At 43.0% G+C, this 144,179-nt stretch overlaps 4 protein-coding genes across 8 annotated transcripts in view; 1 reads left to right on the forward strand and 3 right to left on the reverse strand.

The window, feature by feature from the left end:
• Positions 1–5,289: 5,289 nt before the first annotated feature.
• LOC138971066 (kinesin-like protein KIF21A) lies at positions 5,290–98,191 on the forward strand. 4 transcript variants are annotated; one of them, XM_070343669.1, is made up of 40 exons: positions 5,290–5,606; positions 10,326–10,505; positions 13,208–13,250; positions 13,662–13,844; positions 21,749–21,805; positions 23,715–23,807; positions 28,162–28,290; positions 29,645–29,818; positions 30,233–30,348; positions 30,893–31,088; positions 31,419–31,611; positions 33,657–33,723; positions 34,409–34,663; positions 35,669–35,792; positions 37,367–37,439; positions 39,681–39,734; positions 41,618–41,812; positions 42,225–42,424; positions 42,908–43,084; positions 44,422–44,475; positions 45,329–45,508; positions 46,222–46,290; positions 46,552–46,623; positions 47,809–47,925; positions 48,728–48,829; positions 49,558–49,720; positions 50,864–50,909; positions 52,799–52,828; positions 55,650–55,755; positions 56,567–56,593; positions 61,417–61,670; positions 62,203–62,340; positions 75,214–75,342; positions 80,614–80,756; positions 81,831–82,014; positions 83,490–83,651; positions 85,112–85,235; positions 86,646–86,816; positions 87,725–87,924; positions 91,159–98,191. In XM_070343669.1, the coding sequence occupies exons 1-40, from the start codon at positions 5,551–5,553 to the stop codon at positions 91,232–91,234; spliced, it is 5,112 nt and encodes a 1,703-aa protein (XP_070199770.1). In that variant the 5' UTR covers positions 5,290–5,550; the 3' UTR covers positions 91,235–98,191. The 4 variants fall into 4 exon arrangements, with proteins under 4 accessions (XP_070199770.1, XP_070199771.1, XP_070199772.1 ...); XM_070343670.1 differs by lacking the exon at positions 52,799–52,828 and having other exon boundaries at positions 93,397–98,191; XM_070343671.1 differs by lacking the exon at positions 44,422–44,475 and having other exon boundaries at positions 93,397–98,191.
• On the reverse strand, positions 64,738–71,241 carry LOC138971067 (uncharacterized). Of its 2 annotated transcripts, none has more exons than XM_070343674.1 (4): positions 70,972–71,241; positions 66,850–68,130; positions 66,132–66,406; positions 64,738–65,887 (listed from the first exon to the last, which is right to left on the reverse strand). In XM_070343674.1, the coding sequence occupies exons 2-4, from the start codon at positions 68,021–68,023 to the stop codon at positions 65,645–65,647; spliced, it is 1,692 nt and encodes a 563-aa protein (XP_070199775.1). In that variant the 5' UTR covers positions 68,024–68,130; positions 70,972–71,241; the 3' UTR covers positions 64,738–65,644. The 2 variants fall into 2 exon arrangements, with proteins under 2 accessions (XP_070199775.1, XP_070199774.1); XM_070343673.1 differs by lacking the exon at positions 70,972–71,241 and adding an exon at positions 70,084–70,431.
• Positions 98,192–102,744: 4,553 nt separating the features above from the next.
• Positions 102,745–113,044, reverse strand: LOC138971069 (N-acetylglucosamine-6-sulfatase-like). The gene is made up of 12 exons (XM_070343675.1): positions 112,658–113,044; positions 112,069–112,128; positions 110,649–110,852; positions 109,821–109,886; positions 108,721–108,819; positions 108,259–108,429; positions 107,578–107,660; positions 107,184–107,302; positions 106,551–106,654; positions 106,002–106,214; positions 105,041–105,151; positions 102,745–104,628 (listed from the first exon to the last, which is right to left on the reverse strand). The coding sequence occupies exons 1-12, from the start codon at positions 112,766–112,768 to the stop codon at positions 104,446–104,448; spliced, it is 1,524 nt and encodes a 507-aa protein (XP_070199776.1). The 5' UTR covers positions 112,769–113,044; the 3' UTR covers positions 102,745–104,445.
• Positions 113,045–144,116: 31,072 nt separating this feature from the next.
• Positions 144,117–144,179, reverse strand: part of LOC138970168 (forkhead box protein A4-B-like) — a 3,644-nt gene continuing 3,581 nt past the window's right edge. Inside the window, exon 3 of the mRNA XM_070342659.1 lies at positions 144,117–144,131. Coding sequence (XP_070198760.1) covers positions 144,117–144,131 — 15 coding nt within the window. The remainder of the gene's footprint in view (positions 144,132–144,179) is intronic.

Raw genomic sequence — 144,179 nt, forward strand, 5'->3', positions numbered from 1 at the left:
TGATTTGAAAGCCAAGAAGACGTCTACCTTCATCCCCACCCCCACATCAGCAAACAAACAAACAAACAAACAAACCGCAAACAAATACTGCACGAAAAAGGTTGTTTTTCATTGTGTTTCCCTCACGTAAGTAAATCTGTGCAAAGATCGATGCGGTTCGTGACCCTAAAGAAGTGTACCTGCGTGACCCCACCACGGGTCAAGCGGCAAGCCGGCCCCGGGTCAAGCGTAAAGCCAACCAAGCCTCCATTATGTCAGACCGATCAAGCAGGCGAAAGATGGCCAGTCTGACTGACTGACTTGACCAACCGGTCGCATCACCGGAGGGGAAGGGACTTTTCATCCGTCAGATCGTGACCCGTCAGAGCGGGTCACTCCTATGACCCCAGCAGCTGTGCAGGAGCTGCAACTCGGAAAGTAACTAGTATTGAGTTTGGAGGAATCGATAAGCTGTTTGAACGGTATCACAGATTTTTTTTAATTTTTTAATTTTTTAACAAATTTTGTATTGTGTCAGTGTGTGTGCCGGTGTGTGTCTGTGTGTGCGTGCGTGTGCGTGCCGCATGTAGGCCTACGTGCGTGTCAGTGTGTGTTTGTGTGTGTGTCATTGTGTGTGTGTGCGTGTGTGTGTGTGTGTGTGTGTGTCAGTGTGTCAGTGTGTGTGTGTGTGTGTGTGCGTGTCAGTGTGTGTATGTGTGTGTGTGTGTGTCAGTGAGTGTGTGTGCGTGTGTGACAGTGTGGCATTTTTGTTGTGATGTTTAATATTGGGGGTGGGGGTGGATTGGGGGAGGGGGATACGTACGTAGTCAGCGGTTTTCGAGTCAGCCTTTTGGAGGCCGGGGCAGGGGTCATGTGCAGCGGTACGATTTTATGTTACCATAGAGTCAGTCAATAACACTGAGCGGCCATTTAAATTAAAAGAAAAGAACAAAGGGATACGATCTTTGATAACTAATAGGAAGAAACTTACAAGTAAAACAAAGAACAAGTCGCGTAAGGCGAAAATACAACATTTAGTCAAGTAGCTGTCGAACTCACAGAATGAAACTGAACACAACGCAACGCAGCAAGACCGTATACTCGTAGCATCGTCACTCCACCGCCCGTGGCAAAGGCAGTGCCAGTGAAATTGACAAGAAGAGCGGGGTATTCGTTGCGCTGAGAAGGAAAGCACGCTTTTCTGTACCTCTCTTTAACTTTAACAAGGAATAAGATGAAAGTGTTTTTAAATTGATTTCGAAAAAAAATTTGATAATAATTTTTATATATTTAATTTTCAGAGCTTGTTGTTAATCCAAATATAACATATTTATATGTTTTTGGAATCAGAACATGATGGAGAATAAGATGAACGTAAATTTGAATCGTTTTATAAAAAAAAATATTTTTTTACAATTTTCAGATTTTTAATGACCAAAGTCATTAATTAATTTTTAAGCCACCACGCTGAAATGCAATACCGAAGTCCGGGCTTCGTCGAAAATTACTTGACCAAAATTTCAACCAATTTGGTTGAAAAATGAGGGCGTGACAGTTCCGCCTAACTCTACACACACACACACACACACACACACACACATACACCACGGCCCTCCTCTCGATTCCCCCCTCTACGTTAAAACATTTAGTCAAAACTTGACTAAATGTAAACAAGTCGCGTAAGGCGAAAATACAACATTTAGTCAAGTAGCTGTCGAACTCACAGAATGAAACGGAACGCAATGCAATTTTTCAGCAAGACCGTATACTCGTAGCATCGTCAGTCCACCGCTCATGGCAAAGGCAGTGAAATTGACAAGAAGAGCGGGGTAGTACTTGCGCTGAGAAGGATAGCACGCTTTTCTGTACCTCTCTTCGTTTTAACTTTCTGAGCGTGTTTTTAATCCAAACATATCATATCTATATGTTTTTGGAATCAGGAACCGACAAGGAATAAGATGAAAGTGTTTTTAAATTGATTTCGACAATTTAATTTTGATCATAATTTTTATATTTTTAATTTTCAGAGCTTGTTTTTAATCCAAATATAACATATTTATATGTTTTTGGAATCAGAAAATGATGGAGAATACGATGAACGTAAATTTGAATCGTTTTATGAAAAAAAATGTTTTTTTTACAATTTTCAGATTTTTAATGGCCAAAGTCATAAATTAATTTTTAAGCCACCAAGCTGAAATGCAATACCGAAGTCCGGGCTTCGTCGAAGATTACTTGACCAAAATTTCAACCAATTTGGTTGAAAAATGAGAGCGTGACAGTGCCGCCTCAACTTTCACGAAAAGCCGGATATGACGTCATCAAAGACATTTATCAAAAAAAAGAAAAAAACATTCGGGGATATCAATCCCAGGAACTCTCATGGAAAATTTCATAAAGATCGGTCCAGTAGTTTGGTCTGAATCGCTCTACACACACGCACGCACGCACACACACACACACACACACACACACACACACACACACACACACACACACACACACACACACATACACCACGACCCTCGTTTCGATTCCCCCTCTATGTTAAAACATTTAGTCAAAACTTGACTAAATGTAAAAACAAGAAACACTAGAAACAAGCGAAAACACCGACACAAATTGAAAAACTTTCCAAAGGCACGTGATTTACTTTGACACTGACACTAACAGAACAGCAACAAAACAAAATAAAACACATCATTTCATCAGTTTTGGCAGTAATGTGAGCTGTAATTAGAAAATCTGGCAAGTCTTTCTAACTTCAGTTGAAACAAAAATTCTGCCATATTTCCTGAATTTCTAAATGTCCACAAAAGAAATTCAAAATGTAAGAGAAAGCAAGGCGAAAATACAACATTTAGTCAAGTTGTCGAACTCACAGAAACTGAACACACTGCATTTTTTTTCACCAAGACCGCATACTCATAGCATCGTCAGTCCACCGCGCCGCGTGAAAAAGGCAGTGAAATTGACAAGCTAGAATAGCGCCGTAGTGGTTGCGCCGCTGAGCAGGATAGCGGCACGCTTTTCTGTATCTCTATTCTTTTTAACTTTCTGAGCTTTTTTGTAATCCAAACATATCATATCTATATGTTTTGGGAATCAGGAACCTATGGACAAGGAATAAGATGAAATTGTTTTTAAATCAATTTCGGAAATTTAGTTTTAATCATAATTTCATATTTTTAATTTTCAGAGCTTGTTTTTAATCGGAATATAACATATCTATATGTTTTTGGAATCATAAAATGATGAAGAATAAGATGAAATTGTTTTTGGATCTTTTTATAAACTGTTTGGACTGGGTGGCCGAGTGGTAACGCACTTGCGCTCGCCGAAGCGAGAGGTTGCGAGTTCGACCCTGGGTCAGGGCGTTAGCAATTTTCTCCCCCCTTTCCTAACCTTGGTGGTGGGTAGTGCTAGTCTTTCGGATGAGACGAAACATCGAGGTCCCTTCGTGTACACTACATTGGGGTGTGCACGTTAAAGATCCCACGATTGACAAAAGGATATTTCCTGGCAAAATTGTATAGGCATAGATAAAAAATGTCCACCAAAATACCCGTGTGACTTGGAATAATAGGCCGTGAAAAGTAGGATATGCGCCGAAGTGGCTGCGATCTGCTGGCCGATGTGAATGCGTGATGTTTTGTGTAAAAAAATTCCATCTCACACGGCATAAATAAATATAAATTGCATAAAATAAAAAAATTAAATAAATCCCTGCGCTTAGAACTGTACCCACGGAATACGCGCGATATAAGCCTCATATTGATTGATATTGATTGATTGAAATAATGTTAATTACCGTGAATTTTTTAGATATTTAATGACCAAACTCATTATTTGATTTTTAAGCCTCCAAGCTGAAATGCAATACCGACGTACCAAAGTCCGGCTTTTGTCGAACTTGACATTGCTTGGCCAAAATTTCAATCAATTTTATTGAAAAATGAGGGTCGGTGTGACCATAGATATCCACATCTATGGTGTGACAGTGCCGCCTCAACTTGTACAAAACGGATATGACGTCATCAAAGACATCTCTGGAAAAAATGATAAAAGGATATCATTCCCATGAACTCTCATGTAAAGTTTCATGAAGATCGGTCCAGTAGTTTTCAGTCAGTCTCTGAATCGCTCTACGCACACAGACACACAGACACACAGACACAGACACAGACACACACAAACACACAATCAATCAATCAATGAGTCTTATATCGCGCATATTCCGTGGGTACAGTTCTAGGCGCTCTGCAGTGATGCCGTGTGAGATGAAATTTTATACGGCCAGTAGATTGCAGCCATTTCGGCGCATATTTACCTTTCACGGCCTATTATTCCAAGTCACACGGGTATAGGTAGACAATTATTAACTGTGCCTAAGCAATTTTGCCAGGAAAGACCCTTTTGTCAATCGTGGGATCTTTAACGTGCACACCCAATGTAGTGTACACGGGGGGAGGTTCGGACACCGAAGAGAGTCTGCACACAAAGTTGACTCTGTGAAATAAATTTCCGCCGAACCTGGGATCGAACTCACACACACACACACACCGGTGGGCCGGATCGGGAGGGGGGGGGGGTTCTGGGGTTCGCGGACCCCCCCCCCCCCCCCCTGGCCATCCAATGTACCCAATGTACCTCTCAGAGAAAAAAAAATGTGGACTTTGGACCCCTGCCTTCAGTTGGAACCCCCCCCCCCCCCCTCAAACGAACTTGGTCCGGCCCTGCACACACACACACACACACACGTACACACACACACACACACACAGGCACCACGACCCTCGTCTCGATTCCCCCTCTATGTGAAAACATTTAGTCAAAACTTGACTAAATGTAATCTTTGCCGGAACACACACACCCTGAATTATTTGGATAGTGAACATTTATATAGCGTATTCCTCATTTTGAAAATCAATTATTTGCTTTCATAATTTCGTGTTCTTGTTTTTCCTGATGAAGCTTCCATAAGCGAAAATTCGTACCGTCTTGTCTCGTTCTTGTATTGGTGAGTACAGTATTCCTTTGTTTTTTAACTTCATAATTTCTGTTTTGGCAAATTATTAAAATTGAAAGTAATCTAATAATTTGATAGCTGTTCAAGTATGACACTTGAATTCCGATTGGAAACTAGGAACACGAAAAATACTGGGAAAAAAAGTTGGCAACAGCTGGCTGCGCAGAAACGAACGGAGGTGTGAACGACGGTCCATGTGACGGGATTATCGTCCCTTCATTGGTGACAGATGGCACTGCCTGGACTTCGTGTGTTTCCGTCAGGTTCCGAGTGATTGGGTGAACACAGAATTAACATTCGGAGCGCAGCTCAAAACACTCGGATGCATGGACCAACGTTTTATTGATCAAAGGATAAGGAACAACAATAGCAGACATGTGAAGACTTTGCAGGGCACAATTTCCATTCAGGAGCTGTGATGGAGACGCTACAAATTCAGACTGAACACCGTGGCTCAGTGGATTATTTATGCCGACAAACACGAAGGTTGACGCAGTAAGCTTGGTGGCACTGACCAAAACGAATGTTCGTCTGCAGACAACATGACAGAGAACGCCGAAAAGAAAGAAGATGACAGCAGCGTTCGAGTGGCGCTCAGGTAATTCTGTGTTTTTAAACCCTCATCTCTTGTCTGATGCTCTGTTCAGACGCCAATGTGGTGTCCTGAATTTGGAAGCGGGCCCGAAATGTTCAGATGTGCAGACAGCTCTTCTGATGGCTAGTGCTGTAGCCTGTCCTCCATGTGCGGTGGTGGGGTGTTTGTTTATGGGACAGAAGAGGCTTTTACACATGAATGAGACAGAGGGCACACGCACAACGGCCTGCTAACACTTGTAGCCCCCACATCAGCTGTCCAGATTTCCAGCTTGCCGTTTTACGCTTGTGAAGTTGTCTTTTTTGGTTATTATTATATGCACTGACATCAGCCTCATTACTACTACTAGGGCCACAGGCAGTAGCTGATGACCTGAATGATATAAACTTAGTGCGTGTGGCTGCACTTACAGGCATTTTACTGTAGAAAGCATCCTGTGTAATTTCAATTACATTCATTGTGTTGATCAGTTCAGAGTTTCATTTGGACTTAAGCAAGTTAAGGTATTTTGTCAAAGTGTATAGCTTCTAAGTTGTTAGCTCTTAAATATGGTTGCACATATACAGCTTAGTTTTAAGCAATATAATATGTATATATGTGTCATATATTATATATGTATATGTATTCAGTTTCTGCAAGTGAATGTTGGGATTTTTAATGGCTGCGGAAGAGTTTTGCTTCTGGAAACAGTGAGTAAAATATCTGTTGCCCTAATCAGTAGTGGCGACAGTGACTCGAGTGAGCCAAACACGTGTGGCGATTATCAGTAGTGGTGACTGTGACTTGAATGAGCCAAACTTGTGTGCTGCCATGATCAGTAGTGGCGACAACAGTGAGCCAAACACATGTTGCCATGATCAGTAGTGGCCACAGTGACTTGAATGACCCAACAGATGTTGCCATGATCAGTAGTGGTGACAGTGACTTAAATTAGCCCAACACATGTTGTCATGATAAGTAGTGGTGACAGTGAGTGACTCAAGTGAGCCAAACGCATAATATGACCATGATCAGTAATGGCGACAGTGACTCAAGTGAGCCAAACGCGTGTGACCATGATCAGTATTGAGCCAAACATGTTGCCATGATCAGTATTGGCAACGACAGTGAGCCAAAGACGTGTTGCCATGATCAGTAGTGGCAACAGTGACTTAAGTGAGCCAAACACGTGTAGCCATGATCAGTAGTGGGGATGACAGTGAGCCAAACATGTGTGGCGATGACAATGAGGCAAACACGTGTGGCCATGCTAGGTGGTGGCGACAGTGACTCGAATGAGCCAAACATGTTTATTGTTATGCCATGATCAGTATCTGCGACGACGGTGAACCAAACACATGTTGCCATGATCAGTAGTAACGAAAGTGACTCGAGGGAGACAAGCACATGTATGTTGCCATGATCACTTGTGGCAACAACAATCACATGTTGCCATGATCAGAAAAGGTGACAGTGACTTGAGTGAGCCAAATGCGTATGGCCATGATCAGTATCAGCGACGACAGTGAGCTAAACACAATTGTTGCCTTGATCAGTAGTAACGACAGTAATTCGAGTGAGACAAGCACATGTTGCCATGCATGATCAGTAGTAACGACTGTAATTCAAGTGAGACAAGCACATGTTGCCATGCATGATCAGTAGTGGCGATACAGTGAGTCAGTCACATGTTGCTTTGATCAGAAAAGGTGAAAGTGACTTTCAAGAGTGAGCCAAACATGTGTGGCGATGATCAGTAGTGGCAATGACAGTCAGGCAGACATGTGTGGCGATGATCAGTAACATGGCGAAGCTAATCAGGCAAACACATGTGGTGAACATCAGTAGTGGCGAAGACAGTCAGGCAAACATGTGTGGCAATGATCAGTAGTGGCAATGATCAGTAGTGGCGATGACAGTCAGGCAAACACATGTGGCGATGACAGTCAGGCAAACACATGTGGCGATGACAGTCAGGCAAACACATGTGGCGAAGACAGTGAGGCAAATATGTGTGGCGATGATCAGTACTACACAAGTGGCAATGACAGTCAGGCAAACATGTGTAGCCATGGTCAGTAGTGACAAAGACAGTCAGGCAAACATGTGTAGCCATGGTCAGTAGTGACAAAGACAGGGAGACAAACATGTGTAGCCATGGTCAGTAGTGACAAAGACAGGGAGACAAACATGTGTGGCCATGGTCAGTAGTGACAAAGACAGGGAGACAAACATGTGTGGCCATGGTCAGTAGTGACAAAGACAGGGAGACAAACATGTGTAGCCATGGTCAGTAGTGACAAAGACAGTGAGACAAACATGTGTGGCCATGGTCAGTAGTGACAAAGACAGGGAGACAAACATGTGTGGCCATGGTCAGTAGTGACGAAGACAGGGAGACAAACATGTGTGGCCATGGTCAGTAGTGACAAAGACAGTGAGACAAACATGTGTAGCCATGGTCAGTAGTGACGAAGACAGGGAGACAAACATGTGTGGCCATGGTCAGTAGTGACAAAGACAGGGAGACAAACATGTGTGGCCATGGTCAGTAGTGACAAAGACAGGGAGTCAAACATGTGTGGCCATGGTCAGTAGTGACGAAGACAGGGAGACAAACATGTGTGGCCATGGTCAGTAGTGACAAAGACAGGGAGACAAACATGTGTGGCCATGGTCAGTAGTGACGAAGACAGGGAGACAAACATGTGTGGCCATGGTCAGTAGTGACAAAGACAGGGAGACAAACATGTGTGGCCATGGTCAGTAGTGGCGAAGACACTCGGGCAAACATGTGTAGCCATGGTCAGTAATGACAAAGACAGGGAGACAAACATGTGTGGCCATGGTCAGTAGTGACAAAGACAGGGGGACAAACATGTGTGGCCATGGTCAGTAGTGACAAAGATAGGGAGACAAACATGTGTGGCCATGGTCAGTTGTGACAAAGACAGGGAGACAAACATGTGTGGCCATGGTCAGTAGTGACAAAGACAGGGAGACAAACATGTGTGGCCATGGTCAGTAGTGACAAAGACAGGGAGACAAACATGTGTGGCCATGGTCAGTAGTGACAAAGGCAGGGAGACAAACATGTGTGGCCATGGTCAGTAGTGACAAAGACAGGGAGACAAACATGTGTGGCCATGGTCAGTAGTGACAAAGACAGGGAGACAAACATGTGTGGCCATGGTCAGTAGTGACAAAGACAGGGAGACAAACATGTGTGGCCATGGTCAGTAGTGACGAAGACAGGGAGACAAACATGTGTGGCCATGGTCAGTAGTGACGAAGACAGGGAGACAAACATGTGTGGCCATGATCAGTAGTGACAAAGACAGGGAGACAAACATGTGTGGCCATGATCAGTAGTGACAAAGACAGGGAGACAAACATGTGTGGCCATGATCAGTAGTGACAAAGACACGGAGACAAACATGTGTGGCCATGGTCAGTAGTGACAAAGACAGGGAGACAAACATGTGTGGCCATGGTCAGTAGTGACAAAGACAGGGAGACAAACATGTGTGGCCATGGTCAGTAGTGACAAAGACAGGGAGACAAACATGTGTGGCCATGATCAGTAGTGACAAAGGCAGGGAGACAAACATGTGTGGCCATGGTCAGTAGTGATGAAGACAGGGAGACAAACATGTGTGGCCATGGTCAGTAATGACGAAGACAGGGAGACAAACATGTGTGGCCATGGTCAGTAGTGGCAAAGACAGGGAGACAAACACGTGTGGTGATGATCAGTAGTAGCGACTACAGACAAACACGTGAGGCCATGATCAGTAGTGGCGATGACAGTCAGACAAACACATGTTGTGGTGTTCAGTAGTGTCAAAGACAATGAGGCAAACATGTGTTGCCATGATCAGTGGTGACAGCGATAAGTGACCTTATTTTCGAAAGAAAAGGGCATCATATTTAGCAGATCTATAAGTGCTGCATAACCATAACCAGCACATGTATGCACTAACCAGGGGTGTGTGTTTACTACACTGTTTTGAAGAGGCGCAAATCCTGGGACTGGGTGGCCGAGTGGTAACGCACTTGCGCTCGGAAGCGAGAGGTTGCAAGTTCGACCCTGGGTCAGGGCGTTAGCAATTTTCTCCCCCCTTTCCTAACCTAGGTGGTGGGTTCAAGTGCTAGTCTTTCGGATGAGACGAAAAACCGAGGTCCCTTCGTGTACACTACATTGGGGTGTGCACGTTAAAGATCCCACGATTGACAAAAGGGTCTTTCCTGGCAAAATTGTATCTATAGGCATAGATAAAAATGTCCACCAAAATACCCGTGAAAAGTAGGATATGCGCCGAAATGGCTGCGATCTGCTGGCCGATGTGAATGCGTGTTGTATAGTGTAAAAAAATTCCATCTCACACGGCATAAATAAATCCCTGCGCCTTAAAATTAAATATGTGCGCGATATAAATTGCATAAAATTTTTTTTTTTTAAACTAAAAAAAAATAAATCCTTGCAATTAGAACTGTACCCACGGAATACGCGCGATGTAAGCCTCATATTGATTGATTGATTGAAATCCTCCACAGTCAATAATGACCCCAACAGTTACTTCCAGAATCTGTGTACTGCTATTCATTAAGCTGTGTGTGTTGAGTGATTTTTCCATTTGGGAAGGCAGAATAAACACTTCCCTTGCGATTTGTTGTATTACTATTAGAGGCTGTGAGGAATAATGATGTATGCTGTATTTAAAAGTGATCCAAATTTTGCAGGGTTCGTCCACAAAATGGCCGAGAGAAAGTGGACATGTGTCAAGTGTGCACATCGGTTATACCAAACTCACCGCAGGTGATTCTGGGAAAAGACAAGTCCTTCACCTTCGATTATGTGTATGATGTGCCCACAGTTCAGGATGCCATTTACAATAGCTGCGTCAGAGAGCTCATTGATGGGTAAGTTGGTGTTAGTTTTTTCTGTTACGATATATTATATTTCTGACAGACTCCCAAAATAGCCCCGTGTAACTGTAAGTAACGTCACATTCTAAAAGTAGAGTAAGTATTTTTAGATTCGTTCAGAGTGACGGTGAACCTCACACATACTGACATAGCTATTACTGTTACGTTACCCCTGTTAATTGTTTCAGATTGATTCTCTCTCTGTGAGTCTGTCTGTCTGTCTATCTCTGTCTCTCTCTCTCTCTTTCTCTCTCTCTCTCTCTCTCTTTCTCTGCCTCTGCCTCATCTGTAGATCACAGCATCAGTGCAAGTGGTAGTGATCCTTGTTACACTCACACTCACAGTGTGTCCTGGTTTCTGCAGATAGGTCTAGACCCCTGTGATCTGACATTTCCCACCTGTTCCTAGGTTATGTGCCCTGTTATTAGCGTTGGTCTTGGTTGAATCTGTTCTTTATTCCTCTGCAGCTTTGTGAAATGTCAAAGAGAGGAAACTGGTACGTGTGTCATCTTGATAATGTATGTGCGCGACTGTCAGTGTCACTGTCAGCACTTAGACTCAAGTGACAGTAATTGTGAGTGAGAAGCCTAGAGGGTCCAGGAGAAAACCCCTTTCTGTCTTTCTTATTAATATATGAACATGTACACGTATGTATTTTAACACATCTGCACTACATCTTTTCATTTGGATTTGGGATGAAACAAAAGTAGCTAGGTGTCCAAAGTGTGATCTGCTGTTTTATACTGTACATGTTTACAATTACATGTCTTTGTGCGAGCAAACTGTCCTAACAAAAAAGCGTTTGTGTTTCAATATGAACTTATTAACACTGACCGAGGTATCAATGTTATTCACGACAGTGTGAACAGCTCTCAGCAATTAGCAGGGACATGGCATGTAAGGTTTCCCACAGCCCCAGAAGAGTGTATTCATTAATGCAAACCGTGCAGTCTCCCCCATTGTCTATAACTATTAGGCACCACCCCACACAGCCACAAAGCGTAGCATCTGAGGGATATGGTGTTATGTGCCACCCTCCAGGGAATCTGCAGCCGCTATAACTGTATTAGTGCAAAAATCAATCAAAGAATATTTATTTCTGCCTGGACAGAAGCCTGCTTGGCAGAAAGACTCGAAGAGGCTTTGATGAATTGATCGATCTGTGTAAAAAAAAAAACTCACAAAAGACTGTGTTTACTTTGAATGGTACTTATAACATTAACAATGATAACATATTTACTATTTGTAGTGTCCTTTTTCAAAATGACCCTCACATAAACAGAATTTAAGCAACCAATTAAACAGAACAACAGATGGACTGCTGTCATCATCAATGCCACACGTTTCAGTGCTTCAGAAAGTATGCTATGTATTTGGCGTTTAGAATTAGAATGTCAGACCATTTCTTAGAATTGTTTTGGACCTTGCAGTCATATCTTCACAAAAAGTGTTTTATTATTTTAATTCTGGTTGAAAGGAAAACTGTAGCCGAAGACATCATGAATGAATTTGACTGACAGCGTCAGTCATGGTTATTTTCCGCAAGACTGCATGCATGCTAAAGAGTCCTAGTGAAGCATAGAGCGGGGAAGAGTTTGACTGATGTTTTCTTTCAAACAGTGAATTACAGAAATTATAAGTTTGGTTGGAGTTTTGTAAAGCCTGCTAGACATTGATTGTGGCTTTGGGAGTGTTGGGTGCGGGAAAACTGGGACAGCTTTTATGTTCGAGGGGTTGGCGACCTGCAAAGAATTTCAAAGACGTGGTGTTGAGATCGGTTATTGTTACCAGCACGCTTGTGCAGGGATTAAGATCTCCAATGATCTTTTGATAGATTGAGGAAGGTAAGACCGATTCCTGCAGTTGTGAGTTAACTGCGCTTTCATAGATTCTCCTATGGGCTGGTCCCTCCAGTGGAATTTCCCCTTGCATGGAAATATTGATTTGCATAAATTCATTTTGGCAAAAACGACCTTAAGCTGTTTTCACTCTTTTCTCATTGTCTATTTTAGTCTTTGTGAAAAATGTTGCTGATCAATGTGTGTGTTATGTCATTTCTTTCTCTATTTAAAAAAAGAGGATATAAATTATGATGGACAAAATTAAACCCTGTCTCAAATCACATCAAGAGCTATTACACTGACACTTCAGGTTGGGGGTCGTAATTATGTCACCACACACCAGGAATACCTTAAAATAAGAGTTTCAGCGCTCTGTTATTCAAATTTAAAAGGGCTGTGTTAGGGTGGTGTTTTGGGATTGTGATTTTTCCACTTCTCCCACCTCTGTCTCTGCTTTGATTTAAACTATTGGTTGTACAACTTGTAGTCACCTGTGCCCATGGAAGAACATCTATCTATGTCTTTTGTCTCCTGGAACATTCATTTTGTCTTTCCTTAAACATCTAACTTTATTGTCAATCCTAGAGTAGAACATTAGTTCTATTTTTCATCCTATAACACCTGACTATTGTTTGTCCCAGAACATCTCATGGTATAACTTGTGTATGTCCACATGTATCTGATGTCCAGTGAGTCCTAGAAACACATCATTGAAATTATTAATAATCAAACCTGCTTACAAACATACATGTACTGTATTTCACAAGTAGTTTTGCCACTATGACTTTTTTCACCACATGGCTGGATCTGATTGGTCATATGAATGGGAAATTAAAATGATTATTGTTGTTTCAGGTGTTTCGAGGGCTACAATGCTACAGTCTTTGCATATGGACAGGTATGAGACATTATCTTTGTTCGTTAAAAGAATTTGTGTTACTTGCAGGACAAATTCTTACTGTTTGATTTGCAAATATCAATATTATATTATTACTGTAGTTAACAACACTCATAATATCACAACTGTTTGTCCAGTAGCTGATTTTGAATGGTTGAGGAAGATCAAAGAACCTGGTTTACTTTCAGTTCTCAGTTACATGTAGCATCATTTCGTGGCTTATTTTTGGGAGGGGCTTGGGAAAGTGGAGCAAGACGAGTTGGTCAGCTAGGAACTCCATTCCAGTTTAAACACATTGCAATGTAACAGCTTGTATTTCTGTCTGAATTTGCCCCATCAGCGATTGTCATTAAAAAAGAAGTCGAATCTTGGTTTTACTTAACAACATGGAGATTTGTTTTTGCTTTGCAGACGGGGTCGGGCAAGACCTATACGATGGGCACAGGGTTTGACGTCAACATACAGCCGGAGGAGGTGGGCATCATCCCTCGTGCCGTGGAGCATCTCTTCATGGGCATTGAGGATCGGCGACGTCAGGCCTTTGAGAATGGCCTGCCACCTCCAGACTTCAAGGTCAACGCCCAGTTTATGGAGGTGAGGCTGCTAGTTTTAAGTTTGTGTCTTTTTTGAATAAACAGTGGAACCCCCCTTTTAAGACCGCCTAATTTAAGACTCCCTCCCTTTTAACTTAAGACCTTGTTTTCTCAGATTCTCTGTTCAGAACCTCTGTGGATTTACCCCCATTTTATGACCCCCTTCTTTTAAAGATCTGATTTTCTTAGGGGAGGACTTACAAGGGGTTCCACTGCACCAGAAAGTGCAGGGGAACCCTCCTCTTAAGACAGTCCCTTTTCAGACCCTGTTATTTCAGATTTTCTGTTCATAACCTCTAAAGTTACCCCCATTTTAAGATTTTTCTCTTTTTAAGACCTGATTTTCTCAGATTTTTGAAGGTCTTAAAAGGTGGGTTCCACTGTATAACTTAAACTATATAAGGTTAGAAGTGAAACATATAAGGCCAGGGAGATTGATCAATGCATGTGTTTGGGGTTTAGGATTATTATTATATACACAACAGAGAGCAGATCACCTTGGAAAAACATTGTGATCTGAATGGGATTTATGTTCTTTACTGAATTATTGTTCTTTTTGAGGATCAACTGAATTATAACTTTATAAGGTCTCGCCATTTGTTTTGTGTGGAGGTTGTTTCATGTGTTCTTGTTGTGCGTGTTACACAAGATTTATTCCGTCCTGCTTGGTTTCATATGACTGTGAGTTCACATGTGGGTCAGACGGTGTAGCAACATGTTCAGATCAGTAGTTTACAGTCCTTTCTCCCTGTATGCAGTTGTGAGTGTATGGCAATTAATATTGTAATATCCTATTTCGTGCATTACAGAGTGTAGTTTCTCTTTGCTGTAAATTATTAAAAAATAAGTAAATCTATCACATCAACATGAAATACTAGGGAACAGCTGTGTTATAATCATCTCATTGTGAAGAGCTTTTGTTCAGTTGAATAGGTTCATTTTTCCTGCCGCTTGCTTTGTTTTCATTCTGACGGGGCGTAAGAAAAAGCTGCTGTGTATGCATTGTATGGCAAATCACAGTACAAGTGAGTTGACTTCATCATGTAACAGTAACCAGCATGCAATGACTAAAGGCAGCATTTTGTTAGCCTGGGGGGGGCCAGTCAGAAACAACATCTGGCTTATTATGGCAAAGACTGTTGTCCTTTACATGTGAAAACACAGGTACAAAGTAACAGCAGCAGTTATGTCCACACGGCACTGATTGTTATTGGTGTGTTAGTGTGTTGACTGAAGGGATATTGCTGAGTAACTTCTGTCAGCGTCTGTTTGATGTGTGCATTTGTCCCTGATCCTTTGGAGTGCTGAGTAGGGCACTAATGTTAGATTGCTTTCCATTTGCGGGGTTGGGGAGGGGGGTAGGGTGGTGGTGAAAAGAAGCTGTTTGACTCTAAATAGGTCACCTGTAAGTGTTATCAATTTCTTCTTTTTGAGAAGGCGGTGTATTTTTTAACATCGCAAGCAATTTTCAGCATGTGTGTGTGTAATTAGTTTATACCGTTTACCTCTGCATAGTTTAAGTGTCCTCTTTTTGCTGAGGGTTCAGTGTTATTTGCAAATAAAACTGGGCAGGGTTTTTGTCACTGTCATTATCTTTAATCCTGATTTGTGCTACAACTAAGTTACATAAACAGTATTAATTGATATGAATGTAATGAGCAGCTGTGAGAGTGAAAATGAGAACATCCGTGAATGAGATCTTGTACTTTTGTTATCTCGCTGACTTGAGTTATTGGTACAGCTGTATGCGATGAATAATGCATGTCTGTAGGACGCCCAGCGTTGAAGAAAATGACAACCCTTGCCCCTTGAGCTCTGAGAATGAACTGTTCACGTAAATCAGTGTCACCTGAAATTTGAAAATTGTGCAGACAGACTTTGCTGATTGTGATTCCAAGCAGGTTTTCTAGGCTGTTCTAAACCAAGAAAGGCATTATGCATGCATGCATTTTCCCTTTTGTCGAGACATGTACAAGTGAGACAAACAATGGGTGACATATAAGTTGGTACAATGCGACACTCAAGGAAATAGGCAAAAGAGAAATGCAACACGCCACTTGTGAAGAGATTGTTGTTGTTGTTGGTCTGTGAGTGTATGTGTATACATGTGCTTGTGTGTGTGTTAGTGTTAATTTGGGGTTGGGGGGAAGGGGTAGGGGGTCTTATTGGGGAGATTGCACTGTAATGATAGGTGACAACTCGTCAGATGAATTTAATTAAGTATAAATCTCTCCCACTGTGCACCATACAAATGTAAATCAAGGAAGCATGGTAGATACACAGACACGGAGACAGCTGGAGAGAACATTACTTCAGAGTAGAGTACCAGCAATCTCTTCCTCAACAGATGTTGCGTTTACCTGTCAAATATTGAACCACAGTGCTGGGGGTGAAATTCCACTTGGGATTACAAACTTAAAGCCCGAATAAACAGTGCATAGAAAATTGTGTGGGTCAAAGGTTAACGCAAGGCAGGGGCTTATGGGGCTTTAGAAATTTCACACCGGAATAGGTCATGACTAATTGTATGCCGCCATGGTTTTAATTCAGCAGACTAATGACTTTGGCTGGTTGTAATTAGTTCTAGTTAACTGGATGGCTTTTCCATGTTTGTTTGTTAGCTCTTTTCTTTTTTATGGTCAGACCCCTTTTTCATAACTCCTCCCTGACCCCAATGAACCAACGGAAAAAAACATTAATCAAACATAAATTAAAATTTTGTGAGCATGGGAAAATACGTAGAAATTTAAAAATTTTTCTCCCAGAAGCAATTCTCTTGTTTTGATGTCTCGGTATGACTCAAATTCAAAGGTATGTGTTTTTGTGTGTGTAAATAATCCTGTTACTGAACATTTTCTTTAGCTTTGAAAGTACATGTATTTGCTTTTGAGATGGGTGGAATTCTTTTTTGGTTTGTTTGAAGGGAAGCTAAATGTTAGCATGGATGATCTTTCAAAACTGACCATTCTATCAAGGCTAACATGCTAATTCCACTGAGGGTAGATTGTTTTTCAGATCAACATGAGCAGTTTAAACTGGAGTATCTTTTTTGTTGACCATAGCCAAACACAGTGGCTTGTAAAGGATGCCTATATTTGTGTCCCTAAATTCATTTCCTATTCAGCGGGAAACTTGTGTTTACCCAGTTGCACGCGTCTGTGTTTGGTTTTCACAGGAGAGCAATATTTGCAGAATAAACTTGGAAAGCCTTTTATGTTGATGTGTGGATCCAGGGTCATTTTTTTGGGGGGACTGTAGTCTGACTATAAAAAAGCTGTATGATGATTACATTTTTTTAATTAATTTGTTTTTTATTGTCTTGACTGTGAGTGTTTGATTGTTATGTTGTGTTCGAGCAGTTGATGGTTGTGTTCATTTCTGTTGTCGCTAAATGTGACTGACTGTTCATGTGGATGACTCGGTTGTCCAAAGTCATGCTCAGTGGTTTTGTTGTTAAGTGATTAGGTGCCTCAGCGCACATCAAAAGGACACTGGATAGTGCTGATGTAAAGTAATAGTCCATGTAAGATCAGTCTGTTCACCCTGTTGGCTTTTGTCAAGCCACCCACCTCGAATACATGAATGTCTTGTGACACACCTGTTTTATAGTACTGTGTTCCTTTTTAGTAGACTTATTTGTCAAAATTGATCCCGTGCTTGTTTATCATCAGAAGTCTCCATCTTTTAACAAGTTACTACTCTTGCTGCCCGTCTTACAATGCAGCACTGTATTTTGTGTAAGGCAAATGACAGGTTTGCTAGATGAGAGAGAGAGAGAGAGGGGGAGAGAGAGAGAGACTTGGACAGACAAATGTAAGGAGGGAGGGAGAGCGAGGGATGAAGGCAAGGAGGGAGGGACAGACAGAAAAACAGACAAAATTAATTGTTTTGTGAGGGTAATATAGAATATTATATAGAGTGGCTTGCCTTTTGACAAACTTGAGTCTCCACCCCGCCGTCCTTAGAGGGAAAATATCAAATTGCATTTTTCAGTCGCTGGGTGGGGTGGGGTTTACAGGCATTTTCCTCAAAAACTAAAACACTCCACAGCAAGGTCTTATACATGTATGTACACATTTCCTCATAAAATGTTAAGTTTGAGTTACAAGTTAGCGTGTGTGTACATCACAGTTTGCGTGTCAGTGTCCCTTTATTTGCTGGTGTCTCTCTTACTGGAGCTCAAGGTGTGGAATGCACAGTGTCAACACGAACTTGCTATTTTTGTTACATTGGTAGAGGAGTTGGGGTGAGATAGGGAGGGGAATTTTTATTTAAAAATTTTTTTTTAGGCTGTAGTTAGAAATGGATCAGCTGGAAGTTTGAAACCAATATTTACTTTGGCAAATTGAAAATTATTAACAAACTTAAAAGATAATAGAAGGAAGCAGGAAAAATAAAATAGAGAAGGGTAAAAGAGAACAAAAGTAGAGATTTATGTATATTTATATATATTTTTTTTAAAGTTTTGTAACAGTCTGCGTCAAATTTAGTTAAGATTAGGATTGACAGAAACAAAAACTTGATGGGGGAGGGACATTTTCTCATGAGAAAGGGGAATAAAGAAATTCATAGCAATTTCTCTGAAGTGTTTAGGCAAGGAGTGCAAAGCTGTTTCAGACAGGTTGGTGGCATTTATATGTGGATGTCTGCATATTTGCCTTTTGATAACAATAGAACAGACAGCATTGAGGGACAGACTTCTAGCAGAAAATACACCATAATTCTCAGGTGTGTTTGGAGAGGATGCAGAAAATAGGTGTGCTTAGGGTTCATGGGATATGTCTGCAGAGCTGCTTCAGCGCTGAATTTGCCTGACAGTTGTTTCTATTGATTGCAATTCTGACTTAGCTAACTTCCATTGTGACTACTGTGTTTAGCATGCAATGACATTGGATTGGTTTATCCCCAAAGGTCCAAAGAGCCCAGGTCTTCCGGTGTTTTCTATGTTTTGTTTTTTTTAGTGACAAATTATTCCACAGACCAAAAGAAATTGCATTTGAAATTTGCTGTATCATGAACTTAGTCCTAGCTTTTCAAGGTCAGGTTTTTTTTCACACAATGAGGATTTAATTCCACCAGTCTCAGGATTGAGAATACATACATTAACAGAACAAGTCAAGGATAAGGATAAGCTTTCATTGTAAAGCTTTCAGTTCTGACATTAACTAGTATATGTACAGGGAAATATCAGCATGAGATTTAACCGTAATGTTACTTGGACCAAAGGAAAGTTAGCTGCATCTTGACAAACAAGTCAGTAGCATTCCTGAAGTTGAATCATTGCAGCCACAAGAAACAATAGTTCATGTACCTGACTACAAAATACTAGTCTTTCAGTTTTAACAAATCCCACTCTCCATGATAATTAAGGTGCTTAAAAATAAGATTGTCAGTGGTGATAAGTGCTGAGAGAAGAGTGCCTATAACAAAAAAGCCTGGATGGAGTTGCCACAGTTTAGGTAGAAGGACTATTTGTAAAAGGGCAGAGGGAAAGAGGTCAGAGAATTGTGGTACAGTGGAACCCCCCTTTTAAAACCTCCAAAGGGCGGGGATGTAGCTCAGTCGGTAGCGCGCTGGATTTGTATCCAGTTGGCCGCTGTCAGCGTGAGTTCGTCCCCACGTTCGGCGAGAGATTTATTTCTCAGAGTCAACTTTGTGTGCAGACTCTCCTCGATGTCCGAACACCCCCGTGTGTACACGCAAGCACAAGACCAAGTGCGCACGAAAAAATCCTGTAATCCATGTCAGAGTTCGGTGGGTTATAGAAACACGAAAATACCCAGCATGCTTCCTCCGAAAGCGGCGTATGGCTGCCTAAATGGCGGGGTAAAAACGGTCATACACGTAAAAGCCGTGGGAGTTTCAGCCCATGAACGAACAAACAAAAGACCTCCAAAAATCGGCAAAAATCAGGTGTTAGAAAGGAGGGAGTCTTAAAATGGAGATACATTTACAGATCAGTTTATGAACAGAAAATCAGAAAAATCAAGGTCTTAAAAAGGAGGAAGTCTTACATCGGGGGTCTTAAATTGGGGGTTCCACTGTAGTTGGGGAGGGAGAGGAGATGCTAATCCAGCTCATTAGTCAGTATTGACTAAACTTGGAGCACAGGCAGAAGTGGGGCAACATTCTCTCATGTCCATGGCCTCCCTCTCTCCTTTCTTCTTCCCTTTTCAAACCTACCTGTACTTCCCACCTGTGCCACTGGTGCGTTAATGATTTTGGACGCAACACCGTCACATCAGTGCAGGTGTGGACAATTATAAGTGTTAAAAAGATGTGTATTTTCACAATAGCACTAGTCAACAAAATGGAATAGAAACAAAACCTTTGGTGGAGAAAAGGGGACTACAGGGTAATACTTGTAGGAATGAAAATAGAGGCAAGAATTGAATGGCTGGAATGATGATTGTTATTTTTTGCAAGGAAAATACTCTTGAGTATTAAGCCAGATTAACAAGAATTTGCTGACATCTTCGAAGTATGTGAAAGTAACTATCCAATACATCCCTAAAACCCATAATGGGTCTGTATGTAAGTGGCTTTTATCTTTTATGTGAAAGAAATAATTCTTTTCAGGTCGGAATGTCATGGATCAATATTAAATGTCATCAATGATCAAAGGCTGTCTGGTACTTTTCGTTACATTCATTCATTTTTCTAGTCTTGAGAGAGAGGGACAGGCAGGCAGACAGACACATTACATGCTCGTGATGTTATTAAATAGAGCTCAGGGTCTCCCCTTCTTTCTGCCTGTCATCGGTCTGCAAGTAGTCATTTTAATATCCAGGCAGGTTTTGTTCTGTCTTTTTCTTTCATACTTTGTTTTCTCTGTCCTTGCTTCCCTTCTTCTGCTGCGTCAACATTTTCTCAACGTTAATGATAAAACACTGTCTGGCCTAAACTCTGTCATTAGTTACACAGCTTTGCAAGCAGGCAGATGGCATTAATGATGAGGAGAGTGGTAGTGCGCGTCACTCACCTGTTGTGCACAGGTGTGCCAAATTGACCATGCAGACAGGTGTGGGGGACTGATCTCTTCCCTCATTAAACACCTCCTGCCTCTCCACAGATGGCCTAGTGCTTTGTTATCTGTGGGAGGCAACTTGGATTGGATCTGAATGTTATAATACACGAATAACAGGCATGAACAAGCACTTTGTGAATGTATGGAAGCACTTGGTTTCGACCTTCGGTTGTGTCTCATAATGGAATATTATTGTAATGGTAGTTTTATTTTGTTTTAAATTTGTGTTAAAAGCACTACATTCAGGCAAATTGTTTTACAGTCAGGCTTCAGGTGTGGTTATAGATGTGTTAGTCATGAACACACATACTGATGAAAAGTAGATTGGATTTTTGAAATATCATTACTATATCCTCCCCCCCCCCCCCCCCCCCCCCCCCCCCTCCCCCCAGCCACAGAGACGCAGTGGTGAATGAAAATAAATGAGAGGGAAAATACGATGGTATAATTTGTATACAACAAAAACAGTATGCTCTTCTGCAGAAAGAGAAAGGACTGATAGTGATACTGTGGTAGATTATTTAGGCATTTGATAGTAAAGAGAGAGAGAGAGAGAGAGAGAGAGAGAGAGAGAGAGAGAGAGAGAGAGAGAGAGAGAGAGAGAGAGAGAGAGAGAGAGAGAGAGAGAGAGAGAGAGAGAGAGAGAGAGAGAGAGAGAGAGACAGAGAGAGAGGGAGAGATAGTGGGAGAGAAAGACAGAGAGAGAGAGAGAGTACATGTGTGTGAAGTCATGGTGTCACATCTGATAAAGAAAAATGTGACACCTGCACACAGATTGTTATCAGCACGACTGATCAATGAAAACAAGATACAGTTACTTCATGCATTACAGTTGTTGACGGAATATGTTATGCATGTTTTTGTGTTGATTGTTGCAGCTGTACAACGAGGAAATCATAGATCTGCTCGACACAACACGGGACCCAGATGTCAGGGTAAGTAAGGCTAGGTGATAAACTTTTGGAGATACAATGTACAGGCAGCTTTATTATTTTGATTGAGAGATAAGCCATGTTCGTGTTTGATGTACAATGCTCTTGGTGCATAATTTTGTTGCAAAAATTCATGCATGTGGATTGCACATTTTAGTAAATACTGTAATGTAATATTGAGTGCAGAACAGAAGTCAAGATTAATGTCATTAGTCAGTTTGATGAATTAAACTTCTGCCTCAGGGGGACTGCAGATTTGTAACAACCTGGGGCACATGCACAGCTCTGCATAGCATAGATGCACACTACTAAAATGTTGCAAGGAAATAAACTACTCTTGTGTATCTAATGAGAGCGAAGATAATTCACATTGAACAATTTAGAATACAAAAACAATCATGGTTGAAGCATGATATTTTATTTGGCCATGGCTATATAGAGCTTAAACAATGACCACGAGTTGATTACTGGAAAATAAACCACGAGTGGGTATTTGCAGCCGCTTGGTAATTCACGAGTGTGCGGAGCACACGAGTGAATTACCAAGCGGCTGCAAATACCCACGAGTGGTTTATTTTCCAGTAATCAACGAGTTGTCATTGTTTAAGCTATTTATACAACGAACAACACGGGTCGAACATGCAGTCATGCAGACGACATTTTGTAGGCAATTTCATTTCAGCCTAATCACTCAGAGTGTCAAATGCGCGTCATTCAAATAGTCCTATAATTCTTTTACTTTATTCTTAGTCTCCGACTCGTCGGCATTATACTTGTCTCGTCTAAATATCGGACCCCATTGCTACGATTAAAACACAATAGCGTTTATATAGCTATTCTGACATTACATTCTGTGTTAAAATCATGTTTTTGTCAGCAGCAAGGACCAGAATGGTCCATGTCGTTGATTGCAGACGACGGTTCCCTTTCCGCATGAAGCCACGGAAATAACCGAACATTGAAAAAACCCACGGACATGTATTACGGAGAAAACTCGGGATAACCGGATGTTTAGCATTACGTCAATATGCTAGGAATCATATGACGTCATGACGTATCGTGCTTGCCTACGTAGTATATTGTATGTTCGAAAGTCTGACTTCTGTTGTGAATTCGCGTGGTGAAGACTGCGGTAAATCTGTAGATGATAAGAGAACAAGGATTGTCTCAGAAGAAACGACTAAATGTTTCAGACCGGTAACTTCATTTCAACATTGCACTATATAATGGACGTTCTATGTGACAGGAGAGTTTGCTGATTTTGTGTTAAACATTGGAGAGATCGTCTGCTAGAATCAGAGATAGGTCGCTTCAGATTGCAGCTTCTGGAAATTTGCAAGGTTTGTTGCCTGTTAAAGAACTGGATTTTACACATAATGTATGTCATGTACAGTAAGCAACAACAAAAACACACACAAAGCAAATGGCATCGTCTGTCGACTAGTCATACACGTCAGCCATTGTTGTTACAGTTTTGAGTCAACATTGTACGTATTCTTCCGCAACAGGGTCCAATCGTCTGGGTTTGAAATGTTCTAAAAATAAATTCTAGTGTTGATTATTTTTTAGCCCTCTTTATTCTTACTTCGAATAATCCACGTGTGATTTTTGGGTTTAATCAAAGTAGTTCGTTCTAATTTCTCACTTGTCTAAAAAATAATCAACTAGATTTAATCCACCCCTCGGTTGCATTGCAGGAGTTGTATAAATATATTTATCCCCCCTCCTAAAAAAAAAAATCAACAACACAAGTACATTTTTAGTGTGATTAATTTTTGCAATAGTTTGCCTAGTATTTGCAAAGCAAGATTTTGATCCAAATGTGCATTGCACAATATTTCACTCAATTATGTCTTCTGTTCCAAGCATGTGGATTTATTATCAGGTGCATTACTTTGTTCATGTGTTTCAGAGTCGAAAGTCTTGCATCAGGATCCATGAAGATGCCTCGGGGGGGATTTACTGTGTGGGGGTCACGGCACGACCAGTACAGTCTCTGGAGGATGTACGTGCAGCACTTTTGACATCCCTTTTTTTTTGCCTTTTGATTGACAGTGTAGAATCAACAGGGGTAGTAACAAAAGTGGTAGTAACAAAACGACAAATTCCGGAAATAACTGTCCGGTTTTTATTGGATGTGGAAGAGTTGCTTTTCCTTGGAAACACTGGGGCAAGCTACATGACATTTAAAGCCAATCACTAATGAGCGGCGTGTCTCCACACATGATCGGTGATCTGTGCATTTGAGGGATGGGATCACATCGGCAATGCTGATAGCCAGTACTTTCGAACGAAAAGAGCGTTATAATGAGCGGATAGTGCAGAAAGCACAGATCAGAGCTAACCCTCACTGTCAGTCATTTGCACGATTTCACTGGCACAGATCGGCGACCACATGTGGAGACACGCCACTCGCTAGTGAGGCCTTCAATGTCACGAGTAGCTAATGCATCAATGTTTCGAAGGATAGGCAAAGAAAGGACACTTTTCTTGGTTTAAATAAAACTTTATTCAATTTATATCATGACAAAAAACAATGCATGGATTTTACGATTACTAACTCAAGCATATAATGCTTATTTTAAGCAATCATAGTAAGTACAAAACAAAGGTTAACATGATGGCGGGCTAAATACATTAACTCCTTTCAGGAAACGATAAAGACAGAAAAACCTGGTACACAAACCAACAGAAACGGGGAGGGGTTGGTAATAATAATAATAACAAGAAATTCCTTCGAGGTAGGAAAAACACCCCCGTTGGTCAAAGGGAAATAACCATTCTCACTGCACCCATTCTCACTGCCACCAACTGAGAAGGTTATTTCCCTTTGACCAGTAATATGTTTCTCTATAAGTCCTTGTAGAATCTTAATCCACCAATAACTCCCTAACCGTGTGTTTGACTGGTCCCAATTTTTGTAAGGACCGTCTCAGGAATGTATAGAACCTGTTCACCAAGTTTGGTGACGATCGGTCCGTTCATTCTTGAGATCTATATGCGAACACAAACACACAAACACATCGACCGAAACCTATACACACCCCTATACCGGGGGTGTAATAATAATTGTCAGTAAGTACTGGTGTCACATGACTGATGTGAACCAGTTGATTGGCTAATGGCGATGCGCTAAAACTGTTAGCGCACTCTTGGAGTGCGCTAACTTTTCCACAGAGCGTATTCTTCCGCCCTTTGCCAAAGCGAAACTGTGCTCTCATCCTCAGAATTAATTAATGACATGTAGCTTATATTCTCCACAATACCAAATGACCATAAATTCCCTGCTTCTCAATTAAAGCAGAAGTGGGTTTTTTTCTGACAGATTGCATGTGCCTGTGTCAGTGCCAGTGATCTAAAAATAGAAGCCGCTGTGTTTCATCTAATTTTCGCCGACTTGCATAGATTCTTCTCATATGCCGTGTTAGTGGCATGTAGCTTATCATCCACATTACCAAATGATGAGTTAGTATACAATTCCCAGCGGCTAACAGAAAACACAAGTGTTATTCCGATAACGTACCAGCTAGACCAGTTTGGAAGACTGACTCGATCGACTCTGTAACAGACTACACAGAAATACGACTACATCAGTTCAGTAAATGAATGGTTTTCGAATTATTATTTCAAGGCAAGAACAATCGTAATCGAAAACGTGTAAGGTTCAGAACGTTCTTACCATATATAAGACTTATTACCAGCCTGCGTCATGCGTGCAGACTCAGTGCAGACTGCAGTGGTTCGATTGCCCAGGTAGCCGACGACATTAACCCCGCTCAGCAAATTAACTTGTTGGGCAAATGTGAACGAAAAAACGATGGGGATATAATACGCAGACCTGGGAACCCATACGATTTCGCCGTATTTTGTACGCATGATTGTCGAGAATACGCTCAGTACGGTCAGTGGGAAAAAAATACGACGAGAAAAATTCCTAGACTACTTTTCTTCACAAGCCCATCCTGAAGCCGATCCAGTATTTTGGCACATGATTACGTCACTATATTAGCCGCCGTCGAAAAAAATATAATCGGATCGTGTCAATCAATCAAAACAACCAGGCAAACGAAAGTACGGTATTTGGCGAAATCGGCTCCGAGAATAAACAAGTGAAACAAAGGAGAAAAGTGAAAAAGTTTGAAGAAAAATATCACACACACACACACACAATTTGTAACCAACACACACATGTAGTCCCGCCCGGAATAAACTTTTTTGGGATGATTTACGACTTTTTCGCACATTTCGAGCAAACGAAAACACAACATGGCGGCTCTCGCTCCTCCAACTATCGCAAGACACAAAAAAACGAAATCTCGCGCGCGCGAGATCCTGATACATCCGGTGTTTCTCTGTACGCTTGTCACGACGACTTGTTGACAAACAAAGATTCGCGAAAGAAAGAGAAAAGTGCTGAGTCTTGAGTAGAGAGCTAATAAAGTACCGGTAATCGCTAATCGAGCGAAATGAAAATCCGCGGCGACTTCCATTAGGTGAATGCTATACAAGTTTAGGTAACGTTTTAGCCGCATCTTTTTATAAGCCGCAATGCGATTTTTTTTCAAAAGTCGCGGCTTGTAGTCCGTCAAATACGGTGCATTTTGTGTCAGTAAAAATTGAAAAAAGCATTTGTTTTAAATGTATAGGTAAACTTAATTAACGGTGTGACGGACGCGCAGGAGGCATGTTTTAATCATGGATGTGCAAACGCTGTGTGGAGTACGCTAATTTTTTTGAAAATACACCAAGTTTGTTTGAGAATACTCAAAGTGCAAAACAGGGGTTCCCAGGTCTGAATACGTGTAGGGTTCAGAGCATTCTTACCGTTCATATTTAGTACCAGACTCCCCGATGAGTGAAGATACCACACGAGAAACATGCCACATTTATTTTGAAAATGTACTTTCCGTCGACCGTGGCAAGTGGCAAAACTCTGCACAGTCAATCTGTCGAAGCTCGATGAAGGCTTCGAATCACAAATAACTATGAGCACAGTCCTTTCTCCGAGTTTAAATGAGGTCTCTATGAAAGATCATCACTTTTTAGCTTAACGCTACACTGGAATTTACCAACAGAACTTAAAACAAGAGTTTGCGTGTGACGAAAGCACGACACACTTGAGACAGCCCACACAAAAGTAGATCCAGTGACACAAACCTGACCACACAGTTACGCCTATCCAAATGCGCGTTGCAAAATGTGCGTTTTGAATCTTCTTTTTTCTCTGGCGGTACTGACAATATCGTTATTGAAACAATCCCAGTGCACTAAGGGATTTATAGAGCAAATCTCGAAAATAATTATTGAACTCAGCGCTATGCGCTTCGTTCAATAATGAATTTTCTCGATTTGCTCTATAAATCCCTTAGTGCACTGGGATGTCTCAATAACTTAAATAATAATAATAATAATAATAATAATAATAATAATAATAATGGACATTTGCTATAGCGCATAATCATATATATGCTCAATGCGCTTTACAATAACTAATGTTACCTATTAATGCCGTGTGAGATGGAATTTTTTACACAATATATCACGCATTCACATCGGCCAGCAAACCTCAAGCCTATTAGGGCGAGCATTCACCTTTCACGGCCTTTATTCCAAGTCACACGGGTATTTGGTGGACATTTTTATCTATGCCTATACAATTTTGCCAGGAAAGACCCTTTTGTCAATCGTGGGATCTTTAACGTGCACACCCCAATGTAGTGTACACGACGGGACCTCGGTTTTTCATCTCATCCGAAAGACTAGCACTTGGTAATACTGAAGGTGTGAAAAGGGCACGAGAGGAAACTTTTCTTCAACCTATGAAAACTTCGGAAGAAGAAATATGTTGTGGAGGAAAACGTGACAGAGCTCTTTCCAAACATTGTCTTCATGTGCTTTTGTTAAAGAAAACAAGAAAGTGATAAAGAACAGCAAGAAAGATGGAAATTGAAGAAAAAGCTTTGGTGACATACAATTCTTTGTACACCTGAATCGGCAGGCCTCAAGGAGGGCTTTGGGGCCCAGTGTCATCTTTTGTTGATGGCTGCAGACTTTGTCGTTCATTTTAGCATGGCATCTGAAACACAAGAGAATCTCTTTCCGTGTGTTTGTGTGCGCATGTGTGCATGTGTGTGTGTGCGAGCGTGCGTGTGTGTGTGTGTGTGACAGAGCTTGCATGCCTGTGTTTGGTTGTATATGTGTATGTCCATCTTTGTGCATGAGTGTATAACTTTCTGATGGAATAGGCACATGGTTCCAAATTGTAGCAGAAGTATTTATCATGTAAGTTGCTGAATGCATAGCGTCAAGTACATGATTGCATGCGGCAGTAATGAGAGTGTTTGTTGGTGTGTCCACAGACGATACATTGTCTCAAGACTGGAGCGTTGTCACGGACTACGGCCAGCACCAACATGAACGTGTCCTCCTCACGGTCACACGCCATCTTCACGCTACACATCAAACAACACAGGGTAGTCAAAGACGAGGTAGGCATCAGTGTGTGCATTTATAGTGTTGTAAAGAGAATTCTTGACAGGGGCGGGAGTGTGAGAAACAGAGGGAGGGCTAAAATGGGTATACTGATATATATTTTTAATTAGCGGTGAAAATGAAAAAGAATGTGTAGATGGCATGGATCAGGGCAGCTTGATAATCATGCGTCGTAAATTGGAGTGGCCGGTGAGCTCTCCTTCGAAATGGGCCTGAAACTTAGTTACAGAGCTCGCCTCCTAGCAAAGGACACCTTCTCTTGTCCATTTCCCTGTCAACCTAACCAACAATTACCTGTCCTTGAAGGACACCAGTCATTGTACAAAGAGAACTTTTCACTGATCCCAGTGATCCTGTCATCTCAAAGGCACAGTCTTTCCCATATAAACATCGCCTCAGATCTGGCCAGACTTGTACACAGGATAAGACCATCCCTTTAATTGAGGTCTAACGAATGACGTCTCACAACGTGCGCGGTCGTCCCTGGCGGTCAAGAAAGCCGCCGCGATCATTGCGCAGACGGACAACACTTCTAGACCGCCAATATTTTTTGTGCGCATCATGTGCTCCACATAAATCGGCCGGAAATGAAGCAATTGGGAAACCTGGATAGGTCACATGCCAAAATTCAACACCCTGATTGCATGTTGTGGCGAGTTGGAGTTTGAATTTTTTTATTAATTAATTTCTTGAAAATGTCACTAGTGGCCTTTCATGAAAAAAATAATTCATAGAAAATTTCCCACTGTGGACAAAGAGCACTCAGGCTGTTCATTTTGGGTATGTGACCAAGTGGAGTGTTGGTCTTTTCCCATGTAAAAGCCACCCCCCGCGGGTTAGGGGGAAGAATTTACCCGATGCTCCCCAGCATGTCGTAAGAGGCGACTAACGGATTCTGTTTCTCCTTTTACCCTTGTTAAGTGTTTCTTGTATAGAATATAGTCAATGTTTGTAAAGATTTTAGTCAAGCAGTATGTAAGAAATGTTAAGTCCTTTGTACTGGAAACGTGCATTCTCCCAGTAAGGTAATATATTGTACTACGTTGCAAGCCCCTGGAGCAAATTTTTGATTAGTGCTTTTGTGAACAAGAAACAATTGACAAGTGGCTCTATCCCATCTCCCCCCTTCCCTCCGTCGCGATATAACCCTTCGTGGTTGAAAACGACGTTAAACACCAAATAAAGAAAGAAAGAAAGAATGTAAAAGCCTGGCCAGATATTAGATGATGAGCTGAACAGTTTACACGGGAAGAAGTGTGCTTTTAAAGTTCAACTGTACTTCTCAAATTAAAGGGTACAATGATAGTTTTGCATCACAATTGAGCATCAGTGTTTGTTGCAATGTTTCAGGGCCTTGCACTGGATGATGGGAAAGACACCGACTCCACACTGTCGGCAGGCACAGAGTTTGAAACGCTGACGGCCAAATTTCACTTTGTTGACTTGGCGGGCTCTGAGCGATTAAAACGTACCGGGGCCACGGGGGACCGGGCCAAAGAAGGCATCTCCATCAACTGTGGATTGGTCAGTTGTGGTTGTCTGTTGCAGATATTTCATTGATTGGTTAATTGGTGTTTGTGCATGTTGGAATGTGTTTGTGGGTTCATTATGACTTTGTAGGTAAATGGAATGTTATATGTTTTCCACATTTGCTGAAAACGTTCTTGAGAGGTTTCCATTCTTGAAGCAGCGTAAGTAGCAATTGGTTGGTTATTATTGTTTATTTTCTCTTCAGCAGTTGCATAAGTAGCGAAACAACAACCAATAAACAAGCACTGCTTCATTGTCTGGATGGATGTTTTTATATACACTTCTCTTTGCATTTTCGATTTTCCGTTTATTCCTTTGTAGCATGAACAGGTTTTAGAGGTGGCACAGTCGTTTTTGCTTTTGATAGTTTAAAATATTTCACTGCAATTTGATTCTCTTTGATTTTAGCTTGCCCTGGGCAATGTGATATCAGCCCTGGGTGACAAACACAAGAAAGGCAGCCATGTTCCCTACAGAGACTCAAAGCTTACCCGTCTTCTACAGGACTCATTAGGTGGAAACAGGTCAGTTTCAGCTATCAATCATATGTACACATGCAATTACAGGTCTTGTCATTGGTCTTTCCAGTCAATTTGTAAGATTCCAAAAGTTGTGTTTGGTTTATTTGAAATATTCATTGTCTGTAAGTTTCAATTATATTGGGAACTATCTACCTACAAAGGTAAAAGTTACACAAAATGTGTTTTCAGTGAATTGAGGGAAGATGAGGCTTATGATGGCAGCAGAAACTCAAGGGAAACATAGAGAAGTAAACTGAATATTTTACTTTGGGTGAAAATGTTAGTGCAGACATAGACATTATTTTGAGGTTTGGATATCAAACTCGTCAGGGCAAGGGCGACAGTTCATTCTTCTAAAGGATCTACTAACTTGTCTCTGTCGTTCACAGTCAGATGATGGAGATGGCTTGTAGGAGATTGGTCAGCCTAGATAAGATAAGATAAGATAAGAATACTTTAATGTCCATTTTCTTTGAGCATAAACATGGACATTTGTCTTTTGGCATTTGTAATTATAGCATTTCTCATTTGTGTCTGTTGCTGACAGTCGGACGCTGATGATCGCATGCATTTCCCCGTCGGACCGCGACTTCATGGAGACGCTGAACACGCTCAAGTACGCCAACAGGGCGCGCAACATCAAGAACAAGGTGACGGCCAACCAGGACAAGGCCAGTCGACAGATCGCCAGTCTCAGGGCGGAGATACAGGCCTTGCAGCAGGACCTGGCAGAGTACAAAACTGTAAGTTGCTCTTATGCACAGTATAATGTGTCAGATGCCCTGTTGAGAGACAAGCCGCTAGAGTACAAAACTGTGAGCTGCACTTATTGACAATGTAACATGTCTTACACAGTGGTATTTGCCATGTTAGGCCCCTCTGTTAGTTGCTGAGTTTAAAAAGAAATATAACGTGTGATACCTTATTGTATTAAGAAAAGCCATCAGATTACAAAACTGCTGTCTGCTGGAAGACAATCTTTTTTTGTCGATCCTTAGGGAGCATGATTATTTAGATAACCTCCATCCCTCCACAGACACCCACAAAAGCCAATAACGGATGGTGTATTTCAGGGTAAGCGGACAGTGGACGCGGACGGCCACGAGAGCATCAACGACTATTACACGGAGAACAGCATGATGCAGATAGAGAACGACAAGCTGCGGCAGAGGATCAAGGCTCTCAGCGAGGCTGTCGAGGCCCTCAAGACAGACAACGCTCAGCTCATGGCCGAGTCAGCCGCTGTCTCCCTCATGGGGCCTAACGGTAGGGGGACGTGTGTTTTCCTTATCTGTGGGCATTTCATGACTCTCTGGATGAAGTGCTATTAACGGTAGGGGCAGGGGTATTTTCATTATTAGTGGGCATTTTTTTAGCTGTTTCTGTGTGGATGAAGTGCTGTTGCCTGTACTGTGCATGTGAACATTTAGCAGTGACAACGAGATTTGCTGGGTTATATTTGTAGCTGTAACTCTGTGGATAAAGTGCTATTGGCTTTTCTGAAGTAATGTGCATGTGCAAATTTAGCAGTGACAATGAGATTTGCTGGGTAATATTTGGTACCTCTGAGTAATAGTGTAAATGTGGTCAGATTTTAGAACATGTGCATCATAAGTTAGTAGCGAAAAATGGTTCACTTGACTGATGCATTATAACATTATTTGGTAATTTTCATGTGAGTGGGTGGGTCTGTATCACTGTTGACTGGCAAGAAAAAGAGAGTCAGTCACCTGGTCAGTTTCCAGGGAGGATGATCAGCATTTCGAATTTTAGAGTGTCAGCGACCAGTGACCATTATGCAGCCTGAACCATTATGTCACACTAGAATTCAATGTTTGAACAAGACAGATGATAACTTCAGCTTGCACATCAGTGATAATAATCCAACACGTTTAAGTGAGTTAAAAAACAAGTAGACTCCTTTTGATAGACTGCTTTCAGTGAGAGTGTTCAGATTCCATTTTTACATTTAGTCAAGTTTTGACTAAATGTTTTAACGTAGAGGGGGGAATCGAGACGAGGGTCGTGGTGTATGTGTGTGTGTGTCTGTCTGTCTGTCTGTCTGTGTGTGTGTGTAGAGCGATTCAGACTAAACTACTGGACCGATCTTTATGAAATTTGACATGAGAGTTCCTGGGTATGATATCCTCAGACATTTTTTTCATTTTTTTGATAAATAATAATAATAATAATAATAAATAACTTTTCTATAGCGCGAGTCCCATCAATTGGCTCCAGGCGCTTTACAAATTCATTATAGAATAAACTAGCACAAATCAACAAGCATACAAAGCATACATTTAACTGAGACATAACACCAAGAACCCAAGCACTAAGCAAAACTTAGCGTACAATGTTAAAAGTACACACACACACACACACACACACACACACACACATGTACACACACATACACGCACACACACACACACGCACGCACGCGCACACACAAAGATACCATTGACAAAGAGACCATAAAGCACATACAGGGTAGAGAGTTCCAAAACAGAATAGGGTTGTGGAGAATGTCTTTGATGACGTCATATCCGGCTTTTCGTGAAAGTTGAGGCGGCACTGTCACGCTCTCATTTTTCAACCAAATTGGTTGAAATTTTGGTCAAGTAATCTCCGACGAAGCCCGGACTTCGGTATTGCATTTCAGCTTGGTGGCTTAAAAATTAATTAATGACTTTGGTCATTAAAAATCTGAAAATTGTAAAAAAATTATTTTTTTTATAAAACGATCCAAATTTACATTCATCTTATTCTCCATCATTTTCTGATTCCAAAAACATATAAATATGTTATATTCGGATTAAAAACAAGCTCTGAAAATTAAAAATATAAAAATTATTATCAAAATTAAATTTTCCAAATCAATTTAAAAACACTTTCATCTTATTCCTTGTCGGTTCCTGATTCCATAAACATATAGATATGATATGTTTGGATTGAAAACACGCTCAGAAAGTTAAAACGAAGAGAGGTACAGAAAAGCGTGCTATCCTTCTCAGCGCAACTACTACCCCGCTCTTCTTGTCAATTTCACTGCCTTTGCCATGAGCGGTGGACTGACGATGCTACGAGTATACGGTCTTGCTGCGTTGCATTGCGTTCAGTTTCATTCTGTGAGTTCGACAGCTACTTGACTAAATGTTGTATTTTCGCCTTACGCGACTTGTTGTTTTTGTTGTTTGCTTGAGACACAAGTTGTGCTGTTGCAGAATTTTTTGTTTTTTTTGTTGTATGTAGAAGTATACATGTGGAAGATGATGAGTTGAGTACTGATCATGAGAGGGCTTGAATTGCAGGTGAGGTGTGCAATGAGGATGTTGTCAACCAGATCAAGAAATACCTCATGGAGATTGAAGACCTCAAGTGAGTCTACCACCCTCATCTTTTGAGTACAGTGGTACCTCTGTGTTAAGACCTTTAAAAATCTTAGAAATGTAGGTCTTGAAAAAGAGGGAGATTTAAAATGGTGGTAATACTGAGAAAAAACCCTGTAGTGTTGTTCCCAGTCACAGAAGATATTAGGTCAGTTGGACCTGGATTCTAAATTTGTATCGGTCAAAATGTCAATAATGGAGGATCTTAAAAGAGAGGTACCACTGTATCAGTCAGGCGTTGAGTTCCTCCCTGACCTTTTTCTTCATGTGTATCTGTCTACTTTTCATTTTCTTTTGGAAATTTTTTTTATTCTGGTGTGAACTGTAGTGCGTTGAATCATTAATGATTAAAAATGTTTTCAATTCATTTGTTCATGACTGTATTTTATATCGTAGTGTAGTTAAACCATTTCTTTCACTTAAATCTAAATTGTTTTGACCTGAAGGCAATTAGCTTCTGGGTAAAATTACACTCTTTTTTACAGAGCACCTCTTTGAAGCCATGGACTTTTGACTAAAAATGTACAAGTTCTACAACACTTAAATTCATGAGAATATTTTCACAAACAATACAATGCAGAGGCATACTTCAGCTTTTACTGTCTACTGACTACACAGTTCAAGAAACAAAATGTTCTATTTTTCTTGTTTACATGGTGTTTTTGTCATTGTAGAGCTAGACTGGCCGAGTCAGAAGCCACAGTGGAGCAGCTACGACGGAACATTGCCCGGTCACCAAGGTCACCTTCACGCGCCATGACGGGCAGCAGTTTCTCCATGATGTCCAGCATGATGTCATCTATGGGCGGCTTTGAGGCGCCAGCCTCGCCCGAAATCCTGGGCTCGGCCCTCTTGGAGGAAGCCAAGCGTGAGCTGAAGAAGATGAAGAAACAGAAGAAGCGCTCACAGTCAAAGACCAGCGCCCATGGGTAAGAGTTTTGGCTTGGGTTCGGATGTTAGAAAATTGTGGGCTTTGGTTGTCACCTCAGATACGGTTTAACTTTGTAAGGTATCAGGAGAAAAGGAGAAACATATGAGAAAAGCTTTGCGTGTTAAACAAACAACAAATGGACAGTTGAGAGGTTAAAAAAAAGAATGGAGAAAATGAGGTTTTGAAAAGGAGGGAGTCTCAAAATGGTGGTCAAGTTACAGAGGTTTTGAAAAGGAGGGAGTCTCAAAATGGTGGTCAAGTTACAGAGGTTTTGAAAAGGAGGGAGTCTCAAAATGGTGGTCAAGTTACAGAGGTTTTGAAAAGGAGGGAGTCTCAAAATGGTGGTCAAGTTACAGAGGTTTTGAAAAGGAGGGAGTCTCAAAATGGTGGTCAAGTTACAGAGGTTTTGAAAAGGAGGGAGTCTCAAAATGGTGGTCAAGTTACACAGGTTATCAACAGAGTTTGACAAAGGTTCTGCAAAAAGGGAGGAGGTCTTAAATTGGGGGTGTGGGGACTTGAAAGGGGGGATCCTCTGTAACTCTTTTGTTTGTTTGTTTGCTTAACGCCCAGCCGACCACGAAGGGCCATATCAGGGCGGTGCTGCTTTGACATTTAACGTGCGCCACACACAAGACAGAAGTCGCAGCACAGGCTTCATGTCTCACCCAGTCACATTATTCTGACACCGGACCAACCAGTCCTAGCACTAACCCCATAATGCCAGACGCCAGGCGGAGCAGCCACTAGATTGCCAATTTTAAAGTCTTAGGTATGACCCGGCCGGGGTTCGAACCCACGACCTCCCGATCACGGGGCGGACGCCTTACCACTAGGCCAACCGTGCCGGTCCTCTGTAACTAAATGGAAACAGTACTCGAGGGACTGAAAAGTACAAAATGTTTAGGACTATGTCATTATGTGTCTTTTTCAACAGCGGTTAAGGAGCCTGCTATTGCCTTGGAATTGACCTGAAGCCACTTGGGTTTTTGTTTTCCATTTTCAGCAGCGACAAGGAGAATGACAGCGGAGGAGAGGGCACCGAGCCCAATGGTGTGGCCAAAATTGGGGACGAAAATGCTGAGCATATTGAGAGCCAGGAGAAATCGGAGGATGAGGATGATGAAACTGTAAGCGTATCTTTACATATTGTTGTTCTTGAAGGCTGAATTGGCCAGTTACATTATGAATATCAGAATAATCGGACCTGCTGTAAACTTGTTTTCTGTTCATCAGTCTGCTTTTGTCTGATAGGAATGATTCACTGAAGAAAACTGCTTTTCAAAATTATGACGTTTGCACATTGTTTATTGTCATTTTTGGTAAGGAGAAGCTTTTTTTCTTGCGTACTTGTGTGAAGGTTTTAATTGACTTTGTGTGTATGGTTATCTTTACAACTTCACTTGACTTTGATCTCATGAAATCTGAATAAGGGATAGCCCCCACAATGGGCGTATGGCTGCCTGGATGGCAGGGTAAAAGCGGTCATACACGTAAAAACCCACTTGTGAGAAAACACGAGGGAGTTTCAGCCCATGAATGAAGAAGAAGAATAAGGGATAGGGGTTGGAGCAAGAGTGTTGTAGGTTTGCTGAGGCCCCCCCCCAAAAATAGTCTGTTTACGGTAACCCGACCGACCCTATTTTTTTCGCGCGACCCTAGACTTTTTTTTTGGCATTTGGAAAAAAAATAAAAATCTTTTGTTTTTTTTGCAAAATAACGTAAAAATATGGTTTTTTGGAAAGAAAAAAAAATCCCGACCTACCGACCCTATTTTTTGGGCCTATGTTACCGTAAACAGACCTTTTTTGACTCACATGCGAAGCAAAAGTGAGTCTATGTACTCACCCGAGTCGTCCGTCCGTCCGTCCGGACGTCCGGACGTCCGGAAAACTTTAACGTTGGATATTTCTTGGACACTATTCAGTCTATCAGTACCAAATTTGGCAAGATGGTGTATGATGACAAGGCCCCAAAAAACATACATAGCATCTTGACCTTGCTTCAAGGTCAAGGTCGCAGGGGCCATAAATGTTGTCTAAAAAACAGCTATTTTTCACATTTTTCACATTTTCTCTGAAGTTTTTGAGATTGAATACCTCACCTACATATGATATATAGGGCAAAGTAAGCCCCATCTTTTGATACCAGTTTGGTTCACCTTGCTTCAAGGTCAAGGTCACAGGAGCTCTTCAAAGTTGGATTGTATACATATTTTGAAGTGACCTTGACCCTGAACTATGGAAGATAACTGTTTCAAACTTAAAAATTATGTGGGGCACATGTTATGCTTTCATCATGAGACACATTTGGTCACATATGATCAAGGTCAAGGTCACTTTGACCCTTATGAAATGTGACCAAAATAAGGTAGTGAACCACTAAAAGTGACCATATCTCATGGTAGAAAGAGCCAATAAGCACCATTGTACTTCCTATGTCTTGAATTAACAGCTTTGTGTTGCATGACCTTGGATGACCTTGACCTTGGGTCAAGGTCACATGTATTTTGGTAGGAAAAATGTGTAAAGCAGTTCTTAGTGTATGATGTCATTGCTAGGTTTAGTTACCCTAAAGGTCGAGGTCAAGCATGTGAGTCGTATGGGCTTTGCCCTTCTTGTTTTTTTTTGGCCTGATGAGAAAAATATGTGAGAGAAAGACATGAGTTGCAGCCAGCCAGTGAAAAAGATGCTGTGTGTTTCAGGCGTTCATGGATGACGAAGACGAAGATGAAGACGAGGACGAGGACACTGACTCGCAGTCAGAGTCAGACAGAGGTAACTACTTCTTGTTCTATAATGTTTACATTTTGCTAGGCACAGGGAAGAGCGAGTGATGAATTACGTGTATCTTATACTACACTGTAGTGCCTTGAGCACTTTAGATGTGGAGTGAAAGGTTTGTGTAGATCCAGCTTGACAGTGGTATTATATACAGTCAAACCTGTCAATAACGACTACCCACGGGACGACCAAAAGTTGTTGTTATGAGCAGGTGATCGCTAGAAATTTGGCTATGGAATGGTGAATTATTTATGGAAAAAAATACCTCGTTGGGGATCCTTTGAGGTAGTTGTGGGCGGGTGGTCGTTATGGAGAGGAGGTAGCTTATGCAGGTTTGACCGCAGATGCTTACATTGCAAATATTTTATCAGACTGTATAACACACATTCAGAATGTAGAACGTGTTTAAATGTCTTAATCTCATTAATTTTTTTGCATTACTTCTAACTTCACAAATATATAGTAGATTCTGCTTCTCTAACGTAAGACATTCCTAGTTGTAATAGTCTAATAGTCCTAGTAGTCTTTCTTGCTTCTAATCTGTCTTGATAGCAGTCAGGTCGTTTGTACTTGATGTTCCATCACCCTGACACTACCCAGTGTTCACTATTGTTCTCTGAATGTCACTGTACAGAATTATTAGTGATCTCTCATTTTGCCTGTACCTCGGTCATACTATTGTACAGTCAACGTTTAATGAAAAAAATCTTACTTGAAAGTGTGTGTATGTGCATTGACAACTGTGGTCTGGGGGAAAGGCGTAGGTGGAAAGGGAAATGGAAATATGGGAGGGGGAGAGATACAGTGGTACCTGCGACGAGTAGGCCTCCCTGATGAGAGGACAAATCCCAACTAAGAACATTATAAGATGTTTGGTGGCTTGTTGACAGACCAGCTTTTTTGTTGGTCCAAGGGGACCATATCGTCTTTTGTTTCATCTTTATCGACCAAGGCCGAAGGCCGCGGTTGATAAATATGAGACAAAAGGCGATATGCTCCCCGAGGACCAACAACAAAATGCTGGTCTGACGACAAGCCACCAAACATCGTTTTTGTCATCATTTTGGCTGTGCAACAAAATGCACAATAACCCACAGGGAGACGAATTTTTAGAATCCAACTCCGGGCCACAAAGCATTGTCACAGTAGCACGAGATAACACGTCAAACTTGTATGTGACGTCAAACGTAGCTTGTTGACGCTTTTCTTCCAGTCTGAAAATGTATAGAGCTGCTATCATACCTGTGAATTCAGTAAGTGTTGAGCATATTTCTTTTCTTTTAAGTGTTTATGACTTTTCGTTGTGGATTTTGCGATTACAGAGATAAGTTGCAAATTGACCATGAGTCGCCGCGGTAATTATCAACATTGATTGGGTCTTTGAGAGTGAATGCTTACAATCGTTGTCCTCGGAAACACAAATCCAAAGCCACGATGGTTCCACACATCAAACAATCAGCCTGATTGGCTTTTACTTTGACAATCCACGTTTCACATGAAAGCTCAAACCCATTCACCACCTCGAGTTATTGCATGGGGAACATGAGATTTATTTACCAGGTGTTTGTGAATGAAAACTCATGAAAATGATGACAAATCCTGTTGTCCCTTTGACCATCGTCTTGACTAAAGTATACCTGTCATGACAGGCCACCTGCAATGTCAGGACACTTTGGGGCTGGTTCTAAGGGTGTACTTTTTTCAAAGGTATCACTTTAGCTTCTGATGGACAGGGCGAGGGGAAGAGATAGGTACACAGATACAAGTTTGTCATTGTTCCTAACCATTGTATCTATATACTCTCGCTGCGCCCATAGTTGAGCTAATTTTGGACTACTGGCTGTCGTGGTCAGGTATTGAATTAATCCATGTCTGCACTTGTGCAGTAGCTTAGCTTCTTTTATTTACTGTGGTTCTAATCATGTATGCTGTTTTTTTGCTATGTTATGTCAGTATTGCAGTATGCATGCAGTTCTTAGTTGAATGATCAATGCAATTTTATTTTTGTACTTCAACATTTGTTGGTCTGATTTTTGTTTGTACATCTTCAAGTGTTATATATACATTCTCAGCATTTCAGTATTGCTGTTTTAATAATAATACACTCAAAGCTTGTTGTGCGTCCACACTTGTGTAAATGTGAAGAAAATGGGTGAATATTTCTTGTTTAAAATTTGGTTGACCCTTTGTGTTACCTGACTGGATGTTGTACAGAAAAGTGACGTGACTTTTCAGATACCTCAGGGGAAGATGATGATTATGATTTGGAACTGGAGAATTGTGACATGTGTAAGCAGTGTGAAGTGGGGTGACATTGACCCTTTGATCTGAACTACCTAACCTCCTTTTCCTCAATTAGTTTGCATTTGCCTACCCCACCCCAAACCCTTCAACGGATTATGCTATAATTTTTACCAGTTTTTAAGCCCTTGTAGACAAGTTTATGTTTGGGAATGTGTTCTTGAGAATAGTTGATCTTTCACAGTTTTGAAATATGACCTCTACCTCGGAGCTTTATGCAAGAGAATCATTTTGCAACAGCTGGTATCTGGGTTTTCACCTTTTGCTTCAAGAACTTAATAACCTGCTGCGCTACTACACCTTTGCTATTGCTTGAACTCATTAAATGGGAGACATATTTTTGATTGAAATGAGTTTTGAATAGCCATGAAAATATATGTTTGGTGATGCAGTTGAATGTTACTTTCAATGAAAAATGATGAAGTATTTATGTGAAGGTTAATTTGCACTCATTAATCTTCACTTGGGATAAGGGGGTCCTCAATTGAGCCGGAAGTCGACTTCCCGAAGACTTTGCAAAGTCTTTTTACCGAACACTCAGTGCTAAAGCTCTGTGAGGCCAACTTAGCAAAGTCTTTTTACCGAACACTCAGTGCTAAAGCTCTGTGAGGCCAACTTAGCAAAGTCTTTTTACCGAACACTCAGTGCTAAAGCTCTGTGAGGCCAACTTTGTGAAGTCTTTTTACCGAACACTCAGTGCTAAAGCTCTGTGAGGCCAACTTCTTGAGTGTCTTTTTACCGAAGACTCAGTGCTAAAGCTCTGAGGCCAACTTCGCAAAGTCTTTTTACCGAACACTCAGTGCTAAAGCTCTGTGAGGCCAACTTCACGAAGTCTTTTTACCGAACACTCAGTGCTAAAGCTCTGTGAGGCCAACTTCGCGAAGCATACTTTTCACAGTCGACTTTGCCCCATTAAGGACAGGCTTAAGATCTGTTAGAAGGGTACCTCACTTGATTGAATGTCTTAGTGTTCCCTCCCATTACTTACTGCCACGTGTAGAACCCTGTGTGGACTTCTCCGCATTGAAAATTACCAAGCTTTACAGGTTTTGTCAGATGTTTTTTCTTGACTGTACTTTTTGGTGAAAGTTTTGTTGCAATATACTTTGATTTTTTCTCCCACCTGGTACATTTCCTGAACTAGTGTGTCTAGACCCCCCCTATCATAAATGTCAAATACAGATGCTGTGTTGATCGCTGTTGTGTTTTGTTCTGGTGTCAGATTTGTTGCACACATCTATTAATACTTCACTGAGTCTATTAGAAAACACTGATGGCACTTTTGGCAGAGAACTTTTAAAACCTGTTTGTTTGAATTATGTTTTTGAAGGAATTTTCTCTGGTTAATTCTGTGTTCTTGAGAGGTTATGAGAATCAGTGGTTGGAATTTAGTGTTGGAATTGTCAATGAAAGATTATGCAGATTATGCAGACAAGCACAATGTTACTCTTTCCAGTGTGGATAAGTGACTTATTTTGTTGCATTTTAAATCTATCAGTGACTTTTCTTGAGAAGTGTGTCATACTGATAACTGCAGCAGTGCTGAGCACATAAGGGTTTTGGATTTGACATTTTCAGAACAATTTGAACACATTATATCCTCAAAACCATCTTGGATTTTGCACAGTTTATACAAAAATTAAAAAATAATATACAAAATGAAATCAAATAAATGAATACAACAATTCCAAGAAATAAAGTAAACATGATACGTAAGTAATACAAGAATTAGAAATAAATAATGCAAAATAAAGTGAGAGAAACATGACATGAAGCAATTAGCAAATCAGAGATAACACTTGGTCACATGAAAGCAACAAAACTAACAGTCAATCAGAGATAGTGTTTAACGGCCGAATACTATGGTGCAGATTCGGACAACATCCACGAGGACCTGGCGGAACTGACGTGCGAGATCTCCATCAAGCAGCGGCTGATCGAGGACCTGGAGCGCACGCAGAAGAACATGGTGTCCATGAAAGGTCACTACGAAGACAAGGTCATGCAGCTCATGACTCGCATCAAGGAGACAGAGATCGAGCGTGACACCGTTCTGGCCAACTTGAGTGAGTGTTGTGTGTGTGTGTGGCAGGTAGATGGGGGGGGGGGGGTGTGTGTTGTGTCCATGAAGGTGCACTACGAAGACAAGGTCATGATGCTCGGCTTTTGTGGCTTTGCAATAAACCATGTTGAAAAAAAACCTCTTGAAGTTTTTATGGTCTGCGAAAAAGTTGCCCCTCATAAAAAAGTAATTCCAAACAATGAGACTGAATATTTAAAGCCACGCGATCTAAGCATCACGGTTGAAATCCAAAAAGAGCTTGGATGTGCATTTTGTGAAGTGTCAGCTCAATATGATGTTGCTTTTCTTTGGAAAATATGCATATTGGAACTCTATTTACGAGCGTCCAAAGCTAGCTCAGAGTTATTTTACCCATAACTGTAGAACACACTATAACCCTATCGTGTGGTGTTCAGACAAGGTGGAAGCTTCGACAAACGAGAAGACGAAGAAGGTGAAGACAGAGTTTGAGAAGAAGCTGAGCACTTTGCAGATCGACCTCAAGAAGATGCAGGCCGCCAAAAGGGAACACGCCAAGATGGTCAAGAACAACTCGCACACCGAGAAACAGCTCAAGACTCTCACGCACGAACTGACAGAGATGAAGAAAACTAAGGTAAGGGGAGATAATAACATGCAAGGAGGGGGGGGGGGTGTGTGGGGGAGGTTGGGAAGAGAGAGTAGGGTATTGGTGAGGTGCAGGTTAGGTTGAGAAGTTAACCTTTTTCCTCCAGAAGGATGTCTCCTGTGTAGTTCCCATAACATGGGAAGTAACTCTGTCAATTTCAACCTGAAAAAAAGTGTTGCAAAACAACCACAGTAGGTTTCCCGGAACTGTAAATGCTGAAACCATGCATGAAGCAGGTAACAACGGAAACAGATATATGACATATTGCATTGTAGGTAATATGAAAGCAAAAGTGAAACAATGTAGCATGGTGTAAGGCGATATTGGGCACTGCGGTAGGCATCAGCTCAAGTGTATTTCTTTGGAGTAGAGCGCTGTTGGATAGTTAGCATCACTACATGAAGACTTACCTGTCAGTTATGTGTGTGTGTGTATGTGTACGTACATGTGTATGTGCGTGTGTGTGTGCAGGTGAAACTGATGAAGCAGGTGAAAGAGGAGGCGGAGCGCGGCAAGCAAACGGAGGCGCGACGCACCAGGGAGGTGGGACAGATGAAGCGAGAACAGCTGAAGAAGGAGACTCTCATCAAGAACCTGGAGAGGGAGAAACACCAGAAGGACATCATCCTCAGGCGCAAACAGGAAGAGGTAAACACGCCATTTGTAGACATGCAAGGCCTTATACCTGATTAATATTGTTAGATTTCATCTTTGCCTTAGCCGATAGGGTTTGTGTAACTTACACCTCTTTGTATCAGTCTGCCTTGAAGGTGAAGACAGATGTCCAGAACAGTCTGGTGCAGTTTCTTTGAATGAGGGTGCACGCGCGATATAAGCCTCATATCGATTGATTGATTGATTGAGTGTTCGGTATAGAACTGAGGCGCGTCAGCTGCGACTGCCTGAGCTAAACATTGACAGGCACTCCTCAAAGCCCTGCACACGGCACTGTAAACATTTCCCCTCCCTTCACCTCTCTCGCCACCATCCACCCTATCCTTGGTCTCATAACTATATAGGAAATTAAATGTACCTTATTTTACCTTTACCTTACCTTATATTTAATAGTCAGATGTTCTGTCTTCAGTGAATATTCATTAGTTAGGTGCAAGCTTTTGCAAAAATCACGGGGACTGTTAAAGGTGAGGCTGTACGGACATTCAAGGAAGTGTCTGTATGTATGGTTAAGTGAATCAGAACAAGAGGCGAAGCCTTCAAGGCTCACGTAAGAAATCAACAAACAGTAACACAAACTCATTCACTCCGTCACACATACACACACACAGTAAGCATAGGTGACACGGTGCAAGAGTGCGAGACACTAGATCCAGATCTGTCTGTCTGTAGCCTACTTACGGGGACACGACTGCCTGAGATGGCCAGATCGACATTGCGCTTTCCACAGCGCTGGAAACACGCTGTGCAGATTTCGACAGCGCTTCCTCGGGCAGACACTGGAAACACGCTGTGCAGATTAACCTGTAGGAAATCTCCTTTGGTATCTTCTTTATCTATTTTTCTGGAGCTACGAAACCGAACAATGTAAAATCGTCTTCTCCGAATCGGCGAACTGCAGCTCGGTGATAACTGTATCTATACCACAATCCTTCACGCGATCTGACCTAACCTTGACCCCTGACCTGGTCTACATACCACACACGACACAAACCAGTCACCTGTTTTTACCCCCCCAAAACCCCCCACCACCCGTTTTCTTTGGATACACACTTTAACTACATACGTGCCGACAAAATGTTGATCATTGCTTAATACTTTGAAGCTGTTGCTTAAATAATAACCAGATAAAATTAGTATTTCGGTGTTCAGTCAAATGTTAAAGTTTCTACCACAGACATACATACATACGCACGCACGCACGCACGCACGCACAGACAGACAAAAGTTAGCATCGCATAGGCTATACTTACGTGAGCCAAAAATGAAATGTTCTCTTAATGAATTGCAATTTTTTCCTTTTTGGACAGACAAGAGCATTTGAGCTAAAATTGTCTATTTTACAACGTAAATATAAGGCAAAGGTTTGTGAATTGTTTGGTGAGTTTGACAACTGCATATCAAAATTTGCATAGCATTACTCTTTTCTCTTTGATTCTTTTATGTTTGGCCAGTATTCTGGAAATGTTGATGAATTTACAGCTGTTGACTTGATGTCACTTTTTCTTGATGTTTGTTTTTGTTTTCTGGTACAAGTTAGCATCTATGTGTTGCGTGAATGGATGGGGTGAGATGTCTGTTAACTTGCTACTTCATTTTATTGAGCTGCAGTTGTGTTTCAGGAATGTTTTATATATGGTTTAACATTTGCACGAAGAATGATTCATGTATTGTGTAGAATGAAAAGTTTGTTGAGAGTAGAGAATGTGACTGAGAAAGGTTGTACATTGGTGAAGATCTGGTACATTATGGAGTCTATGCTTACCTGTGTTGTGTGACTAGGCCGGACTTTCTGAATCCAAATATTGGGTGCTGTTTCAATCCTCTTTTAACTCATTACATTGGTTAACAGAATAGGCTGCCCGTAGGCATTGGGTTAGGCTTTATCTGTAGTCTCTGGTTGCAAATCCAAATCCACCTAATGTGCCTGAACATTTGGTGCAAGAGTAAGTGGATTTCAGGGCAGCATTTTGATGAGCATTTGTGTGGTAGCACCATCATTTTTGTAGCAACATTATTTCAAATATTCCTTTCTGGTAAGAACAATGACCAAGTGTTGAAGTTATAAGACTGGCTGAAAGTATTAGAAAGTGAAACGTCGTTGACATCTTAAGTAAGCAATGCTTCAGGTTGCTAGGAGTTTTTGTTTTACATGTAATGTTCCATGAAGATCTTGTATGTAAATTGTAATTGACCTTCTTCTTCTTCTGCGTCAAGGTGGAGGCCCTCAGGAAGCGCCAGAAGCCGATCTCAACAAAGGCGGCGGGCAGGGTGGGGCGATACGACAAACCCCCGACGCAACCTGTCTCACCGCTCATCTCTCGTCGCCAGCGGACCAGGAGAGTGGAGTTCTCGCCTAAAGCTGCCAAACACAAGTGGGAGCGTCTGGAAAAACATGTGAGAGTTGGGGATAATTTGGGCCTGATAGTAAGAATTGTGGATAGTTTTGACCTGATAGTAAAAATTGTGGATATAAGTTTTTACCTGATACTAAGAATTGTGGATAGTTTTGAACTGATAGTAAGAATTGTGAATAGTTTTGACCTGATAGTAAGAATTGTGGATAGTTTTTGCCGGATATAAAAAAAACAACACTATGGCGTTATTTACACTTCACTGTGACGAAATCGGACCCAAAACACAATTTTGAACGACATAATGGAATTTTGGGGTGGCAAGTCTGGACTTAAGTAGCAAAAATATAATAAAAATAATAATAATAATAATGACAGCTTATATAGTGCGAGCCACAGTAGTCTATGCTCTCCGCGCTTTACATATTAACTATGCATAAGAACATACTATTTAACATAACATCAAATACCTATACATACATTCTAGCAAAATAACGTAACAATAAACTTACAACAACACATTAGCCACTTATGGACAATACCATGAAGATAGATACACAACACAATGAATATATGAATGAAGGTAGTATGGAATGGTTAGAAAGGACTTTGAAACGGGGGTAGTGTTATGTATGTTTGTGAGAGAATGATCATTTGTTTTGTCCAAAGTGTACAGAAATATTAGTTGAAGTTGTAGGCCAAAGGTGATATTGGTTATATGTTGGTGTTTTCATGCCAACGTTGGTGTGTTGTCAGATGAACGCTGTGGTGACCAAGAAGCAGACCATTGCTCTGATGGAATGCGACATGGAAGTCTGGTTAAAGGTAGGACATTTGGATATTTGCTCTTTTGAGTAGTTGGTTATGAACTGCTTGTGCTATGGAATGAAATAAATGTTATTTGATGTCAGGTGTTTGTGTGTGTGTGTGTGTGTGTGTGTGTGTGTGTGTGTGTGCATGCTTTTGTGCATGAGTGCCTGTGTGAGTGTGTGTGTGCATGCATTTCACAGTCTTTAAAATTTGGTTTTGAACGTTGACTCCAGCTTGTGATTAGTTTTGAGTACAATGTCCTTTTTGTGTGTGCAGCAACGGGACAAGACCATCAAGAAACTGGAGCACTACCAGAAGAAGAGAAAAAGGATGTCAGGCCAGGAAGAGGTAAGCAATTGATTTGTGTTCAGCATCACCGTCTTTTGTTGTTGTTGCCATCTTCAAGCGCTGTGTCTCGATATGATTCGTTGCATAGGCAACAGAAAGCTACTTGGCTCAGAAAAAGTGCATTCATTCCTATGCAACTCATGGCTGGTCTTTGCTCATAAGTTCAAGTTGTGTCGGACAGTCACTCCAGGAAATAAATCCCACCTAACCCAGGCATGGAACCCACTGGGATAGACATTAACTGGTTTCTACCCCGGACGAGCTACTGGCAGAGGTGTGTCTCTGTCCCCATACAGTGGAACCCCCATTTAAGACCTCTAACAATCTGAGAAAATCAGGTCTCAGAATGGGGGTACATTTACAGATGTTCTCAACAAAAATCTGAAAAAGCTAGGTCTTAAAAGGGGGAAGTGGCGGGGATGTAGCTCAGTCGGTAGCGCGCTGGATTTGTATCCAGTTGGCTGCTGTCAGCGTGAGTTCGTCCCCACGTTCGGCGAGAGATTTATTTCTCAGAGTCAACTTTGTGTGCAGACTCTCCTCGGTGTCCGAACACCCCCGTGTGAACACGCAAGCACAAGACCAAGTGCGCACAAAAAAGATCCTGTAATCCATGTCAGAGTTCGGACGGGTTATAGAAACACGAAAATACCCAGCATGCTTCCTCCGAAAGCGGCGTATGGCTGCCTAAATGGCGGGGTAAAAACGGTCATACACGTAAAATTCCACTCGTGCAAAAACACGAGTGTACGGGGGAGTTTCAGCCCACGAACGCAGAAGAAGAAGAAGAAGAAGAATGGGGATAAATTTACAGATGTTCTGAAAAAAAAAAGTGAAAAAGCTAGGTCTTAAAAGGGAGAAGTGTTATATTGGGGGTCTGAAAAGGGGTGTTCCACTGTTTCTTGCTGTGTCTGTCATCTGACGGAGGTGGAGAGTAAGGCGTGTTGCTATGAGCTGTGTGCAGACTGTGGCAGTGAGGACATGATAGAGGGCTTACTCAGCAGGTCGCCTGTACACTACTTGTTACTGTGTTTGGTATTGTGAAATGAAGGCTGTGTGCTGTATGTGCAGACGGTGGCGGTGAAGGAGATGGAGGACATCGTCGAGGGCTTACAGCAGCAGGTCGCCTGTACAATACTTGTCGTTGTGTTTGTGTCTTGAAATGAAGGCTGTGTGCTGTATGTGCAGACGGTGCCAGTGAAGCAGATGGAGGACATCATCGGGGGCTTACAGCAGCAGGTGGCCTTCACCCAGGACAACATCAGCGAGTGTCAGATGGGCATCATGCAGATGGAGGAGAACAAGGTGAGTGCTTGCTGGGGTTAGTGCTTGGATTACCTTATTTCATGTGCCTGTGCTAATGACAAAACTGACCATATGATGCACAGAGCTGCCAACTGCTACGCTTTCAGTGTAGTATACTACTTTTTGAGAGCAGTTGCTATGCCAAGCTAAAGATTGCTACGCTTAAACAAATGATCACAAAGCACAAGTTCCCTCTTTTTTGTGAGTCTCGGTACTCATTTTTGCTTCCCACTCCGTGTAGCGGTCACAAAATGGGTCATAAAACATCGTCTACGCTGAAAAGTGGCACTGCAGATACTCTCTAAGACCCCCCGCGGGTTAGGGGGAAGAATTTACCCGATGCTCCCCAGCATGTTGTTAGAGGCGACTAACGGATGCTGTTTCTCCTTTTACCCTTGTTAAGTGTTTCTTGTAGAGAATATAGTCAATTTTTGTAAAGATTTTAGTCAAGCAGTATGTAAGAAATGTTAAGTCCTTTGTACTGGAAACTTGCATTCTCCCAGTAAGGTCATATATTGTACTACGTTGCAAGCCCCTGGAGCAAAATTTTGATTAGCGCTTTTGTGAACAAGAAACAATTGGCAAGTGGCTCTATCCCATCTCCCCCCTTTCCCCGTCGCGATATAACCTTCGTGGTTGAAAACGACGTTAAACACCAAATAAAGAAAGAAAGATACTCTTTAATGGGCATTGGATGTTCCTGCATTCTGATGAAACTTTATTAAAACAGTCTATTCATATGATTGTTATTATGAGTTGTGTGCATGTTGATGAGACTGTGAATGTGTAGAGCGGATTGCAGGACGAAGCAGAGTTACTGGACGCCGGTCAGATGGTCAGTCAGTGCAGTGTGGAGGAGGCATGCTACCTGGTGGAACACTTCCTGCAGCTGTCTATAGACAGGGTCAGTTGCTCTGTGTGTGTGTGTGTGTGTGAGTGTGAGTGTGAGTGTGTGTGTGTTTGTGTGTGTGTGAGTGTGTGTGAGTGTGTGTGTGAGTGTGTGTGTGAGTGTGTGTGTGTGTGTGTGTGTGTGTGTGTGTGAGTGTGTGTGTGTGTGTGTGTGTGTGTGTGAGTGTGAGTGTGAGTGTGTGTGTGAGTGTGTGTGTTTGTGTGTGTGTGTGTGTGTTTGTGTGTGTTTGTGTGTTTGTGTGTGTGTTTGTGTGTGTGTGTGTGTGTGAGTGTGTGTGTGAGTGTGTGTGTGTGTGTGCGTGTGTGCGTGCGTGCGTGCGTGCGTGCGTGTGCGTGTGTGCGTGTGTGCGTGCTCAGTCTGTAGCGGCGATGGCTTCAAAACCAGTTGTCTCTATTGGCGTGGATTTGAACCCCACGTTGGGAGAGGGATTCATTTCCCAGAGTCAACTTTGTGCAGACTCTCCTCGGTGTCCGAACACCCCAGTGTGCACGCATTCACATGATAAAGAACCCAAGTTCACAGCGAAAGTCTCAGGGCTTGGAAACATGAATACATGCATGCAGGTAAAAAAAAGAAAAAAGGGTAGCGCCATATGCTGTATGGCAGCTCGCTTTCCCCAGGGAGAAAGCAGCCCGAATTTCCACGAGGGTTACCTCACAGGACTGTATGAACCTTATCTTTATCCTGATCCTTGTGCTAATTGAAAGAATTTGTCTTTCCAGGGTTTGACGCTAGCGACGAAGGAAGCTGAGTGCCGAGAGCTGCAGGCCAAGCTGCACCAGACGGAGCTGAACAACACGCTACAGCAAGACCTGCTGCGTCACATGATGCAGGACAACGTCCACATTGAGGCCGACGACCTCATGACGCACAGTGACGCTGACGGTGAGTGGCCTGTTGAAGCTGTAGCAGTGACGGGCACAGTGGCCCAGTGGTTAAAACTTCGGCCTCCTAATGAGAAGGTCGTGAGTTCAAATCCCGTTGAAGCTGTAGGGGTTTATATCGTCGCTGTTATTCACAATCTTAGTATCTGAATGTTTTCAGAAAAATGAAAAAAAAAATGTTTTGGAAATTCACCGCATCAAATATAACTTCAATTCAGGGGTTGATATTTTCTTAAAAACAGTGCAATAGCAGTCCAAATGTGTGTTGATGTCAGTTGTTAATGATACTCGATACAACTGAGAAAATATTTTATCCAAAGGAGTCATCCAGAAGTCATCATACAAGTTTTTTTCCCTCATCACCTAGCTCTCTGTGGCCATATTTTATTTTTCTGAGAAAAAAATGTTTGTAAGGTAATAATACAAAGGCAGCAGCCTGGTATCTTCCATGTTGTGACATATTTTCGTCCAAGTGTGGCACAAAAACCTCTTAAGTTTAACTGAAACAGTTTTGTTTTTTTGCGCTCCCTTGACTCAAATAAAGATACAAGTTTTTTTCTCAAAAACTTTTTCTCACTTTAGAAAGCAGTTGGAGATTCAAAGCTTTTCTCATCACATGGGCAAAAAAATAAGGGAGCTAACTACTGTTTTAGTTCCAAAGCCTCAAAATTGAGATACAGGGTTTGTGAATTACAGCAACGATATTCTGTAAGTGGAGATACAAGGGTACTGTTACTGTTACTAGGCTGTTTTCTGAACTCATTTCGTTATATCCTTACTCCAAGAAAAAAAGATGAATTTGTCACTAAGTTAAAGCAAACTGTAGTTACATTAAATCTGTGGAATTGATATTATTTTATCTCTATCCTGGCTCCCAGAGAAAGTCATGTATTTGTCATGGCCAGCAAGCATTTCATGCGTTCATGTGTGTGTGTGTGTGTGTGTGTGTGTGTGTGTGTGTGTTTAAAACATGCCTGTGTGTTTCGTTTCCTTTCATGGGAAGTTGGCCTCATACCTGATAGAGTAATAGGTGACTGCGTCGATCTTACCTTGGGTTTGTTACTTGCATGATTGCTGGTTTATTTTTTAAGTTGATTGATTAGTTATCTTTGTACATTAAAGATTAACCTGTTTACCTCCACAGATATAGACAGTTTGACAAGCTCCTCCTCTTCCTCTCCTGCTGACAGGTAAGACACACATCTGTTTCTTGTCTCTCTCCCCTGTAGCCCAGGTCCTGTCTTTCCCTGTCTGTCACCTTCTGTTTTCACAGCTCTGTAGCTAGCTGGATTCCTGAACTGTTAGATGCCCGTGTCGAGCAAAGAACTGAATGGGGTTTAGGAAAAGGGGTAGGGGTTACAAGGGGATTGATAAAACTAAACAGATTTTTGATCGCCAGATGCTTTTGCGCCTTTGCAGTTTTGCACTATGCATTTTGGGTTGAAAGTGTTTTTAGACTGATTGGACAAGAGAGGTCTTGATAAATGATTCGAGAGAGAATGTTTGAAGTTTTTGCATGAAGTTTTTTTTCATGGAAAAATTTTGTGACAAGTGGGATGTTTTGTGCACTTGGTTTGGTGATAAGAATGTTACTTAAAGACTGGATTGATTTCATCAATCAAACTCTTGCATCATCTTCCCCCACTCTCCCCTTCACTCTCCCCCTCTCCGTTTTTCACGTTTTGTATTAGAGTCAGTGAGATGCAAATCAACAAAAGTCACGTGCCTAATTCTCATGGAATTCTTGACCCCTTCAGCTCAATCCATTGATTTCTTGATTGGTTTGATCATGCTGACTATGTTGCTGGAATTTTTTCTTCTAGGAAAATGGCATGCAAAGGAAAGGAGCAGTTGGTTGATGTTGTGGTTGTAGGTAGGGACGGTTAAAACAAAAATCTTGGGCAGTTGACAGCACACCCATGTGTATTTACTGCTATACCCATTGATGATTAGATTAATTTGTCAGCAGGATTTTGGGAATAACAGTGGTAACTGTAGTCTCGCAGTTTTGCATCCCAGAATATAGAGATAAGGTGATAAGAATAAACACAGAGAAGAGAAGATTATCAGCTGCTGTATGACAAGATTTCAAACACAGATCTTCCTGGGCCGCAAACTTTTTGCGACAAATTTTGTCATCAATAAAGAGAGTTGGCGGGTGGGGAGAGGGGGTCGGTGTCAGTTTTTGCTTGCATTGGATTATGTCAGTGGAGGAGCTAAATGTAACTGATTTGATTTGTGATGATTTGTCTCCCTGCAGTGACATGAAACAGTATGTCAAGCTATTTTCACTAATTCCTGGCTGTGTTTTTGCTCTGTCCTGCTGCCTACCTTTGGGAAAACTTGAAACTCTGGGCCAATTTATTGGGAATTCATTTTCTTTCTGCCTTGTCGTCGTGTCTCTTTTTATGTCTGCATTTGGAACACATAGCATCCATACCACTTCTAGTGACTTTTGTTACTTTGCATTGGCTGTTGTTTTGTGCTTCGTTTCCATGGAACTTTTAGCCGTGTCCAAACAATAGCAGGCTGTGTTTTTTGTCTTTGTGCTCTTTCTTTCACTGCCCGTGTTGCCATTCCCTAAGTGCCTTTTGCTAGTCTCTTCTTGCATTGCCGGTTTTTTTTTTTAGTTTTTTTTTTATCCCGTTGAAGACGGAATTTGTTTGAGCACTTTGGTGTACTAGAGAGACTAATTTTTTTTGTAATCGTGAGTGTTTGTTTTAATCTTCTGCACAAATTTAAGTTTTGTTAATTTATTTGCCATGGTGAAGAGAATCAGAATGTGATGTTCAACCTTTTCTTTGTCGCTTTTGTTTGTTTGTCTGTGTCGCTCTTTCTCTCTTTGTTTTTATCTTTATTCATTGTTTTTTATTCTGAATGGTCAAAACCAAAGAGAGAGTGTAATTACTGAGAGAAAAAACAAAATGGACTGCTTTGATGAACGCTAGTGCCTTGGGTTTTTTTTTTCATTTGATTTATGGAATCGGAGGAAGGAGAACTCAATGCGTTTTGTTATGCACTGACATTTGAGTACATTTTAAGCCCATTTTTCACACACTCTTTATTTTATTCCCAACAGGCAAAAACAGTGCTGTGTTAATATGCATTGGTAGGAACCAGGTGATTTAATGTCACATACTTGTAAATACTGTGTAAATTTTAAAACTTTATTTTTTACTGTGCCATATGTGTATAGGTTTGTAAATACACTGTACTGCAAAACTTTATTCTGTTTGGATTGATTCAATCAAACATGAATGATTTTTACAAGTGTTAAAATCATTCACTTTTTTTAGTCGCGTGATTCTCTTTATGATCTGTGATATTTAAAATCTTGATTGTTGATATGTGAAGCCTAAAATCAAACCGGTTTTCCCCTGTGATTTAGTTGAGTATGTACATAAGAGTTGTTATGAACTGGACACATTCTTTTAAATGGGTTGTTAATCCAAAATTAATTAACCCCCCGTGGGTTAGGGGGAAGAATTTACCCGATGCTCCCCAGCATGTTGTAAGAGGCGACTAACGGATTCTGTTTCTCCTTTTACCCTTGTTAAGTGTTTCTTGTATAGAATATAGTCAATTTTTGTAAAGATTTTAGTAAAGCAGTATGTAAGAAATGTTAAGTCCTTTGTACTGGAAGCTTGCATTCTCCCAGTAAGGTAATATATTGTACTAGTGTACGTTGCAAGCCCCTGGAGCAAATTTTTGATTAGTGCTTTTGTGAACAAGAAACAATTGACAAGTGGCTGTATCCCCTCTCCCCCCTTTCCCTGTCGCGATATAACCTTTGTGGTTGAAAACGACGTTAAACACCAAATAAAGAAAGAAATCCAAAATGATTATTTATTCAAGTCTGTGACATAAGTTCCATTCTTTCTCACTCACACCCCTCCCAATGACCACTCCTCCTCCTCCCCCCCCCCCCCCATCCCCCTTTGTTTTGCATAGTTATGTGATGAATAACAAATTGTATATTCTTCGGCAAACTATGTAGTGGTACACGCTTGGTTTAAGTCCTGCTAAAAGAGACAATGCTCTGGTCTCTGTCTCTGCTTGCTGAATAACAATCTATGCAATGCATCTGCCACTTGCATGTGCTATGTCAGCATTCATAGACTGTCTGCAAAGCAGCTTGATTTCACAGTCTGTCTTCCCTAATCAGTGGATAATCATCCCGTACATGCGTCTACCAAATGTACAGACCCTTTTCACGCCTAGGAGGGTTAAACTCAGGGTTAATGCAATAGATGAGCAGTACGGCATCTGTGAGCGGCTAAATCAGTATTTATAATTCGTCAGTATTTGCACTTTGTTCCAAGATCAAAATCGATTCATGAAGCTGAAAGTCACATATTGCAGTCATTACGGTGTCACTTAAAATATACACCATGTATTTTTATTTTTAAAAGTCACATATTGCAGTCATTACGGTGTCACTTAAAATGTACGCCATGTATTTTTATTTTTAAAAGTCACATATTGCAGTCATTACGGTGTCCCTTAAAATGTACACCATGTATATTTATTTTTAGTTTGAGCGGACTGGTCCGACGAAGTTACTCACAATTTGTTGCTATTGAAAAAGTTGCTTGTCATGATTTGTATCCATGCTCAGTACCATAGTTGTATGGGAAGTTTTATGTAGGTAATAGCAGCAGTTCTCTGTTTTACCTCAGGGTATTTCAAGATCGTCTCTGTACCGGAAGACTCTGTAAATATGTAAATATTATTGTAAATACTTTGTAACTTTCAATTTTATACCCAGTGTAAACTTGTCATGCCATGAGAGTGTATGCAGTGCAGACTAGAAGTTGTTTGAGTGTCCAATATCTGATGCAGATCGCATGCAACTAGCTTCTCTCTCTCTCTTTCTCTCTGTCTGTCTGTCTGTCTGTCTGTCTGTCTGTGTGTCTCTCTCTCTCTCTCTCTCTCTCTCTCTCTCTCTCTTTCTCTCTCTCTCTCGTCTCTCTCTCTCTCTCTCTCTATCGCTATCGTCTCAACTCAACTCAACTCAACTCAACTCAACTCAACTCAAATTTTATTGGCTTCAATTTTCACATAGAAGAATTTGTCTTGCGCTTGGGATTAAGACATAGACAGAAAGTAAGAGTATAACATATAAAAACAGCATTCATATCACATTTCATGTATCACACACAGTAATCACTAGTATAGGCCTAGGCCTACAGATATCACATTGTCCCTGTTCTGTGATTATAATTGCGTGGGCTGCCTTTGGAAGTTTGGGTGCATGAGCTAGTGTAGGTGTGTGAATGGGTTCTCGTGGTGAGCAGTTTAAAGTCTACACCAGCCCATCTCCACACCACACGTACCCCATACTTACTCCCCCCGCCCCCCTCGCCCCTCTTGCTGTTGCCACCACCCCACACTTCTCTCCAACAAACTGCCTAGACACTGTTGACAGTGATCCCCGTGATAGTGCATCCAACATTCAATGCTTTCACAAAATTAATTTCAACTTTGTTGTTGATGTTATTGTTATGCTGGCATTCGTTTCTGTAAGCAAAACATTGGAATGAAGAGCTAGATGCTGTCTGTACACGTTATCGTTTCACTTCCCTTTATGTACTTATTTCTTAGAACAGAAAGTTTTTATTGAATTTGTTTTTGTTGAACCATCACGTCAATATAGCATGCACACTTTTCATTCTTCTCGTTTGTTATGTGTCCCGGTTTTCTTCTTCTGCATTTTTTGTCTTCTCAAAGACTGCATAACCCACTTTTTCTTCAGTCTTTCAAAATTTAGTTTGTATGTGTACCATGAGTGGTTATTTTGCACATGCATTTTGAGTTTCTACGCATGTGTGTGTGTATATATGCACCATCATTAAGTTTGCGTGTTTCTGATTTGCCGTTTGTTTTGCCTGCTTCTCTCTCTGTGGTCTGTCCGCTCCCAACGCTGTCAGCATGTTTGAGTCGACGCAGGCGCCCCCTGTTGTTGTGGGCATCATCCCCACTGCCTCGGACACGTCGTCGAACACTGCCGCCACTGTCTCTGCTAGGAAAGAAAAGGTAAGCAAGGGAACTGCACTGCTGGTTTGCTTTGAAAAGGGTGGTAGGGTTGGTTGATGGAGAGTATTTTTCTGTGTGTGTGTTTGTCACTGTGTGTGTGTTTGAAAAAAGTTTGAGGATTGCGAAAACAATTGGAGCTTAAATTTCTTACAAGCTGAATTGATGAAAAGATTGCCATGGCCAAGGCACCGGACTGAGTCTAGCACTTGGATTGATTTTTTTCTTTTCCATTTTTTCTTTTATTTTATTGAAATTTGTTATTGAATTAAGTGTCCTTGCAGTTCTAATGGATTTATCTGTAAATGTTCCCTATTTTATGTTCTAAATGCAGTCAGTAGTATCCGCTCATTACACTAGACCTGACGAAAACAGTCAGAAAAGTACCACATTTTTTCAAGTAACTTTTTTTTTCTGCCGGATTTCTTCATGGACCGTTTTGTTTATCTGAGTTAATCCGTTTTTGTTATAATCCCTTTTCCCACATGCATAGCTCTTTGTTTTACCAATGTTCATTTTGATTGTGGCCTAAAATGTTCGTTGCGAATAACTGCTAATTTCAATTTCACATTATGGTGGCGTGAATTTTTGGGGTTTTGTTCTGTGTTTTGATTTTGGTTGATTGATTTGATGAGTTTCAACATTCACATTCAGATGTAACTGATGTCTGTTCATGAACACAGTTGTATCACTCGGGAAGAAGAGTTCTTTGGTGTTTTATGAGCCTTCTTTATTTTAAAATAGAGGGTTAAAAAAAAAAAAGAGAATGTAAGCACTTTGGATGTTGTTTGATTGCTTGGGATGGTGTTTTCAGTTGTACCAGAGATTGACGTTAACCCCGGTAGGTCCTCGACGTGTAAGCCAATATTTAGCACCACTGGGTAGATGTGACATACAACAGCTAAACTCTCTACTCTCATACACGTGTATATACCATACCTGACACAAGCTGCATTCATTGCAACATCTTTCCCTGCATATCTACCACTAGGTTATTAAATCATGACGATGACTGTACCTGATCTGATATGTGCATTGACATGGCATTCAATTTGACATGTATTGTAACATTCTTTTCTGTGCTACAGTGACTGGTTATATTTTGACTTGTTCTTATGTCTGAGATTGTGCATTAAATTCTTTCCTTCCACTTTTGTTTTTGCAATTGTGCATATTCAAAAAGCTTGTCTGTTGGTGTCCAAGGAATCTTATGAAACTTTATGATAACTCTTTGACCAATTGTTTCTAGGCCAAAAAAAAAAAGGTCTGTTTACGGTAACATAGGCCAAAAAAATAGGGTCGGTAGGTCGGGATTTTTTATTTTTTTTTATTTCTTTTTTTTTTCTCCAAGAAACCATATTTTTACGTTATTTTGCCAAAAAAACAAGATTTTTTTTTTTTTTTTCCCAAATGCCAAAAAAAAGTCCAGGGTCGCGCGAAAAAACTAGGGTCGGTCGGGTTACCGTAAACAGACCTATTTTTTTTTTTTGCCCTACAATTCTATGTTAATACTACATTCACTTCGATCTTAATAGCCACGAATTAACTGTAGTAGGGCTTGACTATTATCGCCTTCAGGTTTGATTGGTATTATATCTATTGACTTTCTTGGCTCTTCTTTATGTAAATGAAAACAGCATTTTATTTTGGACCAAGTCCTATTTTGTGCAACGTAATTGAAATAAGTTTTAGTGGTTGTTTGAAAGCTTGTAAGAGTAACAGTTTTAACACCACCAGTTTAATGTCGCAATTAATTAGATACCATTCTTCCTGTGTAAATAATGATGTAAACCACCATATATCTGCCCAGGCTTTTACGCGGGATATGAGCTCACACCAAAAAATCATCAGCCTGTGCACAATGGACATTTTTGTTGGATTGATTTTGCAGATTGATATAGCTCAGTTGGTAGAGCACTGGACTTGTGATCCTAGGGTGACAGGTTCGAATCCAGGCCGGGACGGACACAGGTCAACTTTATGTGTAGACTCAGAGACGGTGTCCATGTTCCACCCCCGTGTCACCACTGTGGCATGTAAAAGACCTCGGTCATTCTGCCATAAGTGCAGGTGGCTGATTACACCTAAACACGCATACACCTGGGTAGCGCGACTCTGTTGCTGCTAGCTTTCCACTGGGAGGAAGCGACCCGAATTTCCCAGCGATGGGACAATAAAGTAATGAAAATGAAAAATGAATATCGGCTTAAAAAAAAGTTGCTACAAGTGAGGCCAAAAATTCCCACGGACACTGTGTGCATGCAGAGAGCAGCCTGGCTGTAGACTGTGGAGTGTGCAGGCCTGGGAACCCATACGATTTCACCGTATTTTGTACGCAGGATTGTCTAGAATACGAGAAGTACGGTTAGTGGGAAAAAATACGACGAGAACAATTCCAAGACTACTTTTCTTCACAAGCGCACCCCAAAGCCAATCCAGTATGTTGACACATGATTACAGTTTTTGTCAGTAAACATTGAAAGAAGCATTTGTTTTAAACGTTTTGATAAATGTAATTAACATAGCGACGGACGCGTGTGAAACATGTTTGATTCATGGATGTTCAAACTAGATGAATACCCGCTTTGCCGGGTACGGCTTCGCCGGGAAGAAGTCAAGCCGAATACCCGGCTGCGAGCCGGCACACCGCACCGCACGAAGGAAGGGAGATAAACGCGCAAAACACTGGAGAAGAGTAAAAATAGTATAACGGGAATATGGATTGAGCGTTGTCGACAGTGACCTTCTAAAAATAGAAACGGGAATATGGATTGACGCCACACGAAGGAAGGGAGATAAACGCTGAAAACACTGGAGAAGATAAGGAAGAGTTACTGGGAATGGATCCAGAGAAAAACCAAAATCGGTTCAGCGCTGCGCGCTGAGAGCACGTGTTGAAATATCTCATCGAGCAGGTTGTGTCCGGGGTCTACCTGAATATGCCCACCAAATTTGAAACAGATCCATCGAGAACCTTGGGCGTGCATCGCGGACACACACACACACACACACACACACACACAGACAGACACAAGTCGTATATATATATATAGATGCTGTTTTGAGTACGCTTATTTTTCTGACAATACACCAAGTTTGCTTGAGAATACTCCGAGTGCAAAACAGGGGTTCCCAGGTCTGAGTGTGCCTAAAGTGGAAGGGTGCTCTTATCCCATGTAAAAGGCTGGACGGATCTATGGTGGTTTACATGCTGGTTTTACATTGGAAAGTTTAAGGTATCATAAATCATATTACGTACTGTAACTGTTTAAGTTGTGATGCTAAACCGCACCTTCAAAAGCTTTGCAAGTTGCACAGTACCTGACACACCACACAATTTAACCTTTAACCCGTTTTGCTGCCAAGAAATATTTGTTTACAAAGCATTACCTGTATTGACCTGAATTGTCAACTTGCAGTGTGCCCTTGATGTTTAAATGAATACACAACACACGCACACATTATTTTCTTTTTCTTTTTTTCTTTTCTTTTGTTGTTACTTATTGAACAGTTTGTTGCCTGTTAAAGCAAGTTACCCAGGACGTCAGCTGACGTCCTACAGGTAGTAAAAGGGTTAAAGTAACAAGAACTGTCAAAATAACATGCTTATATTGAACTGGAACGAAGAATAGTATTGAATTCTTAAAAGTGGGACAGAGCAGCTCTTGATCAGTAGCTCTCTTGCAGCATTGTATGTTGCATAATAGTTTGCAATGGAAGCTGAATAGACCAGGTATAGGTACAATCAGCAGTGGTCTGAGCTTCTTAGAAGATTACTCCGTAGGTTTAGATTTCTTAGACGAAATCTGAATCACTTGTACATTTAGTGTAGGCATTCTTTTCTGAGTAACCCCTCGGACTCTGAAGTGTTTCTTTCTCTTTGGGTTGACTGTGCATTAGGTAAATGATATCATACTCTTCGCTTCTGGTCATGGATTAAAGGTTAATTCATAGTATACGTCATTTAATGGGGATGTGTGTATGTGCATGATCACGAATGCTGTTCCAAATGCTCAGGCCAGGATGCATCTTGACATGAGATGAAAATAGCATGACACGTCATGTTGCTGATTGTATGGCATACAGTCTCTGATCATATATATATAGACTGTGTGATGATCATGCATGTGAACACCTAGTAACCGAGGTTACGCTGGACAGCGGATCATGTAAGAGGCTGCTCCAAGACAGGATATTTGCATATAGTTCTTTGGCATGTTTACTTATTAAATGTTAAACAAGTGGATTGGTGTTGTTGGTAAACGTGTGGCATAACATTTACACAAACAAGGACCAGTGAAACATTAATTTGCAGTTTATGATTCATGGATAATCTCTATCCTTACCCCTCAGCCTCTTGTGCAAATGTTTTATTTATTGTGAACCCACACCAAACACACCCGCCCCACTCCCAGCCACATAATTATATTCCCTCCCCAACATTGAATAATTATGATGGAATGTATTCCTTGTTATACAGGTTATGAATGAACACAAACACCTTTTAAAAGACAGGAAAATTACCTTGAAGACTTTTGTGGCTGAATGTATGGGTGCATGGGATATAAATGGTGTTTGTGTCAAGCTGTTAAGACTATGCAAGAAAAGGGTTATTGTTAGAAAGGGAGAAAGTTGGTGGAAAATGCAAGCTAACCCTGCCATAAGAGACTTGTTAATTCTTTTTGACGCTTCTGTAAGAAAGGAAACAAGTTTTTGTTTTTTGCTTTGGGTTTTTGTTTTGTTTTGTTTTTGTTTGAAGAAGAGATTTTATCACACCGCTTCCCTGGTGTGATGGTATTTTATTGAAGCGAACTGGACAAAATGAACTGACATAACCAAACTGAACTTTTTCTGCAACCAGTTACTTATACAAACTTGACAGAATGAACTCAGCTAATCTTAAAGGCTGACATATAGTCCTATTTAATTAGGTTAATTACTTCCAGGTCTTTTCCCTTCGTTGCGGGGATGTATAAATTAAGCTTCCTGCAAAGTTTTAGGTTTGAAGTCCTTACCAATTACGAGAAATAATTAATTCTTTATTGCTATGTTTAACAACAGTTCTCCAGGACTTGGCCTATTTTTAGACCGTCAACACAGACAGTATAGCTTCGTCAATCCCTGCGGAAGGAAATCGCTCACCTTCCACGTGCAAAACGTAGTGATATTGACACGCCAGATTAGCGCAGTAGCGTATTGTGCTAAGCAGGAAAGCACGCTTTTCTGTATTCTTGTTTAAACTTCGCAATTTCCGGAAAACATCCACTTTCACTTTGAGACTGTTCTGTTTACATTCGACACTATCAACACCACTTTGCAATACTGAAATAATTTTTTGTGTGTTCGAAAGCTACAGCCACTCGTTATTATATCCCCTTAGGTACAGTTTTATAACATTATTGGCACATGTAAACAATATGAATTAATTAATGAACGCTACGTTTATGGCAGCCTTTAAAACAACTATTTCATGTTACGGGCCGAACTCTCCCCTCTACTTCATTGAATCTAATCACCTTGAAATCTGCATACGGTTGCCTAAATGGCGGGCTAAAAACCGTCATACACGTAAAAACCCACTCGTGCAAAAAACATGAGTGTATGAGGGAGTTTCAGCCCTTGAACGAAGAAGAAGAATCTAATCTGTAACACTGATCACCTCAGGCTCGCAGGAAAACGGCCACCCCAGAAGACCTGCTGTACGCCGGCGCCTCTGAACCCGCCCCGCTTCTACTGCCCGTGCTGGAGACGCCTGAAGAAGAGAAATCAATCGCCATGGGCAGCGCGGTGGTTGTCAAGGCGATCAAGGAGGACTTCGCCACGGTCAAGGGAGACCAAGGCGACGGGAAGGACGTTACACAGGACAAGCTGTTGATGCCGCCGCCCAAGTCTGGTCTCCCTCGACCCGCCTCTGCCAAGTAGGTTGAGATGGGGTGTGGGGCGTGAGGGGAGGTGGGTGTGGGTGCGTGTGGGTGGATGGTAAGGGTTGTGTGTGTGTGTGGGGGGGGGGGTAAGTGTGTGTGTGTGGGTGGGTGGCCGTGTGTGTGAGTGTGGTGGTGCACATGCACTGATTTAGAAACAGGAAAGGTAAATCTATGGAAGGTTGAATTCGAAACAGGATGAAAAGCATTCAATTCATTGAGTTACTAGTCAGAACTAGAGCAGAAATCAGGCACTGGGTTTCAGTACAAGTCCAGAGATGTTATTTCTCTGTTCAGGATGTTACTACCATGCGAAATGTGAGCTACTAACACAACTTCAATAAAACAGTTTGAAAGGCCTTTTTATCATCTTTCCAGTCATAATGAAGGACTCATAGGCAAAGAAAATTGGTGTGCTACCCCTTTCTTGAGGACAGGTCTTTGGTGTTGTATAGATCTCTGTTGCTGGCTAGCTGTAAAGATGGTGTTGAGACCCGTGTTGCTGACTCAACTACATGTGTTGTTTTAGAGGCTCGGCGCCCCCACTACCCTCCCCCAGCATGCGGCGTCGAGAGCTGGTTCGCATGTCCAGCAGCCCCGAGCCATCACCCATCTTGCGACGCAAGAACCCCAGCGGTGACCGCTATAGCAGTCACTCCAGTTCTATGTGAGTGTGTTCAGTGACGTGTAATGTATAGGGTGACCCCCCAAAAATGCAACCTTCGAAAATGCTAATAACTTCTACATCTGTCAACCGAATCACTATAAATTTGGATGACATAAACTTCAGACTATGCATGACCCTTCCACAAAGTGGTGATTTTGTAATTTAAATGTTCTGACTTTTGTGCAAATCTAAAATAAAGTTGCCAAATTCGGCAATCGACTCAACAGAACGGGATTTAACATTGAGCGGTAGCAATTCTTATCTGATGTAAACCCTCCAGACTTTTACCTTTTAGATTATCTTAATGTCTGAGTATACACAAACACCCCCTTCACCCTCTAGATCATCGGTGACCTGAAGAAAGAAGTTACAGCTAGGTTCAGGGCAATCCCATGACAGGAAAGCTTTCGTGCAAATGACAAGTTCGGAGGTGTAATTTGGAACACATTTTGGAGAAACGGTAAATGTCGGACCATTTAATCTACAGACTCAAAACTTTGTAGAATGGTCGTGGACGAACTGAAGTTCATGCACAACAACTATGAAAATATTTGCTAAACTCAAATGACTGGAAAAATTAACCCCTTTGTTGTAAAGTTACACTTGCGCAATGTCGTGCAAAATTCATCAATGACAAAAACGCATTCATCCAGGGGAAATGCCCTGATCCTGCGATTAATTGCTGTATTCAAGTCACTGATTATCCAATGTTGATTATGGTATACGATGTCATTCAAATTACTCCAAAGGTAACAATCTGGAGAGCTTTAAATTTGGTTAGTTTGGCAACCGCTCAATTTCTAACCTCGTACTGTAGAGTCAATCCCCGAATTTGGCAACCTACTTTGAAATTGTGCAAAAGTCATACCCTTTTAAACTGTCACTTTGTGGAAGGGTCATGCATTGGCTGAAGTTTATGTCCCCAAAATATGATTCTGTTCACCAATGTAGAAGTTATTAGCATGTTTGAGGGTTGCATTTTTTGTGGATCACCCTGTATGTGTTTGTGAGACGTCTTTTGTTTGTGTGCCATCATTTATGTGTGTGTGTGTGTAAGGGATTGTCTACAATTGTGTGCGTGCCAGCATGTGTGTGTGTGTGTTAAGGTTTGTCTTGTGTTTGTGTGTGTGCATGTGTGTGTGCGTTTGTCTTGTGTGTGTGTGTGTGTGTGTGTGTGTGTGTGTGTGTGTGTTATGGTTTGTCTTGTGTTTGTGTGTGTGCATGTGTGTGTGTGCTTGCATGTGTTCATGTGTGTGTGGGTCCTGTGTGTGTGTGTGTGTGTGTGTGTGTGTGTGTGTGTGTGTTAGGGTTTGTCTTGTGTTTGTGTGTGTGCATGTGTGTGTGCGTTTGTCTTGTGCGTGTGTTTGTGTGTGTGTGTGGGTCCTGTGTGTGTGTGTGTTAGGGTTTGTCTTGTGTTTGTGTGTGTGCATGTGTGTGTGCGTTTGTCTTGTGTGTGTGTGTGGGTCCTGTGTGTGTGAGTCCTGTGTGTGTGTGTGGGTCCTGTGTGTGTGAGTCCTGTGTGTGTGTGTGTGGGTCCTGTGTGTGTGTGTGTCCTGTGTGTGTGTGTGTGGGTCCTGTGTGTGTGTGGGTCCTGTGTGTGTGTGTGTGTGGGTCCTGTGTGTGTGGGTCCTGTGTGTGTGGGTCCTGTGTGTGTGTGGGTCCTGTGTGTGTGTGTGTGGGTCCTGTGTGTGTGTGGGTCCTGTGTGTGTGTATGTGGGTCCTGTGTGTGTGTGTGTGGGTCCTGTGTGTGTGTGTGGGGGTCCTGTGTGTGTAGGTCCTGTGTGTGTGTGGGCGGTGTGTGTGTGTGGGTCCTGTGTGTGTGGGGGGTCCTGTGTGTGTGCTTGTGTGGGTCCTGTGTGTGTGTGTGGGTCCTGTGTGTGTGTGGGTCCTGTGTGTGTGGGTCCTTTGTGTGTGTGGGGGTCCTATGTGTGTGTGTGTGGGTCCTGTGTGTGTGTGTGTGGGTCCTGTGTGTGTGTGGGTCCTGTGTGTGTGTGTGGGTCCTGTGTGTGTTTGTGGATCCTGTGTGTGTGTGTGTCCTCTGTGTGTCCTGTGTGTGTGTGTGGGTCCTGTGTGTGTGTGGGTCCTGTGTGTGTGTGTGTGGGTCCTGTGTGTGTGTGTGTGTGTCCTGTGTGTGTGTGGGTCCTGTGTGTCCTGTGTGTGTGGGTCCTGTGTGGGTGGATCCTGTGTGTGTGTGGATCCTGTGTGTGTGTGTGGGTCCTGTGTGTGTGTGTGGGTCCTGTGTGTGTGGGTCCTGTGTGTGTGTGGGTCCTGTGTGTGTGTGGTTCCTGTGTGTGTGTGGGTCCTCTGTGTGTGTGGGTCCTCTGTGTGTGTGGGTCCTCTGTGTGTGTGGGTCCTGTGTGTGTGCCTTTAACAACTTGTAATGCATGAAAACAACTCTTTAGTTCTTTTTTTTTATATACACTTTTATTTCCCAGTATAGAATCTTGTCACTGGTGTACTGGCCAAGAAGGTTTAGTTTTGTTTACAGACACCCAATGTGTATGTTATTTTATATCTGCTGTGGTGAACAGAACACCTCCATGTGTGTTTTGATCAGTGAGTTTATAGATTGTCACATCTTACCTGGCCTTTTGCAGTAGTGTGTCTCCTCTGTGAATAATGCATACCATGGTGTTAGACAGGCGATGTTCACATTGCAAGAGCGCTCATTGTGTTCTCTCCTTTGGAATCTATTGTTGTTAATGTTGTTGAGCTTAACACTCGCACGGCCACTTAGTACAGAAAAGGTGACTTTCATCCAAAGGGAAAGATAACTTGCACGATCCATTTCAGTCAACCACCATATAGGCAGCCGTACTCTGTCATAGCAGGATCTGGAATCAGAACTTTGTATATCCTTGGATTGTGTGTGTGTTGGGCACACAGAGGTCTTGTGTTGAGAATAAGGCCCAGAAAAAAGAATCGGGGGAGAGATATTGACTCAGGTGAAAACACACTGCATCACAGTCACCCTTACACAGCACACCAATGACCCAGCGATACCAACAGCACTCAACACTGGTGCACAGTTCACTTCTAATCACAGCTTGCACATGCAACACTGTAGGCAAGGTAGTCTTCCCACAGGCTTTGTCACTTAGGTTGTGTTGTTGTTGCCTTCAACAACAAAATGCTTCTGTGGGATGGCTTTTATCATCCCCATGTACCCATGAGTCCAGCTTTTATTTGAGCCATGTGGCTTCAAAGTCCGCTCATGCATTGATCCCAAGCTACGCCATGCTAGCACAAACAGCACTTGTGTCCTGTGACCAAGGGACTCCTGAGTCATCTCTCAGATTGTGGATTAGGCCGCCAGGCCGGTGGCCGTTTTCACGTTGCTATGGTGACCCAGGGACTCCTGCGTCATCTCTCGGATGGTGTTGTAGGCCAGCTGGAATCGAACCCGCTCCAGTTGTCGCTGGTCAACCACTTTGCGCCTATGAGAGAGTTTCTGCAGGTAGTTGTGAAGCTTGGGCGCTTGCTTGCGTGAGGCGGTCGCTGCCACCTTCTGCTTGTAGCGCGCTGGGTTCAACAGCTTCTGGTTCAGCTGAAATCAGTGAAACGTTTCATTTAGAGTTAGAGCTGGAATTAGACTAGAGTTTGCGTGTGGCATTGTCCCAGCCTGTTGGATTGTTTGATGGCATCAGAGACGAAGAAGTGTGTGGTACTGGTCAGACATTTCTGTAATTAATATCACACACACACAGACAGCTAGAGAGACATACACAGACATGCATAATGGAGTTTCTGCTGGTAAAAGCTCTGTGATATAAAAATTGGAGTTGCCCTACCGCTCTGGTTGTGGCGGTAGTGGCCCCACTGCTTGGCGTGACTCTGTCGCTGGGCAGGAAGAGGATGTCCGACCCCTCTCTCATACTGGACGTGTCACCGGGTCGCGGGTCATCGCTGGCCATCTTGATGTCCTCCGCGTTGTCACGCATGCGCGCCCGCACAGCGTGGAGAATCTCGGTCAGCATGCGGTTCTTGCGGTCAGGGTTAGCTGACGTCATGTACTGCCCCTTCCACTCCAGCGTCTCTTGCGACATGTAGGTGGCGCCCGTGGCCCCTGGAGAAAGACAAGATGGGATATGGTTTTGCTGCAGTGGACTGTTCAAGCTAGCCGCGAACAGTTGCCTGGGAGAAATGTTTGTGGCTGTGGTTGTGTAATGGTTTGGTTAAGTGTAACAGGTGAGGTAGCAGTGTACTGTTCACAGCCAGAAGTCGCCAGGGGAGCTATTTGTGAGCAAGAATGTGCCTGTGTGATGGTGTAGTGAAGGAAGAGCTGAGATTGCCTTGCCTTGTTTCTCTTGAAGAAGAAAGGCTCAGGTTTTAAGGCCATAATGTCTACTGACAGCAGTCATATCAGTGTAGTTTTCTTAAAGTCAAAGGTGTACCCCTCCCCCTTGGCCTGAAATATTTACATAGTAATAAAATGAGAGATTGAAAAGCAAAGACAGAGATGGACAGAGATGAAGGCTGAAGCAGTGTTTGTGGTGTGTACATACATACCTGAGCGCCCTGTCAAAAGGGACAGCATGCTGGAACTCTTGCTGTTGTCCAGTGCCAGCCGAGGCACCAGGTGCGTGGTGTTCTCAAAGTTGTGTCGCATCATCTTGGACTCGGACAGCCTGACCACAGGCAGAGAGGGCAGGTGGAGCCTGCCGCTGACCTCAAGACCCCCCTCCCCCTCCCCCTCGGAGTCTGTGACGTCACTGAGTGTGTCGTCCAGCTCGGGCAGTCTGCTGCGACCTTGTGGGAAGTGATCCTGCACCCTGGTGTTAGAGGTGCGGGCCTCGAGCGGTGTGCTCTGGGTGTACACCACAGCCACCGGGGCAGGGGTGGCTTTTTGCAGCTGCCGTCCGGTGAACTTGACCTTAGGTAGGGAGACAGGCGGCTTGGCCACGGGGGGCAGTCGGATCTCCATGCGCTTGGGATCGACGATGCTGGGGATGTTGATGGAGCAGTGGCTGAAGTTGCGGCACTCCTCCTCGATGCTGGACTTCTCCAGGGAGATGCTCTTCCCCTTGCGGTGGATGTGGTTGCGACCAGAGTCCCACTGCGTGCGCTTGTCCGGCACAGCATGGATGGTGGGCAGTTTGAGCACGTACTGTGGTCGGTCCTTTAGGGCCGACTTGGTGAGTGTCGCTCCTGCTGTCCTGCCGCCGTTCTTCTTCCCCTTGCCGCCTTTTTTTCGGGGTTGCTGCGACTGTGGCGTCTTCAGTTCCGTGTTTGCCCCGAAGCGCAGGTTCTTCTTTTCTGCCTCCTCAGCACATTTCTCCTCCTCTGTGGCCTGGGTGTGGCTGGAATCTTTGGCTGGGCTGGAATCTTCAGCTTCAGCTTTTGTGTTGTGGTCGCCCTTGGAGGGGAGGGGAGGGAGGAGGGTGTTCCTGGCGTTCAGCTCGCGTTCCTTGGCCTCTAGGGACAGGGTGGTGTTCTCCTGTTCCAGTTTGGCTAGACGCGCTTTGTGGGCGGCCTTGTCCGGCGCAGAGCTGAACCTGCTGCCCGCGTCGCTCCAGTTCTTGATGGAGGGGGTGGGGGAGGGGGGGACGGGGGAGGTGTATAGGTCCTGCTTGTCGAAGCGCAGCTCCGAGAGCTGGGTCTGCAGCGAGAGGCGGTTGTTCTGGTAGTTGTGCATGTTCTCCCTCAGCTCCACCTGCATCTTGTGGCCCATGGAGGGGCGCATCAGGTGGTCGTACACCCCGATCCTCTCTGCTACCCCCGGGGGATGGAGCTGCTGCTGGTGGTGGTGGTGATGGGTCTCTTCAAAGCTGTTGTTGTGGTACAGTGCTTCTATGGAAGAGAACAGAGAAATTGGTGATAAGATAAGACAAGCTGAGTTTTTAAAGGGTGGTGGTGGTGGTGGGGGGGGGGGGGGGGGGGGGGGGTGGGGGTGGGTGGAGGGGGTGGGGAGTGAAGAATTGTACTTAACATTGTGTTCCCTTTACTTGAAGTCAAAGTATTGTGAGACATAGTTTAGACCTGGCAAAAATATTGTAAGGCATAGTTCAGACCTGGGAACCCATATGATATTACCTGCTATTCAGACTTGGTCATGTGACAGACGTTTTCTTCCACACGAGATTACGTTGATTGTCTAAGGAAGCCGTCAGGCTGAGTTAGACATCAGCTAATCGAGTGTGGAAAAAATTCTGTCACACGACCAAGTCGGAATAGCATTTATGTCTCACAGCTTCAACAGAGGAGAGAACAAACACGTTTTGCGTACTCAAGCTTGACAAACCTAAACACAGGAGCAGCCATTCCCGAGAGATCTACTTTTTGACGGAAGTGACCGAACAATTATGAATGACGTCTCGGTATATATGTGAATGACGTCACAGTCATCGTCACAGTCTGTATCTTTTGAAGCATCGCATACTTCATGACGTCTTTCTGTGTCTGCATCCGCGAAATGTTTGTTCTTTCCGGGATCTTTGTCATCTATGTTCAGAACTCTGTCCTTCCAGTTTCAGACCTACAGGCCTCCTGAGCGGGCCACTTTCCAAGGGCAGCTTTCTTTCTTTATTTGGTGTTTAACGTCGTTTTCAACCACGAATAACGTCGTTTTCAACCACGAAGGTTATATCGCGACGGGTCCAAGGGCAGTTAAATTCACGTATGAAAACAGTACTGTCGTCTGGGATGCCGTTTTCAGTATACTCAGCGTTGAAGAATTTGTAAAGAGAAGAAACAACAACAGCAGGAGAAATAAAAGTCGTGTGTGCATTTTGGGGCTTTTGGAGGGACGATTTCGAGTTTGAATCCGTTCTTGCACATGGTCCAAAGCGTGTAACATACAATCTTGCACACGTTTGCTTTAGTAGTGGCAAAGAAGGAAAGCGTGTGACATCAACGTATTTTGTACTCTTGATTGTCTGAAATATGATCAGATTGGTCGTTGAAAAAAAAAAAAAAAAAAAAAATTTACGTCAACAATTCCAAGACTAATGGTCTTCACAGGCGCACCCTAAAGCTGATCCAGTATTCTGTTCTTGAGCACAATTAACTTTCATACACCCACTTTTGAAGATGATTGGGAAAGAGAAAGTGTTTCGAGGTACACATACTCATCTAAAACCTTTTCAAGAACTGTGAAGTTGTGTCAGCCTGCTGATCAGTCATTTCTTCTTCTTTATTTCTGTTTAATTGTTGGGCAAGAACACACTAGCCTGCTCTTTTCTGCACAAGTTTGTGGCATGAATGAATCTGTTCTTCAATGCTAGGTTTACGTTTCAAATAAAATGACTGCCTTTGACCAGACAGGAAAGATGTAAACATCAGGTGAGACAAGACAGCTATAATCAGGTAGCCGTTGCACTGATAAGTGGTGTTCATACTCAGGGTATTGGATGTCCCTCACTGGCACACCTGTCAAATTACCTTTCCTGTATTCAATAACAAAAGACAGTGGCTGATTGTGAAGGCTCTCATGTGTGTTTGCCCTGACATGAAATTGTGTTGTGACACTGATTACAGTGGTACGGGCAAAGGTCAACACAAGGAGACATTACAATAGGAGCAACTGGGTTTAACAAAATATCTATGTGTTTACAGAACCAGAAATATGTAGAGGAGGGTTACAATGTGAATATACAGACACAAATATACTTTTCTTCTTAGAATCAAGATACATAAGGTAGTACATGTACTTTAATAAATCAAAAATCATATTAATACAATACAACTGAACTACAGTGTACCATGCAGATAGGTAAATGAAATTTCTGTGATTGATCAACTTACCTTCATTCTTGTAAAACTTGGAATACATTTTGGGAATGGAAAAATAGCACACACAAAAAAAGCGGTTTAAAATTAAATAAATATCAAAACTGAAATTTGTTCTGGAAACCAGCAGTTTAAAAGTCCTCTTCAAAGATAAGCTTTCTTGGTGAAATGAAAAAAATAAGAAAGCCCTGTTCTGAGGAGAGGATCCAGTAATGCTACCTCTATCTCCTCTTCTGTACGTGCTGTGAATGAATTGTCCTAGTCGGTAAAAATTAATCTCTTGTTGCGGTACACTTGAACACACCCCTTTCTTTGTCCGATTGATTTTCTATGCTCTGGTTTCTGTTGACACAAACACACCTATCCCCCCCCCCCCCCCCCCTCCAAGTCATTCGCTGAGTTCCGTTATCTGTGTGGTGTAGTTGCTCAGCCTTGCAGCACAGAATGTAATACCTTTTGTCAACACAGGGGTCCTGTTTTGGTGACGCAGCCACCATTCATAGATGCATACAAGACAAAAGCCAAATAAAGACTGGTATCAGTGGAGTGTGTCCTGATACGATATCTCCAGTAAGCCGTGATAATGTGCTTGAGTTAGTTCCTGTCAAACCTTTCAGCTGGGACCTCTTCATGGCCTATGGAGTTAGTATTTCACTAACTCCACAGTTATTCGGCTAAAATTTCAGGGCAGTAAACATTTCAAGAAAGTTGGTTAACCTAGCTACCAATATTTACAGGTTGTGTATGCCATACATCTTGAGAGAAAAAAATGGCGTTATATATTGGATTCCTTGAATGACATTTTCTTGCTGCTAACAATTCTAATCAGGACATTCAGATGTCCCGTCTTTGAAACTTATTCAGTCCTCTTTTCGTGTGAAAAGTTGTATAGATTTTAGTTACCTTGTTCTGTTGGACGAAACAAAAGTCTTGACCACAACTTGAGTCACCTTAGTCCACACCACCTTTACAACAAGTGAGGTCAGTCAAGCTGAAGACACCCCCCGCGGGTTAGGGGGAAGAATTTACCCGATGCTCCCCAGCATGTCGTAAGAGGCGACTAACGGATTCTGTTTCTCCTTTTACCCTTGTTAAGTGTTTCTTGTATAGAATATAGTCAATGTTTGTTAAGATTTTAGTCAAGCAGTAATTATGTAAGAAATGTTAAGTCCTTTGTACTGGAAACTTGCATTCTCCTAGTAAGGTAATACGTTGCAAGCCCCTGGAGCAAATTTTTGATGTGCTTTTGTGAACAAGAAACAATTGACAAGTGGCTCTATCCCATCTCCCCCCCTTTCCCCGTCGCGATATAACCTTGGTGGTTGAAAACGACGTTAAACACCAAATAAAGAAAAGAACAAGCTGAAGACGGGGTGCAAAGTGTCCGTCACACCGCTTCACACCGCTACGTTTTCCTTCCCCTGTGTCCCTTCCCTTTTGTCCCTTCGTGTGTGACTCTGCATTGTTTAGCACACTAGGTCCCAGACCTTTCTGGTCCCCGTGAAACTTGGCCTGCCTAGCCACTGTGAGGATTTGATCACCACGCTTCAATGGGCATAGCCACTGGACTGTTGGCCTGATTGCTCTACAAATAAAGTAGGACTTAATGCTAGATTTTGTTAGCGATGATTGCTCCACAAATTACGTTTTATGGAAAGGACTTGCTAGATTTTGTTCGCAGTGATTGCTCCACAAACTAAGTTTTATAGAAAGGACTGCATGGCCAGATTTTGTTCGCAGTGATTGCTCCACAAACTAAGTTTTATAGAAAGGACTGGCTAGATTTTGTTAGCGGTGATTGCTCCACAAATTAAGTTTTACAGTATGTAAAGGGCAGGCTAGATTTTCCACACCTTGGGTTTTGATGTGAAAAGTTTGGCAGGGCTTTGAGGGTTGCACAGCATTAGATGATTCTTGTGCATTGCAAGAGTTGGAGCTGTGTTGTGCTGAATTGCGGAAAATATAACAACAAAGTCAAATGGCCGACAGGCGCGGAAAAGAAGTGGGCATGGAATCCATTGAGTTGAAACATAATGATTTTACGTACACCACCAGCTTTATGACCAGTCCATATATAATACACACACAGAGAGAATGATGAGTGGGGCGGGAGAAGTTTATGTCACCTAACTCACAGTTTTATGAAGGTAGCGAGCAGTTTAGTACTGTGACGGACAGAGTGGAGAGTGATTTTAGCGCTGCCAGGGATGTTCTTGCTGTCAGCAGACAGTACACTGTGTGCAGTGACAATGGTTTCAGCCTGGGCTTTCATGCCTATGTCTCCTAGCAGGCACTAAATCCCCCAGTGGTGGCAACACTAACCTGACCTCAGTTGCCTTCTATTAGCATTTTATAGGTCTACATTTTCTTTGTGTGCTGTCAAGTTTTAGGGGACAGGTGGACCTCTTTATAGCTCTGTGTAACAACTACAGTGGAACCTCCATTTTAAGACTCTCTCCTATTTAAGACTCCCTCCTATTTAAGAACTGATTTTCTCAAAATATTGGAGGTCTTAAAAGGGGGGTTCCACTGTACAAAACATGGGGTGAATATCACAGCTTTGGCAATACATAAGTTGGAAATTTAGAGTAAATCTAGCTCGTATATGTCTACATTTTGTCTGCGGAGTCACGGTTTATTATCTGGGTCTAATACCAAAACCAATTGCCACCCATGATAGTAACAGCTGAATAGTCTTCATGGGGAATACTGCATTTCTGTTGGGCATGACTGTAATATTTATATATTTGGTGGGAGCACTTTCAATTGTTTTTGTGAAGTACAAAAAGTCTGAGTCTCAACCTGTACTGAAGGGGTCAGTCAGGTTAGGAGTGTGTCCTGTGTGTGGGTAGAAAACACTTACAGGCTTTTGACTTCATGCCTCATTACTCCTGGCACCTTACAGTGGGGAGGGGGGGGGGGTAGTCTGGAAATGTGGGCCTAAAGTAAAAGAAAAAATGAAGTGACAGCTAACAGTTGTTTGGCCTTTGCTGGTGGTTGTTTTGCACACTTGTGTATGTATGTTGAAAAAGGGGGAGTGTCTTGCTGTAAACTTTTATTCGGCAGTAAAGACTGAATATATAAGACTCATGCACACACACACACACATGCACGCACACACACACACACACACGCACACACACACACTTGACCTTTTGACTTATTCCTGTAGACTCCCTGTGGAGCATAGGGCCGCAACACACACACACACACTCACGCGCTAACCTACCCCTACCCCCTCAGTCGACAAATATAAAACAGTAAGTAAATGACCATATGAGAAGCAAGAGTCTGACCTCAATCCCCTATGCCAACACTTTTCTCTCTGTTGTGTTTGGAGGCACTTAGGCAGGCAAGGACTGCTGGAAAGCCCGTCTGATTTTAGAACAGGAATATATTCACAATGCAGTTACTGCTCACCCCGCACCCCCTCCCCCTTGACTTTGACAGTGGGGATTTAAATCGGGGCCTGGCCTGTGGAGTGGAGAGGGGTTAATGGCGTGGAATAATCCTGTTAGAACTCTGGCACTATGCTTTCTATGCTTTGCAGGGGGTTCAAATAATTTGGCACTTAGGTTTGGAGTTGGCAGGGCAGAGTTTTAATCTCTCTCCTTCTGTCTGTCTCCCTCCCTCCATCTCTCTCTCTCTCTAAACCTCCCCCCCCCCTCCTCTTGATCTCTCTGTATAGCACATTTTCATGTGACCTTTTGAGTTGCCCCTCCCCTACCACACACATGCGCGCATACAAAACACACCCATTCACGTGTACCCCCATACACGCACACACACACACACACACACATACACACACACACACACACACACACACACACACACACACACACACACACACACACACACACACACACACACACACACACACACACACACACACACACACACACACACACACACACACACACACACACACACACACACACACACACACACACACACACACACACACACACACACACACACACACACACACACACACACACACACACACACACACACACACACACACACACACACACACACACACACACACACACACACACACACACACACACACACACACACACACACACACACACACACACACACACACACACACACACACACACACACACACACACACACACACACACACACACACACACACACACACACACACACACACACACACACACACACACACACACACACACACACACACACACACACACACACACACACACACACACACACACACACACACACACACACACACACACACACACACACACACACACACACACACACACACACACACACACACACACACACACACACACACACACACACACACACACACACACACACACACACACACACACACACACACACACACACACACACACACACACACACACACACACACACACACACACACACACACACACACACACACACACACACACACACACACACACACACACACACACACACACACACACACACACACACACACACACACACACACACACACACACACACACACACACACACACACACACACACACACACACACACACACACACACACACACACACACACACACACACACACACACACACACACACACACACACACACACACACACACACACACACACACACACACACACACACACACACACACACACACACACACACACACACACACACACACACACACACACACACACACACACACACACACACACACACACACACACACACACACACACACACACACACACACACACACACACACACACACACACACACACACACACACACACACACACACACACACACACACACACACACACACACACACACACATGTGAAGATTCTCCACCTAGTCCTACATTTACCGTGCTCAGATTATGGTATTTAATCATCGGTGAAAAGCGCATTTTCATGAGAGATAAGAGTTGTTTTCAAATTTATTTTCTGCATTTTCTTTGGTAGCTGAAGTTAGTTTGTGATTGTGAACATCTTGTGGAGAACTCGAGCAGATTTTTGCTGGGTAACTTAATAAGTTGTATTGTCGAGTTGAGTATTTTGTAAGAATTGTTAACTTAAAAGTTGATTCGTATTCTTTGTGTTGTGTTTTCAGAGACACAGCGTCGGACACCACGCCTCCATCTTCCCCACCTCCGACTCGACGCAGCAATCGCAACAGCGATGAAAACGTGTTCTCTCGTCTGGCCGGCAATACTCAGTCTGCTTCTGGCGGCATCAACAGGTAGAGTCACCGTCACACCTTGTCAAGATCCTCAGTGTGGAGTTAGGAGAGAAGAAGAGATATCTTTTCCTTTGCAAGTTTAAATTTTTTTGTTTGTTTATGTACTGAGAAGTGCTTTAACAGACCTGTGCACATCTACGGTTTCTCCGTAATTTCTCCGATTTTTATACATATGCAGAATACGGTGCTACGGATTTTTATTGAAATTCCGATGTTTTACTCCCCCCAAAAAGTTTGTACCTTTTTTTCTGTTTTAAGATGTTTTGACCGATTAGTTGGCCGTTGCGCTGAAAAGACGTTTTCCGATTTACCGGAAGCGCGCGAGTTCTCAACATTGAGTCTTTGTTCTTAGACTTAGTTCGTTCAGCGTCTGCGTGGCAACTTGTGTGATTGAAGTGAAACATGGAAAAGAAAAAAAAAGAGTGCGAGATTCAGATAGCAGGGACGTAGCACACCTAATAAAAGTGGTAGGGCGGAAAAAAATGGAAGACAAAATGCTGAGACAGCTAAGGAAATATGGGGCTTACACTACCGCCCCCCCCCCCCCCTTCCCGTCCCCTTGTAATGGTCTAAAAAAGAAAGAAAACATGATGCGATTTCGTGCCTTCTGAGCTCATTTCCATCTAATCATCTTTCCATCCTCCACCAAACAACGGGCTGGTGAATGTATCAGTGATTATCAATCGACTTACATTTATATCTAAATTCCGATACGTTGAATGTGATGAGCACTTACTTCAAATGACTTTCGTCTTCATTATTGTCTAGTGTGTTAAAAAGCAAGGATTGACAAACTGGTTTACTTCTAAACAAGCAATTTATTGATCCGTCCAGCCATCAACATTGGCAGCCTGAGTGATGACTGAAAAATAGAGGGATTTGTCAGAATATTTTTAGCGCGTTTTCGATCCATCACAACCAGGATGCACACTTGTGTCCATTGTTCAATTCTCTCTCTACATGTTGTTTCATGTGACACTGTTAACCCCACAAGTTACTGTGTTACTCAATTGTTATGGCGTACTTACGGTTGACACACAATCACTCACCCCTCAGTCTGACCCCAGCTTCACACACAGAATATACAAAACATTTCTTACCTCCATTGTTTCTCATGGGAGCAGACGGACGAAGAAGCAATTTTCACTAAATTGGCGCCAATACTTTTATGGCCTGACGGAACTCGTCACGTGTGACGTTCTCGTCAAAATAAGACGTCATCCTATTCCAGCAGTTGACCAAGACTAACACACACAAAAAAAACACAAAAAAACCGACCTTATGCCATCGCGTGAATACTATGTGGTAGAGATCTCTCTCTCTCTCTCTCTCTCTCTCTCTCTCTCTCTCTCTCTCTCTCTCTCTCTCTCTCTCTCTCTCTCTCTCTCTCTCTCTCTCTCTCTCTCTCTCTCTCTCTCTCTCTCTCTCTCTCTCTCTCTCTCTCTCTCTCTCTCTCTCTCTCTCTCTCTCTCTCTCTCTCTCTTTATCCTACATACGTGAGAGAGATACCCGTGAGATAAAAATCGTTCAAATCACACGTGTGTATATCATGTAAATGAGGTCAACCGGAAGGTCATGCTATGTAAATTAGTAATTACATATTCATGAAGAACTACTTTTGCAACAAAATGGCAACTGCCACGAAACCGATTTGTCAACACTGAAAGAATTTTTGAGTGATGAGCTGTTCGAAGACATGTTTGGTGATGACGCGAATGACGAAGTCGATGAAGAAAAAAGCGAGTCATCCATGATTTATGATTTTTCTCCAATAGACTCATTCGTTCAGACAAACAAGAACAAGAACACTCTCCGAAAAACGGTTTACGATATATACGTCGCCTATCGACGTTTATGGCAAAACACGGGGACAAAAGAAACATTAGCACCATCCAACCACAAAAATTATGCAAAATTCTCTGCTCTCTTTTCATGAGTTTGAAAAAACCGGATGGCAAAGAGTATGAACCATCCCCACGCTGAGGGGCCTTCTCAGCAGCATCCATCGACAGTTGAAGTCTAAAAAGTACTGTGCACCCGTTATAGACGGCCCCGAATTTGCACTTGTAACTGAGAGAAGTCGTGAAGACAAAGCAGAAGATTGTTAAACAGGAAGGTTGTGGCAACTTACCTAACAGGGCTCAACCGCTGAAAGATGAAGATGTTGACAAGCTGTGGCAGACAAAACAGCTCGGAGTCGCAGATCCAGAAGTAATCCTGAATACTCTGTGTTGGCAAAACACAGTCAACTTTGGTCTGCGCAGCGTGACACCTCACAGGCACATGCAGTGAGGAGACGTGTCCTGGCATGAAGACAGTAATGGCAGAGAATATCTCCAATTTTGCGAAAAACAATCCAAAACCAAAGCCAGGGCGACATGTGAAGAAAAGCTGGGATCATCAACCCGAGGTAGATCTACACCAACCACTCTGCACGCCAGTTCCTAGTGCAGAAACTTTCCGAGAATAACGTTCCTCCGACCAAAATAATGCAGCTATCTGGGCACAACAACGTTAAGCAGCATTTCCCAAGAGGAACACCGTGGCTTCAGTCTGATGCTAAACGGCACTGCACCGGTCTCGGAGCTGTCGCCAGTGTCGGCAGACGACACATTGGATTCGCACGGCCACTTCAACTCCAGCCGTCTCCACTGCCACTGCCACAATCACATCCCAGCAAACGCTAACAACACTGTTTGCAAGGCCTGTGCACGTTGGTACCATCAACATCAACCAATATTTGTCCAGTCACCAAACCGAGTAGTGACCATCTGAAAGCTGTCGACTCGCCTGGCTCCGACTTGACTGTCATCCTATCGCGGAAGGATATGCTTTGCTGTTGTTGTTCCTTTTGGTTTCTTTTATCCTGTGGCCACTGCTTTTCTTTTTATCTGGTATATTTTGAAGTGACCATCATTTCGTTGTTCGAATTTATTTAATCAATGTTCAATATTAAACTTAACAGTGTTAACAAAGGCGAACTACTTTGTCCTAGTTTGAGAGTGTGTGTCATGGCGGAGGAATGAATGTCAAATTGAGTAAAGTGGTTTGAAGTTCTAAAGCGGGTTGATCCAAAGGCAATAGCGCTGTCGGTGACTTTTAGTTAGATCTGGCACAGAAGTATATAATGTAGGATAAACAGAATACTACATGGCTTGCTGTGTCGTACCAGATTTACACTCGTTGCTTTTTCAAATAGTGAACAGCTCGCTTTCGCTGGCAGTTCAATATTTAAAAAAACCAACTCGTGTAAATCTGGTACGACACAGCAAGCTATGTAGTATTCTCTATCTCTCTCTCTTTCTCTCTCTCTCTCTCTCTCTCTCTCTCTCTCTCTCTCTCTCTCTCTCTCTCTCTCTCTCTCTCTCTCTCTCTCTCTCTCTCTCTCTCTCTCTCTCTCTCTCTCTCTCTCTCTCTCTCTCTCTCTCTCTCTCTCTCTCTCTCTCTCTCTCTCTCTCTCTTTTTTTTTTTTTTTTTTAACGGAAAAAGTGGTCGGGCGGTCGCCCTACATGCCCTACCGGGTGCTACGTCCCTGGATAGTGAAGAGGAGACACCAGCTCTGTCACCAAAGAAGAAGAAAGCGGCACAACAATGCTGGAAGTCCAGTTATTCTCAAGACAACCTGGAGATCGTAAAATTGTGTACTTTGTGAGCAGAATTATGTCTTGAACTGTCGTTACAGCTTACTACTGAAACATTTTAAAAGCTACTGAAATTTGGTTGGTTTACTACTGATGAGAGTTTTGAGTGTGCACAGGTCTGCTATAATCATAGATGCTTAACACTATTGTGACTAGCACTGCCACGGCGTTTACGTCCTGCCTGCCCAAGCTTGCCACCAAGAAACTTCCCAAAAATCAGTAACTGTAAAGAAATCTGTCTAGCAAGCTTGAATTAAGTCCAATCACCACCAAATTTTGTGTACTAATTCAAAAATGGATGCCCAGTTCAGTCGTGCTATTTATAAGTTTGTCACGCGATTTGTTTTAGCAAAGGGGGGTGAAAGGGGGGTGAAAGGGGGATAATTTGTGTTTTTTAACGTTTTTTTGTGTGTGTTTTATTTTCTACTGCTTTTTTTAAAAGTTATTTTTTAACAGAAAGTATTATAAATAATGTTATAACCAAACAAGGTGTAAAACCTATGAATTAGCTGAAATATTGTTAACATTGTACACAGAAATAAGGAGACAGTACAAAGAAAAAAACAAGCAAATCACGCATTCACTCACAGCATCCTGACTCAAATGAAACAAAACTGTAGATCTAACACTCACCAAATGATGTCTTGGTAATCCATATTGAATATAAGTCACATTTTCACAACAAAGTACCAACTGTACACCTATGAACAATTCCAAAAGGATTTGAAGGCTCCAGCCATCCATTGTTATCAGTGCTGCCACGCCCCCATAGCTCCTGCACGATTCCGAGATACATGTTCGTCTAGCAGTATCACCGCCAACCACGTGTAGTTTGCCGACTCGTACTAGCAACAACGGGACTGTTTCTTCCTCACTTTCACTGCTTGTATCGCTTTCGTGAGGCGAAAACGATACGTCCGAATCATGCTCTACGGGATCCTCTAGGTCCAACATCCGGAGAATCTCCTCCCGAGACAAGGCTCGCCTTTGATTCATTTTTTTTCCTCAAAAACGCACACAAATCAGGCGGATTTGCAAATGGCAGAAGGGGACGCCAAGTGTATCAAGGGAAACAACTCAATTTATTTGCAAGCTTCAAAAACCGGGAAGCAATCACGAGTCGTGTACCCTCTATGGCTGGTACTGAAAAATGCGCTTCCCGTCCATGGGCGTGTCAGCGCTGGTACTGATTTATCAGTGTCCCGTCGCGAAAGTGTTAAAAGAGGACGAGATGTGAAACTGAAATGAAGGTGCCCTAGTGTAACCTTGTGATTTTGCCTCAAGCCTGAGAAACCAAGGTCTTAAAAAGAAGGAAGTCTTAAATTGGGGGGGGGGGGGGGGGGGGGGGTCCTAAAAGGGGGGTTCCATTGTACTATAAATCTAGTTGGTGATTGAAGTTGGATTGTACTGTGCCTGTACTGGAACCCACGTCCATTTTCAACTCATCCACATGCTTGAATTGGAGATTATGATTGACTAAATGTTTGAATATGAAAGTCGCTTGTTCACTTCAAATGCTTGTTATTCTCTCGGGTGACATGCGTAACTCTCACTTACTCTATCACACATGTCCTATGCATTTGGACCGCTTACTTCCCTTTGTTTATTAGATCTTTGTGTTGTGTATCAGGGGCAACATTGTGTCGGCCAACCTGTCGCGGTCAGCGGCGAACAAGACGTCATTGTTGACCTGCAGTCACACTGCGGAGGGTCACACCAAGGCCGTGCTGTCGGTCGATGCCACCGAGGATCTGCTCTTTACTGGCAGTAAAGGTTAGTACAGCTTCTTGTCTGCTAGTCTATTCAATTATCCTTTTGTCTGTGTGTCTTTAACATTTCTTTTGGTGTTAAGGCAACAAAAAACAAAAAATACTCTGTTTACGGTAACCCGACCGACCCTATTTTTTTCGCGCGACCCTAGACTTTTTTTTTGGCATTTGGGGAAAGAAAAAAAAAATCTTTTGTTTTTTTTTGCAAAATAACGTAAAAATATGGTTTTTTGGGAAAAAAAAAAGGGAAAAAAATCCCGACCTACCGACCCTATTTTTTTGGCCTATGTTACCGTAAACAGACCTTTTTTTTTGTTGGTCTAATGCAAAGGTGTTACGGGGAGAAATAGAGGTACACCAGCATAGGAATCACAAGAAATGAAGAGGAGTTATTTCCCTTCCCATCCAGTTACGTGGGCTAATTTGACTGCTTTAATGTCATTCCTTCGTGCATATGTAGCACAGGATAGATCGCAATAAGCGACTAAAAAAAGAAAATCCTAAAAGTAAATAAAAATTGAAGTGGTTACATGATTTTATTGCTTTACTTCGTTCATTTTTGTGTGATGTATATTTGCAAAAAAAGCTCTGAAGAGAACTTGTGAGACAGCAAGGTCTGAGTAGGATGTTTCCTTGCTATGGTGGTAGTATTGTTGCTGTTTGCCATGCCACCTTTCAGTGTGCCTGTTATCGCACTGGTTTTGTGCAAAGCAGTGAACAAGGTTGTTTTAGCCACCTGCTGTTCTGTTGCCTGTGAAATATATTGTCAAAAACCTGTCAGGGCAAAGCCACCTGCTCTTGAAAAGGAAGAAGTGGGGAGGACATGGCAGGAGTAGATGCGGTAGTCTTAACTGGATGTTCTCCAACATGAGGCATTGTTCTTGTGTCATTTATTAGTGATTATGACAAGTACAGTAGACTTCCACTATATTACTGTCTTTGGGGTTCAAAGAATGAGATTGCGATACATGATTAAAAAAAATAAATGTTGAAGGTTGGTTCTGTTTTTTTAGGGGTATCGTCGAATTCACGATATAGTGGACTGCGATTTAGGAATTTGCATGTATGTCTGTGACAGATCGTACAGCCAAGGTATGGGACCTGGCCACAGGGAAGGAGTTGCAGTCACTGGGGGGTCACCCCAACACCGTGCTGCATGTCAAGTACTGCCCCGAGACCAGGGCCGTCTTCACCGTGTCCCAGTCTGCCGTCAGGGTGTGGGATATCCGCGTCAACCCTGGCCTCTGCCAGAGAACGCTCAGGTAGGTCGGTCAAGGTCACAGGACATGTTTGAACTGAACTCAACTGGATTTTTATTTAACAAGGATGAAGTTTTGAGTAAGTTTGAGAGACTGAGAAGACAGGAACAGAAGGTGTATATTGTCGTCGTCCTGGAATTTTGGCGTAACTTGTTTCTTGGCGATTTTGATGTTTTTGTGCTTATTTACACTAAGGCTCTTCATAAGACCACCAGCTTCATTACCAGAGCTGGTCTCCAAGTTTAGCATTGGCGAACGACAAGAAGAAGAAGAAGACTAAGGAATTCATTTTCAATGAGAAAACACAATGGACAATACATGATTTAAAAAAAAAAAATGTCTATCCATACCAGGTACAAATATAAACACTATTTCATAATAGAAATAATCAGTTTTGGCGTTCTGCTGAAAATGAGTTACGCCAAAGTTCCATGATATGTTGTTTAACAATGGCTCTGACATGCAGAGAGAAAACATCAGTGTGCTTATATATCCACATTCGTATGTAGTTATGCGTGCATGACTGCACACACAGACATACGGACTCACATGCATGCACACACAGACATACGGACTCACATGCATGCACACACAGACATACGGACTCACATGCATGCACACACAGACATACGGACTCACATGCATGCACACACAGACATACGGACTCGCATGCATGCACACACAGACATACGGACTCACATGCATGCACACACAGACATACGGACTCACTTGCATGCACACACAGACATACGGACTCACATGCATGCACACACAGACATACGGACTCACTTGCATGCACACACAGACATACGGACTCACTTGCATGCACACACAGACATACGGACTCACTTGCATGCACACACAGACATACGGACTCACTTGCATGCACACACAGACATACGGACTCACTTGCATGCACACACAGACATACGGACTCACTTGCATGCACACACAGACATACGGACTCACTTGCATGCACACACAGACATACGGACTCACTTGCATGCACACACAGACATACGGACTCACTTGCATGCACACACAGACATACGGACTCACTTGCATGCACACACAGACATACGGACTCACATGCATGCACACACAGACATACAGACTCGCATGCATGCACACACAGACATACGGACTCACATGCATGCACACACAGACATACGGACTCACATGCATGCACACACAGACATACGGACTCACATGCATGCACATACTCTCTTTCTCTTCTATCCCCCCCTCCACCTGCCCTTCTGAGGTAAGCAGCTACCTCCAACCATCTTCGCTGACTGAGGCAGGAAGTGGTAGAGGATTATTCTGTCGGGTGGTTCTGGTTTCCAGTTCCTCCGACCGTTTCCCTTTAAATGAGAGTTCATGGTAATTAAGTTCAGTGTCGCTTGCAGTGTCTCAAAGAAAGAAGCCGTGTTACGTTTTGTTGCTTGAAAGTGTGTGATGTTCAGTGTCCTTTGCAGTTCCTCTGGCCTGACAACGCAAGGTCCAGCCTCCTTCGCAGCGAATCGTCAGGTGGAGCTGGCACACAGAGAACACAACATCAACGACTTGGCCATCAGCAGGGGAGGCACCGTTCTCTACTGTGCTGCAGGCAGCGTCGTGCAGATCTGGGACCTGCGCAGGTACGTTGACAGCTTAGGCCTGGGGGAGAGGGGTTGGGAAGTACCTGTGACACAGTGGAACCCCCCGTTTCAGACCCCCCAATTTAAGACTGCCTGCCTTTTAAGATCTTCTTTCCTCAAACTTTCTGTTCAAAGCCTCTGTCAATTTACCTCCATTTTAAAGACCCCCTCCTTTTTGACTCACATGCGAAGCAAAAGTGAGTCTATGTACTCACCCGAGTCGTCCGTCCGTCCGTCCGGACGTCCGGACGTCCGGAAAACTTTAACGTTGGATATTTCTTGGACACTATTCAGTCTATCAGTACCAAATTTAGCAAGATGGTGTATGATGACAAGGCCCCAAAAAACATACATAGCACCTTGACCTTGCTTCAAGGTCAAGGTCGCAGGGGCCATAAATGTTGCCTAAAAAACAGCTATTTTTCACATTTTTCCCATTTTCTCTGAAGTTTTTGAGATTCAATACCTCACCTATATATGATATATAGGGCAAAGTAAGCCCCATCTTTTGATACCAGTTTGGTTTACCTTGCGTCAAGGTCACAGGAGCTCTTCAAAGTTGGATTGTATACATATTTTGAAGTGACCTTGACCCTGAACTATGGAAGATAACTGTTTCAAACTTAAAAATTATGTGGGGCACATGTTATGCTTTCATCATGAGACACATTTGGTCACATATGATCAAGGTCAAGGTCACTTTGACCCTTATGAAATGTGACCAAAATAAGGTAGTGAACCACTAAAAGTGACCATATCTCATGGTAGAAAGAGCCAATAAGCACCATTGTACTTCCTATGTCTTGAATTACCAGCTTTGTGTTGCATGACCTTGGATCACCTTGACCTTGGGTCAAGGTCACATGTATTTTGGTAGGAAAAATGTGTAAAGCATGTGAGTCGTATGGGCTTTGCCCTTCTTGTTTAAGACCTGATTTTCTCAGATTTGTGGAGGGGGGGTTCCACAGTACAGCCTCTTGTGTGATGGCGCGTGTAGAGCAGGAAAGCATATAGAGTGGGACCTGTCTAGAACCTCCACCCCAGGGACCAACGGGAAAGTTGTCGCTATAGAATGGAGAATCTTTTTTTTTTATTTTTTTTTTTTAAAGCCGTCAGTGATTTTTTGGGGGTACTCGTAAAGGGGCAGGTGGTGGTTATCAAGAGATGGTCGCCAGGGCAGGTTTGACTGTGCCAGTAATTGGTGACAAGTGTGGGCTTTACCAACCTCTGTTTTAGCCATGTATAATACAGGGTTGGAGCGATGTCACATTTGATCAATGGAGGTTTAGATCTGCATGATTCTTTTGTTCAGTTGAAGTGACATTGATTTTTGTGAATTTGAACTTGAGATCAGTTTTGGACTGTGAACCGATCTTTAAGCCATAAACATTCTTGTTGTTCACCTTGTTTCCGCGGTTGAAATCCTACAGCTGTGACTAATGTTGTATCTGTGTTAAAAGATATCACCAGTTGGGGCGACTGAGCGGTCACCAGGCCCAGGTGATGGCGCTAGCAGTGGACACTGACATCAACCACGAGGGTAATGACCTGGTCATCTCGGGCTCCAAGGATCACTACATCAAGGTTAGCTTGTGTGTTTGTGTGTGTGGGTGTGTGTGTAGGTGTGTGTGTGTATGTAGGTGTGGGTGTGTGTAGGTGTGTGTGTGTGTGTGTGTGTGTGTTTATGTGTGTGTGTTTATGTGTGTGTGTGTGTGTGTGTGTGTGTGTGTGTGTGTGTGTGTGTGTTGTATACTCTGCTCTCCCAGTGCCCCACAGTTCACCAACATTAGAACAGAAATGAAGATGAAATGACTTACCAAACATAGGACAGGAAAGATCACAAAACTCACCAACAGCAAGACAAAAATCCAAATCAAACGACTTACTCAAACAGGCCAGGAATGATCAACATGACTCCCCCAAATGAAGCACACTTCAGTAATATAAGCTTTGGATTTGTTAACCCTTACACTGGTGCAATTCTGTAACACATGTTACAAAGTCACTGGTGAATTAACAGAGAGAAAAAGAAAGAAAAAGAGTCATACAGTAAAACCTGTCAAATAAGGACACCCTTGGGACCAGACAAAAGTGTCCTTATTCTGCAGGTGTCCTTATTAGACAGGTGCAAGTAAACGCGACAAAGTCAAGTTGAGAGAGAGAGAGAGAGTACTGCACATGTACATGTACATTTATAAGAAAAACAGAAGCTGTTTAGATTAAATAGAGAAACATTTAATATTGACTGTTGTAAAATAAAAACTTGTGATAATGCATGTTTCAGCTACTAGGTACTGCCCTGCCTTTGATCTGGCCGCACACACAGATTTCCACTCTGTTAAACTCGGTCACTGACCCCGATGCAGGAAGTGTTTCCTCTCTCAGATATGACAGGGGAACCACCTCTCATGGCAAAAACTGGGTCATTGACCCCTGGGAAGAAGGTCGTGTCTTTTAACAAGGCCACCCAGCTATCACAATGCCTTTGATCTGGCCGCACACACAGAGCACACATATTTTCACTCAGTTAAAGTCGGTCACTGACCCCGATGCAGGAAGTGTTTCCTCTCCCAGATATGACAGGGGAACCGGTATATGACTTATTATGGACCCAAAATACGTGTCCGCGTCCGTAATGCCGAGGTGTTTACAGTGTAAAGCAGTCCGTGCGGAGACTGACTGTCCGTATTCTGCGAGTGTCCGCTAAGTCCAGTGACCGTATTTGACAGTTTTCACTGTATAGGTTTTTGCATCCATGGGAGGTAATCGGAACCGACCAAACAGACTGAGCCTGAGTCGCGCGACACATGTCATGACAACCAGGTGACAGTATACGTAAAGTAGCGCGACATATGTTGCGACAACCAGCCTGAGGGTTAATATAAGCTTTATTCTTCAGTTCGGATCTTCTATGTCATATTATTGTATGTCACGATACTAAAATTGAAGACATTTTTGTTTAAACCAAATAATGCACACCTGTGTGTTGTACAGGTGTTCGAGGTGATGGAGGATGCAGCGGGGATCCTGAGCGCCAAGTACAACCTGGAACCGCCGCACTACGACGGCATTCAGTCGCTGGCCGTGCAGGGTCACGTCTTGTTCAGCGGATCTCGCGACACCTGTATCAAGAAGTGGGACCTGTCTACACAGACACTGCAGCAGGTGGGGGTCATTCTGTTCTCTCTGGTGCACTGTCTCAGTAATGGCAGTACAGTGGAACCCCCTTTTAAGACCCCTCATTTTGGTTTTTTTTCACATGTTCTGTTCATAACCTCTGTCAATGTACCCCCATTTTAAGACTCCCTCCTTTTTAAGACCTGATTTTCTCAGGTTTTTTTTATATAGGTCTTAAAAGGGGGGTTCTACAGTAGCGGTAACTAGCGACTGTCTTCTATTGTAAAACAAGTTATGCATCCAGGTTGCACTTATTTTCATGGAATAGTTCTATGATGTGCAAATTGTGTCCTTGGGTGAAATCACATACAGAAAAAATTTAGGATTTTGGAATTTCACATGGCTTCTCTAGTCTATGGAGGTTGTGGGAAAACAAAATTGACACGATAGTGTAACTTGTGACTGTCGATACACAAAGTTTGACCCAGGGCATGGTCATGGTGGTGGCTCCTTTAGATTCACATCCTTCCTGACTATAGAAATATGCAGGCTTCATCCATGCATTTCAGTAGACTAGCAAGAAAGAAGAACAGTTTAGTCCGAAGAGTTTTGTTGTTCAGTTAAGAGAGACAGTTGCTCCTGTTGTTTTCTTTTGATGTGTACATTTTTTGGATTGTGTGCATGTGGCGGTGTTTAAGAGGAAGAGAGATAACTGGAAAAGCAGGGCTAGAAACAAACATCCAATAAACAAAGGGAAGTAAGCGCTCTCAATGCATACATGTGTGATAGAGTTAAGTGAGAGTTGTTCGGAACCAGTCTCCTGGCACCCGAGAGAATAACAAGCATTAAAATGAACAAGCGACTTTCATCCTCAAATATTTTTCATTTCATCTCTAGAAATAAACCAAACCCTCAAGAAAATTGTTTTACAACACTCCACCCCCAAACTGTTTCAGTCCATCAACTCAGCTCACAAGGACTGGATATGTGCGCTGGGCTTTTTGCCAGGGAGCAATGCATTGCTAAGCGCCTGTCGCGGGGGGATGCTGAAACTGTGGTCCATCGACACTTTCACACAGCTAGCGGAGATCAAGGCTCACTCCTCTCCCATCAACGCCATCGCAACCAACTCGTCGCAAGTCTTTACCGCCTCAAAGTAAGTCGTTGCAGGGGGTGGTAGATGTTTCTCACAGTCTGTGTGTGTGTTTGGGGGGGGGGGGGGGTCTTTGCGTGTGTGTTTATGAGAGAGGCGGAGACAGAGAGAGATGCTGTTGGTGTATGTGTCTCTGTGTGTGTAAGTGTGCACGATTGTGTATGATCTCCAGTGTATGTGTGTGAATTGTTTTGGGATTTTTTTATAAAGAATTTTAGTGTCGACTAGGACTGAGGGGCATGAAGCGAAAGTGGGTGTCACCCAACTGGGTGAGAACAAACCGCGGGGTCTGATTGGTTGAGATCGCAACAAATCTCAATTTCAACCAACCAGACCTCGCGGCTGCGTACCACCCATTTGGGTGGCACCCAGTTTGGCGTCGTGCACCTTAGCCCAGTAGACTGCTAGTGATGGGTTTGTCCTGTTGTAGGGGGTATGTGTATGCTTGTGTGTGTGTGTGTGGGGGGGGTGCAGATTTAAATCTGTATTTTTGTGTAGTGTTTGCTAGTGTCTTTCTTCGTCTGATAAAGTATATATATCAACAAGTAATGCTCAAATAATCTGCACCCTGATGTACCATTTGATGCAGTAAAGAATGTTGCTAGTGCTTGACCCACCCTGTTATATATAGCCCATAACCATTCCCTTTTACAAATTTTTCTCCTGTAACCATTTCTTCCATACCTTAACAGAACATTGTCTCTTTCAACCTTGTAATTAAAAAGCTGACGTCTTGATCCTGTTTACAGTTTTTTGTGCCCCAAAGTTAGCAGCAACATAATTTTCTCTGTACTCTACCTGCATGCAATACCTATTTTCCCTAAATGTGACCTACTCCCACAAAAGGATAACAAAGTATCATTTTTGACATTTCGACTTTTTGGTATCCCTTGAAAGTGAAGATAACCAGCTTTCAGATGGTCTTTACTACAAGTGTCTATTATTTAGCATTGATGAGATATAGCGATTTAAAGGTTGCTCAAACTCAAGCGGCCATTTTGAGAAAAGCAGGTGTGAAGGTCACAGGAGTAAATTTGCAAAAAATCCCTAGCAACAGGTTTTAGTTTAACTTCTAAAGCTTAAAGTGACTGATAATGATTACATGTACACTTTTCTTCAATATGCATCACAAAAAATGAAAATGAAATTTGTTTTAAGAAAAAAAAAGTGAAGAAAGAAACAAATTATTTGGGGGTTAACACTATTGTGACTAGCATTGCCACGGCGTTAACGTCCTGCCTGCCCAAGCTTGCCACCAAGAAACTTCCCAAAAAACAGTAACTGTAAAGAAATCTGTCTAGCAAGCTTGAATTAAGTCCAATCACCACCAAATTTTGTGTACTAATTAAAAAATGGATGCCCAGTTCAGTCGTGCTATTTATAAGTTTGTCACGCGATTTGTTTTAGCAAAGGGGGGGTGAAAGGGGGATAATTTGTGTTTTTAACGTTTTTTTGTGTGTGTTTTCTTTTCCACTGCTTTTTTAAAAGTTATTTTTTAACAGAAAGTATTATAAATAATTTTATAACCAAACAAGGTGTAAAACCTATGAATTAGCTGAAATATTGTTAAAATTCTACACAGAAATAAGGAGACAGTACAAAGAAAAAAACAAGCAAATCCCGCATTCACTCACAGCATCCTGACTCAAATGAAACAAAACTGTGACACTCACCAAATGATGTCTAGGTAATCCATATTGAATATAAGTCACATTTTCACAACAAAGTCCCAACTGTACACCTATGAACATTTCCAAAAGGATTAGGAGGCTCCAGCCATCCATTGTTATCAGTGCTGCCACGCCCCCCTTGCAACTACACGATCCAAGATCCATGCAGTACCACCCTACCATGTGTAGTTTGCCGACTCATACTAGCAACAACAGGACTGTTTCTTCCTCAATATCACTGCTATTATCGCTTTCTTGAGGCGAAAACAACACGTCGGAATCATGATCTATATACAAGATCCTCAAGATCCAAGATCCGGAGAATCTCCTCCTGTGACAAGGCTCGCCTTCGATTCATTTTTTTTGTTCGAAAAAACAACTCAAATCTTCTCTAATTTGCACATGGCGAAAGAGCAAGTCACGTGTATCAAGGGAAACAACTCATTTTATTGCAAGCTTCAAAAACCGGGAAGCATATCACGAGTCGTGTACCTTGTATGTCTGTTACTCAAATAGTCACTTCCCGACCGTGGGCGTGTCAGCGCTGTTACTAATTTAGTCACCTCCCGTCGCGAAAGTGTTAAAAGGGTGCTTATTTTGCGTCTGCGGTTCAATAAAACCTCATTTTTATTATATTTGCAAAGCGAATCTGAAATTGATATTTACAGAATAGATATAACACATTTAGTAGAGTGCAGAAATGCAAAAATCTCAAAATCCAAAATGTTGGCCATGGCTCAGGTTTATTGCTGTTATCTCTGTTCGGCCACAGCGACTTTGTTATCCTTTTGTTGGAGCGGGTCACAAATAATCTAACTCCTTAGCTAGCATGTATTACTTTAACTCTAATGCTGGTTCAGCCTTCAGTCTGGCAGTTTCTAAAGCTCAGACCGTTTGGAGTGGTATCAATGCAGTCATCATTAACAGACAACACACCTTTGCATCCAGACCGAGAGAAAAAATAGTTAGTGGAGAAAATCAAAATAATTGTTGCCCTTCTTGTTTTAAATGTTTCACATTTTCATCAACTTGTGAATATCTTTTCGGAAGGACCTGTGAGGGAGACATGTTAATAAATCAGTCAGAGGGATCAGAAGACTGCCGGGAGAAGGCTTTCATGACCCCTAGATGTTCACATTGTTCATTTATTTTTGCTCCAAAGGATTGAAGATTTCAGTGTCTGCATAGAACTCAAACTCAAACTCAAATTTTATTGGCTTCAATTTTCATAGAAGAATTTGTCTTGCGCTTGGGAGAAAGTAAGAGTATAACATATAAAAACAGCATTCATATCACATTTCATGTATCACACACAGTAATCACTAGTATAAGCCTACAATTATCACATTTGTACCTGTATCATACATGCAAATAAATAGTATCACATTTCCACGTATCACACACAATATATACATTACATAACATACAGCAAGCTTCCATCTCCCGCGCCCCCCCCCTGAACTGAAATGTACACAATATGTGCAGAAGATAGGTGATTCCCTTCTGTCCTTTTTGCATGATTCCCGAGTGTCTGTTGCTATTAACTAATTCCTCTGTCCTTTTTCAGCGAGCCAGCAGTTCGCTTCTGGCAGGCACGTAGAGTTAACCGCTTGGCTTTCGGGCGTGCTGCCGTAGATTGCTAACGCTGCTTTCCTTCTTCTTTCACTTGACTCTTTCTGCTGCTACTGCTACTACTACGACTACTCTCAGATTCGACTTACCCAGGTGTTTGTGTTAATATGCTGGTCGACTCCTGATTGAGATGAACTAACCCAGAGTGCTTTGTGACTGATCTCTGAAGCACTGAACTGCTTGAAGTGAATGCTCTGAATTGTTGCAGGGTTTTGTGTGTGTTTGTGTATGTGTGTGTGCGTGCATGCGTGTGTGCGCATGCATCTGTGCGTGCTGTGATGCATGCATGCGTCTTGGGTGTGTGTGTCATGGGTGGGTGTGGGTGCTTAGTGCATCTGTGTATGTGCGTACATGTGTGTGTGTGAGATAAAGATGCGAGAAAGGACATCATTTTGCTATTTGAATGAAATGCGTTTTAAATATCAATGTTGAAATCATGAATTTTCCTGTGATTTTGTCATGATGTCATCAAGGGCTGTCTGTATTTGCAACATTTATGATTTGATTAATCAGATTTTTTTGGTCATCTGTCTTTGAAAAGAGCGAGTACATTGACACATGGTTGGCTTTGCATGCTGTGTCCGAACATTTAGTAGATGCAGACCATTCTTTCAACATCATTTTCTTTTGCAAAATTCATGTCTGTGATAGTAAGCACAGAGGTGTAAAAAAAGAAGTGATTTTCTGTGTTGATGATGAAGGAATTGAAATGTTGTTCTTGCATACAAAAGCCTTTTCCTCTTGATTTTTGCTTTGCTTATTTGTTTTATTAAAATTGTAGTCATAGTCCTGAAAGCTTTCAACAAAGATATATTAAGATATAGACAGCCCTGATGGCTGTATGCACTTTGTTTTGGGCACCTTTTAACGTCATTACCTGTGATATTTTCTCCTTCGGTCTAGTCAGCTGGTTTAATAAAGAACGGGTGATCTTTTGCTGCAAGTTTGACAAGTACCTGCAATTATGGTTTTCTATTGATCCTCAAATGAGTTGCATTCCAAGTGATGTATGAATGAAACATATTTTTGTTGACGAAAAAGGAATTTACATCATTTACGGTATTGTTTGGAACAGAACCAAGAAGTGATTATATTATGCGTGGATGAATGTTTTGATATAAAAGTGTTTGGGAAACTTATTTTTTGTGCTCTTTGTTTTCAATTTTCAATGACTAAAGTTTTCATTATTTTGTGATTTTCTCTCGCAAAAATATGTATAAATCATCAGAAATACCTTGGGGATGTGTTTTTAAAGTTCTGAGGGGCTTTCTGTGTCTACTATTTTGACAACAATTCTGAACGTAAGGGTTGGTGCAAATTTACTGAACATGTTTGGTGGAGAGGGTACTGGCATAAAAAAAGTCACTATTTGTACTGCTTTATCCTTTGGTCATTAACAATCTGAAAATTGTAATAAAAATTATTTTTTTATAAAACGATCCAAAATTACGTTTCTTGTATTCTTTATCATTTTCTGATTCAAAAAACATATAAATATGTTATATTCGGATTAAAAATATAAAAATTATGATCAAAATTAAATTTCCGTAATCGATTTAAAAACAATTTCATCTTATTCCTTGTCCGTTCCTGATTCCAAAAACATATAGATATGATATGTTTGGATTAAAAACACGTTCAGAGAGTTAAAAAGAATAGAGATATAGAAAAGCGTGCTATCCTCCTCGGCGCAACCGCTACCGCGCTTTTCTGGATTGTTAATTTCACTGCCTTTGCCACGAGCGGTGGACAGACGATGCTACGAGTGTACGGTCTTGCGGAAAAAATGCAATGCGTTCAGTTTCATTCTGTGAGTTCGACTGAGCTTGACTAAATGTTGTATTTTCGCCTTGCGCGACTTGTTTTTCTTCTCAAGCTCTATTTCTGTTTGATTTGTGCCAAAAATGCAGGTCCTTTTCTTTTATTCAATGCTTTTTGCTGGGAATCTGCATGAAATGTGAGCATGTGCATGCATGTTGACATTTTTTCCCCCTGCTTGAGTGCTTAGACTTTAATGTCTTTTATACCTGTGGTTGTTGCAATATTTTGTTTTGGCATTCAGTTTAAATTTTCTTTGTTTTGTTTTTGCTTCCTCCCCCTGCACTGCCCTGCTTGTTGCGCGTGCCTTGCCACTGAACCACTGCTCCACCTACCTGCCCTTGTCACGGTTCAGTGATCACACCGTGGCTGTGTGGAAACCACGCAGCAGCCAGGATCCGTCGGACAGCTCTGACGTGAATGAGGACAGGTTGAGCGTCAGTTCGCAGTGAACGCACGCAGAAATGAATGTTTGGGTTGCCACAAGGGTGTTGCCTCTACTCCAGATAATGTCATCTTGAATTCAGACCTTTGCTATCGTGTTGTCAAGGATTCATGTTTGCAAAGGTCTTTCAGGGTGTTGTAAAATAAAATCTGGGCAATATTGGGGGAAAGAAGTGAATTTGGAAGTGAATCGTCGCTTATTTAAAAAAAAAAAGAAAGATCACAGTCAACTTGTAATGTCCATGCAGAGTATTTTCTGCAGTGGAACATGGCATGATTCTCATGTAGGGCAACTTCCATAAGCGTTCACAAGAGGTAGCTATGATGAAATGAGCTACAAAGGAGGCAACACATTTCCTACATTCTGATGGATTATGGGGTGAGTCCCCTTGGCCAAAACTGAGGTGAATCAGATTAGCAGCGTCATTATAACACTCGGTAGTATGTCTTCATTTAAGTAGTGTCTGTTGAATTTCTCTTTTTAGAGAATAATAGCTTGCCCCCCATCACCTTCAGAATTCAGAGTAAAGGCACAACAGTCAAGAAATGTGTGATGACCTCTTCTTGCTAAAAAAATAAATAGATATGAAGACCTCTTGTTGCAAATGATTTGAAGAGATCTGCATGCACTGCTTCGGTCGATGGCTTTAATTAAGGTGTTTGTGTTTGTCATTGTATTGGTTGGAAACCTACCTCTCTGCATCCATCATGGGAATGAAGAGAGCATATGTGTTTGAGTTTTTTGCTTGATGTGGAAAAGACTGGAGCATCGGGGCTGATGTGCACAAGAAAGTTACTTACTGGGAGAGAGCCAGCTGCGAGGACGGAATGATTAAAATAACAACTAAACCTCAATTTCAACCAATCCGACTCTGGCTGGCTTCCACCTGATTGGTAACTTTTTTGTGCACATTAGCCTCCGTGCCTGGTAAAGGGCTCTGCACTTTAAGCAAGATTTTGTTGAAACTTACATTTGCAGGCCAAAGGTCTGCTTCAGTTGATTATCATTCCTGTGAGAGAACGTTAACTTATTGTATCATCATTCCAGTGACAGAATCATTGCCAAACTTTTGGGATATTTTGTGGCCACTAATTGCACAGTTGTCAAAAATGTTTAGTTTTTTTCCTGTTTTTAAATTGTTGATAGAATCTAAAAACACATTCCTGATGATCCCGGTTCTTTAAGAGTCTGTTATTGACCTTGTTGCTATGGCCTGCGTTACGCATTGAATTATTCCTGGTAAACTGGAATAGAACTCAGCAATACTTCTGGACATTTTCTTAACATTTTGTCTGTGATTTACAAATAGTGTGTCTGTTTGTTGATAAATTAGTTATGAATTTTTGTTAATTTCTCAAGACTTATTAAAATTTTATTCTTGCATGGCGTTGAGAAAAATCTCAGGCAGAAAAATGACACTGAAAGCTTTTCCTTTTGACATCAAGTGGTGATTAAAAGCTAAAGGGTTTGGTGACCCTGCTGAATTACTTAGTTAACATGCCAATACCCTATGGACCAAAACTATAACAAGGTCAGAATAGCTTCTTTTCCTGCCAAAAAGTAGCCAAAATGATTGCTGTTGTTAGTTTTGTTACTGTTTGACATTAGCATTCCAACATGTTACTGCCAGATCTGGTCTACATCAGCTCATTGAGTATTGTTACCGGTACTTTGTGTTTGTGTTAACGTTGCCTTGATTGGTTTGGTTGTTGTGGCAGGTGTGTGTGTTAGTTATTGCTGTAACTGCAAAATGCTTTCACACTCCGCCTGCCCCTCTCACCCCCACCCCCTCAGTTACCTGTACTCTGTGTTAACGTTGCCTTGATTGGTTTGGCTGTTGTGGCAGGTGTGTGTGTTAGTTATTGCTGTAACTGCAAAATGCTTTCACACTCCCCCCACCCCCCGATGAACAGGATTGACAGTGAAAAGTGAAGTACAGCCAAGCAAGTTTCATGTTTTGTTAATATGACGGTCAAAGGATTACTTAATAAAGTGTTAAAGGAAAATAACTTGTGTATGTATTCATATACAACCAGAAGCAGATAGTTTAACCCTCAATAAATTCATTTATACCACAGGTACTGTTTTGTGTATAAGCAAGGAAAACTAATGATTTTATCAATCAAGTACTTGTGCAGCTGTATTTTATGTGAAACCGATCTCAAAGACTGATGATTTGTTTTTTGTGTTATACAGTAAAACCTGTCTCTAAAGGACACCCTTGGGATATGGTAATGGTGTCCCTATTAGACAGGTGTCCTTTCTTCACAGGTGGAGGGGCTGGGGCAATATTTTACAAAGAGCACTGAAAATAGAGAGAGAGAGTGAGAGAGAGAGAGAATTGAGCTATTGAATATAATGGGCCAACAGCCCCTTTCAATGGATTGAACATGAGACTCACTGAAAATGTGAGTAAACAAATGATACATGCAGCAAACAACTACAACAACAACAACATCCCCCCCACCCTCCACCTACCCCGTTCCGTACACACACTGTGCATTCAAACTTACGCAAGTCGGACGTCACAAAGCTAAAAATAGCTGACTCGTCATCGGTCGTTCAACGGGAAATTCCGCAGTGTGTCTCGACCAAATTGGGTCAGCTCTTGTTTCATTCACTTTTTCTAGTCTCAGCATAAATGCATGGAACAGAAATTTACCTGTGTTAACTATTATTTCCTTTGAACGATTGCTTACAAAGAGAGAGAGAGATCGAGAGCAGAAAAGCGAAAGTGAGCGAAGCGAAAGTGAGTGAGCAAAAGTGAGTCTCCATCTAAACAAGCCACTGATTGGTCAGAAAAGGGACAGGACAACCAATCAACAACCATTTGTGCTACGGCTGCCGAGCACTGACCTGAATAACAGTCGAGTTTTCGAAGTTGCGTTTTCATGTACGTAGTGTCCGTTTGTGACAGTGTTTACACTTCCTACGGTCCGAAAAATCGTGTCCGCGTCCGTAAGTGGCAGGTGTCCGTCCGTTAAAGGTTAGTTTTTGTTGAAATCGTGTTCGTTCCATGATAAACTGTCCGTATGTAGCAGGTGGCCGTTACAACAAGGGTCCGCTAGACTCAGGTTTTACTGTATTAGTCTTGTAAGCAACTACAAAATAAGCATAAGTTCTATTATTAATATTTGCCCTGTCTCACACCAAGTACATTTAAGTGACATGAAACATAAAGGTGAATAGCCTTCGGTCCCTTGAGAGGAAGAAATTCTTAGAGCATAACATACACACGGATCACTGTAAACCATGAAGTGAAAGGTTTGTGAGCATTTGAGCTGAAAAAGGCTGTAGAGAAGAAATGGCAGTGGTTGTGTCGAGCATTTGAAGTGCATTCTGCTGGTATCTTGATACTTTCTGGTGCGTTCAAGAAAAGACAAGAAGGGTGATTGTTACTTTAAAAGAGCTATCCTTTCTTCAGATTCAGAGATTGCTTTGAAGTTATATTTCCTGAAGTCATGTCTTGAATTCATGTCTTATATTTGGTATTAATTTGCACTTCTGGTCAGATTTGTTCAGTCTGCATTACGATCACATTAGCATTATCTATCATCCTCCTTCCCTTCCCCTCAACACCCCCTCCCCCTCCCCCCCCCCCCCCCCCCCTGTTGGTTTAAGATCTTCAGTGATCTAGTCTGTGAAAAGAAGAAGGAATGCTTTGTATCAACATACAGTGTATTAACCATAGAACCAGGGATTGTTGAGTGATGGTGCCCGAACTCTGAACACGCAAGTCTAACAGTGACATTTAATAACCGCAAAATGTCTCTTTGTGTGTACATTGTTGCTGGCTTTGGAACATTGAGGTCCCCCAAAAGCGGCGTATCGCTGCCTACATTAATGGCGGGGTAAAAAGTCATTCACGAAAAAAACAGTTTCAGCCCATGAACGAAGAAGAAACATTGAGCATTTAGGTATTTTTCAATCTGTTCGATGATTGAAGCAATTGGATTACAAAAGGAGATAATGTAAAGATGTATGCTGCATTTAAGTGCACCTGTACTAACAAAAAATATCACACATTTTATTCACAAAAGATTCACTGTCCCTGTTTATTTTTGTGTAACAGACCTCTAAGTTATTTCAAAGTGTATTAATTGTAGTATGGGTCTGTGGTGTAATATTTCAAACAATATTTACGAAAGAAAGATCTTATTCAATATACATCAGTAAAATGTCTCTTCATGATTTGAATTCCACGGTTTCCTTGTCTCAGTGGGCAGTGAACGCGTTAATCATACCATCACGTTATAGAGCGATAATCATGTATGATCGACATCTATCTAGTCTTAATTATTGTACCTCAATTATCTCGATTGATACAGATAATGCAAGTGATTAACTTCTCTGCTTGATTTTTTATTTACACATTTATATCTTTGGTTTTGGGTACGTGTGTACTCATAGATTTCATCAACATTTGATTTATATGGCAAATTTTTTTTTTGCCAGAAATTTGTTGGAGGCGAGCAGTTGCGAGAAAGGTTGCATGTGATTCGTTACAGTTGCTTGTGTGAGATTTGTCGGGAAGTGATTTTTGTGAGTAAAAATCTGGAAGAAGGTGAGAGAGAATGCCTTTTAAGTGTTGATATAGTGTATTGTGTGGATATTATGATTATTATTATTACATGTTGAGCGTTTGTATCTATTTCATAGAGAGGTGCTGTGCATTGTACTGAATAAAGATATTTTTGCTATGAAATGTCAAGCGCTTTGTTCTTCCTTACAGAGAGAGAGAGAGAGAGAGAGAGAGAGAGAGAAAGAGAGAGAGAGAGAGAGAGAGAGAGAGAACGAATGAACAAACTTTATTTTACAAGGATAAAGGTTTAAGGCTCATTGCCTTGTCTAACAACCTGTCCTTAACCTTCACCGGGCTTCGTGTTTGATACCCCGATTATGGCATCCTGGGTCCTACAGGACCCATATTTTTCAAAGAAGGATAAAACTGTTTATACTGATTCGGATGATGTGGGTACCACAGGACCCATACTTTTTAAAGAAGGTTGCACAGAGTCATTTGCCTTGGCGATGTAATTCTTTTGTTTCCGTGAGTTATGATCATCGTGACACATTGACAAAATGGCATCAGCAAGCAAGGCAAACCTCGAGGAAGCTTTCAGAAATGTTGGGTAAGCCATTTTAAATCCTTTGTTGTCTAAACTTCGTTGGTACTAGAAAATGAACGGCACTGTAATAAAGTACTTTCAACAAGTCAGAACATGATCTCTTTGTGTACTTGGAACTATTTATTCATTTGGGTGTGATAATGAGATTCCCACGTGCTTCAGTTATTTAGCTGAGCTCGAAAAAAAAAATATCAACGTGCTGCGCGTACTGTCTTGTGTTTTATAGACTACTTTGTAGATGTACAGTGATGATCAGTGATGCATGGTGAATACAACGTCCTAGTGAGTTAACACCATTTTCACCCTAATGTTAGTTCTGATTTCACCAATATTTTACATCCTTTGTGTCTGTAGCGCGGACGTGCCAACGGGGATGGTGCATATCCTGCACCACGTGGGTTCCACCAGGCAGGATGTGTACAGGTCAATGTGGAGCAGCCTTATAGTAAGTTAGTTTTACTGTTTTCATTTATACAAAGTGTACTGTTTGTTGATGGCACAGAAGTGTTTATTTATTCGATATCTGGCCTTCTAATTGGAGACAAAGAATGTGTGCAAAAACGTAGATTATCATGTGGTCATTTTGATATTCACACTGTATACCAAATAAGTTCTCATTGCAATGATACTTGATATGTTGCACACACACACACACACACACACACACACACACACACACACACACACATGCACACACCAGAGAGAGAGAGAAAGAGAGAGAGAGAGTGAGTTTTCTAACTCGTAACTGAAATTACTGTGATTTTTTTTATACAGTACATTGGGAAACTGTCGACGTCTGGAAAGAGGACACTGGTGTATCCCACCCGCGTCGCTGGGGCCGATTCGCCCGGCCCCTCGTCCATGGGTTCTACTGCTTCGTCAAAGGGATTTCCGGCCACAGGATTTCTTTCGAGGGATCGTGGCACTTTCAAATCGTTACCATCGACTTCCGGTTCGCATCCTACGGGAGTTCCGGTCGTAGGTGGTAACGGCAATCCGTTTCCTGCCTACGCTTCCGCTCAGGCGGTTGCGGACGGTGGGGGACAGGATGGGTCAGCTTTCAGAGCTTGCCCTTAAGCAGGGTCAGAAGAAAGGCGGTTCCACGCAGACTTCGTCTTTTCGTGGCTCTGGGCAAAAGACGCGGTCGCATAGGGGTGGCAGCCGTTCTCGCCCCTATAATAAGAAGCCTTCCTTCGGGAAGAAGGGGTCAGGTGGTAAACCTAACCCCCAATGAAGGCTCCCCGATCCAACCACTCCTCTAGCCCCTACCCCTTTGGTAGCGGGCGGCCTCTCAAGGGCCGTTCCAGCTTGGTTGTCTCTCGCGAGCAGCCCTTGGGTTATGGGAGTGGTTCGATCGGGGTTCCGGTTGCTCTGGTTAGAGGACAAGACTCCTTTAACCAGAACAACACCCAGTTTCAGGTTTCCCGCCGATCCGGAGGCATGTGCCGTCATTCAGGCGGAGGTGCTGCTGCTTTTGCAGAAGCATGCGATAGAGGAGGTCATCGATCGTCGATCCCCGGGGTTTTACGGGAGACTGTTTGTCGTCCCGAAAGCGTCAGGGGGTTGGCGACCGGTGTTGGATCTGTCTCCCTTGAACGGCTTTCTCCGGAAGGTTCCGTTCAAGATGGAGACTCCAGCGTCTGTCAGGGAGGCCCTTCGTCCGTTGGACTGGGTCACTTCCATCGACCTGACAGACGCATACTTCCATATTCTGATGCACAGGTCAGATCGAAAGTGGCTGCGGTTCCTGTGGGGCGACAGGGTGTTCCAGTTCAGGGCGCTGCCGTTCGGGCTCTCGTTAGCGCCTTGGATCTTCACCATGATAGTGCGCCAGCTTTGCGCTTTAGTGCGGCAGCAAGGGATTCGTCTCAGAGTTTATCTGGACGACTGGTTGGTCCTGAATCAGCTAGAGTCCCTGTGCGATCAGCACACCCGGATAGTCTTGCAGACTGCGAGAGACTTAGGTTTCTCCGTGAACCAAGGGAAGTCCGACTTGGTTCCCTCTCAGCAGTTTACGTATCTGGGCATGGTGTTCGACACCCGAGCTTGGACTGTTTGTCCCGCCCAGCGGAGGATAGACAAGCTACAGGATCTGGTCAGGTCCCTGTCGAGCCTCCGCCACGCGCCAGTCAGGGTATTGGCTTCACTCCAGGGCCAGATGGAGTCGATGTCTACCCTGATTCCGCTGGGCAGAGTTCACAAACGCCCGTTTCAGGCGTTTCTGAACTCTGCCTGGGATCCAGCCTCTCAAGGTTGGAATTTGTCTCTTCCCCTTCAGGGATGGTTCCTGGAGTCAACGAGGCAGTGGTTGGATTCGGCCTGGCTGACTCAGGGCGTTCCGATTTCACTGCCCCTTCCGGAGTTGCATCTCTTTACCGATGCTTCTCTTCAGGGTTGGGGAGCTCATCTGGAGGGGAACACAGCTTCCGGTCTTTGGGACCAGGCTCAGAAGTTGTTGCACATCAACATTCTGGAATTGGAAGCAGTGCGCCTCGGGCTTCTGGAGTTTGTCGCCTCTCTGCGAGGCAAGCAGGTGTTGATCCACACGGACAACACCACTGTGGCCGTGTACCTGAACAAGCAGGGGGGCACGCGCTCGCTAGTTCTGTCCAACAGAGCATGCGAGATTCTCACTTGGGCGTTCCATCAGGGGATAGTGATCTCAGCGAAGTACCTTCCGGGGTGCCTGAACATCTTGGCAGATTCGCTCAGTCGCTCATCGCAGGTACTGCACTCGGAGTGGACTATCGCGCACCAGGCACTGCGGCGTCTTTGGACGCAGGTGGACAAACCCCTCTTGGATCTGTTCGCCACCCGGTTCTCTCGGCGTCTCCCAGTCTTCGTGTCTCCGGTACCGGACCCGGAGGCTTGGGCGGTCAACGTCATGGGAATATCCCTTTATCACTGCTGCACTTAAAAAGTGTGGGTCCTGTGTTACCCACATCATCCGAATCGGTATAAACAGCTCCATCCCTCTTTGAAACGTATGGGTCCTGTAGGACCCAGGAAACCAGAATCGGGTATATCAAACGACGTCATTGCTGATTGTTTTCTAATTTGACCGATTGACTTAAAATTTGGGGCATAGGAAGCCATGCAGGTGGCCGAGGAATACACCAAATTTCATTAAAAAATTCGTATTAGCACTGGAGTTATGGTCATTTTTATGTGCCTCTGGGTCCTGTAGTACCCAGGAAGCCCGGTGAAGGTTAAACAAATACTAAACATATAATATTCACTAAAGAAGCATGCACATAGAAATAAATAATAGAAAGGAAAAACAAGTGGAATGCAACCAGAATTTAAAATGGAATTAAAATAATGTGGAGAAAGTTAGAAAAAACACAATAAAGAACAGAAGAAAAAATGAACCACACACAAAAAAAACCCATACATGCATAAATGCACACACAAAACAACCCACAAACAAACAAGCCATAGGCAATCAAATGAAAAGGTATATTAATATAGATAAAACAAATGTTTGTTTGTTTGTTTGCTTAACGCCCAGCCGACCACGAAGGGCCATATCAGGGCGGTGCTGCTTTGACATAACGTGCGCCACACACAAGACAGAAGTCGCAGCACAGGCTTCATGTCTCACCCAGTCACATTATTCTGACACCGGACCAACCAGTCCTAGCACTAACCCCATAATGCCAGACACCAGGCAGAGCAGCCACTAGATTGCCAATTTTAAAGTCTTAGGTATGACCCGGCCGGGGTTCGAACCCATGACCTCCCGCTCACGGGGCGGACGCCTTACCACTAGGCCAACCGTGCCGGTTAAACAAATGTTGAACAAGATAAAGAAGACAAAGGGTAAATAAATGTCACATAAATGTATTTATAATCAAAGAAGTGTATTGAAATTGTGCACAGAAAACATTATTACATGTAAAGAATTCAAATGATAATGAAAATAATAAAGATAATGAAAATATAAAAGAGAGAGCAAAAAAAAAAAAAAAAGCGCCAAACAATAAGCAAACATAGTATCAATCATAAACATCCTTCAAGTAATTGAAGTATTTATAAACTTTTATAAGAGAGAGAGAGAGAGAAACAAGGGGGGGAGGAAGGAATTTTTGAGTGTGTCTCTCTCTTCATTAATCTGACAACGCTCATATTCTATACCAGTCGTGTTTAATTCTACAAATCAAGTCAATTAAATCAATTCATAAATCTGTTTCTTTCAAGTATATTTTCATCATTAGGTGGAATGTTTTACAAGGTTGCACGCAGTTCCAGAGCAAGACGTCAGTTGGTCAAGGTCATCCTGCAGTGACCTCAGAAGGTTAGGGTCAGCAGAGGAGGCCATGTTGTCGAACTCGTAACGATCACCGGTCAGCTCGTACACCTCCACAAAGTCCTGACAAGAAAGTAACACACAAAGGATGATGATAAAGTGAAGCGAGGAAGATAAAAACACAAAAGCTGACGATAAAGTGAAGCGAGGATGAAACACAAAGGCTGATGATAAAGTTAAGCAAAAAAGGTATAACACAAACACTGATAATAAAAGTGCATCAAGAAAGGTAAAGCACAAATGCTGATGATAAAGTGAGGCAAAAAAGGTGAAACGTAAAGGTTGATGATGAAATAAATTAAGCAAGCCAGATAAAGCACACAGGTTGATGATGAATAGAGAATACCACATGGCCTGCTGTGTGATACCAGACTTACACGAGTTGTTTTAGATTTAAATATTTAAATGCAGACAAAAGCGATCTTTTCAATATTATTTGTAAAAGCAACCAGTCTTTCTCACGTATGTGGGATAAAGTGAAGTAAGAAGCTAAAACACAAATGGCAATCTCTGTAGTTTTTGTTTTATTGCATATATTGAATTTAATATTGCTGGCTGGGGATGTGCATTTAAATCCTGGACCTCGGGACACAAGGCTTTCGGGGGAATTGGTCGTCGTACACATGAACGTGAGAAGTCTAAGATATAAATTGGATATTTTAGAATTTGAAATTAAGCACTTTGATATTGTTACCATGTCTGAGACTTGGTTATCAGAAGCAGTCGATCAGTGATAATGAAATTTGTATTCAAGATTTTCATTTTCCAGTACGAAAAGATCGACAAAATGATCCACACGGTGGGGTTGCCCCTATGTTAAGAATAATTTAGTTTGCAAATATAGACCTGATTTAGATGTTAAAGATTTAGAAGCAGTCTGGATTGAAACGAAATTGAATCAGGAGACAATTTTTGTTGGTTCCTTTTACAGACCTCCAAATTCAACCGTAGATTATTGGAAGTTGGTCGACCAGTCAATTAGAACGGTTGGCAATTTACCCCACACATATTTTGTTCTTGGAGATTTTAATTCTGATTACAGTAATAACCCCTCCACTCACTTATTAGATATTATTTTTCTGAATAATTTACACCAATTGGTTGAATTCCCTACCCGAATAACCGAAATTTCCAAAACTTGTATCGATTTGATTCTGACAGCAAGTACGGACATTGTTGATGAGGTCTTGGTCCTGCCACCAGTTTGTAGTGATCACTCAGTTCCATTACTGAAGTTGAAAAGTCACATTCCGAAAGAGAATAGATTTAAACGTGTTATTTTTGATTATAATAAATTAAACGTTGATGCACTAATGATTGAATTACAGAACGTTACTGGCCAGCAAGAACTTGTAGTCTACTATGCCGAACTCGGGTCACACTGTTCCAATTCTGTTATCTCTCTATTTTCATTCATCTCCATTGTTTTCTTTCACACCACACTCATTTCCCATTGTCGTTTGGTTCTACCTTTGGCTTAAAAAGTTAAACAATTTATACGCGTAAATCATAAAATCTGTTTCATTCCAGTTTATTTCTATTATTCCGAGTGGCACGCTTCACAATGTTGCACGCAGTTCCGGTACAAGAGGTCAGGCGGTCAAGGTCATCCCGCAGTGACTTCAGAAGGTCGGGGTCAGCAGTGGTGGCCATATTGTCAAACTCGTGACGATCACCGGTCAGCTCGTACACCTCCACAAAGTCCTGATAAAAGTTGAAGAATTCAGGATGAATGCAAACCCACTGTAGTGAAAGGGTGCGTAAGTTAAATACACTTGGGTGGATAGATGGATAGACAGACAGACAGATAGACAGACAGGTAGACAGACAGACAGATAGATAGATATAGAAAGAGAGAGAGAGAGAGAGAGGACATAATGTGTGTATTGATGTGTCTGTGTTTCTGTCAAGGCCTCTGTATCTGTGCCTGTGTGTGGTGGTTTTTGTGTGTCGAAAAATAGTGTTCAAATTCATGTTGATGATACAATCGCAGAATACAATCAGAAAAAGTAAGACTTTGCAAATATAAATCCTACTCATTTCGCACTGTTAAACCAGGTATCATGTATTAAAAAAAACCACAACGACAAACACTGCAATCGGACCAAGAACTGACTTGCGTTTCCTTGACAATGCAGTATTTGTACACGTTGGGAGAGCGAGTGGAACGGACACAGGAAAATGTGTTGTTCCATGAGTCTTCACACACACAGTGGTTGTTGCAGTTCTGAAACACACGGCACATTTTAATGGTGCGCCATAAATACACTCACCCTAGCCACCAACCCCCGCACATCCTTCACACAAGAGATCTGTAGCAAGTGCTACAGTATCTCTGTTCACACACACACACGCATAGTGTGGACAAAGACGACATGGTTTTGCAATACCAGAAACTCGAGAACAAACCAGTAATACGTAAGCTTACTTCAAGAGAACATTACTTTCAGAAGCCCTTTAGAGTTTTTGAAATTGGAAGATACTATCACATGATTAAACGAGCCCTTCAATATTAATGAAGATAACAAATGATGTAGCAAACACAGTTTAAAATGCAAACGTCCGCGAGTCTGAATGAACTGTATTTGGATATAACTCTGTTGGTTTGTTATAACCTGTGGAAAAGTTGTATTCCTTGATGGCGAGTGTGACAAGCTAAGCTATATAAAAGTCAGAGGGGAATTACCATTGGATTATAGCAAATCTGCCATGTCTAGTCTTTGATAGGCAACAACAGTATATGACTGAGTGTAGGACAGTATTAGCTTGAACTCTGACCTGTTGGCATCGCAGTAAGTTGAGGGATCCGATCTGCATTTTGTTTTGTATGAAAAAGTCATGCAATAGAGAGGACTACAGTTTTGTTTTCTTTCAAAAACATTCAGATCGGAGCTCATCAATCACTGTACATAGCGAGAACGGCGTGTCTCCACTGCTAATACCACTGAGCTGTACATGTAAACATGCAGCTATCTTATCTGACATTCAAGAAATACAACTCTTCAGCAGCCCCTAGAAACCCCTAACAGAGTGATATCCGGAATTCATCTACTGTACGAGACGAAAAGCATTCTCACCCCCATGCCTTGACCAGCAAACTGTGGGCAGCCAGAGATACTGTCATGGTGTTCACCAAAGTGTTCCACCAGTACGTTGTCCCTGAAAGCCGCACCCTGTCTGCTTTCCAGCGTCCACGTGGCCTTCAGCGATTGGCCGTCCACTGAGTCTGGCACTTGCTGATTGGCCAGGTCGATGAAAGTCGGACCAAGGTCAATGTTCATCACATTTTCCTGTACGCAAAATGTCCAAGACTCAAACCCAGGAAAGGTCCATTTTTGGAAGCATGATACAAAGCAGATATATATTAGACAAAAAACAGAAGCGATAATGACAGGATGAAAATGTGAATCAACTGATTGTTGATGTCAATAATCAGTTGCAGACTTTCTACTCGGGAAAAGATCGATAAGGCAGGGACTTTATTGTTATTAATAAGTGGATGAGTTTTAAGTGTTTTGCACACAGTAACCTACAACTCAGACAAAGTGAATGAGTATCTGAGCTACTAATGGAGCAGAAAAAAGTCTGTCAGAGCTAGCTGAGATAGTAAAAAGTCTTGTCCTAACCTGTGACACTTGCCCAGCGGGAATTCCCGGTCCTCTGATCATGAGAGGAACCCGAATGTCAAATTCGTACAGCTGTCGTTTGTCTGATGGCAGCCCGAACTGACCTGTAATGTAAAACATGTATTCTTCAAATACGTGAAAGGCAGACGATTCTTTTGTTTTCTCTGTCATCTCACACAGCAAAATTATGAATTGTCGTTGGCAGCAAAAACTTCAGCCAGCCTGAACAATACAGAGTTAATTTCTTTGCAAAGAAGACGTGGTACGATTTCTTTACGTATATGTCATCACAAACATGCCAAGTTGCAGTTTAAAAATTATTTGATGTTTTGTTTTACAAGTCAAAGTCCATCCAACATATTATAGGCACACAAAAAGGTAAACCCACTGTTTTATTAAAAGTGCAATCAGGCAAATTCTTGTCTTTCAGTTCTAGGATTTCGCAGAAGAGAAGGGGAAAGACAGACAGTCAGAAATAGAAAGAGAAGCAGCAGACATACAGATACACAACCATGCAAAATAATACCCTTTCTCCCGTGTTCGTCCATACATATAAACACATGCATGGACTCGTGCAAGCACGCGCTCACACAAATACGCACAACACAACACTCCCCTTCACATTCAACACACCCAGATGAAATCCGTTGTCGGAGGAGAAGAAGATGTAGGTGTTGTCCAGCATGTCTTTTTGCTTCAGCATGTTGTACACGTTTTCCACCATGTCGTCCACTGACAGCAGCGTGCGCCACCTGGTGGACAAAACACGGACACAGTCAGCCGTGTCAACAGTTCGGACTTGGCTCTTCATCTCAGAATTGCCAAGGCTTTTGCAAGGGATACGACCGGCCACCCCCCCCCCCCCCCTACTCGGACACATACCAACAATACACAGCCTGTTTGCTTTTCTGTGATCGCATGGTGTCTGAAATATTCGTAATTGTGCCCGAGGATAGCGAATAAAATGAAGTCAGCACACACAACACACACAGAAGGAGCAGGATTCCCACGATAGACAGACTCTTACCTGTTGACAAAGGTTTTGTCTTCGCTTGCCACAGTGTCATCTGGCAGAGGAACGATGGTCTGTTGGATCAGCCAGTGCTTGTCCTGACGGAGAAAAAGAAGGTAGGTAGTTGGAACGTTTATTATTGACAAAACAAAATCTTACATAATATACTAGTACGTCGCCCCAAAGGTCTTTGACGTAGACAGACAAATACTTATGAAACTAACAAAGAACTTATCTGAAGATCGTGTGGCTCGCTTGCAAAATGCCGGCGAGGTAACGCAGAAAGATCCTAGCTAACACAACGCATTTATTGTAGCTTTTCTAAGCATCAAAAGTTTGTTTATTTAGTTAGCTTCAAAGCCCTTTAGGTCTGAAGCGACATGAAAGTATTGTGAAAAAAAAGCTTGGTGCATGACATTTTTGGACATGAAACGATTGTACAGGTCTACTAACAGAACATGTTTTTTAGTTCAAGAAGGCTTAGACAAGTTCAGGAAGCGAAGGTGGATGTCATTTGTGAGTTAGGCACATAAGCTTTGTATCACATTAAACATCGAAGACAGTCTAACTTTTTACTCATGTTCAAAGGTAGCTTGATTAATTTTGTTTGTTTTGCTTTTAATTTCTTGTTCCGATACAGGTTTTACAGAGAGGTAGCAACTCGCAAATGTTCTTTTGCAAAAGCAAATTTATTACGTGAGGTGTAACGTTGTAGTTTCCTCCTCTAGGAGCCACCATTCCAGTGAAATTGGTGAGATAATTATCTGCTGGTGTGAAGGGGCCATGGCAGGCAGGGGTAGACAACATCATAAAGATGGGGTTACCTTCCTTGTTCTGGTATTGGAGGAACTCCACTGCTTTGCGATGCTTGACAAAATGGGGCACAAAAAAGAAAAACATTTTTTTAAATGTAAGATTATGGAACGATTAATTAGACAAAAAACGAAGCATTCTTTTCTTTTTACATGGGGGGTGAGGGGGGGTGGGGGGGGTAAAAGGGGATTTTTGATTTGACTTAACTATGAAGCTGTGTTAGTCGTTGTGCAAGATTTTCATAATCTCGCCTTCAAGGAAGACAACTCTTCCACGGCCCATGAGAGGCATCAAAACCAAAAACACACTGAGCTATTTCTGGAATTCGTATAATTATTGGCTCACAATGTAGTTTGTGAAGTAATCCTTGGCGTACACATGACCGTGAGTCTCTTCCGTTCCGTTCACAGACACCTTGTAGTTGTAGTACTTGGAGTTACCCACCTGAAAACGAAAGAATCAACTGTAGTTAGCCAAAGGTTAGTGAAGCAAGAAGTTCACTCGCTTAAACTTGACTAAAATGTGGTCTTGGCCTTTGCTTGGCATTGCTGTTGTTAAGTCTACAATTCACCACCAACAATTCATGTAAAACAAATTGGAAAACAAGAAGAGCAAACGCTCGATCGAGTCACTTTCGCAGTTCTGAATATTATATGAGGCATCAGATGGACAGGAAGAAATTGCTATTCACAACACAATGAGTCACGTTCACATAAAATTTGAGCCCGGTCACTTTTATAGTTTCCGAGAAAAGCCCAACGTTAAGTTGTGTGTTGCCGAACAGAAAAGGCTAGTTATCTCCCTTGTTTTTCTGATAACGTTCGTAAAAGGCTACAGATGTAAATACTTTGATGTAAAGAATAATCCTACAAAGTTTCAATCACATCCGATGAACTTTGTCAAAGATATAAAATGTCTAATTTTTCCTTTGACGCTGACCTGTGACCTTGAAAAAGGTCAAAGGTCAACGAAACCATCGTTAAAGTGTAGAGGTCATTGGAGGTCACGACTAAACAAAATATGAGCCCGATCGCTTTAATAGTTTCCGAGAAAAGTCCAACGTTAAGGTGGTGTCTACGGACGGACGGCCGGATGGCCGGCCGGCCGGACAGACTAACACTGACCGATTACATAGTCACTTTTTCTCAAGTGACTCAAAAAACAACCTTCAAGAAATAATGAAAAGAAAGAGTGGGGGGATTTTAGGGACACCAACGACGGACGGACCGACGTAAAGACAGTTGGACAGACAGATAGATAGACAGACGGACAGACAGACAGACAGACGGACAGATAGACAGCCAGACAAAGGACAGACAGATACACAGACGGACAGCCGGACGTACAGGCAATGAGATAGACAGACAGACACAGACGGACGGACAGACAAACAAACAGTCGAACAGACAAACGTACAGACAGACAGACAGACAGACCATACTGACCAGTCCATACCACCAGTCCCAGCCGGGAGGTATATGGGCAACACCCCCTGTTTTTGGGCCGCCATACTGCACACAAATATTGTTATCACGGTGAAATCAACCGGACATTTTGTTACTTGACTGGGCCGCCATACTGCACACAAATATTGTTATCACGGTGAAATCAACCGGACATTTTGTTACTTGACTGGATGAAATCTGAAAATACCATTACAAATAAGTGGTCAGCCAGTCAGTGCTATACCGGTTTGTGTTCCAATTGAAAGTTTTAGCCCCCGCGAATAAAAGTGAACTGGTACATGAATTGGCATGCTTTTTTGCTGGTACAATGTACAGTATAACTGAGTGACCGGTTCTTGGGGTAGCCTGACTGCGTATTTGCTTGTAAAGTGCTCAGCGCAAACAATGTATCAATTCATCTTCGTTAATGCGATTACCACTAACTCACTCGCCATGGCCATTTCAGTACGAAACTGACGACAACTCCCGTCACAAAATAAACTTACTGAATCTATATTCAAAACGAAATAAATAATTAGTACAATATTATTTGCAAAAACAGCCAGAAGAATTATCCGTACTTGAAGATCCGAAACCTAAAACATTTAATAACATTAATCGTCAATATCCTGAAGTAGTGCAGTTGCAAGATAGTGTTTGCAAACTAACTTTTTACGTGCCTGTCGGTAATTTACTTTGGAGGGGGGGGGGGGGGGGGGGGGGAATTTTGTCTGCTTCACCAATGTCTTTATACCTTATTTTTGTTCTGTTTTACAAAAATTAGAAAACAAAGAATGCCTCTCTCACTGGGCACCCCGTGCATCAAACCTGGTTGAGGTATTTGCCAGCGAACATGGTGTTGTACCCTGCTGCTTTAAGAAGGACGGGGAAAGCGCTGGGCTCCTCCCTCGCCTGCCAGGACGAGTCGCTGCAGCCGCCGGCAATGGAGTTGTTGAGGCCGCGGTGGTTGTGCACGTACTTCCCGGAGAAAATGCTGGAGCGACTGGGACAGCACAGGGGGCTGGACACAAACTGAAACAATGTATATACTGAAACAGTAATGTAGCAAATAAGAAACAATGTAGTAACTTGCGAGACTCAATTATGCTCCTCATGGTCATGATAAAGCGTGTCAAGTTTCGTTCAGAATAGGGATCCCGTCTGTTTTTGTGCGTACTTTTGCTCTTCCAAAATGATGACAAAGACGATGCTTGGTGGCTTGTTGTCAGATCAGCATTTTATGTTGGTCCTCGGGGAGCATACCGCCTTTTGTTGCATCTTTATCAACCTCGGCCTTGGTCGTCAAAGATGAAACAAAAGACGATATGGTCCCCTTGGACCAACAAAAAAGCTGATCTGCCAACAAAGCCACCAAACATCTTATAATGTCTTAACTGTCTCTGGACACAAACTGACCATAGAGGGACAGGATCAGGTATGGCTGAAGGTTTCAGAGTCATTGCGTGTTTTGCTGTTCAGTTCAATGTAATACTGGGTATGGATACGTTGAGTAAAGTGGAACGATCGCCGCTTGACAGAAAAGGAGGAGGAGGAGAAGAAGGACGAGGAGGAAAGAGGAGAGGGCGGAGAATAATGAAATTCAGTTTTAATTAATGTCTTCAGTAGCAGCAGTGGCCATCTTAGCAAAATTTGCAAAAATGAAGATATTGACCAATATTATAAAATAGAGATATTCAGTTAGGTTCATGAAAGGAGACATTAATAAACTCCCTGTTTAACATAGTAACTTAACAGATAAGATACAAGGAACATTTTAGGGGGGCTTCTTCTGGATTTCTAAGCAACTCGTATTTTTAACTTTAAAAGAGGTATCTCTCACTCTTGTTTGACCCCCGCCTCCCCACTCCTTGGTAATTCTGTGGTGGGTTCTAGTGCACTGGTGCTGTCCTTGTTATTGGGATTGTTGCATTCTCATCAAAACTCAAGGACCTTGAAGAGATAAGCATTTATTTACATTTTAGACTGGCCTTGTTCTGATCCATCTATCAGAAACTGTTATCTTGAATTCAAGATTAAAACCATGACATTGAAAAAATTCAAGGATTAAACGGAATCTTTTGCTCCTGGAGGAAACTTGTGCACACTGAACAAGAATCTTTCAATGTTTGAGTGAATTAGTAATAGAGAACACACACGCACGCACACACACAAACACACACTAACATACAAACAAACACACATGTACACAAGAAAATTATACCCCAAAAAATCCAACTTCGCTATTTACCATATTTTGATAGGTGATGCCTTCCTTTCCTATTAGCTGCCTTGTCTTCGCAATCGGAGTCTGAAATATAAAGTACACGTCATGAGTAAGAGTTTGTACAAAACAGCAAATATCTCTCGGTGGTTACAAAATATAAAATTTCACGTTCGCTTTTGACTGACAAGTTATTGTCTATATCCACAATCATTCATCTCAGTTATCATCATGCATGATCTTACAAAGCTAACAAGTATATTTTTGAACTAGCATTGATATAACTTTTGTAAGCTTCAACATCATAGCCACACAAGTGACACATCAGTCGTAAGACTCTCAATCTGAATAGCGTACCATCGGTGAAACACCTGCCACACTCTAAACATATTTAGAGTGCATGCAATGTATTCCATTACAATCAATTACACAAAATCTAACTTCACGGTTCTGTAAATTTCCGTCCAAAAAAACACCACCATCCTAGGAACACGCACGCTCACAAATATTAAAATAAAAAAGTCAGTGGACATCATTTTGGCATGGAACAGTACTGTATGTGCATTCAACACCTATAGACAGAGATTTAGACAAACAGACAGGCAAATCGACATACCAATCCTCCAAGCTCTGTATCCTGATCATCGGTAAGAACGAAGACGATGTTGGGAAGTTTGGTCGCCACACTCACCCACACACACACCGATACCAACAGAGTAGACTTCATGTCTTCGTCTGTCGATGTATTCTCTTGATACCTTCAACGCTTTTTCTATTTCTGTCCCCCCTCTCTCTCCGTTTTACGGCCACTTACTTTCTACCAGGTGCTTCTCTGTTGTTGTTGAGTGTGTGTGTTTTGCTTGTTTGTAATGAATGTATCAAATAAAGCGCTACACTTAAAAGTTGAAGTTCAAACTGTCATCACTGAAGTTTCACAACGGCCGTGTGTAGTGTATAATATGAACAATTGATTACCAACTGAACCCATTACGTTTGAATTGTGAACAAAGTCTGCAAAACTTCTTATCGTATTTGTTTACCCTAGTTTTAGCCACACTAATGCTTCGACCAAGTTTTTTGTTGTTGACCTTTCCCCCCTGTTTTAATGTAAGTCTATGAGGTGAAAAAGGGCTGCGGTGCAAACTAATTCTTTTTGAAGAGCTGTTCTGTCACTCAATTAAACCACACACACACACACACACACACACACACACACACACACACACACACACACACACACACACACTCTCTCTCTCTTTCTTTCCAAGACACATTTCAATATTACAAATACACCAACTTTATTTGTAAAATGTTCATCGGCAAAATGGAGCTCAAAGAAGAAAGGAATGAAGAAAGAGAATAAGAACGAACAAAACAAAAAAAGAGAGAAAGCCAGAGAGAGAGAGAGAGAGACAGAGAGAGAGAGAGAGAGAGAGAAAAGTAAAAGAAAGACAGAAAGAAACAAGTCGCGTAAGGCGAAAATACAACATTTAGTCAAGCTCAGTCGAACTCACAGAATGAAACTGAACGCATTGCGTTTTTTCCGCAAGACCGTACACTCGTAGCATCGTCTGTCCACCGCTCGTGGCAAAGGCAGTAAAATTACCAATCCAGAAAAGCGCGGTTGCGCTGAGGAGGATAGCACGCTTTTCTATCTCTATTCTTTTTAACTTTCTGAACGTGTTTTTAATCCAAACATATCATATCTATATGTTTTTGGAATCAGGAACCGACAAGGAATAAGATGAAATTGTTTTTAAATTGATTTCGGAATTTTTATTTTAATCATAATTTTTATATTTTCAATTTTCAGGGCTTGTTTTTAATCTTTCTTTCTTTCTTTCTTTATTTGGTGTTTAACGTCGTTTTCAACCGTTCAAGGTTATATCGCGACGGAGGGAAGGGGGGTGATGGGATAGAGCCACTTGTCAATTGTTTCTTGTTCCCCGCTTGTTTTTAATCTGAATATAACATATTTATATGTGTTTGGAATCAGAAAATGATGAAGAATAAGATAAACGTAATTTTGGATCGTTTTATAAAAAAATTATTTTAATTACAATTTTCTGATTTTTAATGACCAAAGTCATTAATTAATTTTTAAGCCTCCAAGCTGAAATGCAATAGGCAGGTTTCACGGTATTGAGACATTCTATTGACTGCACAATGTGCTCTGATTTCTAACTTGCTGAACCAATTTTCTCAGTGTTTTTTTTTATATGCAATGCACAAATGTGTCATTTTGAATACAATTCTGAAAAAAAAATCGTTTGAGTTGTTTTGTTGGCATTTTATGCACATGTGTTTGGTAGCGATCGTGTGAATCCTGACAGACGCCATTTCCTTCTGCATGACAGAAGCCAACCATTGATGTGAAAATTGAAACGAAAAGGCACTCAATTCACACTGAATGGTCATATTTGATAGCAGAGCTGCAATATCTAACCATACAAACAAAAACAAAAGCACAAATATGAATTTTGCATTACATATTTTGCACACAAAAAATCGAATCGAGAACTGGAAGCTGTCTGTCCGAAAAACTAAGTCTTCACAGATAAACCAAGTAAGCTTATTTTACCACAAGAAATGATAACATGATTTTATTTTGACATTGAAAACACACCTTTATAGTCTGTACTTCATAGGAAAGCATTTACAATGACCGAAATTTCGCGAAATTCCGCGCCGTGTCCATTTCTTGGAATGTCCGACCGTCGTCTGTCAGGGGTTTCCAACGATCGCTACTTTCACTTTCGTTGTCATTTTCGGGCAATCCTATGCCGTATGTGACATATTACACACTTTTCACAGTTGAGGCCGAAGGCGTGATTTGTGATTATTTTTTCAGGTGAGATTTTATTGTTTTTGTTGCCTTTTTGTCGAGTAATATGCCGTCTGTCAGCCAACGATCGCTACCACACGATCGCTACCTCTTCATGCTCGATCAGATTTTTAGCTTTTTCAATGATTATAGAAGTTTGATTAACGTTTCCTTTGCAGTTCTGGATCGGTAGGGTAAAGGTATCTAATTTCGACATAAGATCTTGGGGGTACCTAAATCCGACCGATTTTCCCAGTCACATCAATGACGAGGTGCGCACGTCATCACAACAGAAGGAATGCCATTCATACACGGGACATTCATGAACCGGTTGATGACGCGACTTTACGGACCAATCGTTTTGTCGCGAGAGTTATTTGCGTCATCGGCACCGCGGCGCGAACATTTGCCTTTCAAGTGTCTTTTAAAGTTTTAACGTAGAGGGGGTAATCGAGACGAGGGTGTGGTGTATGTGTGTGTGTGCGTGTGTGTGTAGAGCGATTCAGACCAAACTACTAGACCGATCTTTATGAAATTTTACATGAGTGTTTCTGGGAATGATATCCCCGGACGTTTTTTTTCTTTTTTTTGATACATACCTTTGATGACGTCATATCCGGCTTTTTGTAAAAGTTGAGGCGGCACTGTCACACCCTCATTTTTCAATCAAATTGATTGAAATTTTGGCCAAGCAATCATCGACGAAGGCCGGACTTCGGTATTGCATTTCAGCTTGGTGGCTTAAAAATTAATTAATGACTTTGGTCATTAAAAATCTGAAAATTGTAAAAAAAAATAATAATTTATAAAACGATCCAAATTTACGTTCATCTTATTCTTCATCATTTTCTGATTCCAAAAACATAAATATGTTATATTTGGATTAAAAACAAGCTCTAAAAATTAAAAATATAAACATTATGATCAAAATTAAAGGCACAGTAAGCCTCCCGTAAACCATCACAGATACGGTCAGGCTTTTACACACAGTACAAACACCCTTTCATTTAAACACTCACCGATTGAGAACATCCTAGGTGCCCTCCGTAAAGAGCGAACAATTTTCAAAGAATTTATTTTTGCGTGGTTTATCTTACCCCTGAGCCATCGTGAACTCGTGTCATCCAGTTTCCCTTTTTCACAATGTAGTCGTCAGTTAGTCATTTGAATGTGACTCGATGTGAGCTTATCTACAATAGCACGTTTTTATGCACGAAACAAACGGCTGTGGTTCACAAGAACTCTAGCGATGGCTTTTGACTGTTGAGAGGAACGGCGATATGCACTGTAAACCGTCGTCTGCGACGACCCTTGCGTGACCCTGCTTCCGGGCTTTTCTGATCTTGTCTTGATGAAAAACAAATTCTTTTATGATTAAAGAATTTTGTAACAAGCTGTCAATTTATTATTTAGATTTTAAAAGTTAGGTCTAGCGCAAAAACGCACCACGGTCCAAAAACATTCTGATAATCATCGATCCACGGCTATCGACAGTTTACATCGATAGAAGGGAAGTAACTCATTTTTGACCTGAGTTCAGAATGGGTCCAAAAAGTGTTCGAGACAATCTGCAAAATTAATTCTTTAAAAATTGCTCGCTCTTTACGTAGGGCACCAAGGATGTTCCCGTTTGGTGAGCGTTCAAATGGAAGGGTGTTTGTACTGTGTGTAAAAGCCTGACAGTATCTGTGATGGTTTACGGGAGGCTTACTGTCCGGGCGTGATTTCCGGTATCATATTCATAACAGCCGTCCCGGCCAGCACCAAAACGAGGCGCAATTGTTGTTAAGGAGAAGTCCACGAAAATAAATTCTTTGAAAATTTCTCACGCTCGACAGAAAGCAGCCAGGATGTTCCCGTTCGGTGAGCGTTCAAATGGAAGTATGCTTGTACTGTATGTAGACGCTCGGGGAGCTCTGTGATGGTTTACGGGAGGCTTACTGTGCCTTTAAATTTTCGAAATCAATTTAAAAACACTTTCATCTTATTCCTTGTCGGTTCCTGATTCCAAAAACATATAGCTATGATATGTTTGGATTAAAAACACGCTCAGAAAGTTAAAACGAAGAGAGGTACAGAAAAGCGTGCTATCCTTCTCAGCGCAACTACTACCCCGCTCTTCTTGTCAATTCCACTGCCTTTGCCACGAGCGGTGGACTGACAATGCTACGAGTATACGGTCTTGCTGAAAAATTGCATTGCGTTCAGTTTCATTCTGTGAGTTCGACAGCTTGACTAAATTTTGTATTTTCGCCTTACGCGACTTGTTCTTCTTTGTTTCTGTTTTTCGACGGCATAATTGGATGACCAAGCAGGCACGGCTACCTACTAAAGTCGTGTTGAGGCAGGCTTTGTTTAGGGATCCTTCTATCTCCCCCCTCCCTATGTGAGGAGAGTAGTTAGGGTACCCACAGTCTTTGGTGGTAAGCCTTCAGTTTGTGTGCGTCACTTATGTGCGTGTTTTTTGTTGTGTGTTTTTTCCACTTAAAATAAAAGTAGATTTGTTTAACATTCTGTATTCATATATGTATGCAATTGATTATTATTTTATATCAAAATGAGTGAGTGTCTTTTTATGAACAAAAAAGTGTTCCTTGTTAATGAAACAGGTATCTTGGCTCTTCTTGCCGTTTTCTAAATTAGGGGGTATCGATAGTATAAGTTTATTTCTGCCATTAAAAAAATGATAAAGAAGTACTTATCTGTTTTTATCTTGTACACACATAAATACACTTTCAAAACATGTGACTTTTGTTAGTGTATGGAGACCTTGAAATGTGAAAAAACCCATTTTGCCGGCCGGTTTAGGTGAAAATGGCGTTCTGATCAAGGACATCTGCATGCAAACATATAGACAGCCTCAGGCAAGGAACTTTGTTGTGAAAATCTGTTATATGTTTAAACTTTATGTAAATCATTTAGTATTAGTGGTTTTCTGTCTTCTTTCTGGAGTCAGGCTTGCATCAAGTTTGTTTGATAGATTTTCACGTTTTGGGGGCAACTTTCGTTTCGCTTGATTTTCTATGGAAAAAAAGACTCTGCGTATAATTTTTTTCTTTGTTTTGTGTGGTACTGATCCTAATTAATTACAATAACATCCATGTTCACAGTATTTCACAGTTTTATGTTTGACTGGAAGTGTGAGAAAATGGGAAATGGCTGAAATCAATACCGTGAAACATGCCAATACCAAAGTCCGGGCTTCGTCGAAGATTGCTTGGCAAAAAATTTCAATCAATTTTATTGAAAAATGAGAGTGTGACAGTGCCGCCTCAACTTTTACAAAAAGCTGGATATGACGTCATCAAAGACATTTATCCAAAAAATGAAAAAAATATCTGGGGATATCATACCCAGGAACTCTCATGTAAAATTTCATAAAGATCGGTCCAGTAGTTTACTCTGAATCGCTCTACACACACACACACAGACACCACGACCCTCGTCTCGATTCCCCCTCTATGTTAAAACATTTAGTCAAAACTTGACTAAATGTATAAAAGAAAGAGAAAGGAAGAGAGAGAAGAGAGAGAGAAAGCACACAAACACTGAGATCACACATGGATAAAAAGAATGATGTCAACATGTCACTAAAATACTGATGTTATTATCAATAATCTTTCGTTCTCTTCAACATTACATTCTACGCAAGTTTGACAATGGAATGTCTTGTGGTTTGTGAAACAAAAGTACCATGGCTTACAATAACATACTGACGCTGAGCTTATCAGATCTAATTGCAACTACATCTCAGGATGACCTGAAGAGACTTTCTTTTCTTTTCTTTATTTGGTGTTTAACGTCGTTTTCAACCACGAAGGTTATATCGCGACGGGGAAAGGGGGGAGATGGGATAGAGCCACTTGTCAATTGTTTCTTGTTCACAAAAGCACTAATCAAAAATTTGCTCCAGGGGCTTGCAACGTAGTACAATGTATTACCTTACTGGGAGAATGCAAGTTTCCAGTACAAAGGACTTAACATTTCTTACATACTGCTTGACTAAAATCTTTACAAAAATTGACTATATTCTATACAAGAAACACTTAACAAGGGTAAAAGGAGAAACAGAATCCGTTAGTCGCCTCTTACGACATGCTGGGGAGCATCGGGTAAATTCTTCCCCCTAACCCGCGAGGGGTACCTGAAGAGACAAGAAAGTTCAACAAAACCACACCCTCAGCAAGAGTTTGTAAATCATGAGTGGCTGAACAGGCTTAACAGGCTTATTCGCCACCAAACAGCAGTCTCAGGACGCTTTACAAAATACACTGAACATTTAAATTCCACATTTTACACATTAGTTTGAGTCGACAAAAAGTCAGCAGCACAACTACTAATACCGTAAAATCCCTAGCAAACGCCCACCCCCCACTTTTGGCCAAAAGTTGTGCAGAGGGGTCAATACCTAGCAAACGCCCACCCCAGTTTAAAGAAAAAAAGTTTTAGGACAGTCGGCCTCCTATATCTACGATTGGTGCACACTGTTCGATGGTTCTCCTTTTTTGGGTGGGGGGGGGGGGGGGGGGGGGGATAAAATGACGTCATGTCCCACAGTGAAGTCGTTCAGTGACGTTTTTAATGAGTGTTTAACACTTCTCTATGTTCAGCCATTTTTTGTTTGTTTGTTTATTTGTTGCTTAACCTCCAGCCGACTACGCAGAGCCATATCAGAACGAGGAAGGGGGGGATGAAGGGGGCCACTTGTCAAGCGATTCCTGTTTACAAATGCACTAACCCATTACTTGTGTCCCAGCAGGCTTTAGTAAAACTAAATTAATACCTACTGGAAGATTACCAGTTTCCAGTATGTTAAAATAGGCTTAACCTATCTACTGCTGGACTTACATCAGAACACTAACAGATTAAACTATACATGAATCGCGAGACAAGCGGCAAGAGAAGAGATTTTTGGAAAAAATACAGGTGAATGAGCAAGAAGGCAGAAAAAAGAAAAGAATTCATGAAGAAAAAGAGAGCATGACAGGAAAGAGGAACCAAAAATCTACCTAACAGCAAACTAGAAAGCTCCTGCGGTTCCAAAAACAGGAGGGGCCTTTAATTTCAAAACCGCAGTGCCCCACTGCGGGAATGTTCAGCCATGCCGAAGCACAAATCCTTTACAGTGACATACGCTCGTACAAACTAAAAGCCTTTAAATATCTTGAAAACGAAGCTGCAGACAATGTTTCTGTATGTGCCCGCGAGTGTTCTTCCAGAAGAAGCTGAGAGTGGAGACGACAGTGAAGACGATGATGTTGACTTGGAAGGACTATAATGAGCCCACGATCATCAACCCTACCAGATCTCCAAACAAGAGAAGAAACTGTGTTTGTGCTGACGTTAGTCCGAGAATGAGAAGAATCAAGGTCACTTGTGTTCTTTTTTTTTCTTCTTTTTTTCTAGCACAGATTTATTTGTGTAAACAAACGGTGTGTTTAATTTTCATTAAAATTGCATAAATCACATGGTTGTACCACTTTATTTCTCTCGTGAAAATGTGATGACACGTTATCTTGCAAAGGGGTGTATACCTAGCAAACGCCCACCCCCTACTTTTACCCGAAATCTGTGCGGAGGGGGGGTGGGCGTTTGCTAGGGATTTTACGGTATTATTTATTACCTCCCAAAATGCACAGACAAGTATGTCTAAACTTTAATCACATCTGCATTCTTATGCAATCTCATTCTCACGGAAGATATATATATGTTACAGTTAATCTGTGAAACCAGGGAATACGTGTATTAACTACCGTACCCCCTTCTTTTTAAACAAAATTGTAATCCAGTCATCCATTGGGCGCAGGGGGCCGATAGGGCGCACCAAAATTAAAAAAGTATACCGGTAACAAAGGGTCGAAGAATGAAAATAAGCCTGAAAATAAGCCGCACATCAAAGGAAGAATACAGAGTGGAAATATGTGTGCTCTGTGTGTGCGGCGAGATCAAAGGCAGGTCCATTGTGATAGCTGGGTTGCCTTGTTTAGACACTGACCTTCTTCCCAGGGGTCAATGACCCAGTTTTTGCTATGAGAGGTGGTTTCCCTGTCATAGATCTGAGAGAGGAAACATTTCCTGCACCGGGGTCAGTGACCGAGTTTAACCTATGGGGTGGTCTCTTTGATGTCTTGAGAGGAAACTTGGCCAGGGTAGTACCTAGTAGCTGAAACATGCATTATCACAAGTTGTTTGACTGGTACTCAGGCGGTCTCTTTGATTTTTTTCGTATTTCATACACGGATTAGGCGCTTCGTTATACAAGACGCAGGGGTCAAACTCGAGGAAAAAAGTCGCGCCTTATGACCCGGAAAGTACGGTACACTATTTTAGGTAATACATGAATTAACTGTTTTTTTCCGTCAGTTAATACACGTATTCCCTGGTTTCACAGATTAACTGTAACATATATATACATTAAAATAAATAGTTTATTCAGAAAGCAGGAACATTATTATGTTCCTGCAGTGCCACTTTTTAGTGTGGACAATATTTTCGGACCCGTTTTGTGACCGCTTCACAGAGTGAGAAGCAGAATTGAGAATCAGGACTCACAAGAAAGAGGGATCTGTTGCATGCTTGTCATTATAATGTTTGAGCGTAGTAATTTTTAGCATAGCAATTTCTGCTACAACATAGCACACTACACTAAAAGCGTAACAATTGGCAGCTATGAACTCTGTGTAATATATATAATTATGCAACTAACATAAAACTAATGTAATGAGTATTCTCCATCTTTGAAAATATTTCTCTGTTCAAAATGCCACGGACATGAACATAAAATTATTCACAATTTTTAAAAATCTTCACTAAACTTGGCTTGTTAATGTTACTGAGATTTTGTCATTTTAAATAGTTTGTGCAAGTGCACATGACTAAATACATGCTGTAAAGACTAAAGATGAAAGGGGGTCTACAGTACTTTTCGTTCACACTTCTACATTTTTCAAGATTCTTATGTAAAAGAAATATGTTGAAGGAGAAGGCTGAACTAGATACATTTCATGAAAAAAGACCTGTTACAAAAGATGTAACAAACAATAATATACACAGATACTAGTCATCACCAAAATCACAACCATGTACATGCTAAGTCCATCCTCGTATCTTCATGGTAAAACTTGCACAATAATAACAAAGTTGTGAAACAGGCTGATAATGAACCTGTGTAATAATATCAGAAATGGAAACTGTGGTTCATGAAAAAGTCTGATGAAAGTAACCTGTGATTCCCAGATACAATTGAAATTTTGGGCATAATGAATGATGAATCATGAAATTGTACCGTTGGAGCTCACAGAAAAAGTCTGATTCCAGCCCAAAACCTGAAAATATCATGTATGAATATTAAATGTGAGTCATGGAAAGGGGGGGAACTGTTTTCAACCAACCAATACATTCAAGACTTGTTACTGCATAAAAACGGAGATCAGTTCAAATCAAATCACATGCAAACACAATCATGTCACAGCTCTTGAGATCAGTTCCTTCCCCTTGCTATCTCAGTCATTGTTGAAATATGGCAGATGAAAGATGCAGTGATGCCAGTGATGGCGTCAAGTAGCCTTGCCCTGGCTGTACATTAGCAAGATTCTTTTCCTATTAAATGTAGATTCAGCAGAAAACTATCATAATAGCAGAAACTAGTCAATAACTAGAGGTCTTGCAAGGGATGGCACATGAATTTGGAGCATGGCAAAAGTGTTGCACTTGCAGCTTGACCGCATATGAGATATAAATAACATTCTTCCATAGCCATAATCCAACAAAAAGCAACAAACACTGAAACAGTGTTGAACTTGAATGCTCAGATATCTCTGTCAACTAGCATCCCAACAAGGGAAAAGTTGCGTGGTTTTTAGCAGCCTACTTCTCCGTCACTGTCAATGACAAGACAAGCGCTGCATGTTTCATCTGTCGTTGAAATACCAAGTCTCTGACTATTAGTATGAGCTCTGTTTAATAGTGCTGTCTTACCCAAAAGAGAGAGTGTGAAATGCAAAATGTGATGGTTTAACTTACAAACTAACAGCGTGAACAGGCATTAAAATATCAAAGCATTCATTAACTTGAGAAGCTTTCTTTCTTTATTTGGTGTTTAACGTCGTTTTCAACCACAAAGGTTATATCGCGACGGGGAAAGGGGGGGGAGATGGGATAGAGCCACTTGTTAATTGTTTCTTGTTCACAAAAGCACTAATCAAAAAATTGCTCCAGGGGCTTGCAACGTAGTACAATACCTTACTGGGAGAATGCAAGTTTCCAGTACAAAGGACTTAACATTTCTTACATACTGCTTGACTAAAATCTTTACAAAAATTGACTATATTTTATACAAGAAACACTTAACAAGGGTAAAAGGAGAAACAGAATCCGTTAGTCGCCTCTTACGACATGCTGGGGAGCATCGGGTAAATTCTTCCCCCTAACCCGCGGGGGGTCTTGAGAAGCTGCCCTCATTTAATTTTAACAAACATTAACAATACTGAGCATTGATAAGTCAACCCAGCTGATCCAGCTAAAAGACAAAATCCAAAAATAACTCTGTCGGGGTTGGTAAGAGTGAATACCTTTGCTTTTACTGGGACAAACATTGGAGGGGCCAATCACTAGCGAGGGGTGTGTCGGAAACACATGGACAGGAGCATGTGTGAATTTATTTGTCAGAGAAAAAGCAAGGGTATTCACTCTTTGACAACCCATACAAACACCACAGAGTTATTTTAAAAAATCATCTATTGCAGTGAACAATACCTTTGTAACAAAATGTCCAATGCTGCCCGAGTAGGATCTCTGTGTACTTAGTTAAAAAATACGGCTAAGGAGTATTCACAACACTAAAAATAAAAGGCATCAACAATAAGATGAAGTGGGTGACAATTACAGTAACCGACTAAGTTCTGTATGCTGTCATTGTCAATAAGCAGGTTTTTATATTTTTAATGAGATTCAAATGTCTGTTTGATGATTATTGATGATGAAAAACCTGCACATGAACAAATACCACTTCAAAGTTCAAACTACACTGCCAGAAATACAAGTGCAAAACCGATTTTTAAAAGTTTTTTTTTCTTATAAATAAGATATCACCAACTCCTCAAACTTCAACACAACACTGAAAACAGATCATTTTGCTGCCTAAAAACACATTATTGAGTACTACCAAAGTGTGGTTCTGACTGAGCACTGTGAGTGTGACTGTAATGCTGCTGCTGCTTTGCTGGTGGTGTGTTGATGAGACTGTCAAAGAATACTGCCATGTGAGATGTGTCACTCTGTGATGCCGATACATGATGTTGGACATCAAAACCAGAATTGTACGCTGCAAACTGCTGATGCAAGTCCACAATCTGGTTTGGGGCGAAACCGTTCCCGCTCAGCACACTCACAGCCTGGTTTGGGGCGAAACCGTTCCCGCTCAGCACACTCACAGCCTGGTTTGGGTCACCGACAGGGCTGCTGGCACAAGCACCCCCGTTCCGACTTGGGGCAAAGCTGTTCCCACATGGCGCATTCACAGCCTGGTTTGGGACGCTAACAGGACTGTACACAGAAACACCTCCCCTCTGGTTTGGGCAGAGAAGCTGCGAAGTCGCATGATCTGAACTATTTTGAGGGGTGTTGTTTGGGACGTAGTGCAGGCCTGGCCCACGTTCTTCAGATTTACCAGAGTTCTCGTATGAGGGTGTTTTGCAGTAGGCCGACCTGGGGAGCGGAGAGTCCTGAATGGAATACTGAAGGTCGTCAAAGTTTGGCGTTTCGAGGGCGGCAACGCTCACTGGATTTGGCGTATCGATCAGCTTGCTGCAAGAGCCTGTTATCATCCGCTCACTTTTAAAAACGTGAACCCCTCCAGTGGAACTACCAGCGTAAGGAGGGATAGAAACAGTGGAAGGACAGTTATAACCGTTCTGGTTATGAGCACCTGCAATGTCCTGGCTGCCCTGAGCGTGAGTATTGTAAACAAGGTCCATGAGAATGCTGGTATGAGCTGCGTCCCGCCGAATCACAGAAGGGTTTTGCTGAGCGAAACCAGCCACACTGAACTGTCCTCCGCCGGAACTGTCCCGTCCTGAAAGCGCACCACTAGGGGGAGTGGAGGCTGCCCTAACACTTCTGAGACTAGCTTGTTTGCTTGGTAGCGTCATCTTGGTAATTGCCCTCTCTGAAGAAACCTTGTTGTGGAAATGTTCACCACTACGGCTTGCTAGCTTTCTGCATACCCCCTGGTCACTGGTTTCATGGCGTGTCGGTCTTTGTGGTTGGTGTAGAGTTTCCCCACCTCTGCGATCTGGCTTTAATCCTGCACCTACAGACTTGCTGCGCTCCCTTCTCTGCAGGCTGACATCAGCTTCATTTGGAACACAGCAGGGCCTTGACAATGACATGGAACTCTGTTGCCTTGAGGACAGCTCAAGTCGCTGAGTAAACTGAGGGTGGGATATATCCCGAGACTGGTTTGGTACCCGAGGGAGGTGAAGCTGTTGAGGCTTCCCTCGGACGTGCACATTTTGGTTTTGAGGGGCAAACTGTAGGCGATGCGCCTGCCTTGCCAGTTCCGCCGGCTCAACCTCCTGGGCTGGCTGTGTCTGCAGAGTGACGCCAGACTGACAAGTTCCATACACAAGGTGAGGCTGTGTCTCCTGGCCAGGGGGCTGTTGATGATGACCGTGGTGGGACTGGTAGGCTGGGTGTGTGTGCCCCACCCAACAGTCGCGAGGCAACGCTTTACCTTGCTGCCACAGCTCTAGTGCTGGAACCTCATGAGTGTGGCTGACAAGTGGAGGCATTTGAGCCCGCTGAGCTGAGTACGCAAGCTGAGGCTGCTGAGCATCTGACTGGTGATGTGCAAGCTCAGACGGGTGAGCAGTCTGCAAGCGCCCAGGAAAGGGAGACTGACCACTCTGAGAAAGAGGGGCCAAGAGCTTGGGACGATGAGCGATGTTATGCGGCTGAGACCCCCAGGTCTTGACAGCAGAGTGGACTGACACACACGTTTCTAGCTGCTCCTGCTCGCCCTCTGAAGAGAGAGTGGACTCCTTGTAGGCACCTTGAGGAAACAGATTGCGACTGAGGCTGGATCTGGAGAGGCGATTGACTTGTTTACACATGTAAGACCTCCTCATGGCTCTTTTGTCGTTGCTGAGCTGTGGCTGGGGGTCAGCTGGCTCTGGTAGGCCACGGTCAGCGCTGACCGGTGACTGATCACTGCTAACTGTATGTGTTATGCTGTGTTGCTCTTGGTAAAAGTTTTCGCTTTGCTTCTCAGCCACATGAGAGCTCGGGCAAAACGCAGCATCCAGGCTTTCCTTCTTGGCTTGAGTAATGCTATACTTTTGCTCTGTTGTTGTGCACTGGCTTATGTGTGACAGTGTAATGGTGCTGGCAAGCTGGTAGCCCTTATACCCACTGCTGGCTGGTTGTGAAGTGTGGTATTGAGGTTCTGGCTCAGTTTTAGGGGCTTGCTGCTTGCTGTCAGACTGAAGCTCTGCACGGCACTGGTCATTATCATCTTGCCGTGCAGCAGTATAGTTTTTACCGTCCGGCCAGGCACTGCTAACGACATGTGACAGACAGTTCTCCTCCACAGCTACCTGCTGACTCATGGCGCCCCCAGTGGCAAGAACCGTACCCGAGTCATGCCTATCACGCTCAGAGTCTCTGCTGCTTGGACGAGCGCTGCACTCAGCATTGCCAAGCATTTCCCCAGCCTCTACCTTGGTCTGTTCGTCGTGAGGGGGAAGACTGGCGGCAGACGGGCTCACCCTGTCCTGATCAGCACAGGGATGTTGAGGGGGACCACCCTCAGCGGTCTTGCCGCCAGCAGGGCTTTGGTCTGTCAGGGACAAGTCCTCGGGGAAGTCCCAAAGGTTGCTGAAGCTGGACACACCCAGGTCTGCATTACCCGGCGTGGCCAGCAGACCCAGTGAGGTGTCCCCGAAGCTGCGCATGGACCAGGGCTGGGAGGCCGACGTCCTGAAGAGGGCGGAGGGCGGAGTCATGAGACCCGGTATGTCTCTGCCGGCGGTGGGGTCCAGGTTGTTGGGGGTGGCTGCCAGCTTCTTCATGTTGCCGGCCAGGGTGGGGTCACGGTCAGGGGAGGGGGTGTGGGCCGGGGGGGCTTCATGGGGGAGAAGGGAGTCGAGGATGTCCATCAGACTGCTGTGGTCCATGGGGGCCGCCTGGCTGCTTGAGGACTCTCCCTGGGGGATGGGAGACGGCAAGGACTCCATTCCCACCTTCAGCTTCCTCACAGGAGTGGATGTGTCCAGGGCCAGGGAGGTTCCTGAGGCCGGGGACTCCACCGTTATCCGCGACAACCTTGGCGATACGCCGGGAGGTGTCATGAGAGGAGACAGCTGAAGCTCTGCTGCCTCTGGTCCCACAAGGTTGAGTGAGGTGTCGGAATCTTGATCGTCGCAGACCACTACTGTCCTGGCTGGTTTGGTGCTGCTGCTTCCTTTCTTCTTCCACTCTGAGCCCGTAATGATCAACTCTGTCTCCCTGCTTTGAGCCATGCACAAGTTCTGCTTCCTGCGCCCTCTGCTTGGCTGCTGGGTCGGGAGAGCGTTGGAGCGAGTTCTCTCTGGGCTTACAGCTTCATCAACATCCACGTTGGCAGGCCATGACTTTGCTGGCCTGCAAAGAATGGGCGGCAGTGATGCTGACCAGGGCATAGCGTTTCTGGACAGAGCGTCCTGGCTTGTGCTGGTGGGATCACTGTTACGCACGGCTGAAACTTTGTGGACGCTGGTCAGACAGGCAGCTGCACGTTCAGTGTTTCTTAGAACACCATCCCCTCCTCCCTCCTGTGACAGGACGCCGGTCAAGCCTGACTCCATGGCAGCCTGGACAAGCAAGTTGTTCTCCATGCTACAAGCACTGACACTCTTCGCCTTCTTCCCCTTGCAGCTGGTGCCATGCTTGCCCGCTTTGCCTTTGGCTACGCCAGAACTCTTCTTCTTTGCGCCGACAATGTTGGCTGTGACCAAGTTGACTGTTGCAGAGAGTGGCGGCAGGGGGAGCTTCGGTACAGGTGCTGACACGGCCACGGCGTTGAGAGGGCTAAAAGCTGTAGGCAGAGTCTGTCCAAAGCAAGGTGAGTTTGAAGGGATGTGCAGCAGCATTGAAGGGTTTGGTCGGATGAAGGCAGGGGTTGGGTTGTTGGTGTTGACAGCTCTCATGACAGATCTGGGCAGTATCGGTGGGTAGGCTGCAGAGCAAAAAAATCCCACATTAATACCGTACTTGACGGATTACAAGCCGCACCGTTTTATAAGCCGCACCCCCGACTTTTAACAAAAAAAATTGGGAGGAGCCACGTATAGGCCGCGTCACTATATTAGCCGCCGTCAAAAAAAATATAATCAGATCGTGTCAATCAATCAAAACAACCAGGCAAACAAAAGTACGGTATTTGGCGATATCGGCTCCGAGAATAAACAAGTGAAACAAAGAAGAAAAGTGAAAAAGTAAAAAAGTGTGATATTTTTTTGTAACCAACACACACATGTAGTCCCGCCCGGAATAAGCTTTTTTGGGATGATTTGCGACTTTTGCGCACATTTCGAGCAGACGAAAACACAACATGGCGGCTCTCGCTCCTCCAACTATCGCGAGACACAAAAAAACCGAAATCTTGCACGCGCGAGATCCTGATACATCCGGTGTTTCTCTGTACGCTATCTTGTCACGACGACTTGTTGACAAACGAAGATTCGCGAAAGAAAGAGAAAAGCGCCGAGTCTTGAGTAGAGAGCTAATAAAGTACCGGTAATCGCTAATCGAGCGAAATGAAAATCCGTGGCAACTTCCATTAGGTGAATGCTATTCAGGTTTAGGTAACGTTTTAGCCGCATCTTCTTATATATATATATACGACTTGTGTCTGTGTGTCTGTGTGTCTGTGTCTTCGCGATGCACGGCCAAAGTTCTCGATGGATCTGCTTCAAATTTGGTGGGCTTATTCACAGAGACCCCGGACACAACCTGATCGACGAGATATTTCAACACGTGCTCTCAGCGCGCAGCGCTGAACCGAATTTGGTTCCACCTCAGCTACCCGGGCCCCCATACCGACACACCAAAGCCGCTACACCACATCACAACGCCAAAGTTCTCGGTGGATCTTTTTCAAATTTGGACACCGTATTCAGCTACACCCCGGACACAATATCATCGATGAGATATTTCAACACGTGCTCTCAGCGCGCAGCGCTGAACCGATTTTGGTTTTTGTGTTCATTTCACCATTACAAGTAACTCTTCCTTATCTTCTCCAGGTTTTCAGCGTTTACCTCCCTTCCTTCGTATGGTGCACTATAGTATGAGGGGGCATCTTCAGCTATTCCCGGCGTTCTGTTACTATTTTTAGAAGGTCACCGCAGTGTCCAGAACGTAAATTGGACCCGTAAATTATCCTCACTGTAAAAGTGCAAAGGTCGAATCAATTTATAGCCACGCGAAAAATACACTGTCATCTATCTCTCTATATACAGGCAAATCCGGTTAAGACGAAATTGAAGGGACCGAATTGTTATTGTGTCCTATCCGAAATTTCGACTTGGTCATACAGCAGTCCCTGCAATGTACGGCCCCCGGCGTGAGCGGACACCTGACATGTACGGACACATTTGCTCGGAACGGAGTGTTTTCCTTCTATATTTGCCCCCCCTTAAACGGACACCTGCAAAACGTGGACGCGGACACTCATTTTCGGTCCCAACAGCAGGTCATACCTCCAATGTACGGACAGACCATCGTCAAATTTTCACCACAACAAAATCGATAACAGAGCAGTCCGGCTCTTGGAACAAAGATCACAGCCGCAATGGTGTGATGACAGTCACTGATAACTTGAGTGCACGTGTACCCATCGTGTGTCTGTGTGTAACCTCTTTCATTGACAAGATACTCTTGTTTCCCCTCAGCCTTGACCAGTGAGTCGGTTGCCTAATCTATGAACCCTTCAGTTGTCTTGCTTTGTCAAAAGTTACGACACAGTCAACTGGTTTTGCTCTGAGTGAACAGTGCAGCTGGCCTCTCTGGCCACAGCCCCCAACAGTACATGGCTGGAGGGAGTGAGAGAGAGAAAGGGGGGGGGGGGGGGTGGAGGGTTAGCTGGCTAAACTCTGTGGGGTGTCCGGTGTCACCGCATGTCAGCAGGAAGAGCATTGGAGAGAAATAGAGAGGTGTACTCTTCCACACAATTTCCAAGCATCAGTTGTCACGGCTTGGGGTAGGCATTAGTGAGGGAGAGTGGGAGCTGTGTTATGTACAGTGTATTTCCGACTGAAGAGTGAAAAGTCACTGCCATGCCACATGATCGGCATGCAGTCAATAAAGCCAGACAAGAAACAAATAAATTACTTGATTATGACATGCAGCTCTATCTGCTGCTATTTATTCAAACTGGTTTTCAAGCTTATTCTTGCAAAGCATCTGCACACGCTCCTCTGTGCTGTGTTTGTGTGGCTGCTTTCGTATGTCAGTGCATGGTGAGTGTGTTCACTGCCTTGAGGATTTATTTTATCTCTTCTTTTCAACACTTTTCATACAAATCCTTTTTACAGAACGTTTAAAGAAGTATTAGGAGTTTATTGTTATTGTTTAGTAGCCACAAGAAGTGATTAGCATAGACTTAATCCTGTTGTTTGTGTGTCTCTGTGTGAGTGTATGGGGGAGGGGGTGGTGTGGTCACCCCTCCCGTGACCGGACACCTGCAATGTACGGACAGTTTTGCTATGGCCCAAGGGTGTCCGTTCATGAGAGGGACTGCTGTAGTACAGTGGAACCCCTCTCTAGCGACCTTGAAAATGTTGACAAAAATCGGTCCTTAATTATGGAGGGGGGTCCTTACAGAGGGAGGGGGCGGGGCCACAAAGAAAGTCACCTCAGATTTTCTTAAAAAAAGAAAACAGAGAAGTTTGAGTTGCTGACGACCGTTTCCTCAAGCAAACTGCTTCGATTTCATGTTTGACATTGTCGATGGTGTCCACCAGTTCTGGTGCATGTTTCAATGCAAAAAGAGTTAGTTTCTGAGCAAGCATTTCTTTACAGCAGTCCCTGCAATGATGAAGGCCCTCCGAGAAAGAGAGTGAAAAATCGGCCACCGTTCTCAGCATCGCGTATCTGTGTGTAACCTCTTTCATTGACAAGATACTCTTGTTTCCCTGCAGCCTTGACCAGTGAGTCGGTTACCTAATCTGTGAACCCTTCAGTTGTGTTGCTTTGTCAAAAGTTAGACACAGTCAACTAGTTTTGCTCTGAGTGAACAGTGCAGCTGGCCTCAATTAGCCGGTGACACCTCTCTGGCCACAGCACCAAACAGTACATGGCTGGGGAGAGAGAGGGGGGTAGCTGGCTAAACTCAGTGGGGTGTCCGGTGTCACTGAAGTCAGCAGGAAGAGCATTGGAGAGAAATAGAGAGGTGTACTCTTCCAAACAATTTCCAAGGATCAGTTGTCAGGGCTTAGGGTAGTCAGTGAGGGAGAGTGAGAGCGGTTTGTGTACAGTCCGACTGAAGAGTGAAAAGTCACTGCCACAAGATCGGCATGCAGTCAATAAAGCCAGACAAGAAGAATGATTATGACATGCGGCTCTATCTGCTGTTTTTTTTTTTTATTCAAACTGGTTTTCAACGCTTATTCTCACAAAGCATCTGCACACCTGCCTCTGCCTCTGTGCTGTGTTTGTGTGGCTGCTTTCGTATGATGTCAGTGCATGGTGAGTGCGTTCACTGCCTTGTCACCACTTCCCCACCTTTTTCAGAATGTTTTCTTGGAGTTGGATAATTCTCCTTACTCCTCGCCCCCTCCTAACTTCAGTTCATACTTTATTGCGTGCCGACTGACCAGTCGGTGTGGCGTCCGTGTAGAGAAGAAGGGAATAAGGTTACACAATGCGCTAGTGTGAGACGCCAAGTTTCGTGTTTCGAGTTGCTGTAGTAAATATAGAGTAAACTTTGTCTTTGGGACTGACTTTCTGTTGTGTGCTATCCGTCTTTCGACTTACGTAAGAGAAATCCCATTTCGAGCTCAGGGTACTTTGTACACATAGATAAAGAGGGATAATTCCGGACCAGAATTTCTTTGTGTGCTAAGCGAATTTTTGACTTAACCGTTTGTGAGTTAGCTGGATTTGCCTGTATACGGCTTCTCTGTGTTTGTGTGTGTGTGTGTGTGTCTCTCTCTCTATGTGGGCAACACCTGTGGATTGTTCAGTTCTGTTTGTGATGTGGTCTGGCGGCTTTTGTGTATTTGTATGTACTGGCCTTCCTTTGAGAAGCCATAACAGATCAAAAGGGCTTAGAGATAAGCTCTAAATTGCTCAATCCTGTTTGAGTGGAGTTCGCCTCCAAAGGTGATTAACACGGTTACATTCGTCGACAAGGATGGGACTCGATATGGTCAGGAATGGCATTATGGCCACTGAATCATTTTCGTGCTGTTCCCATTCCACGAATCTGGGAGGGACCTAAGCTTGGCGGGTCCATTGTTCGGACCCGGCAAAGCCGGCGTACGGCTCTAAGTATTTCATCCCGGCGAAGCCGGCTAACCGGCGAAGCGGGTATTCCTCTAGTCTTTTTATAAGCCGCAATGCGATTTAAAAAAAAAAAAAAGTCGCGGCTTGTAGTCCGTCAAATACGGTTAATTAGTGATTAACAAGAAATGATCAAACTCTGCAAAATACATTTACACAGGATTTCAGATTCAGCGAGTGTATCTGATTTGATAGCACAAGATGGTGCCAGTGTCAAACACTCAACCAGTGAGTATATTTAAGTTGCAGAACCGCTCAGAGCGCTATAATGATACAAACAGTCAAAACATTTCATTTACATAGCTATCTCACAGATGACTTGATATACATTTAAATGCTGCAAGCCAAATGAAACTTTATGCAGTTTATGAGTTGGCATCTCCTGCCAAAATCATGAAATGTGATTATCATTTTCCGTGTATACTTTCTGGGGCTTAAGACTGTGTCAGACCTGCCTACCCCTGAAATGTACCATGTGTAGTTTTGGGTGTGAAAATCGAAAATTTTTAAGTAAATTTTCATTTCATTAATATACTTACCCGAATCACATAAAAGCATTGACGCAGTCTTAACATGCTAAGGTCTGAAAAGGCTACCCGTCTTAAAGAATTTTAAAGGGAAGCAACCCAACACAAAAAGTGTAAACATAGGCAGGGTAATGACCATCTACCCAGGGAGTTACCTCCCATCTCGGGTTACGTGACGTCACTTCCCCTGTAAACACCACGTGTCTTCATACGACTTAATAGACTAAAAAATCATATGCGGGGTTGGCGGGAGGGAATACGGTATGTGATTCGGGTAAGTATATTAATGAAATGAAAATTTACTTAAAAATTTTCGATTAAATTACATATTCTTACTCCGAATCACATAAAAGCAGATAGCTTCAACAAGGCGGTGGGAATGAAAAAATCCAAACTCACCTCAAACCCTTGCAAGGAACTGACCGCCTGCTATGAGCGCGGGGAAAGTTCTAGAGCCATCTTGCCTCACAGAGGAGACGTCCCTGAGGTAATAGTTGAGAAACACGTCCTCGGAACGCCAGTACGCCGTGCGTAGGACTTCGTCCAGCTTGTGAGACCGAAGGACAGCCAAAGAGGACGCCCAAGCCCTGGTTTCATGGGCCCGGGCAGAGTCCATGGGGAAGACAGGCAGTCCCCCCCCCTTTGTTTGCCAGGCTCCACACGTACGCTTGCTTGATGAGCATGGACACCCAACGAGCCATTGTGGTTTTGGCAATATCCCTATTTCTTAACGTGTTCATAGAGATGAACAGAAGCTTTTGAAATTTGGACCTAAGCGGCTGCGCGCGGGCCAGGTAGATGCCAAGAGCTCGGACCGGGCAATTAACCGCGTCCGGGTCTCCGGGAGCCAGAATGGAAGTCAAAGGCTTGACGCAGACTAGCGGAGAGGCCTGGTCAGGGGCCTGATTCTTTGCCAGGAAGTTAGGCCGGAAACGCAACGTAATAGAGCCGTCGGGCTCGTTAGAGATGTCCGCCGGGTCCCCCGACAGGGCGTGAATCTCACTTCCCCTGCGAGCCGTAGCTACAAGCAGGAGAAAAAGCGTTTTGCGCGTAAGACTAGCGAAACTAGCCGCGGCCAATGGTTCAAATTCTGCGGAACGAAGAAATTCGAGTACCAGAAAGAGATCCCACTTCGGGAGGGAAGAACGAGTAGAGGACTCTTTGAGAGCAGCGCCCTTGATCACCCTTGAGATGACGCCAGTGACATCGATCGTGCGACCCAGTTGCCGTAACGTAACTGCAATGGCGGATCTTCGCACCCTCAAGGAGGAAGCAGACGCTCCTTGAGAGGAAAGAAAGGCAAGGTGGTTTGCGACATGCATGGAACGAGGAGCCAACGCGTCCAAACCACGGGCCTGACACCAGGTCGCCCAGGACTTCCAGTGAGAAGCGTACACCGACGAAGTGGAAGCCCTATGAGAGCGTTCCACCAGGTCCAATGTTTGCTCAGAAGCACCGGAACGCCTCAGAGAAGACCGGACAACTTCCACACGTGAAGTTTGAGGAATGAGGGGTCCTCGTGTGGAATGCCGGTGCGAGGCTGAACCAACTCTCCTCTTGCGAGAGCGAGAGGGATGGGCGGGCCCTGAGCGAGCCTCAGAAGGTCCGGGAACCACGCCTGTGAGGGCCACAGGGGCGCAACCAGGAGAAGATCCGGACCCTCCATTTCCGCCTTCCGGATTACTCGGCCGAGTAACTGGAAGGGAGGAAAGGCGTAGGCCTGGAGCCCTGTCCACGGAAAGGCCAATGCATCCGTCTGCCAAGCCTCGGGATCCGGGAATGGCGAGACGAAGATCGGCAGCCTCTTCGAAAAGCGGGTGGCAAAGAGGTCCACCAGAGGCTTTGGGACGAGGGCCCAGAGACGAAGCAGTGCCCCGTGAGTGATCGTCCACTCTGATTGAAGCACTCTGTCGGAGCGACTGAGCGCGTCCGCCAGAGTGTTCAAACTCCCCGGGAGGTACCTGGCCGAGAGAGTGATCTGGTGTTGCCAGCACCAGGTCAGAATCTCGCAGGTCCTGCCCGAGAGAGACGGGGACCGCGACCCTCCCTGCTTGTTCAGATAAGCTGCCACAGTCGTGTTGTCTGTAAACAGACGAACATGCTTGGCGTGAAGGGAGGGCCGAAACTCCGCCAGAGCCAGGGCCACAGCCTCTAGCTCCAGCAAGTTTATATGCCAATGGCTCTGCTCTGCCGACCACAGGCCCGACGCAGTCTGTCGGTCTGTGTGTGCACCCCAACCCATCAGAGACGCATCCGTAAAGAGGTCCGTGTCTGGGGGGGGCAGGACAATCGGCACGCCCCTGCAGACCCATGCCGTGTCCAACCACGGAAGGGTCGCTGACTGGAACCATCCCTGCAAAGGGATGAGGACGTCCCAGTCCACGCAGGCAGAGTCCACATACGGTTTCAGGGCAAGCTGAAGCGGACGTTTGTGGACCCTGCCCAGAGGCACCAAGAGAGCCATGGACTCCATCTGTCCCAAGATGGAGGCCAGCGTCCGGAGGGAAGCCCTCGGGAGAGACAAAGTGGCGCGGATGATGGCTTGGAGCTTGTCCACCCTCCTCTGAGAGGGCTGGACCGTCCATGTAACCGTGCAGAAAGACATCCCCAGATAAGTGAACGTCTGTGACGGCACCAACTCCGACTTTGTCCGGTTGATCGAAAAACCCAGCTGGTGGGCTTGACGAAGAACCGCCTGGGTATGACTGGAGCACCCAGACTGGCTTTGGTTCAGAACCAGCCAATCGTCCAGGTATGCTCTCAGCCGTATACCCTGCGACCTCACCAGTGCGCATAACTGCCTCACGACCATGGTGAAGACCCAAGGTGCGAGAGACAGCCCGAAAGGCAGAGCGCGAAACTGGTAGACCTGACTGTCCCACCGGAAACGGAGCCATTTCCGGTCGGACGGATGCACCAGAATATGGAAGTATGCATCCGTCAGGTCTATGGAGGTCGCCCAGTCTCCCGGGCGAAGAGAGTCTCTGACCGACGCGGGCGTCTCCATCCTGAACCGAATCGTTCTCAGGTAAGTATTGAGAAGCGACAGGTCCAGGACGGGACGCCACGCCCCCGAGGCCTTGGGGACGGCGAACAGCCGCCCGTAAAAGCCGAGGGACGTGTGGTCTATGACCCTCTCCACCGCGCCCTTCTGCACCAGAGCAACGATTTCCGCCTGAAGGACGGACCTTGCTTCTGGTGAGGAGGGAGGCTTGAACCCCGGCAGACGCCGCGACAGAGGTGCCTTTCTTTCGCCCCAAAGCAGACGAAAGCCCGATCCCACGACGCCCACGATCCACTGGCTGTGCACTAGGGCCGCCCAGTGAGAAAGTGCCCTTGAAGGGCCCCCCGCCATCACCAGAGTGGAGGGCGGGGGGGTGGTGGGACCGGGAACACTTCATTGGGGGTGAGGCTTGCTTCCAGAGCCGCCCCGCCCCCTGCTGGGCGCCGATCTTTTTCTCGAACCACGAGAAGGAAATCTGCCCCGCTTCTGTCCGGCAGGCTTGGCAGAGCCAGAGGCCTGAGGCTGTTTAGGCGGAGCGGGCTGAGCCTGAGAAGGCTTGGCCTGCTTGAACGCCTGCAGAGAGAAGTCAGAGAACTGAGAATCTCTGTTCATCTGTATCTCCGTCTTCCTGGCGTCAAACGCCAGACGGCCAAACAGAGAGCCTTCTGTCAAGGGAGACGCCCGCAGTGTGTCACGAGTAGTCTCGTCCGTGAACTGAGAGTGACCCAGAAAAGATCTCTCCGGCTCATGACCGAATGTGCGTACTGCATCGCTGACAACTTCATTTGCTCTTCGTTGACTCTCGCCAGAGCCGAAAGAAGAGTTGAGATGTCGTCAGCGTCCTGCTCGACCGCGAGGACAAAAGGGTCCAGCGTCTCGGTCATAGCCCTGGTAAGGGACCGCAGGAGCGTCTCGGAGATCGAAGCCAGCTCTAAAAGCTGACGACTAATCTCCTCCGATGCCATGAGGGTATGGTCAGGAAGCACGACCCCCGAATCGCTCTTGATGGGCTTTGCCAGCAAAGAAGCCAACTCCGGCGTGACCTGAAGAGGTGCACGCGGAAGCGCAAAGGGAGCAAGCCAAGAGCGACCTGTCTTCGGCAGAGTAAACTTCTTGTGATGTGTGGGCACAAAAGAAGAAGCCTGGGTATCCGAAGCCAGCCAAGCCCGAGCAAGTTCCGGTGCCGGTCCGTAAGGTACCAGCAAAGGAACAGAGATGCCCGGCTGCGACCGTCCCGCAGGAGAAGGCCGCGCCAGCACCTGAGAAAGCTGGTAGGCAACTGATGGGGATTCGGCAAAACGGAAGCGGGAAGCATCATCCTTCTCATACCGAAAATCCGCCATCGCGGAGGGGGCGGCAGAAGCCGACGTAGGCAAAGCCACTGCCCCCTCCGCAAAATATCTGGATGTAACTTCAGCCGCATCTTCGAGCGCCAGTCGAAGCTGAGACGGAAATCCAGAACGAGAAGCTTCACTGACTACAGACTGCGTGTCTGCATAGTCAAGCGAAGCAGCCCGATCGTAGTCCACTGAACCGGCCGCATGATGTTGTGCAGGCAAACCGGAAACCGGAGAACCGGTAAGCCGGAAAGCATCCTGGCTCATATCCTGATCAACAGGAAACACAGAGCCGGAAGACGCTGCCACCATCGCCGCCGGAACTGAACCGGTAGTCGACGTAGCACTAGGCAAGTGCGTCGAAGACTGTCCCGGAAGTTCAAAGGACGTACCCGGTCTCTCACCCACTGACATCCGTGTAGGAGCAGTGTGCGAGAGACTAGGAAAACCGGGCGAGGCCGGAAACGCTGCCGACGGAACCGCGTACAGCGGAAACGTCTGCTGCGAGGACTGGGGCCGGAAGCCCGGTGGCCGAAAGGCCAGTCCACAGTCGACACCAGCAGGGACCTTCGTGGGTGTGCCAGATTGACCTTCGTTTCCGGGAAAACCCGGAAACGCGACTTCCGCAAGCGGAAGCCGCCCTTGCTCAGTCCCAGCCCTACTCGTTATACGGTCGGAACTAGGACGAGCAGCATATCCTGACTGGCAGGAAGTTTGCAGGTAGCGAGCCTGCGACCAAGAACTGTTGCCCAAAAGAGAGCGTCCGGTGGCTTCGCTAGAGCCGGCGGAGCAGTTCGACTTACCGTCCGTGCTCCAGGCAAGAGCAGTAGACGACGAGAGAGAACAAACATCACGGGCGGGCGTCTCCGACAGGCACACAAAAGATGCCAAGGAGTGAACGCCACCCACTGCCGATGAAAGCGGAGAGCTGAGAGCCGGCGTGGCTCGCTGTAATTCGTCACGCACCAGGCTTCGAATTTCTGGAACCAGCGAACTCAAAATCGACGAAACCATGTCAGCCTGCCCCGCGCTCGAAACTGCGACCGGGTGAGCTGACACAGACACAGATGTCACGGGAATGCTAGGCTGCCCCCCAGCATTAAGGCTAACGGGGGCAGAAATGGGAACCGACAAGAGTACGTTTCTATCTTTGTCAGAAACCAAAACGAGCGGAGAACTTTTAGGCAGAGGTTTATCTGAAGAAGACTTTGCCTTAATCCGGCCCTTGGCATCCCCCTTACCGCGTTTCTTATCGCTATCAGCCATAATGACCAACGCGCAAAAAACACAGCACACAACACAAAGTTACTGAGCAAAAAATTTAACAAGTCCCAACAAGGACGAAAATTTGTCAATAACAATGAAATTCCTGTCACAAACAAGACAAAATTGGAAAGAGCTCACCAAAAACGTAGTGGCAAGCCAGTAAGACGGGTTAGGTGACCGTTGGGTGCCCAAAGAACACCTGCAAGCAGTCACTCACGGAGCCAAAAATTTCGACGACCTTCCCAGTTGTAGGCTGAAATGTCGTATGAAGACACGTGGTGTTTACAGGGGAAGTGACGTCACGTAACCCTAGATGGGAGGTAACTCCCTGGGTAGATGGTCATTACCCTGCCTATGTTTACACTTTTTGTGTTGGGTTGCTTCCCTTTAAAATTCTTTAAGACGGGTAGCCTTTTCAGACCTTAGCATGTTAAGACTGCGTCAATGCTTTTATGTGATTCGGAGTAAGAATATGTAATTTAATAAGGCAAATGTGTAGTTTGGCAGGTGAATGTGTAGTATTTCAATTCGATCAACCCAAACCGCAAAAAAGAACAGTTACTTATACCGTACTAAAACAAACACTCAACACTCCAAACAAAACTATTACATTACAATGTGAACAATACTCCTCATACAAATTATACAAACAAATCCCCCACAAAAGTTTATTTGTTAAGAAAAAAATTTATTAACTAGTTTGGAACATTTGTTAAAAAAAAAGCTATGTTGAGGGGTATGCAGTTCATTATACAGTGGAACCCCCTATTCAAGACCTAGAACAATCTGAGAACATCAAGTCACAAAAAGTAGGGACTGGGAGTATGTGTATCAACATGAAGGCAAATTTGCATTATATAAACAGAACATTTGTAAAGCAAGGCCTTAAAAACAGGGGGGCATGTGTTCAATCAGCCCATTTTTAGAAAGAAAGGGTCCACTGAACCCACACAAACAAAATCTTTGAAAACTCTGAAGACTCATCCCATTAACACAATTTAAACAGGCTCATTTGAAAATGATACACATGGTTTGAATAGTTTGAATTAAACATGCTAAATAATAAGTCACATCAACAGTCCAACAAGGAGAGAAACATATATTACACTACAGATGAGGAAAACACTGAACCACTGATCACACTTGTTCACTTATTTTCTTTCAGACTTTTTGCGTATGCACTTTTGAGAGTGCCAAGGGTACTGTCAGACAGATATCGAACAGCTTCAGCTGGTCCAAGAGGGCTGGACTTCACAACAAGAAGGCTTTCCAGTGTGTTGTCTGCTAGACTGGCTCTCTGGGCTGTTCTGTTTTTCTTAACACAGGAGAAAACTCTTTCACAGTGGGCACTGCTGTGGGGGATTGTCAAGAATCGGGAAAAGCCACCTTCACAGCTTCGCACACGGCACAGCTTGTCTGCAGTTGCGATGGGCAGGTTTGCGTCGGCAATAATATGGCAGATCATTGCCTCTGCTCTGGTTACCGATCTCTCAAAAGTGAGCTTGTCTTGGTCTTCTTTCCCTGGCACGGGTTTCTTCACAAAACAGTCCAATTTCCTCTGCTTTGGTCGGGATTTCTTGAATTCCTGATGGGAAGTGCTTTTCTTGTGGCGGTTACAGTCGTAAAGCCCACTGTGCTTCACTGAAAAATCCGTGTTGCACACAGTGCAGTGGGCAAAATGCTTCCCTTTTCTCGACGAAACTAGGCATGGATGCTCCTCATGGTACTTTGGCAGAAAAGCCTGGCTGGGAGTTTGACCAAGCTTCTTTTTTTTGCTCGGTGGCGGTTGATCGCCAAAGTCTTCTGTATCCGTGTTCGTCGCTGTAGCCATTTTTTTCCCTCCAGAAAGAATGAGCTACGAAGTGACCGCGTTTAGAAAAGTATGTGCTGAAACACCCGCGATAGTTGTAATAACAGCAGCAAGACCAACTGACTACGCTACTCTCGCGGGCGCCGGGCATGTTTTGCACGCAGTACACAACCGGTTAGTACAAATTACGGATCGGAACTCGCTCGCGTTTTTGCGTATTCAAAATGTCAAAATGTGTAGTCGAAACGAAACGTTTGCGTAGTATAAGACAAGCATGCGTAGTTGCGTAGTTTGGGGACCAAAATCGTAGTTTACTACGCTCAATGTGTAGTGTAGGCAGGTCTGCTGTGTACCAAAATGGAACCAAATACTATCGTTTTACAAATTTTTTTCTTCACATAATCAAACACAATGTCTTGATATAAACTACTCAAGATAGAAAGAAATCTCTTTCTTGTCGATACTATTACTATTAGACATCCATGTAGGCTTTCAACGTAATGAGGTACCTGATCGAGTACTTCCGCCTCGCTTACTTAGGCTTTTTCCGCCTTAAGCTGTCCCATCTAAACAACAATAAAACTTCATTCGTAAAAAAAAAATGCAGTTTTTGACTCCTTGCAAGAAAGTCAGTGAAACTTGGTATATTTTCAAATGGCATGACTGAAAGCTCAAGGGCTCCGTACACCTTGATGTGAGCAAGTTTAAAATCAAAATTGGAACATAGCACAGCCAGACATGGCAAGCGCTTTGAACATAAAGCTAATCTAGGTGTCCCTGGGATCTGTATGGCTCACAACTATCAATTATCATTGTCTCCCTCTGCCCAGCAAAATCAATTTTTTATTTTTATAAATGAACAATTTTTTTGTAGTCATACCCTTGTAAAAAACAAGAATATAGGAATTATGTGCTCTTCATAGCAGCAACAAAAAAACAAACACTTGCAAGAGATCTAAAAAAAAAAAAAAAAGAAAAAAAAAATTCAACAAAATAAATGGATGTACACTAACAACGAGCATTGAATGAGATGCACAGACGTGACAGAGACAAGGTGCAGACGTTTGCAGACAAAACAAACATGAGAATACAGCCAGACAGCGTTCAGAGAAGCCAGACTCTCACATGTTCTGCGGGGAGCATTGTTGTTGAAGGAAGGAGCAGTGTCGGGGTGGAGGGAAGACACTGGCAGAGCTGAATTCCACACCAGGGGTTGTGAGCCCAGCATCACAGGCTCTGGCACCAGTGACCTTTGAACCCCGGGTGCCATCACCACAGGTTGCATGACTGGCAACGACATTGACTCAGCTGAAAAAAACAGGCATGTTATGTTCGAGGCGGTGAAATAGCGAGATTGTTTGAGATTGTTTCCACGTGTTTCTGACAGACCCCTCGCTAGTGATTGGCCCCTCCAATATTTGTGTGAGGTTTTGCAAGAAAAGGTCACTCTCCCACAACCCACACAAACCCGACAGAGTTATTTTCGGAATTCGTCTATTGCTATGGCTACCGGTCCAAAAAAGGACAATGTCAAACTTGTAGCAATGTGGCCTTTTTGTAAACATGAACTTCCTGAGTGGTCCAGAATGCTAGCTTTCCCAAATTCAAAACATAGCTAAATTATGATTTTTCCAACACAATTCTGCAATTTAGCCTACTCAACAAAATGGTACAATATTTTTGATGAATAAAACATTTCTCATGCCGGATAGTGGAACTTGACTAATATTAAATATATAGTCAATCTTTGCAGAATCCAGACAGAAACGCCCTTTAAAATTAAATAACTCTCCAGCATGCACAGCCATTTGAATTCACCGCTTTGTTATCTATCCCATTGCCAAGAAATTCAGCTTACCGTATTTGACGGACTACAAGCCGGGACTTAAAAAAAAAAAAAAAAAATCGCATTGCGGCTTATAAAAAGATGCGGCTAAAACGTTATCTAAACTTGAATAGCATTCACCTAATGGAAGTCGCCGCGGATTTTCATTTCGCTCGATTAGCGATTACCGGTACTTTATTAGCTCTCTACTCAAGACTCGGCGCTTTTCTCTTTCTTTTGCAAATCTTCGTTTGTCAACAAGTCATCGTGACAAGATAGCGTACAGAGAAACACCGGATGTATCAGGATCTCGCGCGTGCGAGATTTCGGTTTTTTGTGTCTCGCGATAGTTGGAGGAGCGAGAGCCGCCATGTTGTGTTTTCGTCTGCTCGAAATGTGCGCAAAAGTCGTAAATCATCCCAAACAAGAAGGGCAAAGCCCATACGACTCACATGCTTTACACATTTTTCCTACCAAAATACATGTGACCTTGACCCAAGGTCAAGGTGATCCAAGGTCATGCAACACAAAGCTGGTAATTCAAGACATAGGAAGTACAATGGTGCTTATTGGCTCTTTCTACCATGAGATATGGTCACATTTCATAAGGGTCAAAGTGACCTTGACCTTGATCATATGTGACCAAATGTGTCTCATGATGAAAGCATAACATGTGCCCCACATAATTTTTAAGTTTGAAACAGTTATCTTCCATAGTTCAGGGTCAAGGTCACTTCAAAATATGTATACAATCCAACTTTGAAGAGCTCCTGTGACCTTGACCTTGAAGCAAGGTAAACCAAACTGGTATCAAAAGATGGGGCTTACTTTGCCCTATATATCATATATAGGTGAGGTATTGAATCTCAAAAACTTCAGAGAAAATGGGAAAAATAGCTGTTTTTTAGGCAACATTTATGGCCCCTGCGACCTTGACCTTGAAGCAAGGTCAAGATGCTATGTATGTTTTTTGGGGCCTTGTCATCATACACCATCTTGCCAAATTTGGTACTGATAGACTGAATAGTGTCCAAGAAATATCCAACGTTAAAGTTTTCCGGACGTCCGGACGGACGGACGACTCGGGTGAGTACATAGACTCACTTTTGCTTCGCACGTGAGTCAAAAAGCTTATTCCGGGCGGGACTACATGTGTGTGTTGGTTACAAATTGTGTGTGTGATATTTTTCTTCAACCTTTTTCACTTTTCTTCTTTGTTTCACTTGTTTATTCTCGGAGCCGATTTCGCCAAATACCGTACTTTTGTTTGCCTGGTTGTTTTGATTGATTGACACGATCTGATTATATTTTTTTTGACGGCGGCTAATATAGTGACGCGGCCTATACGTGGCTCCTCCCAATTTTTTTTGTTAAAAGTCGGGGGTGCGGCTTATAAAACGGTGCGGCTTGTAATCCGTCAAATACGGTACTTCCCAGTGGAAAGCTAGCAGCAACAAGCGTCGCACTTCCAAAATGTCTGTGTCTTTAAGTGTAAAACTATAATCAGCTCCCTGCACTTCTGGCAGAGAATAATGCAGGTCTTTTATGTGCCAAAAGGGTGGGACATGGATATCATCTCAAGAGTCTTCACATAAAGTTGTCCCATGTCTGTCCCCACCAGGATTCAAACCCATGAGCCAAGGATCACAAGTCCAGTGCTCTACAGTCTACCAACTGAGCTGCCTGGCCCCACGAGCAATGGCAGACTCATACTCATAGCAATGAAATCAAACCACAGACAAATAACTACTCACCGAGTTTGCGTTCACATCCCCTGGTGGACAGAGTCGTATCCAAAGTCCAGTGTCGCTTCTGGGTGGTGCTCCTCACAAAGCAGTCGTTGCTGGACAGGTTATGCCGAATAGCGTTCTGAAATGAAGAATAACATGTAAAGAATATGATACTAGCTGGCGTTTAATGATGAAGATTGACATAAAAAGACTATGATAGCTTGTGCTAGTTTGCCACAAAAAAGAGTGAAAGAAAAAAAGACTATGATATCAA

Source organism: Littorina saxatilis, linkage group LG7 (genome assembly GCF_037325665.1).
Source record: "Littorina saxatilis isolate snail1 linkage group LG7, US_GU_Lsax_2.0, whole genome shotgun sequence".
Classification (NCBI taxonomy): domain Eukaryota; kingdom Metazoa; phylum Mollusca; class Gastropoda; order Littorinimorpha; family Littorinidae; genus Littorina; species Littorina saxatilis.

Bases quoted from the DNA above. Each gene is read 5' to 3' on its own strand.
- LOC138971067 (XM_070343673.1), bottom strand. From the start codon at position 70,111: ATGTATTCCAAGTTTTACAAGAATGAAG. The intron at 68,131-70,083 runs GTAAGTTGATCA...TCTCTTCCATAG, and splicing joins CAAGTTTTACAAGAATGAAG to AAGCACTGTACCACAACAAC. The intron at 66,407-66,849 runs GTATGTATGTAC...GTCTTTCTCCAG, and splicing joins CCTTTTGACAGGGCGCTCAG to GGGCCACGGGCGCCACCTAC.
- LOC138971069 (XM_070343675.1), bottom strand. From the start codon at position 112,768: ATGAAGTCTACTCTGTTGGTATCGGTGTGTGTGTGGGTGAGTGTGGCG. The intron at 108,820-109,820 runs GTCAGTATGGTC...TTTCGTTTTCAG, and splicing joins GGGACTGGTGGTATGGACTG to GTGGGTAACTCCAAGTACTA. The intron at 107,661-108,258 runs GTAATAAATTTG...TTTCTCCGTCAG, and splicing joins ACTACAACGTTACACCTCAC to GACAAGCACTGGCTGATCCA.
- LOC138971066 (XM_070343669.1), top strand. From the start codon at position 5,551: ATGACAGAGAACGCCGAAAAGAAAGAAGATGACAGCAGCGTTCGAGTG. The intron at 29,819-30,232 runs GTCAGTTGTGGT...CTTTGATTTTAG, and splicing joins TCTCCATCAACTGTGGATTG to CTTGCCCTGGGCAATGTGAT. The intron at 55,756-56,566 runs GTAAGCAAGGGA...TGGTGTTTTCAG, and splicing joins TCTCTGCTAGGAAAGAAAAG to TTGTACCAGAGATTGACGTT.